The sequence below is a fragment of the Corvus hawaiiensis genome, chromosome 31 (assembly GCF_020740725.1).
Source record: "Corvus hawaiiensis isolate bCorHaw1 chromosome 31, bCorHaw1.pri.cur, whole genome shotgun sequence".
In the NCBI taxonomy this organism is placed as follows: Eukaryota; Metazoa; Chordata; class Aves; order Passeriformes; family Corvidae; genus Corvus; species Corvus hawaiiensis.
In genome coordinates, this window is record NC_063243.1 from 2,048,301 (window position 1) to 2,186,247 (window position 137,947).

General features: G+C 56.9%; 5 protein-coding genes and 2 pseudogenes across 7 annotated transcripts in view; 4 read left to right on the top strand and 3 right to left on the bottom strand.

Moving 5' to 3' along the window:
* LOC125318739 (serine/threonine-protein kinase pim-1-like) overlaps positions 1 to 2,017 on the top strand; it is a 10,960-nt gene extending 8,943 nt beyond the window's left edge. Inside the window, exons 6-8 of the mRNA XM_048289673.1 lie at positions 27 to 203; positions 452 to 1,691; positions 1,979 to 2,017. Of these exons, the coding sequence (XP_048145630.1) occupies positions 27 to 203; positions 452 to 558 (284 nt within the window). The 3' untranslated portion in view covers positions 559 to 1,691; positions 1,979 to 2,017. The remainder of the gene's footprint in view (positions 1 to 26; positions 204 to 451; positions 1,692 to 1,978) is intronic.
* Positions 2,018 to 28,167: 26,150 nt separating this feature from the next.
* Positions 28,168 to 112,183, top strand: LOC125318777 (annotated as a pseudogene).
* On the bottom strand, positions 33,527 to 37,971 carry LOC125318694 (annotated as a pseudogene).
* LOC125318695 (serine/threonine-protein kinase pim-1-like) lies at positions 53,131 to 58,693 on the bottom strand. Its single transcript, XM_048289638.1, has 8 exons — positions 58,616 to 58,693; positions 57,033 to 57,193; positions 56,184 to 56,595; positions 56,016 to 56,066; positions 55,444 to 55,810; positions 54,599 to 54,775; positions 54,201 to 54,350; positions 53,131 to 53,245 (listed from the first exon to the last, which is right to left on the bottom strand). The coding sequence occupies exons 1-7, from the start codon at positions 58,691 to 58,693 to the stop codon at positions 54,244 to 54,246; spliced, it is 1,353 nt and encodes a 450-aa protein (XP_048145595.1). The 3' UTR covers positions 53,131 to 53,245; positions 54,201 to 54,243.
* LOC125318799 (zinc finger protein 239-like) lies at positions 66,913 to 68,755 on the bottom strand. Of its 3 annotated transcripts, none has more exons than XM_048289734.1 (3): positions 68,706 to 68,755; positions 67,916 to 68,002; positions 66,913 to 67,730 (listed from the first exon to the last, which is right to left on the bottom strand). In XM_048289734.1, exons 2-3 carry the CDS (start codon positions 67,968 to 67,970, stop codon positions 66,913 to 66,915), a joined length of 873 nt encoding a protein of 290 aa, XP_048145691.1. In that variant the 5' UTR covers positions 67,971 to 68,002; positions 68,706 to 68,755. The 3 variants fall into 3 exon arrangements, with proteins under 3 accessions (XP_048145691.1, XP_048145690.1, XP_048145692.1); XM_048289733.1 differs by lacking the exon at positions 68,706 to 68,755 and adding an exon at positions 68,375 to 68,497; XM_048289735.1 differs by lacking the exon at positions 68,706 to 68,755 and adding an exon at positions 68,375 to 68,381 and having other exon boundaries at positions 67,916 to 67,997.
* On the top strand, positions 92,157 to 96,746 carry LOC125318785 (class I histocompatibility antigen, F10 alpha chain-like). Its single transcript, XM_048289716.1, has 8 exons — positions 92,157 to 92,272; positions 93,857 to 94,120; positions 94,416 to 94,691; positions 94,961 to 95,233; positions 95,335 to 95,442; positions 95,546 to 95,581; positions 95,701 to 95,733; positions 96,124 to 96,746. Exons 1-8 carry the CDS (start codon positions 92,197 to 92,199, stop codon positions 96,138 to 96,140), a joined length of 1,083 nt encoding a protein of 360 aa, XP_048145673.1. The 5' UTR covers positions 92,157 to 92,196; the 3' UTR covers positions 96,141 to 96,746.
* A 19,680-nt stretch (positions 112,184 to 131,863) lies between the features above and the next one.
* LOC125318740 (serine/threonine-protein kinase pim-2-like) overlaps positions 131,864 to 137,947 on the top strand; it is a 9,983-nt gene continuing 3,899 nt past the window's right edge. Inside the window, exons 1-2 of the mRNA XM_048289674.1 lie at positions 131,864 to 131,926; positions 137,341 to 137,505. Coding sequence (XP_048145631.1) covers positions 131,864 to 131,926; positions 137,341 to 137,505 — 228 coding nt within the window. The remainder of the gene's footprint in view (positions 131,927 to 137,340; positions 137,506 to 137,947) is intronic.

A 137,947-nucleotide genomic window follows, 5' to 3' on the forward strand; every position in this document is an offset into this window, starting at 1 on the left:
TGAAGAACTCCATCTCTATTCCATAGGAACACCGTCCTACAGGCCCCCAGAATGGATCCAGTTCGGCTGGTACTACGGCAAGGCAGCGACCGTCTGGTCCCTGGGCATCGTGCTGCACCAGATGGTCTGCGGGGAGCATCCTTTCAGGAGGGGCTGGAACAGCACCTGGGGCCGGCTCTCGCTCCCACGACGGCTCTCTCCAGGTGGATCCTCGTCTCTGCAGCACGGGGGGAATAGCAGTGCTGGGAGACAGCAGCGGGCTCAGGAGCATCCCACACTGGCAGCTGCTGAGGAGGTGGCAATGTCCTGCTCTCCTCCAAAAGAAAGAATTGATGGCAAAGTTTAGGCACAGCCCTGAGCACACGCAGCACGGCCTGGCCATGGCAAGAGTGGGGCAAAGCGGACAGGAGCCTTCTGCAACTGACTGGCGCTTTCTGCTTTCTCTCTGCAGAGTGCCAGGATCTCATCCAACGGTGTTTATCCGTGCTCTCCTCGGAAAGGCCCTCATTAGAAGACCTGTCCTGTGATCCTTGGATGCAGGACATTCACGTGCCGTAGGAGAAGGGAGAGAGCCACACGCACGCTTTGACCCAGGGAGCCGGTAAGTTCCAGCTGCACACGTGCCTTGGCAAGAAGCAGCAAAGAAAGGCAGAGTTTTTGTCCTGCCTGAATCGCTGCGCAGGGCTCCTCAGCTGGGCACGCGCAGCCCTGCTGCTGGAGCTGAGCTGCTCTTCCCAGCACTGGTGGCCCCCATGCCAGCTGCTTTTGCTTGTGCTGCTTCAGCGACAGCCGGGGCCCTGGGCAGAGCACTGACAGCCTGCTCCAGCCCCAGGGAAGAAGGAGCCCCTGGAGAAGCTGCGCCAGGTGCGGCTGCTGCTGCTGGAGACATGGAGGGTGACATCAAGGATGACAAGCTCTTCCTCCACCTGGCAAGCTGAAGATGATGGACTTCAATTGTGGCACCTTCTCCAAAGCCAGGCTCCACGGCGAATTTGCAGATGAGTCCACACGCAGGGGGATGCTCCCAGATTTGGGCATTGCACAGCCTGGCCGGGAAGCAAAGGTTCCCCCCTTTGCTGGGGCGGATGCAACCAATTCTTCAGTCAGCTGCCAAGCTGCTTTTTGGCAGGGCTGAGGGGATGGGCTGGGCTGGTTTTGAACTGGGAGTCTGCTCCTGGCCCTGCCAACAGCCCCCAGCACCCACCGTGCCCCGTGCTGGGGCTGGGGCAGCCAGCCTGACACAAACAAAGCCCCATGGTGGGAGCAGAGGTTGGACACCAGAAGCTGTGCATGGGCTGCTTTGCTCTGCAGGCAAGGAAGGGCTTGGGCTGCTCCACTGCCCTTGTTCGCTTTGGGCTCAGCATGACTTTTGGGGGCAGTGCAGGGGGAAGGCAGAAAGCGTGGGCTGCCCTGGCCCGTGGGTGGGTTTTTCCCTCGCATGGCGGGCTTGGGCCTTCCTCAAGGCCCCAGCAGAGAGAAGATTTTTTACCTTTTTCCTTGTTTCCCCTTTTTGTCTGTAATCTCTTTTCATTGATTTATGGTTTGTCTTTCCAAAGGAAGCGTTCTAGGTGCTGTCTGGTCCGGATGGCGAAGTGCTTGGGAGCAGCTGCGGCATGGGTGGGACGTGCCCTTGGAGAAGACTGAGGACAGCGTTTGGGAGCAGCTTTTCTTCTGGCGGCGGGAGGCGTGAGGTGGGTGCCCGTCCTCTTGGCACGGCTGGGATAAGGGCTTTTGGGAGACGGCAGCGAGCACAGCAGCATCCCGCTCTGGGCAGCTGCTGAGGAGGTGGCTGTGCCACGGCCGGCTGCAGGCTGGGCACGTGTCCTGCCCTCCTGCTCTCCTGCCAGAGGCAGCAATGCTGGGCAGCTTTGGGCAGCGCTCTGAGCACGGCCAGCACGGCCTGGGCACCGCGGGCGGCTGGGACAAGGGGGACGGGAGCCTTCAGCTGACGGGCGCTTTCTGCTTTCTCTCCTTGCAGCCCGGCTCTGTGGATGCTGAGGCTGCTCTGGGCTCCGCCAGGGCTCTGCTGTGGCTCAGCCCCGGGGCCACGAGAAGCCAAAGAAGAAACGCTGTGACCTGCAGCAGAGACGTGCTTGAGCAGCTCGGCAGTGCAGCTCAAGTTTGCAGAGCGTGCACCTGCAGGGGAAAATATGACACCCCCCCAATAACAAACTTGTTCAGTAACTTCTGAAATGAAATCAGTCTGGGAAGACCCCCAATGACATTTTTCAGCTTGCTCAAGCTGAAGCTCAGCCCTTCTCTGAACAGTTCTCTCCCCCACCTGCCTTTTGCTCCACAAGTGCTCCCTCTTTCCCCCAGTGAGTTCCCAGCTCACCGCAGTCCCCATTGCGCTGTAGCCTTCCTTGATGCCCCTGGCCACGAGGAAGAGTGAGCCCCAGGTTCACTCTTTGTGTTCATTGCTGGCTGAAGAACAGCAATGTCTCAGAGGTCTGGTGAGATTTGGGTGTCATTCCGAGCTGCTCTCCAGGCCTCAGCTCTGCTCACTGCTGGGTTCCCACTCCCTTTTCCTCGTTATTCACAGAGCAGGATGGGCTCTGTGAATGCCCTTGACTCTCGCCACTCTTCCCAGCCCAGCCACCCAGCCCAGTCAGGCTTAAGATGGAGCTTCTCTGTCTCCTCTGGCACCCCAGTGCAGTCCCGTCTGTGAGGAGCAGCAGCCCCAGAGCACAGCACACAGCAGTGCAGGCCGCACCTGGAGCAGCTCCCTGCAGCCATGGCCTGGCTCTTTGTGGCAACCAAATGCTCCCTGTGTGCAGCTGTCCCTGGAGGATGGTCCCAGGGCAGAGCCCAGCCGGGCTCCCACTGCATCCCCTGGAGCCTGGGGCAGACAGCGCTCGCAGAGCTGAGGTTCATGGTGAGCACCCAGAGCTGTGGCTCGCAGTCGGTGTTTGCAAGCGTTGTGATCTCATCTCCTGTGACCTGTGGGGAAAAGGAGCTGTGCAGCCAGGCCAGCGCTGCCCCTCTGGGCAGGGACGAGGCTGAAGGCCTTTCCTGTCGCCGAGGAGGCGGCATTAAGCCTTAGCGGGGCCTGGCAGCTGTGGAGCCGGATCTCGCCCGCTGTCCGGGACTCGCTGCCCACCAACCGCCCCCACCCACCGCGCTCCGTTCTGCAGGGACAGAAGGCTCTGGCTGTGCGAGGGTTTCCATCACGTCTGTGTACCCGTGGCTCTGCAACGCACACGGAGAGGGAAAGTGTCAGTCACGGTGCTGGCACACTCCTTCCTTTCCATACAGGACACGTCCCTGCGCACCCCGGCTGCGGATCTATTCAAAGGAGAGGCGTGGATAGAGATTTCCCACAGAGCTCTGACTCTGGCGGAACTCACCTTGGCAGCCAGCAGCCAGGGGATTTGTTTCCCAGCTCTGTGTCAGTCGGTGCCCAAGAGCTGCAGGGAGCAGCATTTAGAAGCAGTTCCCAGATTTCTAGGCAGGCAGTGGAGCTGACAAGCATCCGCGTAACTCGCCGTGTTCATCGGGAGGGGCTGCTGCTTCTTTGGGAATACGGCACAACGGAGACACGAGACTTGGAAAAATCCCAGCTCTCTGTGGATTTGTGCAGGAGGGGGAGCAGCAGAAACACTTGGTGTCTGCTTGTGGGGACACAAGGTCCAAGGAGCGGGGCTGGCAGAGGGTGACCTGGGCTGCTGGCAGCTCAAGTCCCGTGTGTTGCGTCTGCCTGAGGGAAAGTTCACGGGCCTTCCAGGGCTGTGCTTTGCATTGGTAGCTGGACGGGTGCTGAGAACAGAGCGGTGTTCTGGCTACTGCCCAGCAGCGCTGTCCCTCTGCCATTCCTTCCCCCAGCAGAGGGGATGGGAGTGGGCAGGATCCTGGCAGGGGCACAGCCAGGCCAGCGGACCAAAATCAGCCAAGGGGATGTTCCAACCATATGACTCCAGCTCAGATGTATAAAGCAAAGGGAGAGAGGAGGAAGGGCAGGGGGAGCTTTTGTGATTCCTCAACGTTTCCCTCCCGGAGAGACCATTCCGTGTGCTAAAGCCCAGCTTGCTGGGAAGTGTCCAAACATCGCTGCTAATGGCAAATAGAGCTTGGCTTTTTTCCTTAGCCTGCGCACATGCAGAGTCTTCTTTCTTTCTCTTTTTCTCTTTTTCTCTTTTCTTTTTTCTCTTTTCTTTTCTTTTCTTTTCTTTTCTTTTCTTTTCTTTTCTTTTTTCTTTTTTCTTTTCTTTTCTTTTCTTTTCCTTTCCTTTCCTTTCCTTTTCTTTTCTTTTTTCTTTTCTTTTCTTTTCTTTTCCTTTCCTTTCCTTTTCTTTTCTTTCCTTTTCTTTTCCTCTTTTCTTTCTCTGTAATAAAACTGCCTGATCTCACCCTGCTGGTTGTTCTCCATCTTATTCTCTGCCCTGGGCCATTGGGAAAGGGACTGATAGAGCCACTTAGTGGGCACCTGGCACCCAGCCGAGGTCAGCCTGCTCCCTCCTGTTTCATGTCAGCAGAGAGTGGCACAGGACAGAGCTGTACGGCTGAAAAACAGGACTCACTTCACACACTCAGCCCTTTGCCTGCACTGGACCCAGCGCAGAACGGAGCAGCCGGGTCTTGCTGACGAAGCACTGATGTCAAGACTCCAATGGCAGAACACCTTCTTTTTCTAATTGAATCTCTCCAGCAGAACAGCAGTCACCCACAAACACCCCTGATTCCTCAGAGCCTGCCTGGGCTGCCCTGCACCAAACTTCAGAGGAAGAAATGATCGCGTTTCCGCACCCTTTCACTCACCGTGATGCGCCATCGGGATGCTGCTGTTGCCTTTGCCCTGTGAGTTGGAGATCACGGCTGCTGTTGTGCCCTTCTGGCTGCCGCCTGAAGTTCTTCAGCCAAACTGCAATTGCCTCTTTCAGTCAGGGCTACCCACCGTGCTTTCATGGCACTGAAGTCAGTCTTTTTGTCACAGGCGTAAGGATCAGCACACACTGGAATGCCCACCAGCCCCCGAGCACGAAGGCGAGGAGAATGAAAGCCATACAGGCCCCATTGCCAGCGCTCAAACACAGTCCTGTTGCTGCTGCTCTTGAAATAGAACCAGCTGACAGAGGCCAGCACAGCAATTGCCTCTGGAGCGTGGAATGAAATTAAAATATCCAGCAGGACAAAGAGAAACCAGAACTTCTCGACTCGCTTCCTTGCTTCTTCCCAGCAGCAGGAGATGTGCACGTCCAGAGGCATTTTCCGCTGCTGCTGAGCACAGCGAGAGCACAGCCTGCTGCCCGGTGCCAGCGGGAGCCTGAGCCCAGCCCGGGGAGCTCCCGCAGCGTCGGCAGCTCAGCGGACGCGGTGCCAGGGCCGCAGCCCCGGGGACACGGCCGCCGATTGCGGGGCAGCGGCGCAGGTGGAATGTCCTGCGGCCCAGACTTCCTGCTGCTGCCACACAGCGCCCATCCTTCCCCCCTCCTCCTCTCCCGGCACGGCACAAATTCCACCTGGCGGGAGGCTTCCCCAGAGGGTGCTCGGGCGCCCCGCTCCCCTTTCCACCCGAGTGTTGCTGCGGAGGAATCTTTCACGCAGTTCTGGGAGCCCGGGCTTCTCACATCGTGCTGAAGCTGGGATGCAAATGGCTTTGTGAAGAAAGTCAAAAGCCAAGGGAAAGGATTAGTAATTATTAGAGAAAATTACCCTTCCTCCAGGCAAGGCCGACCAAGTCATTTCCTGCATTTCTCCTTTGGTTACAACTGGCCCTCTCCCACCAGCTCTGGGAAAAATTATGGTTCCAATCTAAGTCTATCTGCAACGCTTCTATCTTTGCAGCCTGATCTACCTGCTTGTTGTTGCGATGTTCCTCATTAGCCCTACTCTTGGGGACATGAGCATCTACATGGGGGACTTTCACAACCAGCTTTCTTACTCAGGCAGCGATGTCTTTCCACTCCTCAGCAGCCCAGATTGGTTTTCCCCTACGCTGCCAATTCGCTTTTTCCCACTTTTCCAGCCATCCCCACAGAGCATTGGCTACCATCCATGAATCAGTGCAGAGGTAGAGCTTTGGCCACTTCTCTCTTTCAGCAATGACCAGGGCTAGTTGAACAGCTTTGAGTTCAGCAAGATGGCTTGATCCACCTTCTCCTTCAGTAGCTTCTGCAACCCGTCATGTGGGACTCCATACAGCTGTTGTCCACTTTCGTTTCATCCCTACGATTCAACAAGAGCCGTCGGTGAAAAGAGCGCAGCGTGTGTCTTCTGATGGCAGCTGGCTGTACGGTGGAGCTTTTTCAGCACGTGTCACTTGTTCCTCTTCATCAGCGAGACCAAAGTTTTCACCTTCACGCCAATTTGTGATTATTTCCAAAATCCCAGGGCGATTCAGTTTTCCGATACAGGCGCGCTGTGTGATGAGAGCAATCCATTTGCTCCATGTGGCATTGGTGGCATGGTGGGTAGAGGGAACCTTTGCTTTGAACATCCACCCCAGCACCGGTAGTCGGGGTGCCAGGAGGAGTTGTGCTTCAGTGCCGATTACCTCTGAGGCAGCTTGGATTCCTTCATAGGCTGCCAAGATTTCCTTCTCTGTTGGGGTGTAGTTGGCATCAGACCTCTGTAGCTTCAACTCCAGAATCCCAGTGGTCGACCTCGAGTCTCATCAGGCACCTTCTGCCAGAGGCTCCAGGACAGACCATTGCTCCCGGCGGCAGAGTAGAGCACGTTCTTCACCTCTGGTCTTGTCCTGACTGGGCCAAGGGCTACGGCGTGAGCGATTTCCTGCTTGATTTGGGCAAAAGCTTGTTGCTGTTCAGGGCCCCAAAGGAAATCATTCTTCTTCTGGGTAACCAGGTAAAGAGGACTCACAATCTGGCTGTACTCAGGAATATGCATCCCCCAAAAGAGCAGGATCGGCGTTGGATGATCCCCAGTGACCCCCGTTGGGCAGAGCCCTGGTGACCCCTGTTCCGGGTGATCCGCGCTGGGTGGGGGGAAGGTGTTGGAGAGATTTCTTTGCCTTCTCCTTGTGCTGCTGGGATTTGCTTGGGAATAAATTCCCTCCCTGGGCCCAGGCTGGCTCTGTTGTGCCCGTGCCGGTGCTCGGGGTGGGATCTCTCCCGCTCCTTCTCTCAGCTCCTGGGCCTTTCCTTGTATTTCCTGTCCCTGTGCAGTAGCAGAGGGCAGGGACAGAGCGGTTTTGGTGTCTCCCGGCATCCAGGCAGGGCCAGCCCAGCCCCGGGGGTTGGGAGGGGCTTGTGGGGGTTCCCTGTTTGCGGGACATCCGCTTGGTTTGGGCTGTTCTTCCCAAGCTGGGCATAAACGACTTTGGGAGTTTTCTGCCACAAATCTCTCCCCTCGTGCACTCAGCCAAAGGGGTTTGGGGCGGTTTTCCCTTTCTCGGGGAAATCAAAGCCATGCACTGATGCTCCGAATTAGGGGCGGCAGTAGCGAGGCTGCAGGGCTTCCCAAGGAGCCGGAGGCACCCGACACGCAGGGCTGGGCAGGTCGGGCCGGGAGCAGCGGAGAGCTTTGTTTCTCTTCTCAGCTGAATGGCGGCTCGGGCCGGGCCCGTTCCAGGGCTGCTCCTCAGCTGCGGCTTTCCCCTCACGCAGCCCGGGGGGCGCTGGGAGCGCGGGGCGGGGCTGGGCCGTGTGCAGAGCCCGCCCCTCGCTTCGATTGGGCGGCGCTGCCGTCAGTCGTGGTTCTGGCGCGCTGATTGGTCGGAGCGGGGAGCAGCCCGGGCCCGGAGCCGCCGGCAGGGCGGCCGTGGCGCAGCAGAGGCGCCATTGGCGGAGCGTCTGTGCGGGCCCGGGAGCGGCGGCGGCGGCCGGAGCCCGGTGAGGCGGCGGCGGAGCTCGGAGGCGGCCCCAGCGCAGGTGGGAGCCGCGCTCGGTTCTGGCGGGGCTCGGGGCTGGCTGCGGGCGGAGGGGGCGGCAGGGGGCTGTGGCGGGTTCGTTGTGCCGTGTGGGCGCCGTGTTCGCCCTGGCGTGAGGGCGCTGCGGGAGCGGCTGCCCGCGGTCTCCTTCCCGCTGCTGCCTCGGCAGGAGCCGGTGCCGGAGCAGCGCTGGCTCGTCCCGGCTGCTGTGGGTAGGACAGAGGTGGCTGCCCCGTGGCCGGCAGTGTGCGGGAAAGTTCCCGTGGCCAGAGGTTTGTGTCCCCAGAGGAGCCGGAGGAGTCGTGTAAAAGTAACTTTATTCGTGGACAAAGGGAGAGGCCACGGGGCATTTCCCGTGGCGTCTGTCCAAGTGTTGGAGGACGCAGCCTCCTTTTTATGCCGATTTGCCCGGCCGCATCTCCGTGTCCCTTTCCGCAGTGGCTGAGGTCCTTGGAAGGTACAGACTTCCCGATCCGCCTGCTGCATGTGCCCCTTAATGTGCATCCCCACTTTGTATAACATCCGATATTCATGGCTCTGTGAAGTTTTATTTCCTTTGTTCTCTGTTTCACCACTTCTCCTTGGCCATCTCTTTGCCAAGAGCACTTTGAGTCATTTAATTTTCCACAACCTGCTGGTCCTTCTGCTGAAAGAGAATCTGATGCCATCCCAGGGTGAAATGTGGCGCTGCTCATGGGAGTGGATTGGTGGGTGAGAAGGTCAGGAGCTGGAGCTGTGTGCTTGGTTATGATTTGGAGGACAGCTTGTAATCTAATGATGCATTGAAATGATCCGTGGGTTCTCTGGCACCTGGTATGAATTTGTTTGGGTTCCCAGGGGCTGCTCCATGGTGTTGTAGGATTTGTTCTGTTCTTTTCCCCATTTTTAGGCGCTCCCAGAAATGCCAGGGATGCATCAATTGACCGCTTTTCTCTGATTAAATCATCACATCCTTGGATTCCCAAGTGATTTCACTGACCTTGTGTCAGCAAAAGCAGCCCAGTGGTCAAACCCACCCTGTATAACACAGAGAGTGCCAGCAGATGTTGGAGTGGGGAGAGGGATGATTCCCCCCCGCTTTTTTGAGTGAAGTTCTCCCAACATTCTCCGTTTGCTGTTTTCCTTTGCAGCTTCAGGGATTTCTGTTGCAGAGTCAGAGATGCTCAGTGTGGGCTCTGCCTTTAGCGATGCAAATTCCGTCAGTGCAGGGAGGCAGAGCTTGGGGTGAGGGGCAGAGGGAATCAGCCCAATTCCTGTGGCAGGCAAGGAGAGCCTGGGACATTGTGCACACTTCCCGCAGCAGAGTTAATTTGCATTTCTAAAGCTCCTCTGCTGGCTGCCTGGAAGGAAGCTCCTCCTCCAGGGCAGCCATCAGGTGACTCACAAGTGCCCCCCCCCCCCAAAAGCGGCTTTTTTCCCCTTTTTTTTTAAAATATTTTATTAACTGTTTATGAGTTAAAGGGTCAGTTTTAAAGCTCTTCCAGTTTTGCAAAATGCAACCTACAGGTGAACATTGAAAAACCCATTCCAAAATTCTGCCATCACTAACAGCCACACACACACACGTATACAAATAAGCCCCAAAGCAATAAAGATTTTTGGTTCTTCTCCTTGGACTAAAAATTGACTCTCACACCCCTGGCCCAGACCAAACTGACAATATCAAGGTAGGATTATTAAGAAAAAAACATTCTAATGGTGCAATCATGTCACTGAAACTGTGGGAAGAACAAAAACTCTACAACAACCTTTTTAGTATTAGAGGATCAAGGCATTACTTTATTCTGGCCAGGATGTGCAACAGAAATCATTTCATGGACACGTAACCCGGGTGTGCAGAGAAAATCATTCCATGGCACACGAGTTTTACTCGATTTTTCCTCAACTTTATGCAGTCTAAACCCATAGAAATCCATAGGTTTAATGTTCATTGGTTCCAAGTTGGGTAGTTCTTAGTATTTGGTTTCCTATTGGCCCCGGATTGCTTGGCCTCTGATGTTAATTAGGTGCACACTCCTTGATTTCCTTCTCAGCCTTTTCCAGAGCAGGGGTCTCCAGCTGTGCCGGGGGCAGTGTCTGGGGTAGCTGTTCCTTGATGTTTGCTGATGGGCGTTGATGTTTTGTTGATGGGCGTTATCTTTTGGGTATCTTTTGGGCTGTTCCCAGTCTGTTGAGATGTTAAGCTCATCTCTGCTGAGTGGTGTAACATCCCTTAACAAACACTTTCAAATTCCTTTCGCCAAGGCAGAGGCAAAGCAAGCCTGAGTAGCGAAATAAAATTTTAAAGCAATTCTGAACTTGGTATATTTTCCATCAATCGAATCCCGCCCAGCCCAGAGTGTGAGTGTAACTGAGAGCCAGAGTGGAATTCTCCCGCTGTCTCGCGCAGCAGCTGTGGCGAGTGCAGGCACAGAAAGCTCTGAAGGTCGCCCGGTGCCAGCGAGGATTGGCCCCCAGTGCCTGGAGATGCCAGAGGAGGTGCCCAGCCAGACTATTTCAGCAGAGGATCTGTGGGCAGCCCCCGGGGCTTCCCCCGCTGTGGAGCCCTGGCTGCTGCTGCGGCCCCTTCTGTGCAGGGTCAGTGGCGGCCTCGCATGGTCCTCCTGCAGCCGGGGAGTGCAAATCCGCGGGGCTTCAGAGAGCTTGAGGCGAGGGTGAGGGGTCCCCCCGTGTTCAGCTGTGCTGGCGGCTGTTTCTGTGCTCGGGGACACTTGGAATGGGCCACGCCCTTGGCCACCAGTGGTGCTTCTTTGCGCTCCTCAGGCAGGACCCGATGTCCTGGTTGGATGTTGTGGGCAGCAAAGTGCCAAGGCAGGGTCTGTGCCAGCCGAGCTTCCTGTGGAAGAGATTTCACAAGAGACAGGATTGTGGCCACAGACTGCTTGAAACACACATCCCTGGTCTCCACCCCCCACTAGGTCAGGAATTCCCAGGGTGAGGAATGGAAACATCGATTCCAGGGGAGATAATTGAATATCTGCCCTGGGTCTGGCTCTTCTTCTTGCCAAAGCCAATGGCAGCAGCCGTAGCTGTGGCATCTTGGTTTCTCTCAGCAGCTTCAGAAGGTGTTTCTTTAATTCCCCATTCATTCTTTCCACCCGACCTGAACTCTGGGGGTGCCGGGGCGTTTGGAGGTGCCACTGTGTTCCTAAAGCAGCCAGAACGGCCTGAAGGATCTTTCCTGTAAAATGAGTTCCCCTGTCTGAGTCTATTGCTTCCACAATCCATATCTTGGAATTGTTTGTTCCAAACATGCCTTAAGAACTGATGCAGGGATTGCTGAAGCAGTCGGAAATGCTTCTGCCCCGCTGTGAGCTGCCATGCTGTTAGCAGAAGATATTGAAGCCTTCCTGCTCAGGGCATTTCAGTGCCAGGCTCTTCCAAGCACCCCCAGCTCGGCCCTTTGAGCTGAGCATGCGGGCGCTGAGCTGCGCTTTGTCTCATTCCCTTTCCTTCAGAGCAGCGTGTCTTGTCACTCTTTTCCCTTCTGCTGCCCTTGCAGAGCCATCCCTAAACACCTTTTCTCCCTCAGGCCAGGGAATGTCTGGTAAATCTCTCCTAGCCCGGGTCTGGAGCTCTGTCACTTGACTGCAGCCATGGGTTTCTTGCCAGCCCCGTGTCCAGGGCCGTTCAAACAGGAGGCTGGGTTCAACCCTTGCCCTGTGCTCAACTCTGAATCCTCCTGTTCCATCCAACAAGTTTCATTCTGTAAGAACCGAGCGCTGCTCATCCATTTAGAGGCTCCTTTGGTTAACAAAGCTTTAACTTGATGCTAGGCTTGAACAATCAGAGATTGTGCTGCTGTCAGTTTTCAGGCCTCAGTTCCCATTAATGCCGGGGCTGCACAATTCTGCAGACAATGAGGCCACTCTCTGGCCACTGGGTTAAACATTTGAGCCCAGGAATTCCTTTGGCATGGCCCTGTTTAACATCCCCATGCAATTCAAATGGTTTTTCCCTGTCTGGGAGGGCCAGGGCAGGAGGCTCAGTTAAACTGCTTTTGAAGCCTTGAAACTTGTGCTTTCCTTCTGGTGTCCATGATGGGGTTTCTTGGCTGGCAGGAGAGGAGTGTTCTCCAGTGACCCAAACAAGATCGATGAAAGAAAATCCTGATCCTTCCACATCCTGCAGCCTCCTGGGGGCCGGGGGCCAGTGCCGGCCCTGCCCGGGGGGTGTTGGGGTCAGGCAGTGCCCGGCGCTGAGCCCCGGCTGCCCCACAGCCCCGGCCCGGCCCTGCAGCTCCCCACAGGCCCCCAGCCCGTGCTGCCCTGTCCTGCTGCTTCCCCCCACAGAGAAACCCCCTGAAATCCTGAACTCCTTGTTTTCCTGTCCTGGAAAGCAGGGATACGGAAGATCTGGATCAGCTGGCAAATTTTGAGGATAAGATGGTGCTGAAAAACATCCCATTCTTCACTTTTTTCTCTTCCATCTTCCTTTTCCTTTCTTCCCACATAGATTCCTCCTGCTGCTTTTTGCCTTAACCATATTCCTGCACCCTCCCTTCAACCAATCCTTTCCCAGCACACCAACACCATCCATCCCCTGTTGCTGAGACCCCTTCTCGACTTCCCTTTTTACCCCCACTGGGTGTCCATGTCCTTAATTAGCTCTGGGAGAATGTGCAAACTGCCTCCACATTGTCCCCTTTTGTATAGGACACGATGTCCATGGTTGTGTTGAGGCTTTGTTGTTGTTCTGGAAGTTGAGGAATTGAGCAGGAGCTTGGCTGAGCAGCAGTGTGTGTCAATCAGTGCCATTTTGTGGAGCTGATGGTTTGTGGTGTCACTTGCTTGTGTCCAAGTCGGTGTGGCTGTGTCCGAGCAGATTGAGAGCATGTGTTTGTAGGGAGGCGTTGCTGTTGTTCCTTGGCTGGGGGTGCCCGGTTTTCGGGCCATCCCCCCTGGAGCAGGGTGTCCCCCCTTGGTGCAGGCGCGGCCCTCAGGCAGCGCTCAGCCAATCAGAAGGCGCGGCGCTGGTGAGTCAGCAGTTGCCAGGCAGAGCCGCAGCGCCCGGCGCTCCCCAGCTGGAGCCCCCGTGTGGCCCGGCCTTGGCGCCCCCCGCGAGGGGAATTTGGGGAGGTGGGAGGGGGGGAGCGCCAAGGCCGGGCCGGCCCGTGCTGTGCTGGCAGAAGTGGCTGCGGCGGGGGCCGAGTGCGGGCAGGAGCGGCCGAGAGCCCAGCGCTGCCGCAGCCCGAGCTGCCGCAGCTGCATCCCTGCTGGTGCTGTGGGATGCGAGAGCTCTGGGGGGCAGAGCGAGCCAGGGGTGGGTGCTGGGCCTGGGGGGAGGAGGAGAAAGGCTGGAGGAGCAGGGCTGGAGACGAGAATGGTGAAAGGATGCACGTGGGAGCAGCAAGTGGGATTCAGCAGGAGAAGGAGTAGTGTGAGGAAGAGGAGAGTGAGGAAGAGTAGGGATAGAGGAGGAGGAGGAGGAGCAGGAAGAGGAGGCACCGCAAGGTTCCAGCACTCGCTGTATCTGCAGCCTCCCCCCAGCCCCAGGAGCGTTGCCCCCCCCATCCAGCAGGTGATCAGGGAGGGGGATCCATGATTTTCCCGTGGGTGAATCTTGGTGTTTCTGAGGTTTCTTGGTCTCCATGTTGGTGCTTTGGTTTGTTTGTGGGGGCTGAATGTTTATATATTGTAGCAGGTTTTGTCTGAATCTTGGTGTTTTAGAGGTTTTTACAGACACATGATGCCTGGTGATAGATTCGGGCAGGAGGAGCCCCCAGCGCAAGGCACTTACCCCTTGTTTTTCCCCCCAAACCAGGATTTGTCATTCCCAAGGCGTGGCCGGATGGAGGAGGAGGAAAAGCCCCGGAGATGCCGCACGAGGAGGGGCTGCAAACGCAGCCCAGAGAGATCCGAGGAGGAAAGAGCCCCCCTGTGCCGTGAAGGCGGCCGGAGATCCAGGGGGAGCTCGGAGCTGGGGGAGAAGGCTCAGGGTGGGGAGAAGCCCCACAAGTGCTTGGAATGTGGGAAGGGCTTCAGGTGGAGTTACAAGCTTAGGGAACACCAGAGGATCCACACTGGGGAGAGACCCTATGCATGTCCCAAGTGTGGGAAGAGCTTCAGCAGGAGCTCCAACCTGATTGAGCACCAGAGGATCCACAGTGGGGAGAGGCCCTACGAGTGTGGGGAATGTGGGAAGGGCTTCACCAGCAGCTTCAACCTGATCCAGCACCAGGTGGTCCACACCAGGGAACGGCCCTATCAGTGCTTGGATTGTTGGAAGAGCTTCAGCCAGAGCTCCACCCTGAGAGTACACCAGCGCACCCACACTGGGGAGAGGCCCTACGAGTGTTCTGAGTGTGGGAAGAGGTTTCAGAGGAGCTCCCACCTCCTCGTACATCAGCGCATTCACACGGATGAGAGGCCCTTCCGCTGCCCCAACTGTGGGAAGGGCTTCAAACACAACTCCATCCTCATCAGGCACCAGCGCATCCACACTGGGGAGAGGCCCTACGAGTGTCCTGAATGTGGGAAGAGCTTCTCACAGAGCTCTCACTTGACCCAACACCAACGGAGGCACCGCTAAGGGAAGCCCTGCGAGTGCCCCGAGTGCGGGAAGAGCTTCGTGCGCTGCTCCAGCTCCATCCCCCGTGGGAGGATCGGCGTTGGATGATCCCCAGTGACCCCCGTTGGGCAGAGCCCTGGTGACCCCCGTTCCGGGTGATCCCCGCTGGGTGGGGGGAAGGTGTTGGAGAGATTTCTTTGCCTTCTCCTTGTGCTGCTGGGATTTGGTTGGGAATAAATTCCCTCCCAGTGCCAAGGCTGGCTCTGTTGTGCCCGTGCCAGTGCTCAGGGCGGGATCTCTCCCAGTCCTTCTCTCATCTCCTGGGCTTTTCCTTGTATTTCCTGTCCCTGTGCAGCTGCAGAGGGCAGGGACAGAGCAGTTTTGGTGTCTCCCGGCATCCAGGCAGGGACAGCCCAGCCCCGGGGGTTGTGAGGGGCTTGTGGGGGTCCCCCATTTTCGGGACATCCCCGCTGGAGGAGGGTGTCCCCCCTTGCTGCAGCCCCAGCCCTCAGGCAGCGCTCAGCCAAGCAGAGAACACCCTCAGCTGGGGCCTCGTTTTTGGGCAAAGCTGAGCCCCTGGACATCTCCATCCCCATTTTGGGGTGCAGCTGAGCTCCTGCATACCTGGGTCCCCAGTTTTGGGGCTCTATTAGTCTTGCACAGCCTGGTTTTGGTAGTGGGGTTGGTTCAGAGGTGGCTTCTGAGAGAAGGATCTGGAAGCTTCCTCCATGTCTGGCGGCTCCAAAGATGGAGGTGCCGGATGCAGAGATGCCCCCACAGCCCCTGGGAAGGAGGGAGGGATGGGGGGAGGGTGTTTTTAAGGGTCTTTTTTTCCTTCTCATTCTCCTGCTCTTATTTTTTCGGTGTCATCAATTTAATTAATATCTCTAATTAGAGCCTGATGTGCCCGTGCTGGTGTTTGCTGATGGATCTCTCCCGGTCCTTTTCCCCACCCGGGAAGCCTCGGTTCCATTTTCTCTCCCCTGTGCGGCTGCAGGGGGCAGGGACAGAGTGGCTTTGGTGGGTGCCTGGCACCGGGCCAGCGTCACCCCAGGCCATGGGCACCCCTGAGATCCCGCGTCCCTGGGGACACATTTCTGGGCACAACTGAGCTCCCACCTGCCCAGCACCTCGAGGTTCCCCCTCCAAAAAACCCCACCGCGAGGCTGCAGCGTCCCTAAAGCCCCTCAGCCAATCAAAATCGTGGCCAGCTCTGGCCATGGGGCGAGTGGTGGCAGCTGGGGCCGTACTGGTGGCAGTGGTGGTTCTGGGAGCCCCCTCGGCTGCGGGCGTGGAGCTCTCGAGTGAACGGGGGGCGGGGGCGGGACGCAATGGGAATGGGGGGAGAAGGGGAAAAAGGGGTGATGGGACCCCTAAAATGAGTGAGAGGTGGAGGGGACCCTCAGAGGAAGAGCAGGAGGGGGCTGAAGAGTGGGGGAGAAACGGGTGGGAGGGGGTGGGAAAGTGGGGAAAAGTGGAGGATGGGACCCTAAAAGTGAGCGGGAGTGGGCTGGGGATTGGGGGATTGTGGGGAAAAGGGTGGCAAGGGTGAAAAGGGGGCAATGGGACTCCAAAACTCCTCTGGGGAGCGGCTGGAAATGGCGGGGGAGGGGATGTGAAATAGGGAGAAGGGTGGAAAAGAGGAAGTGGGAGCACGGGCAGGAGGGTCCCATGGCGGCCGTGGGGCACAGGGGGTGCGGAGCGGGGATCCGGGGTGGCTCCCGGAGCTCTGGGCGTGCTGGGGGCTGCAGGGGGGCACCCCCTGAGCTGTGTCCCGCACACACAGGGGTGTTCCAGGGGATGATGAAGTCCGAGTGTCACTTCATGAAGGGCAGCGAGCGGGTGAGGTTGGTGCAGAGGAGCATCTGACACCGGGAGCAGCAACTGCACTCGCCAGCGATGTGGGGCTGTTGGTGGGGGACACCCCGTGTGGGGAGAAACAGGCGCAGTGCTGGAACAGCCATGCAGCAAGAGTGGGGTACAAAGGGGCTCTGGCGGACAGGCTCTGCCGGCACAACCGCGAGATCGTTGCCCCGTTGCTGGCGGAGCGCAGAGGTGCAGAACGTCGGGCAGAGCGAGTCCCCTCGGGCCCTGCCCTGGGGATGAGCCTGGAGCCCCTCAGCCCCCCTGGAGCCCATCCCCGGGGCCTCTTGTCCTTCCAGGTTCCCCTGAGCTCTCCCAGTCTCTCCCAGTCCCTCCCAGTCCATCCCAGTGTCTCCCAGTGCCCCCGCGCGTGTCCATCCCAGCCCTGCGTGGCGCTGGCGCCCCTCAGCCAATCAGAGCGCGTCTCTCTGATGACTCATCAGTTGCCAGGCAGACCCGCAGCGCCGACTGCCCCGTGCTGGACTCGGCCTCCCAGTGCCGCGCGCTCCGTTCCCAGTCGCTCCCAGTGCCCTCCCAGTGCCTCCCCAGTGCCCTCAATCCACTCCCCTCTCACGAGGGCAGCTCACTTCTCTCAGAACACTCCAACCCAAAGCTGTCTATGCTTCTAGGCCGATCTCTTGTCCTGTTTCTCGGTGTTGGTCATTCCATCAAGAGCCACCCTTCTTTTTAGCCTTGGCAAAGGGGCTGGGAGAGGGTTTGGGGGATCCTCGGAAGGCAGGGAGCAACTGGGATGGGGCTTGTGGAGTCCTGGAGGGGATGAGAGTGGGTTTGGCATGTGCTGGAAGGTTTAACGGTGTTCTGGACAGATTGGGGACAAAAAAAAGAGGGGTTTAGGGGGTCCTGATGGCTCTCTGGGGTTTTTTTTGAGAGGTCCTGACCCCTGCAGAACCCCCCAGAGATGCCAACGGACACTGCCCGCAGCAAGATTCTGACGGGGATCGGGGACTTCGTGTTGGGCTTCGTCTTCCTGGCGCTGGGGCTCGGCTTTCACTTGCTCGAGGAGGTGACGGGGGGTCCTGGGGATCGCATCCCCCCTCCCCCAGAGCGTGTGTGCCCCCCCGGGCCCCCCAGCCCGGTGTCACCCCCTTTGCTCTGCCCACAGAGCTCCTGAGCCGCCGGCGGCCGCAGCCCCTCCCCGTGGCCTTGGGCCCGGCCGGGACCCCCCGCTCCGTCCCCGCGCTGATTTTGGGGGGGTCGTGTGTCCCCCCCAGCCCCGCTGTCACTCTGCCCCCACCCGGCTGCTCCCAGTGCTCCCAGTAAGGCTTCCCAGTTCACCCCAGTGCCGTTTATTGGGGAACACTGGGGAGGGACTCTGGGGAACCCCGCAGGGAAGCTGATACTGGGGGGGCAAAACCGGCCCTGGGATGGATCAGGAATGAGGACCCCCGTGTGTCCCCCCCGTGTCACCCCGCTCTGGGTGCTGGGAGCCCCCGGCTGCGGGTGAGGAGCTCTTGGGTGAGTGGGGAGGGGCGCGGGGACGATGGGAAAGGTGTCTGAGAGGGGGATAAGGGCTGGGGGGACAGCGGGAAAGGGCTTCCCATGGGAGTTCCATTCATGTCCCCATCACTTGATCTCTTGAGCTGTTCCCTGGGGCTCTCGGGGGGGGGCAGAACCTCACGGGGGGCTCCCCAAACCCCTGTCCCTCCCTGGGGGTCTCATGGGGGGTTCCTCCCCACCCAGCAGCTGGTGCTGAGGCGGCCGTGGGGCAGAGAGGGGTGGGAAAGGGGTGTCCAGGGGGGTCCCTTGAGCTCCCAACCTGCTGTGGGGTGCTGGGGGCTGCTGGAGGGGGGCACCCCCTGACCTGTCTCCCACACAGGTGTGTTCCATTCCTGGGGAAAAGCCCACTGGCACTTCCTTGATGACAACAACTGGGTGAAGTTCATGGACAGGAACATCTACAACTGGGAGCAATTTGGGCACAGAGGATACCCCAAAATTTGGAGGTGGGATGGAGTTGTTTTGAGGTGGAATTGAGCTGTTTGCAGTGGGATGGAGTCGCTTTGAGGCGCCTTTGATCCCTCTCGGCTTTTGGGGTGCAGAGCTGTGAGGGACTGAAATGTTCCGGGTTAGTGGCTCAAACCATTGGCCACCGGCAACAGCAGCGGGGCCTTTGCTGGCCGTGGGCACAGGGAGCGCCCGGGGGCACAGGGGGGAACACCCAGCCCGGAGGGGACGAGCCGGGCCTGGAGCCAGGGAAGGGCAGAGGCCGATGGGAAGCAGATCCGGCCAGGTGGGACAGGGCTTTGGAGCAGGGCAGCGCCCTCCCTTACACAGCTGGCCCAGCTCTGGGAACCCGCCCGGGGCAGGCCCGGGACATGCACACAGAGGGCTGGAGGTTTCCATCCCTTCGCATGGGCCATGCCCGGCTCAGCTGCGCTGCCGGGAGGGGCAGGGCCATGTCTTAGAAGGGGCCATAAACCATCAGAGCCCCCAAAGTGCCCCGGGATCCACAGTGTGACATCGGACACTGCAAAACTCCCCCGGGGGAGGTGCCTGGGTGTTCACCCAAACCTGAACCTGTGTTAACCCACGGAACTTGGAGTTTCCTGCGCTTCCCCAGCCCCCACGGGATCCAGCCTGGGACCATCACTTACACCAAGGACAGGGACATTGGAACAACCAAAACCAAAAGTTTTGTTGCTGATCCAGGGCTGCTGACTCTGTATCCTTCTACTCTCATACTTCCTTTGCCCTTATACATTTCCTAAGTGTTATTTTTATGCTTTTAATATTACTGGAGATGGTAACCAAAAGGGCTCCAAACCCCCCCCAAACACAGCAACCAAACTGTTCTGAAATAAACCCTACAGAGATATATTTATAAACACAGATCTTTCAGTGTTGTTTCACTCTAATCTGCCCCAGGGAGCCATGAACCAGACCCTGGGTTACCCTCGCCTTCAGGGGCGGGGCGGAACAGGAGCCGGACACGGGGAAACTTCTGGAAGCTGCTGACGGAAGCCACCCCTGGAGGCCCCCTGTTTCCAAAGCCTGACCATGCAAACCCAGGACACTGGATCCAAACATGGATCACTCAGACGGGGGGCACCAGGGCTCTGCCTGTCGTGGTTTGACGCAGCTGAGCGTCAAGCACACGAAATCTGTTATTTTTCATAAGGGGAAAATAAGAAAATATTGAGGAAAACTAGAGAGCTGCGAGGCAAAACAGGTTCAAACTTAAACAGTTGCTGTACAAAGAAAAAGTTTATTACCAACAGAATTAAAAGCAAATAACACGAAATTCAAGCAAACCTCCCCTCTCTTCCAGCACTTCCCTCCTTTTACCCAACTCGCACAAAGGAAGCAGAACATGGGATTTTGGTCGGTGTTGCAGTTCTTGAAAAGTCTCTTTGTTATGCTTAAGGAAAAAAGGGTTTTCTTCTGCATCACGTGATTCCCAAAGTGCCACCAACAGCAGGCCCACCCAGAAAGAAACAATCTGCTGTGGTGTAAAACATCTCTGCCCTGAAAAATCTCAGAGTTCCTTCACACTGCCAGACAGGGGCCATCACATGGGGTTATTAATCTTTTTAAGGATGAGTTACTCTGGCCTGAACACAAAGGCTTTCTTCACCACAAGTCTCTAAAAGCCTGTCACTGCTTCTGGCATGGGCCCTCTTCACAATTTTCACGGGCCACGCGTGAATTCTCCATCCCACCATGTACTCCAAATGGATCAAAGAGACAAACAGTTTGTGATATTACAGTTTCTTACCACGGCCTGCAGGAAGGTTTTTAAGATATGCACGAGAATTGCGGCACCGCCCTCTTTCCTCCCATCTCCATTTCCAGCTCCGTCCCACAGGACTCGCTTTCTCTTCTCTCTGACTCCGAAGCCGCCACGTTGAAGAGTGTTCTTGTTCGGGCTTTACGGTGGAGAAAGCCTCGCTCCCTTTGTGCTGCTGGCTGCGTGGTGTCCTCTTCAGTTCAGCGCGGAGTGTGCTGGCTGCAGACAGGAGGCTCCGCTGGCTCCCGCTGGCCCCGCCGGCTCCGCGTGGAGAGGAGAGGGACCCGCCGGTCCCAGGGAGCCGCGCCGGATGGGTTTAGCTGTGAGCAGTCCATGGCTGGCTTTAGCTGCCTGCGGCTCTGGGACAGTTCCCCCCCAGCAGTGACACAGGCTCTGTGCCGCGGCGTTGGGAAAGGAGGGGGTGCAGGGGCCCTGGCCCAGCGGGGCCCGGAGGCTCCAAGGCCACCCCACCTTCGGCAGGCGAGCTGGAACGAAAGGAATTCCTGCGTTTCCGTGTGGTTTAAATGTGTAAACTGTGAGGAGCATCATTAGTCTAAAAGACTGTCCATCAACTCAGGGTCAACCCACTCCACCAGCTCTGCTGGAAGTGGGCAAGGGCACCAGAAACCCCAAGGCCCAGCCAGTGCTGCTTCTGGAGGTGCTGGGAGCGGCCAGGGAGGCAGCCCCAAACTGAGGGATAGGAAGGTCTCTTCCGGCCTGGATGAATCCGGGACTCGGGGATCACCCCGGGCCAGGTGCAGCACCTGGCACTTGGCCCTGTGAGGCCTCGTAAGGTTCTCGTTGTGCCACTTCTCAAGCTTGCCCAGGTCCCTGTGCACAGCCAAATCCTGCCATGGTGCCCCTGCCACGCTCAGCTGCCCATCCCCTGCAAACGTGCTGAGGGGGAGCTCGAGCCCCTGCCTGTGTCATTGGGGACGCCACTAAAGAGCCCCAGGGCCAAGGCAGAGCCCTGAGGGACACCCCTCGTCCCCGGCCTGCAGCTGCACATGGAGCCAATGCCCCCAAGTCCCTGGCTGCGGCCATCTGGCCAATGGCTCGTGCCCTGAGTAGCCCACCCGCCAAAGCCAGTGTGTGGAGATTGGGCTGTTGAGCGGGACTGTGGCCAAAGCCTCACAGAGGCCAAGGGCTACAAGTGCCCAAGTCCAGGGCCTGCTCAGTGCTACTTCCAGCAGGCTCGGCTGCTGAAGGGGCACCGGCTACGGCCCTTTGTGACACAGGCGCGTGGTGTCAGGGCCCTTGGCCATGCGGAACATGGGGGTGCCCAGAGACCCTTGTGACATCAGAGAGCCCCGCCCTGGCCGAGGGTATCTAAGGGGCGCAGAACCTTGGAGTGCCCAGTCCACTGAGAGCCACTGTCGCAGAAGGAAGCAGCTCCCGCAATCCTTCTGTGCTACAGGACCTCAGAGATGGAAGAGGACAAGGCAAACCCCAGCTCCTCCCAGCCACCCACCCCTGTGCCCAGCGAGCTGCAAGACCAGACCCTCAGCTGGCACTTGGTGGGGGCAGAGAGTGCCGCGGTCAGGCCACAGACAGACACTGAAGAGGAGCAGGGGCCCTTTGTCATCAAGGAGGCAGAGAGGAAACCTGGCATGGATGAGGAGCCTTGCCAGGGGAGAGACACTCGGCCCCAAGAGATTCGCCTGTGGGAAGAGGCAACAGGCCGTGAGTTGTCCCAGTGGGTACCAGCAGTGCCAGTGCAGGAAGTGTCCCTGTGCGGAGTGTGGAGTCACCAAGGGCTGAACCCGTGGAAGATGGGTGTGAGTGTGCAGTGGGGAGACGGGGCACAGCAACAGCTCTACCAGAGGGAACAAAGAGTGAAAGTCCAGGAGCTGCCCCAAGGGGAAGAAGAGGGGAATGACCCAAAGCTGTCCCAGCAGGGCGAAGGAAGGGTGAGGGGCCAGGAGGCAGACAGGGGGTCACTCCTGGCAGAGAAAGGGAGCGAGGAGGGCACCTCAGCTGGAGACAATGAAGACTGCCAATACCACACCCAGCTTGAGCTGTCCCAAGAGTGCCAAGGTGCGGCAAAGCCAGAGCTGTCCCAAGGAGAGGTCAGCAGCTCCCAAGACCCCTCTGACGGGGATAACGGCATCGAGCCAGAGCCGTGCCACGCAGAGCTCAATGAGGGGGAAGAGTACATCTACCGAGAGGTTTGCATAGAGGAAGATGGCAGCGACAGAGACCTCACACAGAGCACCTGGCAATACACGTGCATCTTCAGCTTCGGGGTCCCGCCCTCGCTGCCGAAGGACGCCGCCTGGGACGGACTCAGCGTCCTCGAGCTGCGCGAAGAAGGCGGGCGCCGAAGCCTGGCAGCTCTTGCGGCAGACGGGCTCCCGGCGCCCGTCCCTCGGGAGGCCTGGGCCGAGCGCCCGGCACGGGAGCCGCTCTGGGCCTCGCTTCCCCCCGTGCGAGGCCGAGCCGCCACGGGACCCGCAGCTTCTCCTGTGCTGGCCTGGCAGGAGCCGGGGCCTGCCCCGCACAGCCCCCGCGGCCCCTCGGCTGCCCAGCCGGCTGCCCCCAGCAAGCGGCCCGGCCGCCTCAGGCGGGCGCTGCGGGCGCTGCGGGCGCTGTTCCGCTGCCGCTGCCTGGCGCCGCGGACGCGGGAGTAGCGCCCGCCCGGCCCGGGGCTGCCGATGGCGGCCGGGCCGGGGCCTGCGCGGGCCCCCGGGAGCCGCACGGGCGGCCTCGGCCTGGCCGGGCCCCGCAGCCTGAGCTGCCCCGGCTGCTTTGGGCCGTGCCGGGGGCGTCTCCCCGACGCCCAAAGTCACCGGCGTGGCCGGCCCCAAACAGCGCCCGTGGAGCGCGCTCGGTGCCGGCGCGCTCGGCGGGGAAGCCCAGAGAGTCACCGAGGTGCCCAGAGACCCTGCCGGGCACCCGGTGCCACTGGCACCCGGGCAGCGCCAGCGTCGCCCCGAAACCACGTCCCCAAGGGCCACATCTGCACAGCTCCTGAACGCTGCAGAGACAAGGACTCCACCACTGCCCTGGGCAACTTCTTCCAGTGCCTCACGCCTCTGCCAAGGAAAAACTGCTTCAGATCTTGAATCTGAACTTCCCCTGGTGGCATCAAAGGCCACGGACATGACTGCAGGACTTTGACTCAACAAGTGGAAGCTGACTTTAAGAAATAGTAATAGTTTAAAAAAAAACCCCAGAAATTAAAAAAACCCTCCTCATACAGGAAAAAAGAATAGGAATAGGAATAGGAATAGGAATAGGAATAGGAATATTGTGATGATGAAGAAATAGCAGTAGTAAATAGGAGGAAGAAGAAAAAGGAATAGAATATTAATAAAAATAGTAAGTTGAATAAGAAGAACATAGGAATAAGAAGAAGAAGAGGAAGAAGAAATAGTAGTAAGCAATAAGAATATGAAAAAGAAAAGAATAAGCATAACAAGTGAATAAGATTAATTAGAATAGGAAGAATATGATGAAGAAAAAACAGTAGTAGTAAATAAGAAGAAAAATTAAAATAGGAATAAGAAGAATAAGAGTAAGACAAAAAAGAAGAAGAAGCAGGAGTAGTAGAAGTAATTAAAAAGAAGAAGGCAAAGAAGAAGAAGACTTAGATGAAGAAGAAGGAAATAGTAATAATAATAAGAAGAATATCAAATTAAAATACACATCCACACATCCTCTAGAATCCCATCCCTCCCATTTGTTGTTACAATAAAATGCATGTCCAATACAATCCGTTTGTTGTCCTCATATGGTCTCACTTGCACCTTCCCTGGGGCACAGGCGTCTCTCCCTCTTGGCATCCTAACCCATGGGCAGGGTCCCTTCCAGCCACAAGCATGCCAGGATTCTGTCAGGGACTCCCTTCCCTTCTTCCCTCTGCTTCCAGCTGGAAAATGTGCAGCAAAGCAGCCTTTGCTGTCTGCTCTGGGAGCCCTCCCAGCTGCTGGACCTTGTCCCCTGGCCCTGCACAGCTCCCTTGGGAGGCACGGCAGGACCAGCAGCGTGGGAGCCTCGGGAATGCCCCGCTGGGATCCATGGCACACACTGCAATGAGCTGGAACTCCAGTTCCCAGTGAGGAAAAGATGTTCCTGCCCTTCAAGGCAAAGCTCTGAAGGGGCTGAAACCCAAGTGGAGCAAGATCTTACAGTGACATTTCACTGACAGCCTCCATAACTTCATCCAGGGCTGCTTTAGCTCCTGGATTGGGGAAAAAAAACCATCAGGGGAGGGTCTTTGGCTGGGAGCTGCCCTGGGCAAAGGGAGACACTGGGAGGGAAAAAGAGCAGGCAAAGGAAGGCAGGAGAGAAAGGAGGACCCGGCAAAGAGCATCACTCCGGATCTCTGAGGGAAGGGGAAACCTTTTGTTGTATGGAAACCAACAAAAACTCGGAGTATCTCTGCCAGGCCATTGAAGGCCTCTCCTGCCCCACTCTCCCCAAGCAAAGTGCCCCTCCTTGCCCATCCTCGCAGCACTGTCCTCATGCCCTTCTGCTCGTTGTGGATGATGGGGCAGAGGGTTTGTTCCAGGGCATCCTGCAAGCACCAGGCAGGACAGTTCCACCAGGATGGGAACCCAGCTCAGGGCTGAGGGACTCAGAAAATCTAAACACCAACACAACACCAACAGGGCACATTTGTCACTTTTGCTACAAAAGGCAGCACTGAAAATGATGGGTAATGAGAGCCTCCTAATTACCCCAATCCCTTCTCCATTTTAAACTTTCTCTGAAATAACCAGAATAGCTCTTCAAATTCCTTCATCTTTGTCAGTCCCAGATCTTTGGAGAGCAGACTGGGGAAGAGAGCACAACATCAGCATGTTGGTAATCAGACATGGCTTGTTGTCCATTTCTCCTTACTCAATTACAGCAGATATTGGGAATAACCAGCTGTCCTGAGGAATTTTTCCTGCAGCAAATTATTTTCCTGTCATGGTCCATCTGTAATTCTATCACTTTATTACTTATTAAATGACTTATTATTTATTAAAGCACCAATATAAATACAGTACAGCGCTTTGCAATTACTCCCCCTTATATTTATAAACCTCAAAGTCTTCCAGGTCTTAACAACATCTTTCTTCTATTCTTACTCTTTGGGTGCATCAAAAGACTCCTACTCACAGCAGTAGAGAAAACTTTCTCGTTAAAGAGTACCAGTGGTACAAGATCTACCCAGGCAGCCGTAGCCGTGGCTACCAGAGAAACATCTTGCTGGGATGATACCCAAAGCCCCCCAGTTTAAGGTTTAAGTTTCCTTTATTTTTTTAAACAAAAACGGGGGAGATGTTGCTGTGCACCTTCCCCCCCGTACTTGGTCTGTCCCTGATCATTTAATTTTCAATAAGTTTGTAGTTTCCCCTCCCCTTGCTGCATTGTATACACCTTGCCTTAGCTGCCAATCCTTGATGTACACCACCCCTTTCCCCTCCCCCTTCTAGAAAGTTCTTCCCCCCCTCGATACCCCCTTGGTCTCTTTGAATTTCTCCCCTCCCCTTGTTTTCCCTCATTGGCTAATTGTATGTCACTCCACCTGTGAACCCTCCCCTTCTCCTTCCCCACTGGTCCTGAGATTGTTGCTGCCCTTTGTCCAACCCTCCTTTAAAAAGCTGTGCAACCCCTTTTCTGGGGTCTTCGGTCCCTGGTCCCCCTGAGGACAACAAAGCCCTGGATACTCTACTGGAGTCCCCTCCTTCCTTCTTGCCTCTGCCTGCGAGTGCAAACCATTCAGCACCCTGAGAGCTTTGCCTCTTGCGGCGAGACCAGCTTCATCTTGGTCTTTGGAGCGCATCAGACCCGTCACTGCGAGTGACCGGGCAGCTCCAGCAGCGACAGTTATGTACTTGGAATCGCCGTGCTTATGCTCAGTGGCAAAAGCACAAACCCAGAAGCAAGGCAGAAAAGGGTACTTACTTTCAAGACATGCGAGATTTGTAAAGAATTACAAATGACCAAAGAAAAAGGGGGGATTGAGAAACGGGTGATCAATACTTAACTCATGTAAGCACAGTTAACTATTGGGAGACAGCAAATGTTAATCACAAAAGCGGAGAAGCAGGATTCGCCCTAATCTTGTCAAGATAAGAGGAACAAGAATCTGTTTGAAACCAGCACAGAAACTGCTGAGTCACCCCACAAAGGACTGCCCGTGCTCCAGAAAGAAAGGTGAAAAGGGCATTGTGATGAAGAGTACGGATCTTCATTGGAAAGACCCGAGAGGAAGAAGAGGAGCCTTCCTCAGTGCGACCACCAGGACACACCACTCATGTGTGACACATATGCTAATGATATTAATGACTTCCAAGAACTGATTTCTATAACCACCCCTATCCCAAAGAATGTGATGAATATTCATGAATTTTACCCATAATATCGTGTTGTAGGAAGTGCCGTGTGTGTGTGTGTGTGTGTGTGTGTATGTGTGTGTGTGTGTGTGTGTGTTTTTGGAGGAGAGATCCCCCACGTATCCGGCGCTGAATAAAGCAAATACCCACTTCTCTGACTGTCTCTGAAGTGCCTCTTGGCCCAGTTTGGGCGATTCGGGATCCCAAAAAGCTGCCAGGGATCCCAAAATCTCCAAAATCCTGTCAGGGATCCCAAAAACCCCATCAGGAACACCCCCAAACCTGCTGGGACAGGTCCCGCATGGTGGCCAGGACTGCAGACCCCAAAATCCTGAAAGGGACCCTAAAAACCCCATCAGGGATCCCCTGCGGCACAGGTCCCGCATGCAACCCCAAAAACCCCCAAAAATTCATCAGGGGGTCCCAAAAAGCCCTCAGGAACACCCCAGGAACCCCAAAACCTGGCTGTGACAGGTTCTGCGTGGTGGCCAGAACTGCGGACCCCAAAATCCCATCAGGGACACCCCAAAATCCTGTCGGGGACCCCCTCCCGTGTTGGGGACAGTCCTGGGGTGTCCCCCCATCCCCTCCCGGTTTGTCCCTTGTCCCCCTCCCGTGCTGGGGACAATCCGGGGGTGTCCCCCCCATCCCCTCCCAGTGCATCCCGTGTCCCCTCCCGCCTTGGGGACATTTGGGGACACCCCCGTCACCCAGGTAGCCGCACGGCCACGTCCCGGCCGATGCCCGAGGAGCAGCGGTGACAGGGACAGTGCGCGCCGGGGGGGCGGCCATGGCTGTCACCCCCCCACCCCGGGCAAAGGCGCTCACGTGGCACCGGGACCGGGATCAGGATCGAGATCGGGGTCAGGATCAGGGTCAGCCACCCCCGGGATCGGGGTCAGCCACCCCCGGGATCGGGATTGGGGTCCGAACCTTAGTCAGGATCGGGGTCAGGATCGGGATCAGCCGCCCCTGGGATCGAGATCGGGGTCAGCCACTCCCGGGATCGGAATTGGGATCGGGACAGGGATTAGGATGGGGGTCCACGCCCCCGGGATGGGGGGAGATTTGGGGACATTCTTGGAGACAGCACAAAGTGTGGGGGGAGCTCGGGGGGCCGCCCCCTCTCCTGGGGACCCTAAATCCCCCCCTCCCCACCCCAGGGGACGCTGGGGACCCCAAAACTTCCCCTCCTCGAGTGGCCAGAGCGAGCTCTGCGCTCCGGGACCGGACACCGGACACTCCCTGGACCGGGCTCCGCGCTCCGGGACCGGACACCGGACACCACGTCCAACACCTAAATGCGGACCGGCCTTCTTATTTGCATAACCCCGCCCACCAGAACGACAAACCACTGGGCAATACCAGCGTAATTTGCATGACCACGCCCACAAGCCCACACGCCACACCGAGCAGGGCCCACCTATTTTACATAACCACGCCCACCGCCTGCAAACGCACGGCGGGAAACGTTCCGCTATTTCCATAACCACGCCCACCCACGCCCACCAATCACACCGCGGTATTCCCCTTGCATTTTGCATAACCCCGCCCTCATCCTGGCCACGCCCAGCACCGGCTGCAGCCGCCGCCAGTCGCTGTTGCCTCCCAGTGCTCCCAGTAAGTGCCGTACTGGGAGGGATCGTGCTCCCAGTTCCTTCCCGGTGCTCTCAGTATCGGTCCCAGTGCCGCGCGGGGCGGGGCCGCTTTGGGAACCCCCCCAGGGCACAGCGCGGCTGCTCTGGGGTGTCGGAACCTGCCCGGGCCGGGGCGGGAGCGGAGGAGCAGCAGGAGGAAGAGGAAGGAGAGAGGAGGTGAAGAGGAGGAGGAGGAGGAGCAGGAAAAGGAGGAGGAGGAAGAGGAGCAGGAAAAGGAGGAGGAGGAAGAGGAGCAGGAAAAGGAGGAGGAGGAAGAGGAGGAGCAGCAGCAGAAGCGCGCGGTTCCCCCGCCCGCCCGCTGAGGCCGCAGCTCCCCCGGCTCCGGCAGCATCGCCCCCCCGCATCCCGAGGTGAGCGGGGAGGGGGAGCTCGCCCCAAATCCATCAGGGGTCTCCGGGAGGGTTTTTGCGGGGCAGGCGATGTTCGGAGCTTGCAGGAGCCCAAAGCTGAGCCGCAAATGGCCCTTGGGGGGGGTGTGGGGGCGATATCGGTTTTGGGGATCCCCGGGAGAGCCGGGGGGGAGCGCGGGAGCCCCGGAGTAGGGAGAGCGGAGGGGGGCGATTCCGGAGCCGGGGGACCCCCTGCAGCCTGGAGGGGTGGGGGAGGCTGGAGATGAGTGGGGTCCGGGCCCCTCGACACTGAAAGGAGCGGCGACTTCTCGAGCTGGGCTCGGGCAGCGGAACCACCAAACCCAAGGCGCTCAGGCCTTGTTTTCCCCCAGAGCAGGATTTCCCATTGCCAAGCCGTGGCTGGATGGAGGAGGAGGAAGCCGCGAAGAAGAGGAAGATGCCCCGGGAGCCCCAGGCAGGTGAGGAGGAAGTCAGTGCCCCTTTCCCTTCTCTCCTGCTCCATCTCCCAGCCCAGCATCGCCCCCGGCTGCAGGACAACCCCGCTGCCGACACCGTCCTGCCGGGGATGGACTGGGGGGATCTCCTTCCCCTTCCCTGTGGCACAGAGGCAAATCCCATCCTCTCCTTGTCCTTCCTCCACCAGACAGGAAGCTGAGCACGGAGCGCAGACAGGACAAATCCCCGTGGCAGAAGCTGGTGGGAGAGGCCGTTTTGAGTGGCTCCACGGGGCAGGAATCTAAGGAGGAGGAAAAGCCCCAGAGATGCTGCACAAGGAGGGGCTGCAAACACAGGCCAAGGAGGTCCAAGGAGGAAGGCGGCCGGAGATCCAGCCAGAGCTTGGAGCTGGGGGTCCATGAACAGCTTCACAATGGGGAGAAGCCCCACAAGTGCTCAAAATGTGGGAAGGGCTTCAGGTGGAAGTCCAGACTGATTGTCCACCAGAGAATCCACACCGGAGAGAGGCCCTACGAGTGTGGGGAGTGTGAGAAGAGCTTCAGAGACAGCTCCAGTCTGATCTGCCACTGGAAAATCCACACAGGGGAGAGGCCCTACGAGTGTGGAGAGTGTGGGCAGAGCTTCAGCCAGAGCTCCAACCTGATTGTCCACCAGAGAAGCCACACAGGGGAGAGGCCCTACAAGTGTGGGGAGTGTGGGAAGAGCTTTGGCCGGAGATCCAGCCTGTGGGCACACCAGCGGACGCACACAGGGGAGAGGCCCTACGAGTGTGGGGAGTGTGGGAAGAGGTTTCCAAGGAGCTGCAGTCTCCTCAAACATGAGCAGAGTCACACGGATGAGAGGCCCTTCCGCTGCCCCGACTGCAGGAAGGGCTTCCAGCATAACTACACCCTCATCATCCACCGGCGCATCCACACCGGGGAGAGGCCCTACGAGTGTCCCGAGTGTGGGAAGAGCTTCTCACAGAGCTCTAACTTGACCCAACACCAATGGAGGCACCGCTAAGGGAAGCCCTGCGAGTGCCCCGAGTGCGGGAAGAGCTTCGTGCGCTGCTCCAGCTCCATCCCCCGTGGGAGGATCGGCGTTGGATGATCCCCAGTGACCCCCGATGGGCAGAGCCCCAGAGCTCCGTGGTGCTGGTGATCTGTGTGGGAAGACACCAGGCTGGGGGGCTCCGCCTCTTCCTGGCTCCCAGTGGCCTTGATTTTCTTTTCATTTGTCCTTTCAAAAAACCCAAACCCAGGGTAAAAATAAAGGTGTTGAACTAAGACATGGATGGGGACGTGGGGGGATCTTCCAGGGGATACGGGGGATGCTGGCTTCAAGGGAGTTGAGGGTTCCTGGTGATTCATTAAATCTCGATATCCATGGACAAAGACCCTCTAACTAATTAAAGTTAGAAAGTGGTATGTTTATTCAGGCACCAGTGGGGGGGCATGGGAGTAGCCTCCTAAAGACATGCCAGCCAAGTACAAGGTTTCTTGTTCTCTATTTATTACTCAAAGTTTTACATCTTCTGCATATGTATGACCCCAGCACCTCCCATCCTCCGCTTTGTATTAAAATGAGATCGTTGGTCTTTCACGCATGCACAGCTTCTCTGTTGAATTGGGTTGGTGGTCTCAAATTGGGTCAGTGGTCCTGAAAGAGGAAGTCAGGAATGTCTTCCTCACAGTGACCTTTTTACCTCCTTGCTGTTGGCAGGCCTTCATGACCTCTTGGCGCAGCCCAAGATCTCCTACTTTTGATTAATTATTATGAAACCCAGGTGCTGTTCTTGGTTCTATTAGTTTAAATATCTTTTGATGACAGTTCATTCATTTGGTTTCCTTCTATAAACAAAACTTAAAAATATAATGGCAAATAATACATCACTTAGCTCTAGCTTAGGCATCTACTAAGCATTAACTTATCTTTTGTTTTTCTACTTTGTGTCTTAATCAATACGAATTTCTTCTAACTCTTAGCTAAAATTTTGACTTTTTAGAACCTTGACTCAAACACCTAAGAAAGCAGCATTTCTCTCAGGTTTGCTATAGCATATGCGCAGGGGCACACACGCAGACAGAAACAATCAGTGCAAGCAAGGTTCCTGTGAAAAATCCCCCTCAGAGGTCAGTGAAATCCTCACTTTGGAAGCTTTTTCCTCTCCTGCAGGGCACAGGATCAGGCCTCGAGGAGTGAGAGTATCGGCCCAGGACACATCGTGGTTTGGCGATCTCCAGGTATAGCAAACCTGAAGGTTTGCTGGCTCTGAGAGGCCCCCTCTGTTGGGGAAGATGAAACAGGAAAGCCTTATAAATATGATTGCCTGACAAAAGATTTTGGGAATATGAAAACTATAAGCGACATCGAAATGAAAGCCGCTTTTGAAATACCAAGTCTTAGTTACTGAACAACTGGAAAACAATGGTATGGCCGACTGAAGGTAATCCCCTCTTGATTGAACAATACCCTCTGCTTGCAGGCAGGTCCAAGGGTCAGAGCAGACCCTACTAGCTCAGCAGAAGGGGTCCAAAGAGTAGTTTTTAGAAGTTAAGATGTAACACTCTATGGTAATATAAGAACTCTTATAGGCTGTATGTAAATGCTATAGGATTTGTATCTTGTATTAGATTGGTTAGTGACAATTAGAATATTCAGTACAGAAGATGATTTATTGTATTGTAACCAGGACTTCAGACACTCTTACTCACACTCTCTTACACACTCTTACTACTTCTTCTTCACTCTCATTCCTCTCGCTCTCTCTCTCTCTTTACTTACCCGCTTACTCTCTTGCTCTCCTGGGCCTGCTCCGAGCTGAGTCTGGCAGCTCTAAGCAGTGCCCCTATACCCACGCCCTTTGCAATAAACCGCATGTTCCAAGATCTGACTATAGAGATCTCTCGTCACCGTCCGTCTATGCCCGGTCCAGACTGAACCCCACCCAAGCTCTCGCAGTCTGGCGCCCAACGTGATTGCCGAACCCACACCCATCACCCACAGTCTGGCGCACAATGTGATTGAAGGCCCGGTTCAGCTTTTTCCATCTGTGGGAGACTTCTCCATGGACGGTAACTAAAAGACCAGTTATAGCCACCTAGAACGTGTCGTGTGCACGGCATACTGTTGCTGCGCATCGTAAAAGCCGGAGCTCTATAATTCTGCCGAGGCAGCCCTCGAGCACGGGGATTACCTGGAGCTCTTGGAGGGAATTGCCTGGCAGTCCTCGAGCACAGGCGGCCGCTGCTGCGCAGCGGCTCCCTGGAGCTCTTTGAGGAAGTTTGCGTGGCACCCCTTGAGCACGGACACGCTGCTAAGCAGTGCCGACCGGAGCTCTACGGAGGGACCCTGCCGCGCGCCCCGAGCACAGGCGAGTAGTGCTCAGCACCGCCCGCGCTGGAGCTCTCAGTGTGGACCCACCCGTGAGGTCCTGAGCACGGAAAGCCGTTGCCAAGCGACGCCTAAAACCGGAGCTCTGAGAAAGGACCCAAAAGCAGCGTCCTGAGTGCCGACTGGAGTGCCTGGCCAGCCCCCCACGACGGACCTCTGACTAAGGACACTGCTCCTGCGACATCATCTAAGTGAGTATCATACTGGTCTAATAATGGGACAAACCCACTCTGCCCATGACAGAGATCTCTATAAGCAACTTAAGCATTTACTTATAAGCTCCGGTCCAAGTCAATTACCTGAACAGGAGCTAAAAAAATCTTTTAGAATGGACTCGAGTTAATTTCCCAAATGCTGACCGTTCAGCCATCTTTACAAGAGACTTCTGGGACACAGTTGGGGTTAAGCTCTTTAATAATGTCTCCTACCGGGATATGGCAGCTGCGCAGCTGCTCCCAGCTTGCAGAGCGCTGGTAGAGCTGTTTGCTGCGACGGCGCCGCCCGCAGCAGTCACCCCGCCGAGCCCGGCTCCTGCTGCGAGCCCGCCCCTTGCCACCGCGAGCCCGCAACGGGGCACGGCCCCCGCCCCTCCGCCGGACCTCGCGGCTCCAGTACCCGCGGTCCGGCTGACTTGCGCCGCCCCGCCCCCCGCGCTCGTGGTCCCGGCACCCGTTACCCCGGCCCCAGCCACCCCACCGGACCCTACGGCCCCTCCCACTGCTCCCACCATCCCCGCTCCCGCCATCCCGCTCGTCCCCGCTGTCCCCGCTCCCGCGGTCCTCGCCCTCGGTTCCAGCGTCATCACGGCCCCGCCCCTCGCTTCTACCACCCTGTCCGCCAGCATCATCGCGGCCCCGCCCCTCGCCTCTCCCACCCCGTCCGCCAGTGTCTCCGCGGCCCCGCCCCTTGCCCCTGCCCCCACGTGCCCCCCCCGTTTCCATCACCGCGGCTCCACCCCCCGCTGCTGCCGTCATTGTTACCCCACCCCCCGCTGCTGGCATCATCATGGCCCCGCCCCCCGGTGATACCTTGGCGAGGGTGGCGGCTACACCCCTGCTACCTACGGGTGCTACCGCTCCCCCAGCCGCGCCTGTTATGGCCATGGCTGCCATTATAGCCGGCCCTCCGCAAAGCCAAGCGGCGACCCTTCTTCCAGCCCCCCAGGTCCTCCCCCCCCAACACGGCGCCGATGGTAGCCAATGTTCCATCCGCGTCCGTCGCTGCCGCGTCTTCACAGTCTCCTGCCGCTCCCGAACCACCGGTGCCGACAGCGCCTGTCACGGCCGCGCTGGCGCCCTCGGCACCCCCTGTGCACGTTACCGCAGGAACCCTATCCCCCTACCCTGCCGTTCAAGCGCACACAGCACGCCCCGAGCTGTCCCCCGGCCCCGTGGCAGCACAGACGTCTATGTCTACTCCCGTCCCTGCTGGCGTTCCTGCGCAATTCCCCGATCCTGGCACACCATCGCTCCCGCTGGGACGCAGAGCGCCCCAGCCCCGCGAGCCACTTGGTGCCGGTGCCGCAGCGTCTGCACGGATGTCTGCAGCCTCTTCCGTGCCTGCCGCTGCCCCAGCCCCGTCTCCCGGCACCGCCGCTCCAGCAGCGCCGTTCCTGCCCGCCCCAGCCCAGCCTACAAGCTCCCAGCAGCAGCACGCCGCGATCCAGCCGCCGGCCCTCCTGCCTCCCGCCGCCCCGGGATCATCTCCTGCCAACAGGGCAGCCCTGCCGCCGCCGCCCACCTCCGTGGCCCCAGACCGGATCCTGCCGTATCCACTGCAGCCTCCCGCTTCTCAGCTGCTGAATAGTGCGGTCCCACCGCCACCGGCATCCATGATCGTCCCATCGCCCCCTTCCTCGACCGCGGCTGCAGCTCCAGCCCCTGGTTCTGCAGTCCTGCCATCTCCCACTCTGCCCGAACCGCCCGCCATCACAGCCTGCCGCGTTGACCTGATGACGCAACCCACGCATGCGCAATTGCTGCAACTCCCTGACCAGCGATATCACTCCGCTCACACTCCTCCAACCACAGCACCGCTCCCGGGACCAGCCGCACATCTTCCCGCGGCTCCGGCGCCTGCCCCCCTGACTCCGCCGCCGCTTCCCGGAACCAACCCAAGCAGCACCGAATCACGCCCGCACTCCCTCGAACACCCAGCCGCGCTATCGCCCTCTGCGCTCCTGACACCGAATGGGACTACTTTGTATCACCAATCGATCGCACTGCCACAGCCAGGCACACAAGCCGTGCAACGAGGAGGGGGAGGGTGGAATATGACACCTGCTTTTATAAATACAGGACAGACTGAGAACTATTCTGCCCCTGCAAATGCCAACACCTTAATCCCAATACAAAACAATTCCAAAAAAGAATTAAGTCTGTTCCCAAACAGCTCTGGTGTACCCCCAGTGTTTGGGACAGATTTCTCAACCCAAAATGAGACACTAAACCCTGAAAATTCGCCAGCATTAATCCCAAAAGTAGAAAACCCCCAAAAATGTTTTAATAATTTTCAATTAACAGACTGGCATGAAGTCAGACGCCAAATTTGCAAAGAGGAAAATCTAAATCCTTTAACTATGCCTGTACTATTCAGCCAGCAAGCTGGTGGTCCTAGAACATGGCAAGCTATCCCACACCATGAGATTAAAGAGTTGCAGAAAGCAATAAAGGACAGTGGTATCTGCTCACCGTATCTTAAGCAACTGCTAAAAAGTACCCTAAAAGGAGCACATCAAACTTTAAAACGCATTTTTAATCAACAGAAAGGGGGGAAAGCCCAGGCTACACCTCAAAGAAGGTTGAATAAAACCTTGTATGTTTTTAATTTCTTGAACAGCTCTGCAGAAGAGCCTGACACCCTCATTTTCAGACATTTCTTAAACAACAAAAAAGCAAAACTGAAAGAGCACCCCCCAGTTTTTAAGAATTTGGAATCAGGAAAAATAGAAAGACCGTATGATCTTATAATGTGGGGAAAGGGATTTGCATGTCTCTCCACAGGTGAAGGAACCAAGTGGATTCCAGCAAAAAACGTGAAGCCGTACCACTCATCAAAGCCTGCCGACGCCTCCACACCAGCCAGTGACCCTGCAAGTGGAATCCAGGAAGCAAGCACCCAGACCTGAAGTGCGCAGATTCACCAGAAGAAAGCGATCTGCCAAAAACAGCTCAAGAAAATAATGGAGTTTTCTCATTTGCGCGCATGCATGTGGCTTTTATTCTTATGTTTTTGTTTTTGTAGTGAAGCTTTACCTGTAAATCAACCAAAGACAAATGTTTGGGTTGCTTTTAGCCAAGTCCGCAGGCTCTGATACCATCTGTCTATCTGACACAAGCCCTGACAAACCTTTTCCAACCAGTTTAGTTGGAATACCTTTTCCAGAAGGTTTTGATAATGTTACTCTTGATAAGTACTGGCCATACGACGATCATCATGTATCTCCAACTCCCAGCCATAGACACCAAACTTATATTGATATCTTTTATTAGCACATGGGCATGGCTGTGAAGATTTTGAAGGATTATGCTGTATGAACTTATCCGATCATTCTGTTTCCATTCACAAACAGTTACAAAACCTAAGGGACCTAGCTAACCAAATTCCAACAGATGACCCGTCTTGGCTAGACAGTTTGTTTGATGGTTGGAGCTTTGCACCTTGGCTAAGGGAACTCTGTAAAATAGGCTTGATTATTCTAGTAGTAATAATTATAGTTTTAGTAGCAGTACCTTGTATACTTCAGTGTGTGCAAAAAATAACGAGTAGGACGGTGTCTAATATCTTAGTTGTTCATCAGAACGGGGTGAGATGTTGGGGAAGATGAAACAGGAAAGCCTTATAAATATGATTGCCTGACAAAAGATTTTGGGAATATGAAAACTATAAGCGACATCGAAATGAAAGCCGCTTTTGAGATACCAAGTCTTAGTTACTGAACAACTGGAAAACAATGGTATGGCCGACTGAAGGTAATCCCCTCTTGATTGAACAATACCCTCTGCTGGCAGGCAGGTCCAAGGGTCAGAGCAGACCCTACTAGCTCAGCAGAAGGGGTCCAAAGAGTAGTTTTTAGAAGTTAAGATGTAACACTCTATGGTAATATAAGAACTCTTATAGGCTGTATGTAAATGCTATAGGATTTGTATCTTGTATTAGATTGGTTAGTGACAATTAGAATATTCAGTACAGAAGATGATTTATTGTATTGTAACCAGGACTTCACACACTCTTACTACACTCTCTTACTCTACTCACTTCTTCTTCTTCACTCTCATTCCTCGCTCTCTCTCTCTCTTTACTTACCCGCTCACTCTCTTGCTCTCTTGGGCCTGCTCAGAGCTGCAGCTGGCAGCTCTAAGCAGTGACCTGTACCCACGCCCTTTGCAATAAACCGCATGTTCCAAGATCTGACTATAGAGATCTCTCGTCTCCGTCAGTCCCGACCGTCCAACCCACCAGAGTACCCGCACCCCTCAGAGGGAGATTGCTGGTCACAGCCCGCGGCGGCCCAGGAGAGCTCAAAGGGTCTCCTTTTGGGCCGCTGTTGAGAGGGTCACAAGAGAGTGGGCTTCAGCCATAATGATGTTTCATCCCGGCCACAGTTTGGGTCGGCACTTTGTCTGAAAGTGGGAGAGCAGGAATGCTATGCCATTCAGGCAAGAGGAACCTTTTCCAGGGCTGGTCATAAGGAAAGCAGGAGCTCCTCAGCAATTCCTGGGAGCAGACAGTATTTCTGACAAGCTCGGAAAGAGCTGAGCCCAGGTGCTGTTTTCAAAGCCAAGGCCTAACAAGCATTTCTCAGATCACAGTGCAGCCTGGAAAGGAGGAGAGGGGAATGCACCAGCACACTGGGATCCCAGGGATGTCCATGGCCTGGGGTGATGCTGGAACAATGCCAGGTACCCACCAAAGCCACTTTGACCCTGCCCCCTGCAGCTGCACAGAGGAGAGAAAATTTAACCAAGGGTTCCTGGGATAGGATAAGACTGGGAGAAATCCCTCAGAAAACACCAGCACAGGCACAACAGACTCAGCCTGGGCACAGGGAGGGAATTTATTCCCAACCAAATCCCAGCAGCACAAGGAGAAGGCAAAGAAATCTCTCCAACACCTTCCCCCCACCCAGCGCGGATCACCCGGAACGGGGGTCACCAGGGCTCTGCCCAACGGGGGTCACTGGGGATCATCCAACGCCGATCCTCCCACGGGGGATGGAGCTGGAGCAGCGCACGAAGCTCTTCCCGCACTCGGGGCACTCGCAGGGCTTCCCTTAGTGGTGCCTCCGTTGGTGTTTGGTCAAGGCAGAGCTGCTGGAGAAGCTCTTCCCACACTGGGGACACTCGTAGGGCCTCTCCCCGGTGTGGATGCGCCGGTGGGTGACGAGGGTGGAGTTGTGTTTGAAGCCCTTCCTGCAGTCGGAGCAGCGGAAGGGCCTCTCTTTTGTGTGAATGCGCTGATGTTCAAGGAGGTGGGAGCTCCTCTGAAACCTCTTCCCACACTCAGAACACTCGTAGGGCCTCTCCCCAGTGTGGGTGCGCTGGTGTGCCCTCAGTTCGGAGCTCCACCCGAAGCTCTTCCCACACTGCAAGCACCCATAGGGCCGTTCCCCTGTGTGGACCACCCGGTGCCGGATCAGCTCAGAGCTGCTGGTGAAGCCCTTCCCACATTCCCCACACTCATAGGGCCTCTCCCCGGTGTGGATCCTCTGGTGCTGGATCAGGTTGGAGCTCTGCCTGAAGCTCTTCCCACATTCCCCACACTCATAGGGCCTCTCCCCAGTGTGGATCCTCTGGTGTTCCCTCAGGCTGGAGCTCCGGCTGAAGCCCTTCCCACATTCCAAGCACTTGTGGGGCTTCTCCCCACCCTGAGGCTTCTCCCCCAGCTCCGAGCTCCCCCTGGATCTCCGGCTGCCTTCCCGGCACAGGGGGGCTCTTTCCTCCTTGGATCTCTCTGGGCTGTGTTTGCAGCCCCTCCTCATGCGGCATCTCCGGGGCTTTTCCTCCTCCTCCATCCGGCCACGCCTTGGGAATGACAAATCCTGGACTGGGGAAAAAACAAGGAGTGAGCGCCTTGGGCTGGGGGCTCCTCCTGCCCAGGTCCATCACCAGGCATCTTGTGTCCATAAAAACCTCCAAAACACCACGATTCAGACCAAAATGCCCCCAGACATCAAGACACAGACACAAAACTCCCAAAACATCAAGATTCAGATAAAACACCCTCCAAAATATAACATTCAGCCCCCACAAAAAAACTAAAGCACCAACATTGAGACCAAGAAACCTCAGAAACACCAAGATTCACCCACGGGAAAATCGTGGATCCCCCTCCCTGATCACCTGCTGGATCGGGGGGGGGCAACACTCCTGGGGCTGGGGGGAGGCTGCAGATACAGCGAGTGCTGGAACCTTGCGGTGCCTCCTCTTCCTGCTCCTCCTCCTCCTCCTCCTCCTCTATCCCTACTCTTCCTCACTCTCCTCTTCCTCACACTACTCCTTCTCCTGCTGAATCCCACCTGCTGCTCCCACGTGCATCCTTTCACCATTCTCGTCTCCAGCCCTGCTCCTCCAGCCTTTCTCCTCCTCCCCCCAGGCCCAGCACCCACCCCTGGCTCGCTCTGCCCCCCAGAGCTCTCGCATCCCACAGCACCAGCAGGGATGCAGCTACGGCAGCTCGGGCTGCGGCAGCGCTGGGCTCTCGGCCGCTCCTGCCCGCACTCGGCCCCCGCCGCAGCCACTTCTGCCAGCACAGCACGGGCCGGCCCGGCCTTGGCGCTCCCCCCCTCCCACCTCCCCAAATTCCCCTCGCGGGGGGCGCCAAGGCCGGGCCACACGGGGGCTCCAGCTGGGGAGCGCCGGGCGCTGCGGCTCTGCCTGGCAACTGCTGACTCACCAGCGCCGCGCCTTCTGATTGGCTGAGCGCTGCCTGAGGGCCGCGCCTGCACCAAGGGGGGACACCCTGCTCCAGGGGGGATGGCCCGAAAACCGGGCACCCCCAGCCAAGGAACAACAGCAACGCCTCCCTACAAACACATGCTCTCAATCTGCTCGGACACAGCCACACCGACTTGGACACAAGCAAGTGACACCAGAAACCATCAGCTCCACAAAATGGCACTGAATGACACACACTGCTGCTCAGCCAAGCTCCTGCTCAATTCCTCAACTTCCAGAACAACAACAAAGCCTCAACACAACCACGGACATCGTGTCCTATACAAAAGGGGACAATGTGGAGGCAGTTTGCACATTCTCCCAGAGCTAATTAAGGACACGGACACCCAGCAGGGGTAAAAAGGGAAGTCGAGAAGGGGTCTCAGCAACAGGGGATGGTGTTGGTGTGCTGGGAAAGGATTGGTTGAAGGGAGTGTGCAGGAATATGGTTAAGGCAAACAGCAGCAGGAGGAATCTATGTGGTAAGAAAGGAAAAGGAAGATGGAAAAGAGGAGGAAGAGAAAAAAGTGAAGAATGGGATGTTTTTCAGCACCATCTTATCCTCAGAATTTGCCAGCTGATCCAGATCTTTTGTATCCCCGCGTTCCAGGACTGGGAAACAAAAAGGTTCAGGATTTCAGGGTGTTTCTCTGTGGTGGGGAGCAGCAGGACAGGGCAGCACGGGCTGGGGGCCTGTGGGGAGCTGCGGGGCCGGGCCGGGGCTGTGGGGCAGCCGGGGCTCAGCGCCGGGCACTGCCTGACCCCAACACCCCCCGGGCAGGGCCGGCACTGGCCCCCGGCCCCCAGGAGGCTGCGGGATGTGGAAGGATCAGGATTTTCTCTCCACGATCTTGTTTGGGTCACTGGACAAACGAATGATTGTGCAGAAAGCTCAGCAGCTGTCAGAGGATGAGCACCCACAGGCACTGAGGGGGCTGCTGGAGAGGCACAAGAAGCCCCTGCAGCACTTGGCCAGAAAGGCTCAGCAGGGGAATGCAAGAAGGGATGAGCAAAAGGCCAAGGTGAAGGCAAAGGCCATGGCAGAGTTTCTACAGCCCCCCAGGGATGAACCGCAGGGCCCAAGGGGGCCCCAGCACCCAGGGGACGGCGGCGGCCACAAGCACCTGGCACAGGCATTGCCCTCCTCGGCACGGCAGAGCCCACCCAAACAGCCCCTGCCAAGGAATCAGGGCTCCAGCTGCAGGCCACAAGGACACTGCAAGCACAGACAGCAGCACCCTCAGCACCAGCAAGTCCACCCCTGATGGACATGGATTGTCAGGGCTCTCAGAGCTCCCAGCACACCAGGGACCCACCGCACCAGAGCCCTTGAGAACATTCAGGGCGCCTCTGGATCGAGACGAGGCCGCTCCTGATGGACACAGGGGCCTCTCGATCCACTCCGAATCTGAGACCTAAGGGGGGAAACTGTCAAGAAGTTCTTTGATTATTCAGGCAATAAGTGGGAAAGATGAGCAGGTGTGTTTTATTCAACCACTATCAGTAGATGTGGGAGATGGGTTTGAAACCCATCAATTTCTGTTTGTTCCTAATTGTGATTGTAATTTACTGGGAAGGGATTTGGTGGCTGAAGTGGGAATGCAAATTCATATTGTCAAAGGAGATACAGAGGCTAATGCTGCTGTACCTTGGTGTCAAATGTCTGCCAAGGCCTCTGCTGAAGGGAACCCAGAAGTGTGGGCAGCCCCAGGGAAATAAGGAAAATTAGATATGGAGCCTTTCCAAATTCCTTTGAAGCATCCAGGACAAGTGGTGTCTAGAAGCAATACCCTGTTCCAAGGGAGGCAAGGAAGGGGTTACAGCCTCTTACTGAGGCCCCGCTAAAGGCAGCGCTTCTGGAGCCAGGCATCTCTCCCTACAACACTCCTCTCCTGCCAGCCAAGAAACCCCATCATGGACACCAGAAGGAAAGCACAATTTTCAAGGCTTCAAAAGCAGATTAACTGAGCCTCCTGCCCTGGCCCTCCCAGAAAATAGACTCAGACAGGGGAACTCATTTTACAGGAAAGATCCTTCAGGCCGTTCTGGCTGCTTTAGGAACACAGTGGCACCTCCAAACCCCCTGGCACCCCCAGAGCTCAGGTCGGGTAGAAAGAATGAATGGGGAAATAAAGAAACACCTTCTGAAGCTGCTGAGAGAAACCAAGATGCCACAGGTACGGCTGCTGCCATTGGCTTTGGCAAGAAGAAGAGCCAGACCCAAGGGAGATATTCAATTATCTCCCCTGGAATCCATGTTTGGCATTCCTTACCCTGGGAATTCCCGACCTAGTGGGGGGTGGAGATCAGGGATGTCTGTTTCAAGCAGAGTGTGGCCAGAATCCTGTCTCTTGTGAAATCTCTTCCACAGGAAGCTCGGCTGGCACAGACCCTGCCTTGGCACTTTGCTGCCCACAACATCCAACCAGGACATCGGGTCCTGCCTGAGGAGCGCAAAGAAGCACCACTGGTGGCCAAGGGCGTGGCCCATTCCAAGTGTCCCCGAGCACAGAAACAGCCGCCAGCACAGCTGAACACGGGGGGACCCCTCACCCTCGCCTCAAGCTCTCTGAAGCCCCGCGGATTTGCACTCCCCGGCTGCAGGAGGACCATGCGAGGCCGCCACTGACCCTGCACAGAAGGGGCCGCAGCAGCAGCCAGGGCTCCACAGCGGGGGAAGCCCCGGGGGCTGCCCACAGATCCTCTGCTGAAATAGTCTGGCTGGGCACCTCCTCTGGCATCTCCAGGCACTGGGGGCCAATCCTCGCTGGCACCGGGCGACCTTCAGAGCTTTCTGTGCCTGCACTCGCCACAGCTGCTGCGCGAGACAGCGGGAGAATTCCACTCCGGCTCTCAGTTACACTCACACTCTGGGCTGGGCGGGATTCGATTGATGGAAAATATACCAAGTTCAGAATTGCTTTAAAATTTTATTTCGCTACTCAGGCTTGCTTTGCCTCTGCCTTGGCGAAAGGAATTTGAAAGTGTTTGTTAAGGGATGTTACACCACTCAACAGAGATGAGCTTAACATCTCAACAGACTGGGAACAGCCCAAAAGATACCCAAAAGATAACGCCCATCAACAAAACATCAAGGCCCATCAGCAAACATCAAGGAACAGCTACCCCAGACACTGCCCCCGGCACAGCTGGAGACCCCTGCTCTGGAAAAGGCTGAGAAGGAAATCAAGGAGTGTGCACCTAATTAACATCAGAGGCCAAGCAATCCGGGGCCAATAGGAAACCAAATACTAAGAACTACCCAACTTGGAACCAATGAACATTAAACCGACGGATTTCTATGGGTTTAGACTGTATAAAGTTGAGGAAAAATCTGGTACAACTCGTGTGCCATGGAATGATTTTCTCTGCACACCCGGGCTCTGTGTGCATGAAATGATTTCTGTTGCACATCCTGGCCAGAATAAAGTAATGCCTTGACCCTTAACACTAAAAAGGTCACTGGAGAGTTTTTGTTCTTCCCACAGTTTCAGTGACAAGACTACACAATTAAAATGTTTTTTTTCATAATCCTACTGTGACATTGTCAGCTGGGTTTGGGCCAGGGGTGTGAGAATATATTTTTTGTCATCGGGGAAGAAGTAGAAAAATTTTTATTGGTTTGGATTTTTGTGTGTGTGTGTGTGCGTGGCTGTTAGTGATGGCAGAATTTTAGAATGGGTTTTTCGAGGTTCACATTTAGGTTGCGTTTTGCAAAACTGGAAGAGCTTTAAAGGTGACCCTTTAACTCATAAACAGTTAATGAAACACCATTTTAAAAAAGGGGGAAAAAAAAAGGGAGCGGAGGGGGGAGGGGCACATGCACCTCCTGGGATGGCTGCCCTGGAGGAGAAGCTTCCTTCCAGGCAGCCAGCAGAGGAGCTTTAGAAATGCAAATTAACTCTGCTGCGGGAAGTGTGCACAATGTCCCAGGCTCTCCTTGCCTGCCACAGGAACTGGGCTGATTCCCTCTGCCCCTCACCCCAAGCTCTGCCTCCCTGCACTGACGGAATTTGCATCGCTAAAGGCAGAGCCCACACTGAGCATCTCTGACTCTGCAACAGAAATCCCTGAAGCTGCAAAGGAAAACAGCAAACGGAGAATGTTGGGAGAACTTCACTCACAAAAGCGGGGGGGAATCATCCCTCTCCCCACTCCAACATCTGCTGGCACTCTCTGTGTTATACAGGGTGGGTTTGACCACTGGGCTGCTTTTGCTGACACAAGGTCAGCGAAATCACTTGGGAATCCAAGGATGTGATGATTTAATCAGAGAAAAGCAGTCAATTGATGCATCCCTGGCATTTTTGGGAGCGCCCAAAAATGGGGAAAAGATGAACGGCCACCAGAACAAATCCTACAACACCATGGAGCAGCCCCTGGGAACCCAAACAAATTCATACCAGGTGCCAGAGAACCCACTGATCATTTCAATGCATCATTAGATTACAAGCTGTCCTCCAAATCATAACCAAGCACACAGCTCCAGCTCCTGACCTTCTCACCCACCAATCCACTCCCATGAGCAGCGCCACATTTCACCCTGGGATGGCATCAGATTCTCTTTCAGCAGAAGGACCAGGAGGTTGTGGAAATTAAATGACTCAAACTGCTCTTGGCAAAGAGATGGCAAAGTGGTGAAACAGAGAACAAAGGAAATAAGAAAGCAGTTCATGTACCAGTCCAAATGTGGAAAGGATGGGAATGGGACACGTTTTCGTGGTTCCCTGGCGGACCATGGGTTAAACCAATGCTGTTTCTCCTCTCAGGTGCTGCAGCAACTCTCATCTTTTTACCATGCACCACACCTTGCTCAGTGCAGCTCATTCAGCAGGGGATCAAGGGCATGCAGGTGGCAGCCAGGCCTCCTGACCCAGAAACGGCTACAAAAGGACACAGAATGAGGTCACTGAGAATAATCCCAAAACCAAAGAAGGCCCAGGAAGAACAGATTAAGGCATTTTTAAAGTTTGTAAAGAGAAGGACTGAGAAAATAAGAAGAGGGGGGATTAAAAGGAAAAAAATGAACGTGTCTTTACAAACAGATGCTGTGAATCCCATTGGAGAAAGGAAAAGGAACTTGGAGATAAGGAAGTAAGGAAAGAAAACAGAAAACCATCAGTTTTAGAAAATGTTACTAATTAACACGAACTGCTGCTCAGCCAAGCTCCTGCTAAATTCCCGAACTTCCCGAAGAAGAACAAAGACTTAACAGAGCCATGAATATCGGATGTTCTACAAAGTGGGGGGGCACATTAAGGGGCACATGCAGCAGGCGGATCGGGAAGTCTGTACCTTCCAAGGACCTCAGCCACTGAGGAAAGGGACACGGAGATGCGGCCGGGCAAATCGGCATAAAAAGGAGGCTGCGTCCTCCAACACTTGGACAGACCCCACGGGAAATGCCCCGTGGCCTCTCCCTTTGTCCACGAATAAAGTTACTTTTACACGACTCCTCCGGCTCCTCTGGGGACACAAACCTCTGGCCACGGGAACTTTCCCGCACACTGCCGGCCACGGGGCAGCCACCTCTGTCCTACCCACAGCAGCCGGGACGAGCCAGCGCTGCTCCGGCACCGGCTCCTGCCGAGGCAGCAGCGGGAAGGAGACCGCGGGCAGCCGCTCCCGCAGCGCCCTCACGCCAGGGCGAACACGGCGCCCACACGGCACAACGAACCCGCCACAGCCCCCTGCCGCCCCCTCCGCCCGCAGCCAGCCCCGAGCCCCGCCAGAACCGAGCGCGGCTCCCACCTGCGCTGGGGCCGCCTCCGAGCTCCGCCGCCGCCTCACCGGGCTCCGGCCGCCGCCGCCGCTCCCGGGCCCGCACAGACGCTCCGCCAATGGCGCCTCTGCTGCGCCACGGCCGCCCTGCCGGCGGCTCCGGGCCCGGGCTGCTCCCCGCTCCGACCAATCAGCGCGCCAGAACCACGACTGACGGCAGCACCGCCCAATCGGAGCGAGGGGCGGGCTCTGCACACGGCCCAGCCCCGCCCCGCGCTCCCAGCGCCCCCCGGGCTGCGTGAGGGGAAAGCCGCAGCTGAGGAGCAGCCCTGGAACGGGCCCGGCCCGAGCCGCCATTCAGCTGAGAAGAGAAACAAAGCTCTCCGCTGCTCCCGGCCCGACCTGCCCAGCCCTGCGTGTCGGGTGCCTCCGGCTCCTTGGGAAGCCCTGCAGCCTCGCTACTGCCGCCCCTAATTCGGAGCCTCAGTGCATGGCTTTGATTTCCCCGAGAAAGGGAAAACCGCCCCAAACCCCTTTGGCTGAGTGCACGAGGGGAGAGATTTGTGGCAGAAAACTCCCAAAGTCGTTTATGCCCAGCTTGGGAAGAACAGCCCAAACCAAGCGGATGTCCCACAAACAGGGAACCCCCACAAGCCCCTCCCAACCCCCGGGGCTGGGCTGGCCCTGCCTGGATGCCGGGAGACACCAAAACCGCTCTGTCCCTGCCCTCTGCTGCTGCACAGGGACAGGAAATACAAGGAAAGGCCCAGGAGCTGAGAGAAGGAGCGGGAGAGATCCCACCCCGAGCACCGGCACGGGCACAACAGAGCCAGCCTGGGCCCAGGGAGGGAATTTATTCCCAACCAAATCCCAGCAGCACAAGGAGAAGGCAAAGAAATCTCTCCAACACCTTCCCCCCACCCAGCGCGGATCACCCGGAACGGGGGTCACCAGGGCTCTGCCCAACGGGGGTCACTGGGCATCATCCAACGCCGATCCTGCTCTTTTGGGGGATGCATATTCCTGAGTACAGCCAGATTGTGAGTCCTCTTTACCTGGTTACCCAGAAGAAGAATGATTTCCTTTGGGGCCCTGAACAGCAACAAGCTTTTGCCCAAATCAAGCAGGAAATTGCTCACGCCGTAGCCCTTGGCCCAGTCAGGACAAGACCAGAGTTAAGAACGTGCTCTACTCTGCCGCCGGGAGCAATGGTCTGTCCTGGAGCCTCTGGCAGAAGGTGCCTGATGAGACTCGAGGTCGACCACTGGGATTCTGGAGTTGAAGCTACAGAGGTCTGATGCCAACTACACCCCAACAGAGAAGGAAATCTTGGCAGCCTATGAAGGAATCCAAGCTGCCTCAGAGGTAATCGGCACTGAAGCACAACTCCTCCTGGCACCCCGACTACCGGTGCTGGGGTGGATGTTCAAAGCAAAGGTTCCCTCTACCCACCATGCCACCAATGCCACATGGAGCAAATGGATTGCTCTCATCACACAGCGCGCCTGTATCGGAAAACTGAATCGCCCTGGGATTTTGGAAATAATCACAAATTGGCCTGAAGGTGAAAACTTTGGTCTCGCTGATGAAGAGGAACAAGTGACACGTGCTGAAAAAGCTCCACCGCACAGCCAGCTGCCATCAGAAGACACACGCTGCGCTCTTTTCACCGACGGCTCTTGTTGAATCGTAGGGATGAAACGAAAGTGGACAACAGCTGTATGGAGTCCCACATGACGGGTTGCAGAAGCTACTGAAGGAGAAGGTGGATCAAGCCATCTTGCTGAACTCAAAGCTGTTCAACTAGCCCTGGTCATTGCTGAAAGAGAGAAGTGGCCAAAGCTCTACCTCTGCACTGATTCATGGATGGTAGCCAATGCTCTGTGGGGATGGCTGGAAAAGTGGGAAAAAGCGAATTGGCAGCGTAGGGGAAAACCAATCTGGGCTGCTGAAGAGTGGAAAGACATCGCTGCCTGAGTAAGAAAGCTGGTTGTGAAAGTCCCCCATGTAGATGCTCATGTCCCCAAGAGTAGGGCTAATGAGGAACATCGCAACAACAAGCAGGTAGATCAGGCTGCAAAGATAGAAGCGTTACAGATAGACTTAGATTGGAAACATATTTTTTCCCAGAGCTGGTGGGAGAGGGCCAGTTGTAACCAAAGGAGAAATGCAGGAAATGACTTGGTCGGCCTTGCCTGGAAGAAGGGTAATTTTCTCTAATAATTACTAATCCTTTCCCTTGGCTTTTGACTTTCTTCACAAAGCCATTTGCATCCCAGCTTCAGCACGATGTGAGAAGCCCGGGCTCCCAGAACTGCGTGAAAGATTCCTCCGCAGCAACACTCGGGTGGAAAGGGGAGCGGGGCGCCCGAGCACCCTCTGGGGAAGCCTCCCGCCAGGTGGAATTTGTGCCGTGCCGGGAGAGGAGGAGGGGGGAAGGATGGGCGCTGTGTGGCAGCAGCAGGAAGTCTGGGCCGCAGGACATTCCACCTGCGCCGCTGCCCCGCAATCGGCGGCCGTGTCCCCGGGGCTGCGGCCCTGGCACCGCGTCCGCTGAGCTGCCGACGCTGCGGGAGCTCCCCGGGCTGGGCTCAGGCTCCCGCTGGCACCGGGCAGCAGGCTGTGCTCTCGCTGTGCTCAGCAGCAGCGGAAAATGCCTCTGGACGTGCACGTCTCCTGCTGCTGGGAAGAAGCAAGGAAGCGAGTCGAGAAGTTCTGGTTTCTCTTTGTCCTGCTGGATATTTTAATTTCATTCCACGCTCCAGAGGCAATTGCTGTGCTGGCCTCTGTCAGCTGGTTCTATTTCAAGAGCAGCAGCAACAGGACTGTGTTTGAGCGCTGGCAATGGGGCCTGTATGGCTTTCATTCTCCTCGCCTTCGTGCTCGGGGGCTGGTGGGCATTCCAGTGTGTGCTGATCCTTACGCCTGTGACAAAAAGACTGACTTCAGTGCCATGAAAGCACGGTGGGTAGCCCTGACTGAAAGAGGCAATTGCAGTTTGGCTGAAGAACTTCAGGCGGCAGCCAGAAGGGCACAACAGCAGCCGTGATCTCCAACTCACAGGGCAAAGGCAACAGCAGCATCCCGATGGCGCATCACGGTGAGTGAAAGGGTGCGGAAACGCGATCATTTCTTCCTCTGAAGTTTGGTGCAGGGCAGCCCAGGCAGGCTCTGAGGAATCAGGGGTGTTTGTGGGCGACTGCTGTTCTGCTGGAGAGATTCAATTAGAAAAAGAAGGTGTTCTGCCATTGGTGTCTTGACATCAGTGCTTCGTCAGCAAGACCCGGCTGCTCCGTTCTGCGCTGGGTCCAGTGCAGGCAAAGGGCTGAGTGTGTGAAGTGAGTCCTGTTTTTCAGCCGTACAGCTCTGTCCTGTGCCACTCTCTGCTGACATGAAACAGGAGGGAGCAGGCTGACCTCGGCTGGGTGCCAGGTGCCCACTAAGTGGCTCTGTCAGTCCCTTTCCCAATGGCCCAGGGCAGAGAATAAGATGGAGAACAACCAGCAGGGTGAGATCAGGCAGTTTTATTACAGAGAAAGAAAAGAGGAAAAGAAAAGGAAAGAAAAGAAAAGGAAAGGAAAGGAAAAGAAAAGAAAAGAAAAAAGAAAAGAAAAGAAAAGAGAAAAAAGAAAAGAGAAAAAAGAAAAGAGAAAAAGAGAAAAAGAGAAAGAAAGAAGACTCTGCATGTGCGCAGGCTAAGGAAAAAAGCCAAGCTCTATTTGCCATTAGCAGCGATGTTCGGACACTTCCCTGCAAGCTGGGCTTTAGCACACGGAATGGTCTCTCCGGGAGGGAAACGTTGAGGAATCACAAAAGCTCCCCCTGCCCTTCCTCCTCTCTCCCTTTGCTTTATACATCTGAGCTGGAGTCATATGGTTGGAACATCCCCTTGGCTGATTTGGGTCCGCTGGCCTGGCTGTGTCCCCTGCCAGGATCCTGCCCACTCCCATCCCCTCTGCTGGGGGAAGGAATGGCAGAGGGACAGCGCTGCTGGGCAGTAGCCAGAACACCGCTCTGTTCTCAGCACCCGTCCAGCTACCAATGCAAAGCACAGCCCTGGAAGGCCCGTGAACTTTCCCTCAGGCAGACGCAACACACGGGACTTGAGCTGCCAGCAGCCCAGGTCACCCTCTGCCAGCCCCGCTCCTTGGACCTTGTGTCCCCACAAGCAGACACCAAGTGTTTCTGCTGCTCCCCCTCCTGCACAAATCCACAGAGAGCTGGGATTTTTCCAAGTCTCGTGTCTCCGTTGTGCCGTATTCCCAAAGAAGCAGCAGCCCCTCCCGATGAACACGGCGAGTTATGCGGATGCTTGTCAGCTCCACTGCCTGCCTAGAAATCTGGGAACTGCTTCTAAATGCTGCTCCCTGCAGCTCTTGGGCACCGACTGACACAGAGCTGGGAAACAAATCCCCTGGCTGCTGGCTGCCAAGGTGAGTTCCGCCAGAGTCAGAGCTCTGTGGGAAATCTCTATCCACGCCTCTCCTTTGAATAGATCCGCAGCCGGGGTGCGCAGGGACGTGTCCTGTATGGAAAGGAAGGAGTGTGCCAGCACCGTGACTGACACTTTCCCTCTCCGTGTGCGTTGCAGAGCCACGGGTACACAGACGTGATGGAAACCCTCGCACAGCCAGAGCCTTCTGTCCCTGCAGAACGGAGCACGGTGGGTGGGGGCGGTTGGTGGGCAGCGAGTCCCGGACAGCGGGCGAGATCCGGCTCCACAGCTGCCAGGCCCCGCTAAGGCTTAATGCCGCCTCCTCGGCGACAGGAAAGGCCTTCAGCCTCGTCCCTGCCCAGAGGGGCAGCGCTGGCCTGGCTGCACAGCTCCTTTTCCCCACAGGTCACAGGAGATGAGATCACAACGCTTGCAAACACCGACTGCGAGCCACAGCTCTGGGTGCTCACCATGAACCTCAGCTCTGCGAGCGCTGTCTGCCCCAGGCTCCAGGGGATGCAGTGGGAGCCCGGCTGGGCTCTGCCCTGGGACCATCCTCCAGGGACAGCTGCACACAGGGAGCATTTGGTTGCCACAAGGAGCCAGGCCATGGCTGCAGGGAGCTGCTCCAGGTGCAGCCTGCACTGCTGTGTGCTGTGCTCTGGGGCTGCTGCTCCCCACAGAGGGGACTGCACTGGGGTGCCAGAGGAGACAGAGAAGCTCCATCTTAAGCCTGACTGGGCTGGGTGGCTGGGCTGGGAAGAGTGGCGAGAGTCAAGGGCATTCACAGAGCCCATCCTGTGTTGCAGTGGGGATCCTGCAACACGCATATATCAAACCAGGAGTCCCGTGGAAAGGAAATATATACGGACAGACAGATTCTTGATAGCTGTTTCAGAGATGTTTATTTCTCCAGCCGCATGGCCGGGGCTCTGCCGAGGAACTGTTCCAGTCACGGGACCAAGGGTCCTTCTGCCCGCGCAGGGAACACAAACCAACCAATGGGAACGAGGCTGAGCAGGGACAGGGAAGCCCCGTGTCTGTGCCCTCAGGGCCCCTCTCCCAGGGCTACACGGCGGGGGAGGGACCCCAACACCTCACCCGTTTTATTTTAATAGAAGGAGAATGAAAACAACTGGATAAACATAACAAGAACCGTTTCAAGACAAAACAAGCCACCCTCCTGAGTCTTTAAATGTCCAAACAGATTCTGTGGAACATCTTAGGGCTGACAGAAGGGAGACAGAACTCTGAGCATGCTTTGTGGGGAAACTGAGGCAGGAGAGGGTTTAACTTCTTCCCTCCCCCTTTTCATCCCCCACTCGGCATTGGAAAGGGATTTTTGGGGACACAATTGGCAAAAGCATGGTTTTGTGAGGGAAACCATGGATGAAAAAACGGATTGGGAATACACTGGGGGTAATAGGACATAGGGTAAAAGGGAAAGGTGGGATTAGGAAAGGGAAACTGTAGGGGGGGCTTACAATGGAGATACTGTCTAACATGACTACGATTTTTTGCATATATACTGCCTTTTACAGGAACACCATCAGGCCCAGTGACCTGCGATGCTTGTAACCCTTTTCTCCCTAGTACAATATTAAATTCCACCACCTCTCCATCTCCCAAGCTTGGGATGCATTTTTCAGGGTTATTCTTTTTAATAGCAGTTCTATGCACGAATATGTCTTGCTGGTTGTCACACCTTGTTATAAAACCATAATTTTGCTTAACATTATACCATTTTACTATCCCTAAGGTCTTAGTTGCTATGATCTTTTCCTTTTTCCGAGTGGCTGCTGTTTTCTGTCTCGCTGCGTCTTTGCTCTCTCTTTCGGTCGTTCCCGTGTTGGAATTGTCGGGGCTGCTGGTGCCCGCGCGCTCTTCCCGGGGTCGCGTTCGGGGCTGCGCGGGCCGGGCCGGGCCGTGCCGCTCAGTTCTCCGTGCGTCGCCTCCTCTGGTCGCAGCTTCGCTGCCGCTGCCGGGCGCTGCACCCACGTCTCGGCCGGGCCCCTGAGCGATGACTCCCCCGCGCCCTGCTCCAGCGCGCGTCTCGGCTGGGCACGGCTCCATTCCATCGCCACCGCCGCCAGCCGCTGCCCGCGTGCCGCCCCTCTCAGTCGGGCGTTCACGGGGCTCGCTCCACCACGCACTGCACAGGACCGGGCAGGCACCGCCGGGTCCCACCGCTCCCCGCTCCGCCACCGACACTGCGGCTCGCGTGGCTCCGCCCGCGCGCGGGAACTGCCTCGCTGCTGCTCTCAGAGCGCTCGGTGCACGTGGCCTGGGCCGCACGGTCCCTGCGCCAGGATTCCCTTCGCCAGGACACAGCTGACATTGCTCAACAGTCTCGGTAACTAAATAATATTCACGAAAATATTCTTCCATCGGCATATATTTTGACTCCAGTATTAACTGTGTCCAAACGGTTTTCCAAAAGCCCTTGGTAAGAATTAAATCCCAAGAAACATAGAAAAAGTTCTTAAACAACCATGCCAGGAAGTGTTTCAGTTCTTTTTGAGCTTGAATCAAGCTAAAATTTAAAAATCGTTGTTCAAGAATCATTTTAAGTTTAAGATAAATGTCCATATGCGGCTCTGAGAGCCAAGAGTCTTCCCACGGTTCCTCCATAGTTCAGATATGGAATAGCAAAGCAAAACCAAGAAGAGGAATCCAAAGTTTCCAGGGTTTACTCACACAAACCAGTCGCTTAGGGATCGGGGATCGTTCTGCTCACAATTCTCTACCATTATGTTGCAGTGGGGATACTGCAACACGCATATATCAAACCAGGAGTCCCGTGGAAAGGAAATATATACGGACAGACAGATTCTTGATAGCTGTTTCAGAGATGTTTATTTCTCCAGCCGCATGGCCGGAGCTCTGCCCAGGAACTGTTCCAGTCACGGGACCAAGGGTCCTTCTGCCCGCGCAGGGAACACAAACCAACCAATGGGAACGAGGCTGAGCAGGGACAGGGAAGCCCCGTGTCTGTGCCCTCAGGGCCCCTCTCCCAGGGCTACACGGCAGGGGAGGGACCCCAACAATCCTGCTCTGTGAATAACGAGGAAAAGGGAGTGGGAACCCAGCAGTGAGCAGAGCTGAGGCCTGGAGAGCAGCTCGGAATGACACCCAAATCTCACCAGACCTCTGAGACATTGCTGTTCTTCAGCCAGCAGTGAACACAAAGAGTGAACCTGGGGCTCACTCTTCCTCGTGGCCAGGGGCATCAAGGAAGGCTACAGCGCAATGGGGACTGCGGTGAGCTGGGAACTCACTGGGGGAAAGAGGGAGCACTTGTGGAGCAAAAGGCAGGTGGGGGAGAGAACTGTTCAGAGAAGGGCTGAGCTTCAGCTTGAGCAAGCTGAAAAATGTCATTGGGGGTCTTCCCAGACTGATTTCATTTCAGAAGTTACTGAACAAGTTTGTTATTGGGGGGGTGTCATATTTTCCCCTGCAGGTGCACGCTCTGCAAACTTGAGCTGCACTGCCGAGCTGCTCAAGCACGTCTCTGCTGCAGGTCACAGCGTTTCTTCTTTGGCTTCTCGTGGCCCCGGGGCTGAGCCGCAGCAGAGCCCTGGCGGAGCCCAGAGCAGCCTCAGCATCCGCAGAGCCGGGCTGCAAGGAGAGAAAGCAGAAAGCGCCCGTCAGCTGAAGGCTCCCGTCCCCCTTGTCCCAGCCGCCCGCGGTGCCCAGGCCGTGCTGGCCGTGCTCAGAGCGCTGCCCAAAGCTGCCCAGCATTGCTGCCTCTGGCAGGAGAGCAGGAGGGCAGGACACGTGCCCAGCCTGCAGCCGGCCGTGGCACAGCCACCTCCTCAGCAGCTGCCCAGAGCGGGATGCTGCTGCGCTCGCTGCCGTCTCCCAAAAGCCCTTATCCCAGCCGTGCCAAGAGGACGGGCACCCACCTCACGCCTCCCGCCGCCAGAAGAAAAGCTGCTCCCAAACGCTGTCCTCAGCCTTCTCCAAGGGCACGTCCCACCCACGCCGCAGCTGCTCCCAAGCACTTCGCCATCCGGACCAGACAGCACCTAGAACGCTTCCTTTGGAAAGACAAACCATAAATCAATGAAAAGAGATTACAGACAAAAAGGGGAAACAAGGAAAAAGGTAAAAAATCTTCTCTCTGCTGGGGCCTTGAGGAAGGCCCAAGCCCGCCATGCGAGGGAAAAACCCACCCACGGGCCAGGGCAGCCCACGCTTTCTGCCTTCCCCCTGCACTGCCCCCAAAAGTCATGCTGAGCCCAAAGCGAACAAGGGCAGTGGAGCAGCCCAAGCCCTTCCTTGCCTGCAGAGCAAAGCAGCCCATGCACAGCTTCTGGTGTCCAACCTCTGCTCCCACCATGGGGCTTTGTTTGTGTCAGGCTGGCTGCCCCAGCCCCAGCACGGGGCACGGTGGGTGCTGGGGGCTGTTGGCAGGGCCAGGAGCAGACTCCCAGTTCAAAACCAGCCCAGCCCATCCCCTCAGCCCTGCCAAAAAGCAGCTTGGCAGCTGACTGAAGAATTGGTTGCATCCGCCCCAGCAAAGGGGGGAACCTTTGCTTCCCGGCCAGGCTGTGCAATGCCCAAATCTGGGAGCATCCCCCTGCATGTGGACTCATCTGCAAATTCGCCGTGGAGCCTGGCTTTGGAGAAGGTGCCACAATTGAAGTCCATCATCTTCAGCTTGCCAGGTGGAGGAAGAGCTTGTCATCCTTGATGTCACCCTCCATGTCTCCAGCAGCAGCAGCCGCACCTGGCACAGCTTCTCCAGGGGCTCCTTCTTCCCTGGGGCTGGAGCAGGCTGTCAGTGCTCTGCCCAGGGCCCCGGCTGTTGCTGAAGCAGGACAAGCAAAAGCAGCTGGCATGGGGGCCACCAGTGCTGGGAAGAGCAGCTCAGCTCCAGCAGCAGGGCTGCGCGTGCCCAGCTGAGGAGCCCTGCGCAGCGATTCAGGCAGGACAAAAACTCTGACTTTCTTTGCTGCTTCTTGCCAAGGCACGTGTGCAGCTGGAACTTACCGGCTCCCTGGGTCAAAGCGTGCGTGTGGCTCTCTCCCTTCTCCTACGGCACGTGAATGTCCTGCATCCAAGGATCACAGGACAGGTCTTCTAATGAGGGCCTTTCCGAGGAGAGCACGGATAAACACCGTTGGATGAGATCCTGGCACTCTGCAGAGAGAAAGCAGAAAGCGCCAGTCAGTTGCAGAAGGCTCCTGTCCGCTTTGCCCCACTCTTGCCATGGCCAGGCCGTGCTGCGTGTGCTCAGGGCTGTGCCTAAACTTTGCCATCAATTCTTTCTTTTGGAGGAGAGCAGGACATTGCCACCTCCTCAGCAGCTGCCAGTGTGGGATGCTCCTGAGCCCGCTGCTGTCTCCCAGCACTGCTATTCCCCCCGTGCTGCAGAGACGAGGATCCACCTGGAGAGAGCCGTCGTGGGAGCGAGAGCCGGCCCCAGGTGCTGTTCCAGCCCCTCCTGAAAGGATGCTCCCCGCAGACCATCTGGTGCAGCACGATGCCCAGGGACCAGACGGTCGCTGCCTTGCCGTAGTACCAGCCGAACTGGATCCATTCTGGGGGCCTGTAGGACGGTGTTCCTATGGAATAGAGATGGAGTTCTTCAGGGAGACGCTGCCTGCTCCCAGAGCCTCGCCCCAGCATCCCTGGGCATGCGGGGGCCGCAGCAGCGGCACGCGGCGTGACCCGCTGCCCTCTCGCCAGCACCGGGGACTTGTGTACAAACTGGGGGTTGGAAAAGAAGCCGCTGGTGTCGCAAGAGGGCAGCAGAAGCCCTGGCAAGGCCCGAGCATTCCATGCAAAGGAAAAACCCACTTGGTGCTGGGGAAAAACCACGCTTTCATCCTCCCTGCCTGCACTGCCCCAGAATCCATTCTGAAGGCAAGGCAAGCACGGGCAGCAGAGCAGCCCGAGCCCTGTCTCGCCTGCACACCAAACGGGCTGGAGCACAGGTTCTGGCCCCCCCTCTCTGCTACCCCCAGCCACGGGTGTTTCTGTGGCGCTGGCTGCCCCAGCCCCAGCGCCAGTCCTGGGCAGAGTGGCTGGCAAAGGCTGCCAGCAGGGCTGGAAGATGGCCCCTCAGCCAGCGCCGCTCAAAAGCAGCAAGGCTGAAGACTCCGGCTGCCATGACTGGCAGCAAAAGGGAGAATCCCCCCTGCCACAGCCGGCTTGGGCTGTGAGATGTTGGGCCGTGAGATGTTGGGCTGTGAGATGCCTCTACCAGGAGCCTCCCCCTGCGTGGGCTCACCTGCAAAGCTGGTGTAGGCTGCGGCTTGCAGGTAGGTGCCACAGCCAAAGTCGATGAGTTTGGCCTGCCCGGTGGCCAGGTCAAGCAGGATGTTCTCCGGTTTGATGTCCCGGTGCAGGACCCCGCAGCTGGTGCAGTGCCGCACGGCCTCCAGCACCTGGCGGAACAGGTGCCGCGCCACCTCCTCGCACAGGAAGCCCCGTGCCCGAATGAAGTGAAGGAGGTCCTGAGACCGCTCCGGGCGCTCCAGCACCATCACCACGTTGCTGGGGAGCTCCAGCCACTCGTGGAGCTGGACGATGCCGGGGAAGCCAGCGGACACCTTGTGCAGCAGCACGATCTCCAGTGGTGCTCGGGTGCCGTCGGGCTGTGGGAGGAGCACGATGCCGTCAGCGGGGCCGATGCCGTGCCGGGGCTCGGCAAGCCCTCAGCCAGCCGGGGACGCTCTGCGCGCTCCGCTGGCCCCACGGCCGCTCTCCCTCGAGGCGTCCTGGCGGCTTCCACCCTGCCGGGCCTCGGCTCATCCCCGCCCGTGGCGCCCCGGCTTCTCCCGCTGCCCCTCGCTCACTCACCAGCCGGCCCCAATGGTGGATGCGGTTCCGTGGCACCCGTTTGATGGCCACCTGCAAGGCAAGGGGAGCAGCGGGCTGAGCTCGCCGCCCGCCGTGCCGAGCCCCGTGCTCCTTCTCCTCCTCCTTTGCCCCCCGCCTCCTGCGCCCGCCGCCGGCCCCGCCACTCACCGGGGCGCCGTCCGAGAGCCGCGTCGCCGCCAAGACGCTGCCGAAGCCGCCGCGCCCCAGCAGCGAACCCAGCCGGTAGCGCTCCTTCAGGCCCTGCTGCGCCTTCCGTGCCGGCGAGACGCGGCCGTCAGCGCTCGGCCCGGGGCCAGGAACGGCCCCCGAGCGCCGCTCAACCGCCCCGGGCCGGCCATCCCCACATGTTGGCTCTTTTGAAGCGGACACCGGCGGCTCGGGGCCGGCGGCCGCGCTCAAGAGCGGCGGAGTTCGGAGCGGGGAAGACGCTGCGGAGGCGGCGGGAGCGGCCGCGCCGCCTGTGTCCCCGGCGGGCCCCGGGAGGAGCCGAGGCCGGGGCCGGGGTCGGGGTCGGGCCAGCCGGAGCCAGGGGCTGGCGATGGTGCCCAGGAGCCAGGCACTGATGCCCGCCCAGCAGCGCCACAGGCGGGACGGCGAGAGCCGGGCGGAGGCGGGACCGCGGCGGGACGCCCGGGGGCGGGGAGGGGGCAGCCCCGCCCGGGGCCGGGGGCGGGCCGGGGGCATGGCCCGGCCGGGCGTGGGGAGAGGGAGGCCGCGGGAGGGGGGGTTTGGGGAACGAAAGGGAGAGCGGGAGAGGGTGCGAGACACTGGGAGAGGGAGAGGAGGAGCAGGAGAAGGGACGCAGAGGGTTCGTGGACTCGCTGCTCTTCTGCTGCTCTTGTGCTGCTGCTGCCGCTGCTGCCGCTGCTGCCGCTGCTGCCGCTGCTGCCGCTGAAGCGCTGGGAGCGTTTGTCCGCGTGTCCGTGTGTCCGGTGCCCGTGTGTCCGTTCCCCCCGCGCGCCCCACGGCCGAGCCCCGCGCGCCCCGGGGCAGCACGGGCCGCTCCGCTCCGGGGCCGAGGCGGAGTCCCGGAGCATCTCTTCCTCCCGCAGCCACACCAAACCCGCTCGGCCATTGGGAGCATTTTTGCACCCGTTTCCCTTTGAAGGGCTCCTCTCTACCCCCATTTCCAAGGAGTCTCCCTGGGGTTTTGGCACCTGCAGCGACAGGGCAGCGATTGGCCTTCAAACTTCAAGAAAGACATGGAGGGGCTGGAGCACGTCCAGAGATGGGAATGGAGCTGGGGAAGGGTCTGGAGGACTTCTGAGGGGCAGCTGAGGGATGTGAGGGGGCTGAGCCTGGAGGAAAGGAGGCTCAGGGGGGAGCTGGCTCTCTCCAAGTCCCTGACAGGAGGGGGCAGCCAGGAGGGCTGGGGCTCTGCTCCCAAGGGAAAGGACGAGAGGAAATGGCCTCGGGGGAACCTTTGGGGTGGATGGTGGGGAAATTCTCATCCTCCGTGTCTCGACAAAGGGGGAGGAGAGGAGGGGTGGGGCGCGACCTGGGGACACGGGGGTGGTGACGCTGGGCTGGGGACACAGGAAAGGGCACGGGAAGCCAAAGCCCCGCTGAGCGCTGGCGCTGGGCTGGCACGGGGTGAGCCGGCAGCAGGGCCCCACAGCCCTGAGGGACTCGCCCTGACGCCCGGGGAGAATTGATCCTGGTCTCTAAAAAATGAGACTCAATAAAATATCATTAAAAGATGCCTCCTTCTCCTCCTCCCCCACCCCTTCTCCTGCTCCCCCCGGGCCCAGCGCCCACCCTTGGCCCCCCGTTTTCCCAGCGCGGTCGCATCCCGCGGGAGGAGCCGGGATGGAGCCGGGGCAGGTCGGGCTGGGGCAGGGCTGGGCTGTGGGCCCGGCCTGGGAGCCCCCCACGCGCCCCCTCCCCAAATTCCCCTGGCGGGGGGCGCTGGGGGCGAGGGGGGGCGCAGGTGGGGTCCGGGTGGGGAGCGCTGGGCGCTGCGGGTCTGCCTGGCAACTGGTGAGTCACCAGCGCCGCGCGCTCTGATTGGCTGAAGGTTGTTCAGCGCCTTCTCTGATTATCTGATACTCGCGGGCAATTTTGGTTGGTCCTTGGGGGCTGTGGGGCGGCTTAGGGGGGGGTCTCTGCGCCTTTGGGGTTCGCTGGGTGCCGATTTGGGGTTGAGGTGCCTCCCAAGGGCCCCCCGGGGGGGGGCGACACAGGAGTGACACACGGGGGTCCCCATTCCCGATCCATCCTGGGGCCGGTTCTGCCCCCTCCACTCTCGGCCCCCGCGCGGGATCCCCCAAAGTCCCTTCCCACTGATCCCCAATAAACGGGACCGGGGCGAACTGGGAAGCCTTCCTGGGAACACTGGGAGCAGCCGGGTGGGGGCGGAGTGACAGCGGGGCTGGGGGGGACACACGACCCCCCAAAATCAGCGCGGGGACGGAGCGGGGGGTCCCGGCCGGGCCCGAGGCCACGGGGAGGGGCTGCGGCCGCCGGCGGCTCAGGAGCTCTGTGGGCAGAGCAAAGGGGGTGGCACCGGGCAGGGGGGCCCTGGGGGAGCACAGAGCTCCGGGGGAGGGGGGACACGACCCCCAGGCCCCTCCCGTCACCTGCTTGCGCAGGTAGAAGCCGAGCCCCAGCGCCAGGAAGATGAAGCCCAACACGAAGTCCCCGATCCCCGTCAGCATCTTGGGGGGCGGGGGGGCAGCTTTGGGGGGTGGGGGGCAGAAGGATCTGGGAAACGGCGGTGGCTGCCGGGAAGGGACCGGAATGGACTGGGACAGAATGGGACAGGAGGATACACTGGGACCAGGATCAGGACTGCGCAGGACCAGATTTGGAGCACCAGGGATTATACTGGGATATATTGGGACCACACTGAGGGCTACTGGGAACATGCTGAGGGCCAATGGGTGCTGCTGGGTTATACTGGGAGTGATTTGCATCATACTGGGAATGACTGGGATTGTACTGGGAGTGACTGGAACCACAGTGGTGGTGAAAGGGCGCAATTGGAAAAATGCAGGGGGCAACTGGGATCATCCTGGGAGCGGCTGGCCCATACTGGGGTCATACTGGGATCATACTTGGAGTGACAGGGTCATGTTGGAGGGACTGGCATAGTTCTGGGAGGATCTGGGAGTGACTGGGATCATACTGGGGTTACAGGAATCAAACCAGACTCATACTGGGAAGTTAATGGGAATCATACTGGGGGTGACTGGACTCATACTGGGATCATGCTTAGAGCAACTGGGACCATGATGGGACAAAAGGCATCATAGAGGGACCGACGGGGAGTGGCTGGGTTCATACTGGAAGTGACTGGGGCCCTACCTTACTCTACTGGGAGGGACTGAGAGTGAAAGGAACCATACAGGGCATGACTGGGAACAACTGGGACCATGTTGGGGGCAACTGGGATCTTACTGGGAATGACTGGGAGCATAAAAGCTTGAGTGGAATTTTTATCCCGTGGCATTCCCGGGGAGCAGCGGCAGCTCCGCGCCCCCAGCCCGGGGGGTGGGAGCAGGGGAACCGCTGGCAGCACCTTCGGGGCACAGCCGAGGGCTGGGGGGCTCCTCCCCCACTTCATTTTCTCTGCCCAATTCAAATCATCCCCTCCCATTCAAATCCCCTCCGTTCACATCTTCGCCCCACCATTAAAGTTTCCTTGCCCCAATTCAACTTTTCTCCCCAGTTAAGCCCTGAGGCCCCTCCCCGCCCCCGGCTCCTCCCAGCAGGACCCGGCCGGGACCTTCTGGAAACAGCAGCAGAAAGAGTTCAAAAATTCCTCATTCCTTCCATCGATTTCCTTGGTTTCCGGGGCATTTTCCTGCGGCTGCTCCGGGCCATGGCTGAGGGGTCCCCTCGGGCTCCAGCCCCTTTCCAGCCCCTTTTTCCAGCCTCTTTTTCCAGCTCTTTTCCTCAGCTGACCCAAAGCTGCGGATTTTGGGGGATGGGAAGAGTCGCTCTGCTCGGGGGTCCCCGCGGTGCCCCAGGGAGGCCCCGAGGCCGCAGCGCGGTTCCCTCCGGCCCCTTGGAGCGTTTGGAATCTCCAACTCTCAGCAGTCGCTGTCCGTGGCATTCAATCTCCCCTGCAGGGTTTTCGCCCAGACCGGCTTTCTTTCCAGAGGGTTTTGTGGTTTCGCTTCGAGCCGGGGCCTGAGGACACCGGAGCGGCCGCGGGTGCCGGGGCAGGAAGGGCTGAGGGACAGCAGCGCCCCACAAACCTCCGGGAGGGGGACAAGGGCTGGAGGGGGCAAAGAGAGAATAAACACGAGATTTTAGAAAAAGAAAAAAACCCAGTAAAATATAGATTATATGTAAAATATAATAAAAGAGAACTCTGAAAAAAGAAAGTAACAACAGAGCTGCTTCTCCTGGGACTTTGGGTTTCTTGTCCAAACTCCGAGCTGGGTGAGAGCCAGAAACCAGTGGCTGGGAGAGACATTGCTGCTGAAGGGCTTCCTATGGCCAGGACTAAAGTGTCGAGTATCAAGGAACAGCTTGAGGTTACAGAAGCGCCAGCGCTCCCGTTGGATTCCCTCGTTGGAAGCTGAAAGCGGAGCTCCGTCTGGGACTCTGCTTTGTAAGGATTGAATGTAAAACTCCAGCGCAATCCCCGTTTCCCTCCCTCCTCTGGCCAGCGGCGCACGGAGAAGGGATGGGAGTTTCGGTGAGTTCGTGCTTCCCCGTGAGGGACAGGAATCCTTGCCGTGTCCAGCGGGGGTCCCTCCCCAGCCGTGCGGTCACTCCCCGGCCCGGCCCTGAGGCGCGGGGCAGTCGCGGGGCAGCCGCGCTCCGGCCCCGTCAGCGGCACCGCCGCTTCGTGCCGGGCAGGAGCGGCAGAAGGAGCCGGGCGGCGGCGGGGGCTGAATCCCGGCAGGAGGAGGAAGAGGAAGAAGAGGAAGAAATGGAAGAAGGGGCCGGGTCGGCCTGCGGTGTCCGATGGCCGGGGAGCAGCGGGGAGGCCTCGGGGAGCGGCGGCGGGCGGGGCTCTGCTGGAGCCGCCCCGAGGGGTTTGTGCCGCCCTGGGTCCCTGAAGGAGCCGCTCCGCGGGACGGGCGAGCTGGGAACGAAAGGAAATACAGAGAAGAGAATAAAATACAATCAAAGAGCCGCAGCGAGAGGCGTCTCCCCCGCCCGCGTCTGAAGGAGCTGCACCGAGGGACGGGCGGGGGGTGAGTAGAATAAAATCCAGAGAATGGAGTAAAATAGAATAAAAAACTGCACGGGGATGTCCGCGGCGCCCGGTGTCACTGAAGAGCCGCACGGCGGGACGGGCGCTGTCGGGTGTGGCCAGAAGGGCAGCGCCGAGGAGGGAGAGAGGTGAGAATAGAAAAACAAAAAAATAGAGAGAATGGAATAAAATACAATAAAAGAGCCTCACCCGGGAATCTCCGCAGCCCCGTGTCACTGAAGGGGCCGCAGCGAGGGACGGGCGGGGCGCGGCCCGGATCGAGCCCCTCCAGCTGCGCCTCGAGCGGCGACCCCGCGGGACCGCGCCGGGGCCGGGCGGCGGCGGCAGCCGGAGCCGGGAAAGCGGCTTGGAGCGGCGGAGACGAGCGGGGTGTTCCCGAGCAGCTCCGCTCAGCCCTCGGGCACCGGGGCGTTCCGGGGGTTGTTCCCGACCAGCTCCGCTCAGCCCTCGGGCACCGCGCTGGGGTCGCCGCGCACTTTTCACCCCCGGCCGCCCCCACGGGCCGGGCCCCGCGGCTCCCGCTGCCGCCGCCTCGGCCTTATGAACTCCCCTCCCCTCAGACCCTCCCGGGCACCGCCGGGCATTAGCGCAGCTCCCGGGGCCGTGTCCCGGCCACACTTGGGTATTAAATCCGACAGATTTGAGGAGCGGGCACAGCCCTAGAAACCAGGGCTTTGCCCTCGGCAGCTTGGAGCGGCACGAGGGGGATAAAGGATCCCCTGCACTCACCGATGCCTCCTGAAGCAGCTCTGGCCCCCTAAGAACGAGGCTGTATTTGGGAGAGGGAGGATGGCTGGGATGGGGTCTGGAAGGAAACAGACACATGTTGGGATGAAGAGGTTTGGATGATCTGGTTCCTGAGGAGGTTTTGGGGCACCCTCCAATCCTGAGGGATGTGTTACTGGGAGGGGGGACACACCTGGCTCTTGCACTTGGAGTGCGGCCCACAGGGAAGGACATGGGGAGCCCATTTTAGGGTAGGTCCTGCTGCTTTCCACCAGTTTTGGGGGAGTTATAAACGGATTTGGGAGAATCCCCAGTCATTTTAGGAGGCGGAGGTGAGGCCTTTTTTGGGAGGATCCTGAAGCTTTCCACCAGTTTGGGGGGTTCTAAATGGCTTGTGGTGGAACCACTTTCGTGGGTTCTGACACTGCCCACCCGTGCTCTGCACTGGTCCGGACTGGTGCTCCCAGTGCCGCATGGGGCAGGGCCATGGGGACCCCTCCACGGCACAGCGCGGCTGCTTTGGGGCTGGCGGCACTTGCCCAGCACTGGCCATGGGGCGTGTGCTGGCAGCTGGGCCGTACTGGTGGTACTGGTGGTGCTGGGAGCTCCCGTGTCTGGGGGCAGTGGGACTCAGGTGAATGTGGGCATCTCAGGGGTGTGGTGGGGACGATGGGAAAATATTGAGAGAGGTGGGAAAAAGGGAGGAAGAGAGCAGAAAATGGGAGCTGGAATGCCCAGACCAGGAGTCCAGACCAGGGGTCTCTGGCCTGACTGCCCCCCAGGAAGCGGCTCCCACAACCCCTCACCCTGTCCCCAAAATCCCTTGGGATCCCCCACCCATCTCTGTATTCCCCCTCCAAAATCTCCAGGCTCCTGCGGTGAGAACAAAGGGGTCCAAGTCCCCAACTAGTGTGACCACAAGCACCAAACTTTTTTCTCCACACAACAATCTTCCCTCTTTTCCCCTTCCTAGCTTCCCCCACAGCAGCTGGGAGCAGCCAAGAGCCGAGCGCTGCCCCAGCCCGACCGGCCCCAGCTCCATCCCTGCTCCTCCCGTGGGATGCGGTGGGTTTGGGGGGAGGGGGCCAAGGGTGGGCACTGGGCCTGGGGGGAGGAGGAGCAGGGGTGGAGGAGGAGGGATGAAGGAGAAGGGGGAGAACGGACAGGAGGAGGAGCAGAAGGAGGAAGTGCAGGAGGAGTGGGAGGAAGAGGAGGGGTAGAGGAGGAGGAGGAGCAGGAACAGGAGGAAGAGGAAGAGGAGGCAGCACGTGCGTCCAGCGCTCCCCGTATCTGCAGCCCCCCGCCCCGGGAGCATCGCCCCCCCGCATTCCGCAGGGGATCAGGGAGGGGAAGCTCACCCCAAATATCTTGTGTGGACCCTGGGAGGGTTTTTTGGGCGGTTTCCGCTGGCAGCTCACAGCAGAGCCCCGGCTGTGGGTGGGGGGATGCGGGGTCTCCCCCCATATGTGGGTTGGTCTCCCTGGGTCAGGCTCTGGTACCACGTGGCAATCGCCCGGTGCTGGTGCGGCGTGAGGGGGACACCAGTTTCAGGGACACTGGTTTTGGGGACACCGGTTTCGGGGACTGCCTGGGAGATCCAGGTTTGGGGGAAGCCCGAGAGCCACGGAGTGGGAAGAGCGGAGAGGGGCGATCCCGGAGCTGGGGGACCCCTGGCAGCCTGAAGGGAGGGGGAAGATGGAGAGCGGGGGAACCGGGGACCCCTTGGACACCGAAGTGGGGAGCCTGGAAAGGGGGGACCCCTGGGATTCCCCAGACCCCTGATAGCCCAGAGAAGGCAGGAACCCCGGATAGGGGGGAACCTCAAAATACACAGGACCCCAGAAGCCAGGAGAGGGAAAATGACCCAGAGCCCAAAGTGGCGAAAACAGAGAGGGAACTCTGGGGAGGGTATTTTTTGCTGAATCTCAGAGTTTTTGGTTTGAATCAGCATTATTTGGGCTGAACCTTGAGTTTTGGAGGGGAGGAGTGAACCTTGATGTTTCTGCGGTTAGTTGAGCTAAATGTTGGTGGTTTGGTTATTGTGGGGGGTAGAATCTTCATATTTTGGAAGGGCTTTTTCCTGGATATTGAGATTTTTGGAGTTTTGTGGCCTTGTCTTTGTGTTTGGGGTTTTTTTTTGCTGGATTTTAGTATCTTGGAGATTTTCATTGACACAAGATGCCCAGAGACTTCTGGAGATGGATTTGGGCAGAAGGAACCCCCAAGCCACTGCACTCACCCCTTGTTTCTCCCCCCAAACCAGGATTTGTCATTCCCAAGGTGTGGCCAGATGGAGGAGGAGGAAAAGCCTCGGAGATGCTGCACAAGGAGGGGCTGCAAACACAGCCCAGAGAGATCCAAGGAGGAAAGAGCCCCCCTGTGCCGGGAAAGATCCAGGCAGAGCTCGGAGCTGGGGGAGAAGCCTCAGGGCGGGGAGAAGCCCCACAAGTGCTTGGAATGTGGGAAGGGCTTCAGGTGGAGCTCCAGCCTGAGGGAACACCAGAGGATCCACCCTGGGGAAAAGCCCTATGAGTGTGGGGAATGTGGGAAGAGCTTTGGGCAGAGCTCCCACCTGATCCGGCACCAGATGATCCACACCAGGGAACGGCCCTACAAGTGCTTGGAATGTGGGAAGAGCTTTGGCTGGAGCTCTGCCCTGAGAAAGCACCAGTGCACCCACACTGGGGAGAGGCCCTATGAGTGTGGGGAGTGTGGGAAGAGGTTCCAGACCACCTTCAATCTCCTCGTACATCAGTGGATTCACACAAAAGAGAGGCCCTTCTGCTGCCCCGACTGCGGGAAGGGCTTCAAGCAAAATTGCACCCTCATCACCCACCAGTGCATCTACACCGGGGAGAGGCCCTACGAGTGTCCCCAGTGTGGGAAGAGCTTCTCCAGCAGCTCTGCCTTGACCCAACACCAACGGAGGCACCGCTAAGGGAAGCCCTGCGAGTGCCCCGAGTGCGGGAAGAGCTTCGTGCGCTGCTCCAGCTCCATCCCCCATGGGAGGATCGGCGTTGGATGATCCCCAGTGACCCCCGTGGGGCAGAGCCCTGGTGACCCCCGTTCCGGGTGATCCCCGCTGGGTGGGGGGAAGGTGTTGGAGAGATTTCTTTGCCTTCTCCTTGTGCTGCTGGGATTTGGTTGGGAATAAATTCCTTCCCCGTGCCCAGGCTGAGTCTGTTGTGCCTGTGCTGGTGTTTTCTGAGGGATTTCTCCCAGTCTTATCCCATCCCAAGAACCCTTGGTTAAATTTTCTCTCCTCTGTGCGGCTGCAGGGGGCAGGGACAGAGTGGCTTTGGTGGGTGCCTGGCATTGTTCCAGCATCACCCCAGGCCATGGACATCCCTGGGATCCCAGTGTGCTGGTCCATTCCCCTCTCCTCCTTTCCAGGCTGCACTGTGATCTGAGAAATGCTTGTTAGGCCTTGGCTTTGAAAACAGCACCTGGGCTCAGCTCTTTCCGAGCTTGTCAGAAATACTGTCTGCTCCCAGGAACTGCTGAGGAGCTCCTGCTTTCCTTATGACCAGCCCTGGAAAAGGTTCCTCTTGCCCGAATGGCATAGCATTCCTGCTCTCCCACTTTCAGAGAAAGTGCCAACCCAAACTGTGGCCGGGATGAAACATCATTATGACTGAAGCCCACTCTCTTGTGACCCTCTCAACAGCGGCCCAAAAGGAGACCCTTTGAGCTCTCCTGGGCCGCCGTGGGCTCTGACCAGCAATCTCTCTCTGAGGGGGCCTCTCAGAGCCAGCAAACCTTCAGGTTTGCTATACCTGGAGATCGCCAAACCACGATGTGTCCTGGGCCGATACCCTCACTCCTCGAGGCCTGATCCTGCGCCCAGCAGGAGAGGAAAAAGCTTCCGAAGTGAGGATTTCACTGACCTCTGAGGGCAATTTTTCACAGGAACCTTCCTTGCCTGATTGTTTCTGTCTGTGTGCATGCCCCTGCGCATATGCTATAGCAAACCTGAGAGAAATACTGCTTTCTTAGGTGTTCAAGTGATTCAAGGTTCTGAAAAGTTAAAATTTTAGCTAAGAGTTAGAAGAAATTTGTATTAAGACACAAAGTAGAAAAACAAAAGATAAGTTAATGCTTAGTAGATGCCTAAGCTAGAGCTAAGTGATGTATTATTTGCCATTATATTTTTAAGTTTTGTTTATAGAAGGAAACAAAATGAATGTCATCAAAAGAAATTGAAACTAATAGAACTAAGAACAGCACCTGGGTTTCGTAATAATTAATCAAAAGCAGGAGATCTTGGGCTGCACCAAGAGGTCACGAAGGCCTGCCAACAGCAAGGAGGTAAAAAGGTCACTGTGAGGAAGACATTCCTGACTTCCTCTTTCAGGACCACTGACCCAATTCAAGAGAGAAACTGCGCATGCGTGAAAGACCAATGATCTCATTTTAATACAAAGCGGAGGATGGGAGGTGCTGGGGTCTTACATATGCAGAAGATGTAAAACTTTGAGTAATAAATAGAGAACGAGAAACCTTGTACTTGGCTGGCATGTCTTTAGGAGGCTACTCCCATGCCCCCCCACTGGTGCCTGAATAAACATACCACTTTCTAACTTTAATTAGTTAGAGGGTCTTTGTCCATGGATATCGAGATTTAATGAATCACCAGGAACCCTCAACTCCCTTGAAGCCAGCATCCCCCGTATCCCCTGGAAGATCCCCCCACGTCCCCATCCATGACTTAGTTCAACATCTTTATTTTTACCCCGGGTTTGGGTGTTTTGAAAGGACAAAGAGAAATGAAAAGAAAATCAAGGCCACTGGGAGCCAGGAAGAGGCGGAGCCCCCCAGCCTGGTGTCTTCCCACACAGATCACCAGCACCACAGAGCTCTGGGGCTCTGCCCAACGGGGGTCACTGGGGATCATCCAACGCCGATCCTCCCACGGGGGATGGAGCGGGAGCAGCGCACGAAGCTCTTCCCGCACTCGGGGCACTCGCAGGGCTTCCCTTAGCGGTGCCTCCGTTGGTGTTGGGTCAAGGAAGAGCTCTGTGAGAAGCTCTTCCCACACTCGGGACACTCGTAGGGCCTCTCCCCGGTGTGGATGCGCCGGTGGATGATGAGGGTGGAGTTGCGCTGGAAGCCCTTCCCACAGTCGGGGCAGCGGAAGGGCCTCTCATCCGTGTGACTCTGCTCATGTTTGAGGAGACTGCAGCTCCTTGGAAACCTCTTCCCACACTCCCCACACTCGTAGGGCCTCTCCCCTGTGTGCGTCCGCTGGTGTGCCCACAGGCTGGATCTCCGGCCAAAGCTCTTCCCACACTCCCCACACTCGTAGGGCCTCTCCCCTGTGTGGCTTCTCTGGTGGACAATCAGGTTGGAGCTCTGGCTGAAGCTCTGCCCACACTCTCCACACTCGTAGGGCCTCTCTCCTGTGTGGATTTTCCAGTGGCAGATCAGACTGGAGCTGTCTCTGAAGCTCTTCCCACACTCCCCACACTCGTAGGGCCTCTCTCCGGTGTGGATTCTCTGGTGGACAATCAGTCTGGACTTCCACCTGAAGCCCGTCCCACATTTTGAGCACTTGTGGGGCTTCTCCCCATTGTGAAACTGTTCATGGACCCCCAGCTCCAAGCTCTGGCTGGATCTCCGGCCGCCTTCCTCCTTGGACCTCCTTAGGCTGTGTTTGCAGCCCCTCCTTGTGCAGCATCTCTCGGGCTCTTCCTCCCCCTTAGATTCCTGGCCCGTGGAGCCACTCAAAACGGCCTCTCCCACCAGCTTCTGCCACGGGGATTTGTTCTCTCTGCGCTCCGTGCTCAGCTCCCTGTCTGGTGGAGGAAGGACAAGGAGAGGATGGGATTTGCCTCCGTGCCACAGGGAAGGGGAAGGAGATCCCCCCAGTCCATCCCCGGCAGGACGGTGTCGGCAGCGGGGTTGTCCTGCAGCCGGGGGCGATGCTGGGCTGGGAGATGGAGCAGGAGAGAAGGGAAAGGGGCACTGACTTCCTCCTCACCTGCCTGGGGCTCCCGGGGCATCTTCCTCTTCTTCGCGGCCTCCTCCTCCTCCATCCGGCCACGGCTTGGCAATGGGAAATCCTGCTCTGGAGGAAAACAAGGCCTGAGCGCCTTGGGTTTGGTGGTTCCGCTGCCCGAGCCCAGCTCGAGAAGTCGCCGCTCCTTTCAGTGTCGAGGGGCCCGGACCCCACTCATCTCCAGCCTCCCCCACCCCTCCAGGCTGCAGGGGGTCCCCCGGCTCCGGAATCGCCCCCCTCCGCTCTCCCTACTCCGGGGCTCCCGCGCTCCCCCCCGGCTCTCCCGGGGATCCCCAAAACCGATATCGCCCCCACACCCCCCCCAAGGGCCATTTGCGGCTCAGCTTTGGGCTCCTGCAAGCTCCGAACATCGCCTGCCCCGCAAAAAACCCTCCCGGAGACCCCCAATGGATTTGGGGCGAGCTCCCCCTCCCCGCTCACCTCGGGATGCGGGGAGGCGATGCTGCCGGAGCCGGGGGAGCTGCGGCCTCAGCGGGCGGGCGGGGGAACCGCGCGCTTCTGCTGCTGCTCCTCCTCTTCCTCCTCCTCCTTTTCCTGCTCCTCCTCCTCCTCTTCACCTCCTCTCTCCTTCCTCTTCCTCCTGCTGCTCCTCCGCTCCCGCCCCGGCCCGGGCAGGTTCCGACACCCCAAAGCAGCCGCGCTGTGCCCTGGGGGGGTTCCCAAAGCGGCCCCGCCCCGCGCGGCACTGGGACCGATACTGAGAGCACCGGGAAGGAACTGGGAGCACGATCCCTCCCAGTACGGCACTTACTGGGAGCACTGGGAGGCAACAGCGACTGGCGGCGGCTGCAGCCGGTGCTGGGCGTGGCCAGGATGAGGGCGGGGTTATGCAAAATGTAAGGAGAATACCGCGGTGTGATTGGTGGGCGTGGGTGGGCGTGGTTATGGAAATAGCGGAACGTTTCCCGCCGTGCGTTTGCAGGCGGTGGGCGTGGTTATGTAAAATAGGTGGGCCCTGCTCGGTGTGGCGTGTGGGCTTGTGGGCGTGGTCATGCAAATTACGCTGGTATTGCCCAGTGGTTTGTCGTTCTGGTGGGCGGGGTTATGCAAATAAGAAGGCCGGTCCGCATTTAGGTGTTGGACGTGGTGTCCGGTGTCCGGTCCGGGAGCGCGGAGCCCGGTCCAGGGAGTGTCCGGTCCCGGTGCGCAGAGCTCGCTCTGGCCACTCGAGGAGGGGAAGTTTTGGGGTCCCCAGCGTCTTCTGGGGTGGGGAGGGGGGGGATTTAGGGTCCCCAGGAGAGGGGGCCGCCCCCCGAGCTCCCCCCACACTTTGTGCTGTCTCCAAGAATGTCCCCAAATCTCCCCCCGTCCCGGGGGCGCGGGCCCCTATCCTAATCCCGGTCCCGATCCCGATTCCGATCCCGGGGGTGGCTGACCCCGATCTCGATCCCAGGGGCGGCTGATCCCGATCCTGACCCCGATCCTGACTAAGGTTCGGACCCCAATCCCGATCCCGGGGGTGGCTGACCCCGATCCCGGGAGTGGCTGACCCTGATCCTGACCCCGATCCCGATCCTGATCCCGGTCCCGGTGCCACGTGAGCGCTGATCCCGTTAAGAGCCTTTCCCCGGGGGGGGGGGGGGGGGGGGGGTGACAGCCATGGCCGCCCCCCGGCGCGCACTGTCCCTGTCACCGCTGCTCCTCGGGCATCGGCCGGGACGTGGCCGTGCGGCTACCTGGGTGACGGGGGTGTCCCCAAATGTCCCCAAGGCGGGAGGGGACACGGGATGCACTGGGAGGGGATGGGGGGGACACCCCCGGATTGTCCCCAGCACGGGAGGGGGACAAGGGACAAACCGGGAGGGGATGGGGGGACACCCCAGGACTGTCCCCAACACGGGAGGGGGTCCCCGACAGGATTTTGGGGTGTCCCTGATGGGATTTTGGGGTCCGCAGTTCTGGCCACCACGCAGAACCTGTCGCAGCCAGGTTTTGGGGTTCCTGGGGTGTTCCTGAGGGCTTTATGGGACCCCCTGATGAATTTTTGGGGGGTTTTGCGGTTGCATGCGGGACCTGTGCCAGGGGATCCCTGATGGGGTTTTTAGGATCCCTTTCAGGATTTTGGGGTCTGCAGTCCTGGCCACCATGCGAGTCATGTCCCAGCAGGTTTGGGGGTGTTCCTGATGGGGTTTTTGGGATCCCTGACAGGATTTTGGAGATTTTGGGATCCCTGGAAGCTTTTTGGGATCCTGAATCGCCCAAACTGGGCCAAGAGGCACTTCAGAGACAGTCAGAGAAGTGGGTATTTGCTTTATTCAGCGCCGGATACGTGGGGGATCTCTCCTCCAAAAACACACACACACACACACACACACACACACACACACACACACACACACACGGCACTTCCTACAACACAATATTATGGGTAAAATTCATGAATATTCATCACATTCTTTGGGCTAGGGGTGGTTATACAAATCAGTTCTTGGAAGTCATTAATATCATTAGCATATGTGTCACACATGAGTGGTGTGTCCTGGTGGTCGCACTGAGGAAGGCTCCTCTTCTTCCTCTCGGGTCTTTCCAATGAAGATCCGTACTCTTCATCACAATGCCCTTTTCACCTTTCTTTCTGGAGCACGGGCAGTCCTTTGTGGGGTGACTCAGCAGTTTCTGTGCTGGTTTCAAACAGATTCTTGTTCCTCTTATCTTGACAAGATTAGGGCGAATCCTGCTTCTCCGCTTTTGTGATTAACATTTGCTGTCTCCCAATAGTTAACTGTGCTTACATGAGTTAAGTATTGATCACCCGTTTCTCAATCCCCCCTTTTTCTTTGGTCATTTGTAATTCTTTACAAATCTCGCATGTCTTGAAAGTAAGTACCCTTTTCTGCCTTGCTTCTGGGTTTGTGCTTTTGCCACTGAGCATAAGCACGGCGATTCCAAGTACATAACTGTCGCTGCTGGAGCTGCCCGGTCACTCGCAGTGACGGGTCTGATGCGCTCCGAAGACCAAGATGAAGCTGGTCTCGCCGCAAGAGGCAAAGCTCTCAGGGTGCTGAATGGTTTGCACTCGCAGGCAGAGGCAAGAAGGAAGGAGGGGACTCCAGTAGAGTATCCACGGCTTTATTTGTCCTCAGGGGGAGCAGGGACCGAAGACCCCAGAAAAGGGGTTGCACAGCTTTTTAAAGGGGGGTTGGACAAAGGGCGGCAACAATCTCAGGACCAGTGGGGAAGGAGAAGGGGAGGGTTCACAGGTGGAGTGACATACAATTAGCCAATGAGGGAAAAGAAGGGGAGGGGAGAAATTCAAAGGGACCAAGGGGGTATCGAGGGGAGAAGAACTTTCTAGAAGGGGGAGGGGAAAGGGGTGGTGTACATCAAGGATTGGCAGCTAAGGCAAGGCGTATACAATGCAGCAAGGGGAGGGGAAACTACAAACTGATTGACAATGAAATGAACTGGGACAGACCAAGTACGGGGGGAAAGGTGCACAGCAACATCTCCCCCGTTTTTGTTTAAAAAAATAAAGGAAACTTAAACCTTAAACTGGGGGGCTTTGGGTATCATCCCAGCAAGATGTTTCTCTGGTAGCCACGGCTACGGCTGCCTGGGTAGATCTTGTACCACTGGTACTCTTTAACGAGAAGGTTTTCTCTACTGCTGTCAGTAGGAGTCTTTTGATGCACCCAAAGAGTAAGAATAGAAGAAAGATGTTGTTAAGACCTGGAAGACTTTGAGGTTTATAAATATAAGGGGGAGTAATTGCAAGGTGCTGTACTGTATGTATGTTGGTGTTTTAATAAGTAATAAGTCATTTAATAAGTAATAAAGTAATAAAATTACAGATGGACCATGACAGGAAAATAACTTGCTGCAGGAAAAATTCCTCAGGACAGCTGGTTATTCCCAATATCTACTGCTGTAACTGAGTAAGGAGAAATGGACAACAAGCCATGTCTGATTACCAACATGCTGATGTTGTGCTCTCTTCCCCAGTCTGCTCTCCAAAGATCTGGGACTGACAAAGATGAAGGAATTTGAAGAGCTATTCTGGTTATTTCAGAGAAAGTTTAAAATGGAGAAGGAATTGGGGTGATTAGGAGGCTCTCATTACCCATCATTTTCAGTGCTGCCTTTTGTAGCAAAAGTGACAAATGTGCCCTGTTGGTGTTGTGTTGGTGTTTAGATTTTCTGAGTCCCTCAGCTCTGAGCTGGGTTCCCATCCTGGTGGAACTGTCCTGCCTGGTGCTTGCAGGATGCCCTGGAACAAACCCTCTGCCCCATCATCCACAACGAGCAGAAGGGCATGAGGACAGTGCTGCGAGGATGGGCAAGGAGGGGCACTTTGCTTGAGGGGAGTGGGGCAGGAGAGGCCTTCAGTGGCCTGGCAGAGATACTCCGAGTTTTTGTTGGTTTCCATACAACAAAAGGTTTCCCCTTCCCTCAGAGATCCGGAGTGATGCTCTTGGCCGGGTCCTCCTTTCTCTCCTGCCTTCCTTTGCCTGCTCTTTTCCCTCCCAGTGTCTCCCTTTGCCCAGGGCAGCTCCCAGCCAAAGACCCTCCCCTGATGGTTTTTTTTCCCCAATCCAGGAGCTAAAGCAGCCCTGGATGAAGTTATGGAGGCTGGCAGTGAAATGTCACTGTAAGATCTTGCTCCACTTGGGTTTCAGCCCCTTCAGAGCTTTGCCTTGAAGGGCAGGAACATCTTTTCCTCACTGGGAACTGGAATTCCAGCTCATTGCAGTGTGTGCCATGGATCCCAGAGGGGCATTCCCGAGGCTCCCACGCTGCTGGTCCTGCCGTGCCTCCCAAGGGAGCTGTGCAGGGCCAGGGGACAAGGTCCAGCAGCTGGGAGGGCTCCCAGAGCAGACAGCAAAGGCTGCTTTGCTGCACATTTTCCAGCTGGAAGCAGAGGGAAGAAGGGAAGGGAGTCCCTGACAGAATCCTGGCATGCTTGTGGCTGGAAGGGACCCTGCCCATGGGTTAGGATGCCAAGAGGGAGAGACGCCTGTGCCCCAGGGAAGGTGCAAGTGAGACCATATGAGGACAACAAACGGATTGTATTGGACATGCATTTTATTGTAACAACAAATGGGAGGGATGGGATTCTAGAGGATGTGTGGATGTGTATTTTAATTTGATATTCTTCTTATTATTATTACTATTTCCTTCTTCTTCATCTAAGTCTTCTTCTTCTTTGCCTTCTTCTTTTTAATTACTTCTACTACTCCTGCTTCTTCTTCTTTTTTGTCTTACTCTTATTCTTCTTATTCCTATTTTAATTTTTCTTCTTATTTACTACTACTGTTTTTTCTTCTTTATCATATTCTTCTTATTCTAATTAATCTTATTCACTTGTTATGCTTATTCTTTTCTTTTTCATATTCTTATTGCTTACTACTATTTCTTCTTCCTCTTCTTCTTCTTATTCCTATGTTCTTCTTATTCTTATTCAACTTACTATTTTTATTAATATTCTATTCCTTTTTCTTCTTCCTCCTATTTACTACTGCTATTTCTTCATCATCACAATATTCCTATTCCTATTCCTACTCCTATTCCTATTCTTTTTTCCTGTATGAGGAGGTTGTTTTAATTTCCGGGGTTTTTTTTTTAAACTATTACTATTTCTTAAAGTCAGCTTCCACTTGTTGAGTCAAAGTCCTGCAGTCATGTCCGTGGCCTTTGATGCCACCAGGGGAGGTTCAGATTCAAGATCTGAAGCAGTTTTTCCTTGGCAGAGGCGTGAGGCACTGGAAGAAGTTGCCCAGGGCAGTGGTGGAGTCCTTGTCTCTGCAGCGTTCAGGAGCTGTGCAGATGTGGCCCTTGGGGACGTGGTTTCGGGGCGACGCTGGCGCTGCCCGGGTGCCAATGGCACCGGGTGCCCGGCAGGGTCTCTGGGCACCTCGGTGACTCTCTGGGCTTCCCCGCCGAGCGCGCCGGCACCGAGCGCGCTCCACGGGCGCTGTTTGGGGCCGGCCACGCCGGTGACTTTGGGCGTCGGGGAGACGCCCCCGGCACGGCCCAAAGCAGCCGGGGCAGCTCAGGCTGCGGGGCCCGGCCAGGCCGAGGCCGCCCGTGCGGCTCCCGGGGGCCCGCGCAGGCCCCGGCCCGGCCGCCATCGGCAGCCCCGGGCCGGGCGGGCGCTACTCCCGCGTCCGCGGCGCCAGGCAGCGGCAGCGGAACAGCGCCCGCAGCGCCCGCAGCGCCCGCCTGAGGCGGCCGGTGCCGGTGCAGCGTGAGCGGGACGCCGGTTTCAGGGACACCGGTTTCAGGGACTGCCTGGGAGATCCAGGTTTGGGGGAAGCCCGAGAGCCACAAAGTGGGAAGAGCGGAGAGGGGCGATCCCGGAGCTGGGGGACCCCTGGCAGCCTGAAGGGAGGGGGAAGATGGAGAGCAGGGGAACCAGGGACCCCTTGGACACCGAAGTGGGGAGCCTGGAAAGGGGGGACCCCTGGGATTCCCCAGACTCCTGATAGCCCAGAGAAGGTGGGAATCCCGGATATGGGGGAACCTCAAAATACACAGGACCCCCAGAAACCCAGAGAGAGGGAACTCCTGAGAGGTTATTTTTGCTGAATCTTGGAGTTTTCTGTTTGAATTTGGATCTCTTGGGCTGAATCTTGATATTTTCTAAATTTTTGGGGTGGGGGCGGGAATCCTGTTGTTTCTGAGCTTTAGTGGTCTAAATGTTGGTGGTTTGGTTTTTTGAAGGGCAGAATTTTCCTATTGTGGAGGAGTTTTTCCTGTATATCAAGATTTTGGGAGTTTTGGGGCTGTGTCTCTGTGTTTAGGGCTTTTGTGGTTGGATCTTAATATTTTGAAGGGTTTTATGAACACAAATGCCTGGTGACTTCTAGAGATGGACTTGGGCTGGAGGAACCCCCAACCTAACACACTCACCCCTTGTTTTTGCCCTGAAAACAGGATTTGTCATTCCAAAGCTATGGCCAGAAGGAGAAGGAGGCTGTGAGGAAGAGGAAGATGCCCCGGGAGCCCCAGGCAGGTGAGGAGGAAGTCACTGCCCCTTTCCCTTCTCTCCTGCTCCATCTCCCAGCCCAGCATCACCCCCGGCTGCAGGACAACCCCGCTGCCGACGCCGTCCTGCCGGGGATGGACTGGGGGGATCTCCTTCCCCTTCCCTGTGGCACGGAGGCAAATTGCATCCTCTCCTTCTCCACTCTCCTTCCTCTCCTCGTTCTGTCCTTATTCCTTCCACTTTCCTTCCTCCTCTCCTTCTTCCCTGGTTTCTTCTTCTTGTTCCTTCCTCTCCTTCTACCTTTTCCTTTTCCCTTCGCCCTGCCCCTTCCTCTCCTTCTCCTTCCTGCCCCAGGCACTGAGCTGCAGATGGAGACCAGGGGGAACAAATCCCTGTGGCAGAACCGCGTGGAAGAGGCCGCTTTCAGCAGCTCCTCGGTGCAGGAATCCAGCGGGGAGGAAAAACTGAAGAGATCCACGAGGAGTGGCTGCAAACCCAGCCCAGGGAGCTGCGAGGAGGAAAGACCCCCCGTGAGACAGAAAGGCAGCCGGAGATCCAGCCACAGCTCAGAGCTGATGGAGAAGCCTCAGGGTAGAGAGAAGCCCCACAAGGGCTTGGAATGTGGAAGAGATTTGGAAATCCACGGGGATGCAGAGATACCCCGCAGCCCCTGGAGGAGCCCCCACCGGAGCAGGGGATGCCTGAGGAGAGGCTGTGACCCCGTGCGAGACCCGTGGACAGAGGGGCCCTGCTGGAGCAGCCTGTCCTTGCAGGACTGACCCCGGGGCAGAGTGACCCCCGGGGCTGCAGCAGTGTGAGGGGACTGCTGCCCGTGGGACGGACTCAGGCTGGAGAAGTTCCTGGAGAACTGTCTGGTGGGAGGGAGCCCAGAGTGCAGCAGGGGAACGACTCCTGTCCCTGAGCAGCGGGAGAAGGCACCGGGGATGAACTGAGCATGGCCCCAATTCCCTGTGTCCTGCACTGCCGGGGTGGGAGGTGGAGATGGAAGGAGGGAGGGGTGGGAGGAAGAAGTTAGGAAGGGTCTTCTTTTACTTCGCATTACCCTGCTCTGAGTTTTTGGGGTTTTCTGCCACAAATCTCTCCCCTCGTGCACTCAGCCAAAGGGGTTTGGGGCGGTTTTCCCTTTCTCGGGGAAATCAAAGCCATGCACTGATGCTCCGAATTAGGGGCGGCAGTAGCGAGGCTGCAGGGCTTCCCAAGGAGCCGGAGGCACCCGACACGCAGGGCTGGGCAGGTCGGGCCGGGAGCAGCGGAGAGCTTTGTTTCTCTTCTCAGCTGAATGGCGGCTCGGGCCGGGCCCGTTCCAGGGCTGCTCCTCAGCTGCGGCTTTCCCCTCACGCAGCCCGGGGGGCGCTGGGAGCGCGGGGCGGGGCTGGGCCGTGTGCAGAGCCCGCCCCTCGCTCCGATTGGGCGGTGCTGCCGTCAGTCGTGGTTCTGGCGCGCTGATTGGTCGGAGCGGGGAGCAGCCCGGGCCCGGAGCCGCCGGCAGGGCGGCCGTGGCGCAGCAGAGGCGCCATTGGCGGAGCGTCTGTGCGGGCCCGGGAGCGGCGGCGGCGGCCGGAGCCCGGTGAGGCGGCGGCGGAGCTCGGAGGCGGCCCCAGCGCAGGTGGGAGCCGCGCTCGGTTCTGGCGGGGCTCGGGGCTGGCTGCGGGCGGAGGGGGCGGCAGGGGGCTGTGGCGGGTTCGTTGTGCCGTGTGGGCGCCGTGTTCGCCCTGGCGTGAGGGCGCTGCGGGAGCGGCTGCCCGCGGTCTCCTTCCCGCTGCTGCCTCGGCAGGAGCCGGTGCCGGAGCAGCGCTGGCTCGTCCCGGCTGCTGTGGGTAGGACAGAGGTGGCTGCCCCGTGGCCGGCAGTGTGCGGGAAAGTTCCCGTGGCCAGAGGTTTGTGTCCCCAGAGGAGCCGGAGGAGTCGTGTAAAAGTAACTTTATTCGTGGACAAAGGGAGAGGCCACGGGGCATTTCCCGTGGGGTCTGTCCAAGTGTTGGAGGACGCAGCCTCCTTTTTATGCCGATTTGCCCGGCCGCATCTCCGTGTCCCTTTCCGCAGTGGCTGAGGTCCTTGGAAGGTACAGACTTCCCGATCCGCCTGCTGCATGTGCCCCTTAATGTGCACCCCTACTTTGTATAACATCCGATATTCATGGCTCTGTTAAGTCTTTGTTCTTCTTCGGGAAGTTCAGGAATTTAGCAGGAGCTTGGCTGAGCAGCAGTTCGTGTCAATTAGTAACATTTTCTAAAACTGATGGTTTTCTGTTTTCTTTCTTTACTTCCTTCTCTCCAAGTTCCTTTCCCTATCTCCAATGGGATTCACACCATCTGTTTTTAAAGACACGTTCATTTTTTTCCTTTTAATTCCCCCTCTTCTTAGTTTCTCAGTACTTTTCTTTACAAACTTTAAAAATGCCTCAATCTGTTCTTCCTGGGCCTTCTTTGGTTTTGGGATTATTCTCAGTGACCTCATTCTGTGTCCTTTTGTAGCCGTTTCTGGGTCAGGAGGCCTGGCTGCCACCTGCATGCCCTTGATCCCCTGCTGAATGAGCTGCACTGAGCAAGGTGTGGTGCATGGTAAAAAGATGAGAGTTGCTGCAGCACCTGAGAGGAGAAACAGCATTGGTTTAACCCATGGTCTGCCAGGGAACCATGAAAACGTGTCCTATTCCCATCCTTTCCACATTTGGACTGGTACATGAGCTGCTTTCTTATTTCCTTTGTTCTCTGTTTCACCACTTTGCCATCTCTTTGCCAAGAGCACTTTGAGTCATTTAATTTTCCACAACCTGCTGGTCCTTCTGCTGGAAGAGAATCTGATGCCATCCCAGGGTGAAATGTGGCGCTGCTCATGGGAGTGGATTGGTGGGTGAGAAGGTCAGGAGCTGGAGCTGTGTGCTTGGTTATGATTTGGAGGACAGCTTGTAATCTAATGATGCATTGAAATGATCAGTGGGTTCTCTGGCACCTGGTATGAATTTGTTTGGGTTCCCAGGGGCTGCTCCATGGTGTTGTAGGATTTGTTCTGGTGGCCGTTCATCTTTTCCCCATTTTTGGGCGCTGCCAAAAATGCCAGGGATGCATCAATTGACTGCTTTTCTCTGATTAAATCATCACATCCTTGCATTCCCAAGTGATTTCGCTGACCTTGTGTCAGCAAAAGCAGCCCAGTGGTCAAACCCACCCTGTTATAACACAGAGAGTGCCAGCAGATGTTGGAGTGGGGAGAGGGATGATTCCCCCCTGCTTTTGTGAGTGAAGTTCTCCCAACATTCTCCGTTTGCTGTTTTCCTTTGCAGCTTCAGGGATTTCTGTTGCAGAGTCAGAGATGCTCAGTGTGGGCTCTGCCTTTAGCGATGCAAATTCCGTCAGTGCAGGGAGGCAGAGCTTGGGGTGAGGGGCAGAGGGAATCAGCCCAATTCCTGTGGCAGGCAAGGAGAGCCTGGGACATTGTGCACACTTCCCGCAGCAGAGTTAATTTGCATTTCTAAAGCTCCTCTGCTGGCAGCCTGGAAGGAAGCTTCTCCTCCAGGGCAGCCATCAGGTGACTCACAAGTGTCTCTCCCCCCTCCCCAAAAAGCGGCTTTTTTGTTTCTTTCCTTATTTTTTTCAACCAATATTCTATGAACTTTTCAGGAGTTAAAGGGTCAGTTTTAAAGCTCTTCCAGTTTTGCAAAATGCAACCTAAAGGTGAACATCGAAAAACTCATTCCAAAATTCTGCCATCACTAACAGCCACGCACACACATACACAAAAATACCTCCAAAGCAATAAAGATTTTTGCTGCTTCTTCCCCTAAGACTAAAAATTGACTCTCACACCCCTGGCCCAGACCAAACTGACAATATCTAGGTAGGATTATTAAGAAAAAATATTCTAATGCTGTAACTTTGTCACCGAAACTGTGGGAAGAACAAAAACTCTCCAAAGACCTTTTTAGTGTTAAGGGTCAAGGCATTACTTTATTCTGGCCAGGATGTGCAACAGAAATCATTTCATGCACACAGAGCCCGGGTGTGCAGAGAAAATCATTCCATGGCACACGAGTTTTACTCGATTTTTCCTCAACTTTATACAGTCTAAACCCATAGAAATCCGTCGGTTTAATGTTCATTGGTTCCAAGTTGGGTAGTTCTTAGTATTTGGTTTCCTATTGGCCCGGGATTGCTTGGCCTCTGATGTTAATTAGGTGCACACTCCTTGATTTCCTTCTCAGCCTTTTCCAGAGCAGGGGTCTCCAGCTGTGCCGGGGGCAGTGTCTGGGGTAGCTGTTCCTTGATGTTTGCTGATGGGCGTTGATGTTTTGTTGATGGGCGTTATCTTTTGGGTATCTTTTGGGCTATTCCCAGTCTGTTGAGATGTTAAGCTCATCTCCGTTGAGAGGTGTAACATCCCTTAAAGTCCCAAGGCAGGGTCTGTGCCAGCCGAGCTTCCTGTGGAAGAGATTTCACAAGAGACAGGATTGTGGCGACAGACTGCTTGAAACAGACATCCCTGATCTCCATCCCCCACTAGGTCGGGAATTACTGGGGTGAGGAATTGCAAACATCAGTTCCAGGGGAGATAATTGAATATCTGGCCTGGGTCTGGCTCTTCTTCTTGCCAAAGCCAATGGCAGCAGCCGTACCCGTGGCATCTTGGTTTCTCTCAGCAGCTTCAGAAGGTGTTTCTTTATTTCTCCATTCATTCTTTCCACCCGACCCGAACTCTGGGGTGCCAGGGGGTTTGGAGGTGCCACTGTGTTCCTAAAGCAGCCAGAATGGCCTGAAGGATCTTTCCTGTAAAATGAGTTCCCCTGTCTGAGTCTATTTTCTGAGAGGGCCAGGGCAGGAGGCTCAGTTAATCTGCTTTTGAAGCCTTGAAAATTGTGCTTTCCTTCTGGTGTCCATGGTGGGGTTTCTTGGCTGGCAGGAGAGGAGTGTTGTAGGGAGAGATGCCTGGCTCCAGAAGCGCTGCCTTTAGCAGGGACTCAGTAAGAGGCTGTAACCCCTTCCTTGCCTCCCTTGGAACAGGGTATTGCTTTTAGACACCACTTGTCCTGGATGCTTCAGAGGAATTTGGAGAGGGGCTTCACCCGCTTGGCCTGCTTGATCGCAGCGCACGTCTCAGAATCATGGATAACCTGGGAGATACTGTCCATGCTCAGATCCACCCCTCGATCTCATGCCCACTTATAGGTGGCATCTCTGCCCTGATGGCCTGAGGCATCATGGGCCCATCGAGCTAGGAACAACTCTCCTTTATGTTTCCAATCTAAGTCTATCTGTAACGCTTCTATCTTTGCAGCCTGATCTACCTGCTTGTTGTTGCGATGTTCCTCATTAGCCCTACTCTTGGGGACATGAGCATCTACATGGGGGACTTTCACAACCAGCTTCTTACTCAGGCAGCGATGTCTTTCCACTCTTCAGCAGCCCAGATTGGTTTTCCCCTACGCTGCCAATTCGCTTTTTCCCACTTTTCCAGCCATCCCCACAGAGCATTGGCTGCCATCCATGAATCAGTGCAGAGGTAGAGCTTTGGCCACTTCTCTCTTTCAGTTATGTCCAGGGCTAGTTGAACAGCTTTGAGTTCAGCGAGTTGGCTTGATCCACCTTCTCCTTCAGTAGCTTCTGCAACCCGTCATGTGGGACTCCATACAGCTGTTGTCCACTTTCGTTTTATCCCTACGATTCAACAAGAGCCGTCGGTGAAAAGAGCGCAGCGTGTGTCTTCTGATGGCAGCTGGCTGTACGGTGGAGCTTTTTCAGCACGTGTCACTTGTTCCTCTTCATCAGCGAGACCAAAGTTTTCACCTTCAGGCCAATTTGTGATTATTTCCAAAATCCCAGGGCGATTCAGTTTTCCGATACAGGCGCGCTGTGTGATGAGAGCAATCCATTTGCTCCATGTGGCATTGGTGGCATGGTGGGTAGAGGGAACCTTTGCTTTGAACATCCACCCCAGCACCGGTAGTCGGGGTGCCAGGAGGAGTTGTGCTTCAGTGCCGATTACCTCAGAGGCAGCTTGGATTCCTTCATAGGCTGCCAAGATTTCCTTCTCTGTTGGGGTGTAGTTGGCTTCAGACCCTCTGTAGCTTCAACTCCAGAATCCCAGTGGTCGACCTCGAGTCTCATCAGGCACCTTCTGCCAGAGGCTCCAGGACAGACCATTGCTATCGGCGGCAGAGTAGAGCACGTTCTTCACTCTGGTCTTGTCCTGACTGGGCCAAGGGCTACGGCGTGAGCGATTTCCTGCTTGATTTGGGCAAAAGCTTGTTGCTGTTCAGGGCCCCAGTGGAAATCGTTCTTCATGTGGGTAACCAGGTAAAGAGGGCTCACGATCTGGCTGTACTCAGGAATGTGCATTCTCCAGAAACCTATGGCGCCTAGGAAAGCTTGTGTTTCCTTCTTGTTGGTCAGTGGAGACATTGCTGTGATCTTATTGATGATCTCAGTGGGAATCTGATGCTATTTCACTCCCAGGAGCTGGATCTCTTGAGCAGGTCCCTTGACTTTGCTCTTCTTGATGGCAAAACCGGCTTCCAGGAGAATCTGGACGGTTTTTTCTCCTTTCTCAAACACTTCTGTTGCCATGTTCCCCCACACAATGATGTCATCAATGTACTGCAGATGTTCTGGGGCCTCACCCTTTTCCAGTGCAGCCTGGATCAGTCCATGGCAGATGGTGGGACTGTGCTTCCACCCCTGGGGCAGTCGGTTCCAGGTGTACTGCACGCCCCTCCAGGTGAAAGCAAACTGAGGCCTGCACTCTGCTGCCAGAGGAATGGAGAAAAAGCATTAGCAATGTCAATAGTGGCGTACCACTTCGCTGCTTTGGACTCCAGCTCATACTGGAGCTCCAACATGTCCAGCACAGCAGCGCTCAATGGTGGAGTCACTTCATTCAAGGCACGATAGTCCACAGTCAATCTCCATTCCCCGTCAGACTTGCGCACAGGCCAGATGGGGCTGTTGAAGGGTGAGTGGGTCTTGCTGACCACCCCTTGGCTCTCCAACTCATGGATCATCTTGTGTATGGGAATCACAGCATCTCGATTTGTCCAGTACTGTCAGCGATGCACTGTCGAGGTAGCAATTGGTCCTCTTTGTTCTTCCCTCTTCAGAAGGCCTACTGCAGATGGGTTCTCTGATAGTCCAGGCAGGGTTTTCAATTGCTTAATGCCTTCTGTCTCCACAGCAGCTATTCCAAAGCTGGAATAGCTTTGAGTCCCTTTGTGTCTCTGAAATACCCGCTTCAGAGGAAGTCTATGCCCAAAATGCACGGGGCCTCTGGGCCAGTCACAATGAGATGTTTCCTCCACTCATTTCTAGTCAGGCTCACCTCAGCTTCCACCAAGGTCAAATCTTGTGATCCACCTGTTACACCAGCAATAGAAACAGATTCTACCCCCACATGCTGCGATGGGATTATTGTACACTGCGCACCAGTGTCAACCAAGGCATCATATTTTTGTGGTTCTGATGTACCAGGCCAACGAATCCACAGAGTCCAAAAAACACGGTTTTCCCTGGCCTCTATCTGGGAGGCAGGGCCCCTCTATGCCTGGTTATCCTTCTTTCCCTGGGCCTGCATCTTAGAGGTTCCTTCATGGGAATCAGACATGTCATTGTCTTTTCCATCATTTCCAGCAGTTTGGCTACAGGCAACTGGAGCTACTTCCTTTTTGGTGGAACTTCCCTTCTGAGACTTGTGCTCCTTCAATTCACGCACTCGTGCTGCCAGAGCAGAAGTAGACTGTCCACCCCAGTTCTTCATGTTTTCCCCACTATCACACAGGAAATCCCACAGCTCTCTTTGTGGGAGGGACTTTCTTTCTGGGGAGCGTCTGCGTTTGGTATCAGAATCTCTGATCTGTACTGTCGAGATTTGGAGAAGGCCCTCTTTGATCTCCTTCTTAATCTTATGGAGACTCTTCTCCATCTTATCCTCCATTTTCTGCACACGTGTTTCCACAGCTGCGATTTTTGCATGTGTTGGGCCATGTACGGAGTCTGCATATACTCGGAGCTTCACTGCCATATCCTGCATGGTCTCAGTTGCACCGTAGTCCAGTTTCATTACTGCTAAAGCAGAAGCGTATTCTTGTGGCCCGAGCCGTATGAGTTTTCGCCACATGAATGGATTAACTCTGGCCCGGTCTGGGCTCCTCAATCCTGGGTCATCTGTGAAGACAATCTCTACCACCCCTAGTTCTCTCAGGCACTGGATCCCTTGTTCTGTGGTCTTCCACTGGGTTTGCTGCATGTAGAGATCATCTCTGCACAGGTATCTATCCCTTGTGCCATTCAAAACCCGTCTCCAGAGACTGGCAGAGTCAGCCCCCCTTATCATCGCTTGGTCGATAGCTGGATCACGTGACAGGGATCCCAAATGCCTCGCTTCAGCACCGTCCAGCATCCCATCATCACCTGCCGCATCCCAAATACGGACCATCCAACTTATTATGGCTTCATCAGACCTTCGGGTGTAGTCCTTTCTTAGGCTGTGAAGGTCCTTTATGGACATGGACTCAGTAATGGTTTCTGTGCCTGAGTCAGGTGGTGGTTTTGAGGTTCCTTCCCCTGCATTATCCTCATCTTTCACTGGGTGATTGGTTTTGGTTGTGTGTTTTTTCCTCGTGACAGGAGCCACTGTCAATGGCTTAGACTCTCCATCTGGTTTGGGCTTGCTGTCTGGTTTGGCTGCAGTCTGAGTGACTGCAGGGGTGTCTGCAGGCTTTGCTGATTCATCTTCCTGCCCCTCTACCTGCTGCAGTGTGCCATAGGCATATGCCAAAGCCCAACATATTGCAAAAACCTTTTCTCCGAATTTTCACTGTGTTTCTCTTTCAGATATTTCCCCACCTCAGCTGGTTTCTGAATTTGTTCAGGTGGGAAATCCCAAACTATCGGGTCAGAGAATTTCTTCAGGGTTTGGCCTATATCCTCCTATTCCCCACACCACTCAGGATTTTCCACCTCTGGGTCAGGTGTCTCATCAGTCACCCTGGAAATCTGAGCTCTCATTCTAGACAAGCTGTGAATTACATGGAGGAAGATTACCAGATAAAATACCAGGAGGATGGTGTCTTTAACATCCAGGGGAAACTGAATACTCTCAAAAGATAACCTATCAAATTTAAAGGGAAGGGAAACCCCGTCTCCTCCTCCTCTAACAATCCAGGTGCAATTACTAATAAATTCCCAAAACAGGCTACTGAAGCTAGGACTGGGGTTAGGACGGAGAAACCACTTATCATACACACTTTGAACAGCTGCCTGTACCTCTGTCAACTTCTTATAAATCATTATCACTGAGCACAACGAGATAGAAATCCTGATTCATCTCCCTCCTCTGTAAAATTTACATATCAGGGACAAGATTGGAGCAAGTTGTGGATAGGCAAACAACCCTAGGGACCAAAAAACCACCAGTATCTCAATGAAGCCTAAGGACCAGAAAGACATGAGTACATCGAGCCAGAGAGACATTATGAACTCAGCCAACATGGTGACTATTTTACCCCAACACAGAATAAAATAAATTCAGACCAAAATGTAATTACTACAGGTTTTCACTTTCTTTTGAGCCATGCAGTTGGGCGCCACTAAATTTCTGATGGTTTGGCCAAATTCAGAAATATATCCTCTGAGAGAAGTCAGGTCACCACCCCTCCCCCACCAGGTTCAGGAAAAAATAAATTTTCCTTGAAGGAAAGTGAAGGAGATAAAAACTATTTATTTAACAAGCACATGGGGAAAGGAAAATAATGCTCAATAATAAAATCTTTCACTGTGGAGGAAAAACCTGGGAAAGTGTTCGAGTCCTCCCTTTGGTCTCCTCGGAGCTGGGGCTTGGCCCAGGGCCAGGCCCTCTGTGCCCGATGGAAAGTCCTCCCGATGTGCTCTGATATTGAAGCAGTCCAGTAGAAAAGATAGAAAATCCAAAATTCCAGGGGAGGGAAAAAAAAAGTTCAACTCTCAGTCTCCCTTCGGAGAAAAAGAAGCTGAAACTGGCCAAAAGCTGACCGGGAAGCAGCAAGCCGGGTGCTTCCTCACTCCCCTGCTGCAGCTGGAAAAACCAATTGCTATCTGTGTGTGACCTTGAACAAGCTGCAAACTGCTTTGGAAAAGTTTTGCTCAGTTTTTCCTTCCCCCTCTCAGGCTCAGTTTAGAGGCATAGAAAGGCACAAGAATTAATTTCTGGGCATAGGGCAGCAATATGGGATACACATCATAAAGTCACCCCAAGACAGGGGGGTTTTGACACTCCCAGACCCCCAAAATTCCAGGAAAAGCAGGGGTTGAGCACAGAGCCCCAAAAAGGTGGAAAAAGAGGAGTCTGAGTATCCTCAGTCTCTAAAAATCCTGGGATCGGGGGGTCTGGGCACTCCCAGCACCCTCCAAAATCCTGGGAACAGGGCAGTTGAGGAAAACCCAGAGCCCTAAAATCATGGGAAAAGAGGAGTTTGGCTACTGCAAACCCCGAAAATTGTGGGAAAGGGGAACAACCCTGAAAAAAGAGGAGATTGGGACAATGTCCTTCCCCCAAAAAATCCCCAAATGATGAGGAAGGAGCAGGAGAAGGGCCCGGAGAGAGGAGCAGAAGGGATTAGGAAGGGATTAGGAAGGAGGAGGAGCGGGAGGAGCGATGGAGGAGGAGGCGGGGGAGGAGGAGCGGGAGGAAGAGGAGCGAGAGAGGCAGAGGAGGAGCAGGAAGAGGAAAAGCAGCAGGGGAAGCGCGGGGTCGGTGCCCGCTGTGTCCGCCGCGGCCCCGGGAGCATCCCGCAGGTGAGCGGGGAGGGGGAGCTCGCCCCAAATCCCTCGGGGGGTCTGTAAGAGACGGTCCGAAGATCCCTCATCTGCCTCACGATCATCGCCAGGGACAGAGACTGAACACAGGAGGCCTGGCCTGGCTGAGGTGGAGTGTCTGGAAATTGATGCAGGTCACAATGGACTGCGCCGTTCTCGCTGCCCAGGCAGGAAGGACTGCGCTGAAGCGGAAAGGAATGACCTGTCCTGATGCCTTTTCCTGGTCTTAAAATCAAGAGGCATACACAGTTAGAAGGGGAAAAGGGATTTTACCTTGGTATTTGTTTTTAAGGATCCTTAGGTGTACACATCCAGGTCATATGCATCGAGATGCACCCCACAGAGTCTATCTCTCTTGTCTCTGCCCCCCAACATTGGGTATAACATTATAGGTTTTACTAATTAGCAGATCTATCAAAGATTCCCCAATAAGAGGCTCAAGTGAGCCCCCCTCCCCAAGGAACCTTCCCCTGGATGGTTCTATCTTGGTTTACAGAATATGTTCTGGAGAGGACCTTGGGGTCTGGGGCACACTGATCCCTAGCTACGAAGCTTCTAAAATGTTTAGTCTCTTAGCTTGACAAACAAGTCCAAGAATGTAGGCAAAAAGCACTAGGAATACAGAAGTTGTAAAAACGTATAACAGGGGTATAAAAGAAAAGGCAAAAATCTTCATGGCATCAGTCCTGTACACCTGTCCTGTACCTGCTTCCCAAAGCAACGGGCCCCATAACAACGGCTGGAGGTTTCCCTAGCTCTTGGCCAGCTGCCCCTCACTTCTGAAAAGGGCTATAAAGGGACTTTCTAAATTAACCGAGATGAGATCTCCCCACGGAAAGAACACGAATCTATTGGCAGGAGACCACAAGGACTTTGTCTCATCTGTTGGTAGCTATTCCTCCCCTTCTTCCTCTCTACTCTTTTTACTTTGTTTTCTTTATCTCTCTCTCTCCTCTGTCGTATTATCGTGTTGTGGGCACTTAATAAAGGTGCACTGTTCTGATTAAAACTGAAATCTCTTGTGTCCTTTTGCACTCTGAGATGGATGAATGAACCATCACGACCCTCACTTGTATTAGCAGATCGTGACAGGCTCCCTGAGTGGTGTTTTCTCTTGGGGGGTGTTTGGAGCTCACAGCTTCCAGAATGGAGCCCCAAATCTCTTTGTGGGTCCCTGGGAGGGTTTCATTTTGGGGCAGGGGAGGGGGGGCGATGTTTGGATCCTGTGGGACCCCAAAGCTGAGCCGCAAATGGCCCTTCGGGGGATATTTTGGGGGCTCCATCCCGGTGCGGGGGTGGGAGGGGGACATTGGTCTTGGGGACCCCCCGGGAGAGCGGTGGAGGGGAACGCCGGGAGCCCCGGGGTGGGGCGAGGGGAGAGGGGCGACCCCTGGGATTGCTGGAAGACTGGAGCAGAGAATCAGGGAGGAGGGACCCCTGGGACCTCCAAAATCCCTGGATCATCCCTGAACGAGACCCCAGAGAGGGGGAAACCAGGGAGCCACGGGACCCTGATGAGGCCAGGGAAAGGAGAGCCCCAGAACACCAAAGTGGAGAGATCAGAGAGGGGGAAGTGCTGGGAGGGTTTTTTGGGCTGAATTGTGGTGGTTTGGAGTTTTTATGGACACAAAAGCCCTGGAGACTCCCAGAGATGAGCCTGGGCAGAAGGAACCCCCAGCCCAAGGCGCTCACCCCTTATTTCTCCCCCCAAACCAGGATTTGTCATTCCCAAGGTGTGGCTGGATGGAGGAGGAGGAAAAGCCCCGGAGATGCCGCACGAGGAGGGGCTGCAAACGCAGCCCACAGAGATCCAAGGAGGAAAGAGCCCCCCTGTGCCGGGAAGGTGGCCGGAGATCCAGGGGGAGCTTGGAGCTGGGGGAGAAGCCTCAGGGCGGGGAGAAGCCCCACAAGTGCCTGGAATGTGGGAAGGGCTTCAGATGGAACTTCAGGCTGAGGGAACACCAGAGGATCCACACTGGGGAAAAGCCCTATAAGTGTGGGGAATGCGGGAAGAGCTTCAGCCAGAGCTCCCACCTGGTCAGCCACCAAAGGATCCACACCGGGGAGAGGCCCTATGAGTGTGGGGAATGCGGGGTGGGCTTCAGAGACAGCTCCCAGCTCAGGGAACACCAGAGGATCCACACTGGGGAAAAGCCCTATGAGTGTGGGGAATGTGGGAAGGGCTTCAGGCAGAGGCCCCACCTGATGAAACACCAGGTGATCCACACCTTGGAACGACCACATGAGTGTGGGGAATGTGGGAAGGGCTTCTGGTGGAGCTCCAACCTGATTCAACATCAGAATATCCACACTGGGGAGAAGCCCTACGAGTGTGGGGAGTGTGGGAAGAGGTTTCAGACCAGCTCCACTCTCCTTGTGCACCAGCGGATTCACACAGAGGAGAGGCCCTTCCGCTGCCCCAACTGCGGGAAGGGCTTCAAGCAAAGCTCCAGCCTCATCAGCCACCAGCGCATCCACACCGGAGAGAGGCCCTACGAGTGTCCTGAGTGTGGGAAGAGCTTCTCACAGAGCTCTACCTTGACCCAACACCAACGGAGGCACCACTAAGGGAAATTCCGTGCGCTGCTCCAGCTCCATCTCCCGTGGGAGGATCGGCGTTGGATGATCCCCAGTGACCCCCGTTGGGCAGAGCCCTGGTGACCCCCGTTCCGGGTGATCCCCGCTGGGTGGGGGGAAGGTGTTGGAGAGATTTCTTTGCCTTCTCCTTGTGCTGCTGGGATTTGGTTGGGAATAAATTCCCTCCCTGTGCCCAGGCTGGCTCTGTTGTGCCCGTGCCGGTGCTCAGGGCGGGATCTCTCCCGGTCCTTCTCTCAGCTCCTGGGCCTTTCCTTGTATTTCCTGTCCCTGTGCAGTAGCAGAGGGCAGGGACAGAGCGGTTTTGGTGTCTCCCGGCATCCAGGCAGGGCCAGCCCAGCCCCGGGGGTTGGGAGGGGCTTGTGGGGGTTCCCTGTTTGTGGGACATCCCCACTGGAGGAGGTAAAACTGGATGGAGGGAGGTGTGGGGGAAAGGCGTTTTTAAAAGTCTTCTTCTCATTATCCTATTCTGAGTTTGTTAGCAATAAATTCAATTCGTATCTCCAGTTTCGAGCCTGTTTTGCCTGTAACTGTGTTTGATGAGGGATCTCTCCCGGTCCTCATCTCAGCTCATGAGCCCTTGGTTAAATTTTCTGTCCCCTGTCCAGCTGTGGAGGGCAGGGAGAGAGCGGCTGTGGTGGGTACCTGACATCGGGCCAGCATCACCCCACTCCAATGGGACATGTTCCTGTGTGGCCCTGGGCTATGGTGCCACTGTTGCTGTTGCTTTTGTCTTCCTTATGATTTTATCTTTTGCATGAAATGCTTGTGCAGTGCCCCCGCTGTCCCTTGTGTCCCCTGGGCACCGACAGCCCCGGGCCTTGCCCTGCTCCCCCTCCCACGTTCCATCCCGGCTGGCGGAGCCTTGGAGCTGCCGTGGGGCCGTGGGGCTGCCCCGGGGGCTGCGGCCCGAGCCGGGGCCCCTTCCCAGTGCTCCCAGTCTGCCCATCCAGCCTGGAGCAGCCAGCGAGGGCTTCAGCTGGGGCGGCAGAGAGGCGCTGCCGGGGGGTCCCAGCTCCGCTTGGCTTGGGCTGTTCTTCCCAAGCTGGGGAAAAACGACTTTGGGAGTTTTCTGCCACAAATCTCTCCCCTCGTGCACTCAGCCAAAGGGGTTTGGGGCGGTTTTCCCTTTCTCGGGGAAATCAAAGCCATGCACTGAGGCTCCGAATTAGGGGCGGCAGTAGCGAGGCTGCAGGGCTTCCCAAGGAGCCGGAGGCACCCGACACGCAGGGCTGGGCAGGTCGGGCCGGGAGCAGCGGAGAGCTTTGTTTCTCTTCTCAGCTGAATGGCGGCTCGGGCCGGGCCCGTTCCAGGGCTGCTCCTCAGCTGCGGCTTTCCCCTCACGCAGCCCGGGGGGCGCTGGGAGCGCGGGGCGGGGCTGGGCCGTGTGCAGAGCCCGCCCCTCGCTCCGATTGGGCGGTGCTGCCGTCAGTCGTGGTTCTGGCGCGCTGATTGGTCGGAGCGGGGAGCAGCCCGGGCCCGGAGCCGCCGGCAGGGCGGCCGTGGCGCAGCAGAGGCGCCATTGGCGGAGCGTCTGTGCGGGCCCGGGAGCGGCGGCGGCGGCCGGAGCCCGGTGAGGCGGCGGCGGAGCTCGGAGGCGGCCCCAGCGCAGGTGGGAGCCGCGCTCGGTTCTGGCGGGGCTCGGGGCTGGCTGCGGGCGGAGGGGGCGGCAGGGGGCTGTGGCGGGTTCGTTGTGCCGTGTGGGCGCCGTGTTCGCCCTGGCGTGAGGGCGCTGCGGGAGCGGCTGCCCGCGGTCTCCTTCCCGCTGCTGCCTCGGCAGGAGCCGGTGCCGGAGCAGCGCTGGCTCGTCCCGGCTGCTGTGGGTAGGACAGAGGTGGCTGCCCCGTCCGCGGACGCTGCGCTGGGGCCGCCTCCGAGCTCCGCCGCCGCCTCAGCGGCTGTTCCCAGTCACCCCCAGTATGATCCCGGTCACTCTCAGTATGTTCCAAATCACTCTCAATGGGATCCCAGTTGCCCCCAACATGATCCCAGTTGCTCCCAGTCATGCCCAGTATGGTTCATTTCACTCTCAGTCCCTCTCAGTAAGAGTTCAGTGTGGCCCCAGTCACTTCCAGTATGAACCCAGTCATATCTCCTATGATGCCTTTTGCCCCCATTGTGACCCCAATTGCTCCCAGTATGAGTCCGGTCACCCCAGTATGATCCCAGTAGATTCCAGACACTCCCATTATCAATCTGGTTTGATCCCTGTCACCCCCAGTATTATCCCAGTCACTCCAATATGACCCTGTCACTCCCAGGATGACCCCAGAATGGGCCAGCTGCTCCCAGGATGATCCCAGTTGCCCCCTGCAATTTTCCAATTGTGTCCTTTCACCACCACTATGGTTCCAGTCACTCCCAGTACGATTCCAGTCAGTCCCAGAATGATCCCAACCATGCCCACTATATCCCAGGAGCACACAGTTGCTCTCAGCATGCTCCCAGTAGCCCTCAGTGTGGTCCCAGTATATCCCAGTATGATCCCTGGTGCCCCAGTTCCGCTCCCCCTGGGTTCTGGTCCTGATCCTGGTGTATCCCAGTGTCCCAGTCTGTCCCAGCCCATCCCAGCCTGTCCCTCTCTGTCCTGGTCCCTTCCCAGCAGCCGCCGCCGTTTCCCAGATCCTGCTCCCCCCGCCCCATTCCTGGGCACTGGGACCCCCCTGCATCTCCTTCCCCAGCTCCAGGACCCCCCTGCAGCCCCTGACCCCTGCACCCTGCACCCGCCTTTTTGGGCATCCACCACTACCAGCCCCTGGATCCCCCTTTTCCCTGACCCCGGGGACCCCTGGACCCCCATTCCCGGCCATCCCAGGGCACCTCAGCCCCAGGCCTCCCTTTGCTGGGAAACCCGAACTGGGCACGGGGCTCTGCAGCTGCTCTGGGATTCACCCAAAGGAAAGGGAGAGGAGAGGGGAGAAAGAGATTCAGAATCAGGGATTGGGGTTACAGCGCCCAGTCCTGCTCCCTCGGGGGTGGGGCCCCGCACCCGCAGGACAAAATGGATCCGCGGGTCCCGGAGCTTGCCCCGCTTCGGGCCGAACCCAGCGGGTTCCAGGCAGAGTTTGGCCACAGGGCCCGGGAGTTCAGCCCAGCCCGGCCCAGGGGTCCCACAAGGCGTGGCCGGGGAGGGTTCGGGGAGGGGATCCAGGTGAATTCCCTGGAATTCCCCCTTTTCCCTTCACCCCCCTCCCACTTTTCCCTGATCCAGGGACCCCCTGCATCCCCATTCCTGCCTTTCCCAGCCCCCAGCCCCCTTTTTCCTCAACACCGGGGACCCCTGGACCCCCTTTCCTGGGCACTGGGACCACCCGGATCCCCCATCCCGCCTCTCCCAGTGCCCTCACCCCGCTTTCCTTGACCTGAGAGCCCCTGAACCCCCATTTCAGGGTACTGGGGCACCCCTGCACCCCCTTATCCGGGACTGGGACCCCCTCCTGGATCCCCTTCACGTGTTCTGGGACCCCCTGCACCCCCTTACCCGGCACTGGGACCCCCTGCACCCCTTCCAGGGCATCCCGCCCTTTCCAGACCCCTGACCCGACCTTTTCCTTGACCTTTGGACCCCCCAGGTCTCCCAAGTTTCCGTGTCCCCCCAGTTCTCCACTCCCGGCGCTTCCTGAAAGGAGGCCTCAGGGGGTTCCAGGGGGTTCCAGAGGGCTCCAGGGGGGTCGCAGCGGGGATCCAGAGGAATTCCCCTTTTCCCAGCCCCTCCCCTCCTCCCCCGCGCTCCCTCGGTCTCCTTCGCTTCCGCGTCCCAACCTGCGAGATCGCCATCCGCCCAGTGACCGGTGACGTCCCAAGGGACTCGAATTGCCATTGGTCAGCAGGAAATAGCGGCGCCAATGGCGGGGCCGGAGGCGGGGCTGGGGGCGGGGCCAGGGCTGGGGCGGGGCCGAGCGGGGCCGGAGCGGAGCAGCGCGATGGCTCCAGCGCCGGCTCTCGGGGCGCTCTTGGGGCTCCTGGGGCTCCTGGGGACCCCGGGGGGGGCGACGAAAGGTGAGTGGGATCCCCGGCACCGGAATCCCCCTGAACCTCCATTTCCGGCCACCGGGAACCCCCTAAACCTCCATTCCCGGGCACGGGAATCCCCCGGAACCCCCATGTTTGGTCCTGTGACCCCCCTTCATCCCCTTCTCCAGCACCGGGACCCCCCTGTGCCCCCTTACCTGGCACCGGGACCCCCCTGAACCGCCATTCCCGGGCACGGGGATCCCCCTGTACCCTCATTCCCGGGCATCAGAATCCACTGAGCCCCCACTCCCGAGCATGGGGACCCCCCTGAACGTTCATTTCCTGGCATCGGAACCCCCCTGTACCCTTTTCCCCAGCAGCGGGACCCCCTTATGTGGCACCGGGACCCCCCTGAACTTCCATTTTCGGGTACCGAGACCCCGAATTCCGGGAAGGAAACTCCCCTGAACCCCTATTTCCGAGCACTGGGATCCCTTGCACCCCCTTATCCGGGACTGGGACTCCTCTGCACCCCCGTCAGTGCTCTGGGACCCCCCCTGCACCCCCTTCCCGGGCATCCCGCCCTTCCCAGACCCCAATCCCGCCCTTTTCCTCGGCTTTTGGACCCCCCAGATCTCCCAAATTTCTGTGTCCCCCTTGTTTTCCACTCCCACCGCTTCCCGAAATGGGGTCCCGGAGGCTCCCGGGCGTCCCAGGGGTCTCCAGGGGGGTCGCGGCAGCGGGGATCCAGTGGGATCCGGCTGAATTCCCTGGAATTCCCCTTTTCCCCCCTCCTCTCCCTCCGAGCTCCCTCGGTCTCTTTCGCTTTCGCGTTTCCCAAACTGCGCCCCCGGGCTCCGCCCGCCTCTCCCAGCCCCAGCCCCTCCTTTCCCGTGTCCCTGGGACCCCCTGCACCCCCATTCCTGCCTTTCCCAGCACCCAGACCCTGCTTCCCTCCACACCGGGGACCCCTGGACCCCCTTTCGTGGGCACCGGGACCCCCTGGACCCCCCATCCCGCCTCTCCCAGTCCCTTCCTTGAACCTCGGACCCTTCCCGGCTCTCCCAGTTCCGCCTCCTGACCCTTGGACACCCCCAGACCCCTCCAGTCTCTGCGTCCCCCCCAGCTCTCCACCCCCTGCGCTTTCTGATGGGGGTCCCAGGGGTCCGGGAGGGTCTCTGGGGGGTCCCAGGGGGGATTCTGGGCTCTGGGACCCCCTTGAATTTCCAGTCCCGGGCACTGGGACCGCCCTGCACTCCTTTATCCTGCACCAATCCCACCCGATATTTCCTTCCCGGCCTTCCCGCCTTCCCCAGTCCCTAGACCCCCCTTTTTCCTTGACCCTGAGACCCCCTGGACCCCCATTCCCGCTTTTCTCAGCCCCCAGCCCCCCCTTTCCTCTGCATCAAGGACCCCCAAGCCCCCCATTCCGGCTATCCCAGGTCTCCCCACCTCGTGACTCCTCTTTGCTCGACACTGGGGACCCCTGCACCCCTTTCCTGGGCACAGGGACTCCCTGCACTCCCTTTTCCTGGGTCATGAGATCCCCAAGCCCTTCCCAGCTCTCCCAGTTCCCCTTTCATTGATCCATGACCCTCCCAGACCCCCCAAATCTCCGTGTCCCCCCAGTCCTCCACTCCCTGCGGTACCTGAACATGGTGGTGTCAGAGCCGGGCCCGGGGGTCCCCCAGTTTGTGGTCATGAGGTTTCTGGATGGGATCCCCTTCTGGCGTTACGACAGCGAGCGGGGCCGGGTGGAGCCGCTGACGCCGTGGATGGAGAAGGGACCCGAGCCGGGATATTGGGATGGCCTGACTGAGAGCTGCAAGAGGGAGCAGCACACCGAGGCCATTGACCTGGAGAAGCTGCGGGTCCGGTACAACCAGAGCAGGGGTGAGTGGGGGTAGCCATAGATCCCCAGGGATGGGGATCCGTGGGGCTGGGATGGGATCTGTGGGGCTGGGATGTGGATTCACAGGGCTCCAAGGGGGCTGGGATGGGCATCCATGAGGGTGGGATGAGATCTCTTGTGATCCATGGGTTTGTGGTGTGGATCCATGGGGCTGCAAGGGGCTGGGATGGGATCTGTGGGTTTCCATCGGACTCTGGGGCTCCATAGGGCTGGAATGGGGCTCCTTGGGGCTGGGACACAGTTCCATGGGTCTCTTTGCATCTGATCCCCCCCTAGGTCTCCACACAGTGCAGCGGGTTTATGGCTGTGACCTCCTGTCCGACGGGAGCAGCCCTGGATTCTTTCAGGAAGGCTACGACGGGCGGGATTTCATCTCCTTTGAGCCGGGATCCCAGAGCTTCATGGTGGCCGATGGCGCTGCCCAGGTCACCAGGAGGCTCCAGAATAGTGACGGGTTCCCGGTGGAGCATTGGACGAATTACCTGAAGCACATCTGCCCAGAAGAGCTCCGGAAATACATTGGATATGGGCGGGAGGCACTGGAGCACAAAGGTGGGAGCAGAATTCATGTGGGAATCTGGGATTTGGGAATGAAGGACTTGGGAACATGGTAATTCCTGTGGGAATTCCATGGGTGGATCTCAGCCCCGTCCCATTCCTGTGGAATTCCATGGGCGGATCTCACCCCCATCCCCCTCCCGCGGAATTCCATGGGCGGATATCACCCCCATCCTATTCCCATGGAATTCCATGGGTGGATCTCACCCCCATCCCGTTCCCATGGAATTCCATGGATGCATCTCACCATTGTCCCATTCCAGAGCCCCCCGATGTCCACGTGTCCGGAAAAGAGGAATTTGGGACGCTGATCTTGTCCTGCCACGCCTACGGATTCTACCCCAGGCCCATCGCAGTCAGCTGGATGAAGGGGGATGAAATCCGGGATCAGGAGACGGAGTGGGGCGGGGTCGTTCCCAACAGCGATGGCACCTTCCACACCTGGGCCAGGATCGAGGTGCAGCCAGAGGAGCGGGAGCAGTACCGGTGCCGGGTGGAGCATTCTGGAATGCCGGAGCCCGGGATCTTCACCTGGGGTGAGGCTGGGAGTGTGGGAATTGGGAATGTGGGAATTGGGAATTTGGGAATTCCCAACTGGGGATTCCTCTCCCCCTCCTCACTGTCTTGCGTTTCCCAGAGCCAGAATCCGGCGGGAATCTCACCCTGGTGGTCACTGTGTTCGTCATCGCTGCCATCGTCATCCTCGTTCTCCTTGTCGGATTCATCATCTGGAAGCTCCAATCCGGTACGGGGTGGACACAGGATGGGGGTCGGGAAGGGGCGCGGATCTGCCTGGCACCATTCCAGGAACTGCCACCATGGGTGCTGATCCCACTTTATTTCCATAGGGAGGAGGCAGAACCATGGATACAGCCCGCCAGCCGGTGAGTACCAGCGGTGGATCCGGCTCTGGATCCCCTCCATGCGGATCCCAGGATGGATCCTGGGGGTAATCCCGGTGTGTGATCTGTGCTGGGATCTCATGGATCTTCTCTTTCTGCAGGAATAGACATGGGAACCAGCGGCTCGACTGCAGGTACGGAGCGTGATTGGGGTGGGATTCCAGAGGGGAATCGGGGAAGGATGGATGGAGTGGGATCAGGTGGGATGGATGGAGCAGGATCAGGTGGGATGGATGGAGCAGGATTGGTGCGGGATGGATTGAGTGAGATTGGTGCGGGATGGATTGAGTGGGATTGGTGCGGGATGGATGGAGCGGGATCAGGTGGGATGGATGGAGCAGGATTGGTGCAGGATGGATGGAGTGGGATTGGTGTGGGATGGATGGAGCAGGATTGCAGCAGGATTGGGGCGGGATCAGGTGGGATTCCAGAACAGCTCCTGCTGTCCATGGGCTCCACAGCCAGGTCCATCCTGTGGGATGGGGACAGGGGCAGGGTGACACTGTGATCCTCTCTCATCCCAGTACAAATCACCGCCTGAGCGATCCACGCAGCGGAGCCGGAGCCGGCCCCTTCTCTCTTCAGATTCGGCAGATTCAGCCAAGCTCATCCCGCTGCTCCCACCTGTGGTGGCTGGTGAACGTACATTACAGGGGACAGAGAGTTCTCAGTAAGACAAGTCCCTGGTACCATAAGAGCCTTTTTATGCTAGGGTGACCAAAAAGGCTTCTCCCAGGATGCATGGTTCTGTTACGTTAATCTACCCCAGGTTGACTTTCCCGGTTGGCTGTTGGCCTCTACCCCTCATCACTCCCCCACAGCTTCCCCAATGGTCCCCGTTCCCTAGTCCCATCTTTTCCCCACCCCCGGATAGAGCTGTGAGTTTCAGGATTATGTTTGTATTTGCCCCTGCACCTTTCGACAGTGTAGAAGCAATAAATGCTCCTGCCAGAACGCAGGCAAGTACCCTTCTCGACTTTGCTACTGACAGTATTACTGAACCCAGCCATGCGTCTGTGCGTGCACACGTGTGCCCCACAAAGCTGGGACAGAGACAGTAATAAATGGTGCCTCAACGTGGATGGCCTCGGACCATCCCCGTCTCCAGTAGTTTCTGGACTCAAGTCACATTTTGAAGGAGCCATGGCCCCAAAGAAACCTCTGAATTCTATCAGGGGCTCAGTGGGGGAGACCAACAACCTTCTAGGGAAAGAGAACACTGGTCTGAAGTCAGTGGACCACCCTCGAGACTTTTATTTGACCCTCTAGGTAATATGGGTCACTTTTCTATCCTTTTCTGTTAATTTCCTTTTATCTTGAGGGTTGGGAAGAGAGGGAGATGGGGCCAGAGTTCTCTTGTCTCCTGCGGGAAGTTTCTCTCCCAGTTCTTGTTTGGGAAAATTATGTTTATACCACAGAAAGTTTAAAACATTTTGTTCAATGGTTATTTAAGCATAGTAATAATAATATTTAATAAAAATATTTAATGAGTATTTAAAACACTTTGTGCAATGGTTATTTATGTTGGGAGAAGGTTATTTGCTTTACAAACTAGCAAAAGCTGTTCATAGTCTTGGAGAACGGTGTCCTGGGTTGCAGTGTATTCTATTACCATCCCCATCAGCCGTTGAAATCAGGTGGGGCAGTGTTTCCTTGCCTCCTCCCCCCAGACTATCTTGCTGTTAATTGCCCATCATTGTCCTGCCCCATGACTCAGAGATAACTCCCTCCAGACTATCTTCTGTTAATGAGCCTAATCAACACTTGGCCTCATGACTCATTACCCCATTGTGAGATGCTCCACCCAGAGGGAGGAGCCAAGCATCTCAGCGTGAATATAAGCTGGGACTCTGAACACCAGAGACAATGCCTTTCGAAACACTGGATTTCCAGAGGACAGGAGCTACACAGCCACCACTGGACCTTCTGAGGAGGAGCAGATCCTTTTTTTTTCTACAGGATCACCACTTCGGGAGGACTGCAGCCACCATTCTACCAGACTGCCACCACCACCCTGACTAACAGGGTGCCAGGTTGTATCCTAACTCTGTCAGTTTAACCCAGTGTTATCCGCTTCTATTGTTTTTCTTCTTTCCCCCTCCTTTTGTTTCCCTATTAAATTGTTATTCTGACTTGGTGTCTCCCACTAGTTTGTTTTCAAACTAGTACATAATTTGGCACCCAATGTGGGGCTGGCTGCTGAGAAAAGTCAGAATTACAATTTTGTATTGTAGAAGCCACCTACTCACTATGATGTTCAACATGCTTACATGGGTCTTGTACCTAGCTCTCTATATTTTTCCGCACATGGGGAGCTATCTGCCGATTGTAATGCTCCTGTGTAGACCAGGGTATGGTATAAAATTTGCTTTATTAGTCTATTATGCCTACTGCATGATAACCTCCGAGACAATGAACATAATTCGGAATATATACTCAACTTTGTCTGCTTGTCCTACTTTAGGCTGCTACATCTGGGGCCTCAACAATCATACCCAGCCCCTGGGGGGAGGATTAAAGAATGCTTTTTTCCAGCCTTTCAGACCGGACACAGCAGTTTTTGAAAATATTGAGTTCCCTGTGGATGTTAAGGATGGCATAATCTTCTTGTCAGTTCTCTTTTCTTTTTTCTCTATGACCTGCACTGTGTACACCATGCTTAGGATCAGAGCTATGGCACAGCATCCTCAGGATGAGAGGAAAAAAAAGAGCCGAGCAACAAGCACAATGTCTACACAGATTGTCGCAAAGAAGAAAGGAACCAAAAGCATAGTGACAGCATCCATCCCTACTCAGACTGTCACAGAGGAGAAAGAACCCAGACACAAGACCGCAGCGTCCATGTCCACACAGACTGACGCAGAGGAGGAAAAAACCAAAGGCGCTGTCAGCATCTCCACACAAACTGTTACTGAACCAGAACAGCCTAAACCGATTGCAGTTGCCCCCATTCAGAAGAAGAAATCAAAAAGCAAATCAGTCTGCCTTGTGACTGACGAGGATGCAGCAGGACCTTCGCACCCAGCAGAAGAGGCAGAGCCAGAGATCATCACTCGGTCGCTATCCCTGGGTGAGCTGCGAGACCTGCGGAGGGAATTCACCCGCCAGACGAACAAGTCTATCCTGACCTGGCTGCTCCGCATCTGGGACGCTGCAGCCAATGACACCATTCTGGACGGAAGTGAGGCCAGGCAGCTGGGATCTCTGTCCCGGGATGTGGTCATTGACCAGGGGACTGGGAGAACCCAAGAAACTCTCAGCCTCTGGCGGCGACTGCTTACAAGTGTAAGGGACAGGTACCTTTGTAAAGAAGACCTCCAGGTGCACCAAGGAAAATGGAGCACAATGGAACAAGGTATCCAGTGCCTGAGGGAATTGGCTGTGCTGGAGATCATTTTCTCAGAAGACGAGAGATTTCCGAAGAGCCCAGCTGGTGTCCAGTGCACATCACAGATGTGGTTGAGGTTCGCACACCTTGGACCAGAGATGTACTCCCGTTACCTGGCAACGCTGCAATGGAGGGAAGGCGAGGACAGGGTGGGCGTCTTGGCGAACAAACTGAGGATTTACGAGGACACCGTCACAGCCCCGTTTCGCACTCATGTCTCATCTGTGGAAACAAGGCTGGCTGAGCAAGTCCGGAGCTTGATCGAAGAAGGCCATCAGAAATTGAAAAAGGAACTTAAGGAAGAGATTTACCACATCCCACCAGAACCAACAAGAGTCTCTGCATTAGGAGCCGGCGTCCTCCAACCAGGGAGACAGGATATACCCCACGAGGTAATCTCTGGTTTTTCCTTCAGGAACATGGAGAAGACATGAGTAAGTGGCATGGAAAACCCACCTCCTCCTTAGCAGCCAGGGTACGTGAACTAAAAAGAGGGGCAACTACCACAAGAAGCACATCTAGAGTCAACGCCGCTCCGGTCTCGCGCACAGAACTCCAGACGGCATAGGAATGATAATATGACCGATCCTCTTGAAGGGACCTCAGGAGCGTATTCACCGGAAGGGAGCAACATGCAACATGACCAGGAATAGAGGGGCCCTGCCTCTAGCCAGGTAGAGGAAAGGGATAATCGGGTGTTTTGGACTGTGTGGATCCGATGGCCTGGCACATCTGACCCACAAAGATACACGGCTTTGGTTGACACCGGCGCTCAATGTACTCTGATGCCATCAAGGTATGTGGGAGCAGAACCAATTTCTATTTCTGGGGTGACAGGAGGATCCCAGCAGCTGACTGTACTGGAAGCTGAAGTGAGTTTAACTGGGAACGAGTGGCAGAAACACCCCATCGTGACTGGCCCAGAGGCCCCGTGCATTCTCGGCATAGACTATCTCAGAAATGGATATTTCAAGGACCCAAAAGGACATCGTTGGACTTTTGGGATAGCTGCTGTGGAGACAGAAGATATCAGACAACTGAGTACATTGCCTGGCCTCTCAGATGACCTCTCTGCCGTGGGACTACTAAGAGTCAGGTGCCAACAGGTGCCAATCGCCACAGCAACAGTGCTCCGTAGGCAATACCGCACCGACAGAGACTCTGTGGTTCCCATCCATGAGATGATTCGCAAACTGGAGAGCCAAGGGGTGGTCAGCAAGGCCCATTCACCTTTCAACAGCCCTATATGGCCAGTGTGTAAGTCCAGTGGAGAATGGAGACTGACGGTGGACTACCGTGGCCTGAATGAGGTCACGCCACCATTGAGCGCCGCTGTGCCGGACATGTTGGAACTTCAGTACGAGCTGGAGTCCAAAGCAGCGAAGTGGTACTCCACTATTGACATTGCCAATGCCTTCTTCTCCATTCCTTTGGCAGCAGAATGCAGGCCCCAGTTTGCTTTCACCTGGAGGGGTGTGCAATACACCTGGAACCGACTGCCCCAGGGGTGGAAGCACAGTCCCACCATTTGCCATGGACTGATCCAGGCTGCACTGGAAAAGGGTGAGGCCCCAGAACATCTGCAATACATCGACGACATCATCGTGTGGGGAAACACAGCAAAGGAAGTATTTGAGAAAGGAGAGAGAATCATCCAGATTCTCCTGGAAGCTGGCTTTGCCATCAAAAGGAGCAAAGTCAAGGGACCTGCTCGAGAGATCCAGTTCCTGGGAGTAAAGTGGCAAGATGGACGACGTCAGATTCCCACTGAGGTCATCAACCAGATCACTGCGATGTCTCCACCAACCAGTAAGAAGGAAACACAAGCTTTCCTAGGCGCCATAGGTTTCTGGAGGATGCACATTCCCAAGTACAGCCAGATCGTGAGTCCTCTTTACCTGGTTACCCGCAAGAAGAACGATTTCCACTGGGGCCCTGAACAGCAGAAAGCCTTCGCCCAGATCAAACAGGAAATCGCTCATGCGGTAGCCCTTGGCCCAGTCAGGACAGGACCAGAGGTGAAGAACGTGCTCTACTCTGCAGCCAGGAGCCATGGTCTGTGCTGGAGCCTCTGGCAGAAGGTGCCTGGGGAGACTCGAGGTCGACCACTGGGATTCTGGAGCCAAAGCTATAGAGGATCTGAAGCCAACTACACTCCCACAGAGAAGGAAATCTTGGCCGCCTATGAGGGAGTCCAAGCTGCCTCAGAGGTAATTGGCACTGAAGCACAGTTGCTTCTGGCACCCCGACTACCGGTGCTGGGTTGGATGCTCATGGGAAAGGTTCCTCCCACGCATCACACCACTGACGCTACTTGGAGCAAATGGATTGCTCTCATCACACAGCGTGCCCGTATTGGAAACCCGAATCGCCCTGGGATTCTAGAAATTATAACAAACTGGCCTGAAGGTGAGACTTTTGGATTATCTTCTGAAGAAGAGGAAGAGCAAGTGACTCGTGCTGAGGAAGCCCCACCATATAATGAGCTACCGGAGACTGAAAGATGTTATGCCCTCTTCACTGATGGTTCCTGCCGAATTGTAGGCGCTAACCGGAAGTGGAAAGCTGCAGTATGGAGCCCCACACGACGAGTTGCACAAGCTACCGAGGGACAAGGTGGATCGAGTCAGGTTGCAGAGCTTAAAGCCGTCCAGCTGGCCTTGGATATTGCTGAACGAGAGAAGTGGCCGAGGCTCTATCTCTACACCGACTCGTGGATGGTAGCTAATGCTCTGTGGGGATGGCTGGCTCGCTGGAGAAAAGCCAACTGGCAGCGCAGAGGGAAGCCCATCTGGGCCGCTGAGATTTGGCAGGACATCGCCGCCCGAGTAGAGAAGCTGACCGTGAAGGTTCGACACATGGATGCGCACGTACCCAAGAGTCGGGCTAATGAAGAGCATCGCAACAACGAGCAGGTGGATCGAGCTGCCAAGGTGAAAGTATCACAGGTGGATCTGGACTGGCAGCACAAGGGAGAATTATTCCTAGCTCGTTGGGCCCATGATGCCTCTGGTCATCAGGGGAGAGATGCAACATACCGATGGGCCCGTGACCGAGGGGTGGACCTTTTCATGCACAGCATCTCACAGGTCATCCACAGTTGTGAGACCTGTGCTGCAATCAAGCAGGCCAAGCGGGTGAAGCCTCTGTGGTATGGTGGACGATGGTCAAAGTACAGGTATGGTGAAGCCTGGCAAGTTGACTACATCACCCTTCCCCAAACCCGCCAAGGCAAGCGCTACGTGTTGACCATGGTTGAAGCAACCACTGGATAGCTGGAGACCTACCCTGTGCCTCATGCTACAGCCCGGAACACCATCCTGGGCCTGGAAAAGCAAGTCCTGTGGAGACATGGCACCCCTGACAGGATCGAGTCAGACAACGGGACTCATTTTAAGAACAGCCTCATCAACACCTGGGCCAGAGAACACGGTATTGAATGGATATATCATATTCCTTATCATGCACCAGCTGCTGGAAAAGTTGAACGCTGAAATGGACTACTTAAAACCACCCTAAAGGCACTTGGTGGGGGGACCTTCAAAAATTGGGAAGTGAACTTAGCAAAGGCCACCTGGATGGTCAATACCCGAGGGTCCATCAATCGAGCTGGTCCCGCGGAGTCTGAACCCTTGCACACAGTGGATGGAGATAGAGTCCCTGTGGTACACCTGAGAGGTATTTTAGGAAAGACTGTTTGGATTAATCCCACCTCAGGCAAAGGCAAACCCATCTGTGGGATTGTCTTTGCTCAAGGACCTGGTTGCACTTGGTGGGTAATGCAGAAAGATGGGGAAACCCGTTGTGTACCACAGGGAGACCTAATCTTAGGTGAGAACTGTGTGTAGGGTTTCATTATATATATATATATATATATATATGTATGTGTGTTTTAGAGTTTAAGAAAGTATTGATTTGGGAAAATGTAGATGGTAACAGAATAAGGGGTGGATAATGTCCTGGGTTGCAGTGTATTCTATTACCATCCCCATCAGCCGTTGAAATCAGGTGGGGCAGTGTTTCCTTGCCTCCTCCCCCCAGACTATCTTGCTGTTAATTGCCCATCATTGTCCTGCCCCATGACTCAGAGATAACTCCCTCCGGACTATCTTCTGTTAATGAGCCTAATCAACACTTGGCCTCATGACTCATTACCCTATTGTGAGATGCTCCACCCAGAGGGAGGAGCCAAGCATCTCAGCGTGAATATAAGCTGGGACTCTGAACACCAGAGACAATGCCTTTCGAAACACTGGATTTCCAGAGGACAGGAGCTACACAGCCACCACTGGACCTTCTGAGGAGGAGCAGATCCTTTTTTTTTCTACAGGATCGCCACTTCGGGAGGACTGCAGCCACCATTCTACCAGACTGCCACCACCACCCTGACTAACAGGGTGCCAGGTTGTATCCTAACTCTGTCAGTTTAACCCAGTGTTATCCGCTTCTATTGTTTTTCTTCTTTCCCCCTCCTTTTATTTCCCTATTAAATTGTTATTCTGACTTGGTGTCTCCCACTAGTTTGTTTTCAAACTAGTACAAACGGTTGGGAAATTTTAACCCCAGTTTAAAAAACCCTTTACCGCTTATCTCTCCCTGCATCCCTGTTCCCTGTGCCCTGCTTCAAGGGAGACCGGGAGATGGATTTTGCCTGAGTGCACAGGGGTACCACGGTTTCCCTGCCTCCTCCCAATCTTCTTTGTTACCTGCCCAGTGTGGTGCTGGCCAGGCCATCCCGGGTTCTGCCCCAGACCTCTCCCCCGTACCTACTTCTCCGGTTTTCTCTACTTCAAATTTGATCCAAGATCGCAGTGGCAGCTGAGTCAGACACACAATCCCAGCTGCTGCTTTTATTTTTAATTCTCCCGCCTCCACTCCGCTCATACAAGATGGTGGCAGCCCTATGGTGGCACTGGTGGCTTTTTGCCCATGTGCGGTCCCTCTTCCGTGCCCGGCTCCCCCCACGCGTTGATCCGTGTTGCGTCGGGCCCCCCCCTCTGCCGGGGGTCCCTCCCGGCTGCAGACCCTGCATCTCCCTCCTGTGCCCCTGGCCCCTCCATCGGTGGTCCCGCTCATGAGACTCAACCCACCTCACGTTCCCACGATACCGAGACCGAGAGCAGGTATGGGGAATCGGGGGGATGGGGAAGCAGAGATTAAATGATTTACTAAGAATTTAAGAATTGGTTTGTTAGGAGCAATGCATACCGCTTGCCCAACACTTACTGTGCCTACCAAAGCAGGATGAGAATATATGAGACTATTGATAAAGGAGAAGGAATCTTGACCAAAGATCCTGCGTTTAACCTAAAGCTAACTCAAACCAGTCTTGAAGTTTGCACTTAGCCCGGGGACATAAAGAGCACGCGCAGGGAGGAAAGGTGAAAAGTTCAGGATGAGGAAGACCCTTTACTTCATCTGAGGAAGACTCTTATTTCATCTCGGAGACCCCTGCCCACGACCACCAGAGAACGCTGCGCAAGCGCAACGCGGATGTAAATGACTTTTGGGCTCATTGTAATACGAAGTGAGGCTGGGCAGGGCTAGGTAATAAATATGTATAGGCGGATTGGGAAACTCAATGAATATGGAATTTGCAACCCAATAAATACAAAGCTGAACGCAGCTGTCGGCAGGCATGGTTTTGGAGGAGCGACCCCCCTGCGTCCCAGCGCTGGAATAAACACACCCACTGTACTACTTATTCCAGTAGCGGAGTCTTTCCAGCTCTTCACCCCCGCTCTCCCTTGTGTCCCCTGGGCACCGACAGCCCCGGGCCTTGCCCTGCTCCCCCTCCCACGTTCCATCCCGGCTGGCGGAGCCTTGGAGCTGCCGTGGGGCCGTGGGGCTGCCCCGGGGGCTGCGCCCCGAGCCGGGGCCCCTTCCCAGTGCTCCCAGTCTGCCCATCCAGCCTGGAGCAGCCAGCGAGGGCTTCAGCTGGGGCGGCAGAGAGGCGCTGCCGGGGGGTCCCAGCTCCGCTTGGTTTGGGCTGTTCTTCCCAAGCTGGGCATAAACGACTTTGGGAGTTTTCTGCCACAAATCTCTCCCCTCGTGCACTCAGCCAAAGGGGTTTGGGGCGGTTTTCCCTTTCTCGGGGAAATCAAAGCCATGCACTGATGCTCCGAATTAGGGGCGGCAGTAGCGAGGCTGCAGGGCTTCCCAAGGAGCCGGAGGCACCCGACACGCAGGGCTGGGCAGGTCGGGCCGGGAGCAGCGGAGAGCTTTGTTTCTCTTCTCAGCTGAATGGCGGCTCGGGCCGGGCCCGTTCCAGGGCTGCTCCTCAGCTGCGGCTTTCCCCTCACGCAGCCCGGGGGGCTCTGGGAGCGCGGGGCGGGGCTGGGCCGTGTGCAGAGCCCGCCCCTCGCTCCGATTGGGCGGTGCTGCCGTCAGTCGTGGTTCTGGCGCGCTGATTGGTCGGAGCGGGGAGCAGCCCGGGCCCGGAGCCGCCGGCAGGGCGGCCGTGGCGCAGCAGAGGCGCCATTGGCGGAGCGTCTGTGCGGGCCCGGGAGCGGCGGCGGCGGCCGGAGCCCGGTGAGGCGGCGGCGGAGCTCGGAGGCGGCCCCAGCGCAGGTGGGAGCCGCGCTCGGTTCTGGCGGGGCTCGGGGCTGGCTGCGGGCGGAGGGGGCGGCAGGGGGCTGTGGCGGGTTCGTTGTGCCGTGTGGGCGCCGTGTTCGCCCTGGCGTGAGGGCGCTGCGGGAGCGGCTGCCCGCGGTCTCCTTCCCGCTGCTGCCTCGGCAGGAGCCGGTGCCGGAGCAGCGCTGGCTCGTCCCGGCTGCTGTGGGTAGGACAGAGGTGGCTGCCCCGTGGCCGGCAGTGTGCGGGAAAGTTCCCGTGGCCAGAGGTTTGTGTCCCCAGAGGAGCCGGAGGAGTCGTGTAAAAGTAACTTTATTCGTGGACAAAGGGAGAGGCCACGGGGCATTTCCCGTGGCGTCTGTCCAAGTGTTGGAGGACGCAGCCTCCTTTTTATGCCGATTTGCCCGGCCGCATCTCCGTGTCCCTTTCCGCAGTGGCTGAGGTCCTTGGAAGGTACAGACTTCCCGATCCGCCTGCTGCATGTGCCCCTTAATGTGCACCCCCACTTTGTATAACATCCGATATTCATGGCTCTGTTAAGTTTTATTTCCTTTGTTCTCTGTTTCCCCACTTTTCCTTGGCCATCTCTTTGCCAAGAGCACTTTGAGTCATTTAATTTTCCACAACCTGCTGGTCCTTCTGCTGGAAGAGAATCTGATGCCATCCCAGGGTGAAATGTGGCGTTGCTCATGGGAGTGGATTGGTGGGTGAGAAGGTCAGGAGCTGGAGCTGTGTGCTTGGTTATGATTTGGAGGACAGCTTGTAATCTAATGATGCATTGAAATGATCAGTGGGTTCTCTGGCACCTGGTATGAATTTGTTCGGGTTCCCAGGGGCTGCTCCATGGTGTTGTAGGATTTGTTCTGGTTCATCTTCTCCCCATTTTTGGGCGCTCCCAAAAAGGCCAGGGAAGCATCAATTGACTGCTTTTCTCTGATTAAATCATCACTTCCTTGGATTCCCAAGTGATTTCGCTGAACTTGTGTCAGCAAAAGCAGCCCAGTGGTCAAACCCACCCTGTATAACACAGAGAGTGCCAGCAGATGTTGGAGTGGGGAGAGGGATGATTCCCCCCCGCTTTTGTGAGTGAAGTTCTCCCAACATTCTCCGTTTGCTGTTTTCCTTTGCAGCTTCAGGGATTTCTGTTGCAGAGTCAGAGATGCTCAGTGTGGGCTCTGCCTTTAGCGATGCAAATTCCGTCAGTGCAGGGAGGCAGAGCTTGAGGTGAGGGGCAGAGGGAATCAGCCCAATTCCTGTGGCAGGCAAGGAGAGCCTGGGACATTGTGCACATTTCCCGCAGCAGAGTTAATTTGCATTTCTAAAGCTCCTCTGCTGGCTGCCTGGAAGGAAGCTTCTCTTGCAGGGCAGCCATCAGGTGACTCACAAGAGGCCCCCCCAAAAGCGGCTTTTTCCACCCCCTTTTTTTTTTTAAATATTTTTTGACTGTTAATGAGTTAAAGGGTCAGTTTTAAAGCTCTTCCAGTTTTGCAAAATGTAGCCTACAGGTGAACATTGACAAACCCATTCCAAAATTCTGCCATCACTAACAGCCACGCACACACATACACAAAATGCTCCAAAGCAATAAAGATTTTTGGTTCTTCTCCTCGGACTAAAAACTGACTCTCACACCTTTGGCCCAGACCCAACTGACAATATCAAAGTAGAATTATTAAGAAAAACCATTCTAATGGTGCGATCTTGTCACTGAAACTGTGGGAAGAACAAAAACTCTCCAACGACCTTTTTAGTGTTAGAGGATCAAGGCATTACTTTATTCTGGCCAGGATGTGCAACAGAAATCATTTCATGCACACAGAGCCCGGGTGTGCAGAGAAAATCATTCCATGGCACACGAGTTGTACCAGATTTTTCCTCAACTTTATACAGTCTAAACCCATAGAAATCCGTCGGTTTAATGTTCATTGGTTCCAAGTTGGGTAGTTCTTAGTATTTGGTTTCCTATTGGCCCGGGATTGCTTGGCCTCTGATGTTAATTAGGTGCACACTCCTTGATTTCCTTCTCAGCCTTTTCCAGAGCAGGGGTCTCCAGCTGTGCCGGGGGCAGTGTCTGGGGTAGCTGTTCCTTGATGTTTGCTGATGGGCCTTGATGTTTTGTTGATGGGCGTTATCTTTTGGGTATCTTTTGGGCTATTCCCAGTCTGTTGAGATGTTAAGCTCATCTCTGTTGAGTGGTGTAACATCCCTTAACAAACACTTTAAATTCCTTTCGCCAAGGCAGAGGCAAACCAAGCCTGAGTAGAGAAATAAAATTTTAAACCAATTCTGAACTTGGTATATTTTCCAGCAATCAAATCCCACCCAGCCCAGAGTGTGAGTGTAACTGAGAGCCAGAGTGGAATTCTCCCGCTGTCTCGCGCAGCAGCTGTGGCGAGTGCAGGCACAGAAAGCTCTGAAGGTCGCCCGGTGCCAGCGAGGATTGGCCCCCAGTGCCTGGAGATGCCAGAGGAGGTGCCCAGCCAGACTATTTCAGCAGAGGATCTGTGGGCAGCCCCCGGGGCTTCCCCCGCTGTGGAGCCCTGGCTGCTGCTGGGGCCCCTTCTGTGCAGGGTCAGTGGCGGCCTCGCATGGTCCTCCTGCAGCCGGGGAGTGCAAATCCGCGGGGCTTCAGAGAGCTTGAGGCGAGGGTGAGGGGTCCCCCCGTGTTCAGCTGTGCTGGCGGCTGTTTCTGTGCTCGGGGACACTTGGAATGGGCCACGCCCTTGGCCACCAGTGGTGCTTCTTTGCGCTCCTCAGGCAGGACCCGATGTCCTGGTTGGATGTTGTGGGCAGCAAAGTGCCAAGGCAGGGTCTGTGCCAGCCGAGCTTCCTGTGGAAGAGATTTCACAAGAGACAGGATTCTGGCCACAGACTGCTTGAAACAGACATCCCTGGTCTCCACCCCCCACTAGGTCGGGAACTCCCAGTTTGAGGAATTGAGAACCTCAATTCCAGGGGAGGTAATTGAATATCTGCCCTGGGTCTGGCTCTTCTTCTTGCCAAAGCCAATGGCAGCAGCCGTACCCGTGGCATCTTGGTTTCTCTCAGCAGCTTCAGAAGGTGTTTCTTTATTTCTCCATTCATTCTTTCCACCCGACCTGAACTCTGGGGGTGACAGGGCATTTGGAGGTGCCACTGTGTTCCTAAAGCAGCCAGAATGGCCTGAAGGATCTTTACTGTAAAATGAGTTCCCCTGTCTGAGTCTATTTTCTGGGAGGGGAGGAGGGCAGGAGGCTCAGTTAATCTGCTTTTGAAGACTCTGTATCTCCTTTGACAATATGAATTTGCATTCCCACTTCAGCCACCAAATCCCTTCCCAGTAAATTACAATCACAATTAGGAACAAACAGAAATTGATGCATTTCAAACCCATCTCCCACATCTACTGATAGTGGTTGAATAAAACACATCTGCTCATCTTTCCCACTTATTGCCTGAATAATCAAGGAACTTCTTGACAATTTCCCCCCTTAGGTCTCAGATTCGGAGTGGATCGAGAGGCCCCTGTGTCCATCAGGAGCGGCCTCGTCTCGATCCAGAGGCGCCCTGAATGTTCTCAAGGGCTCTGGTGCAGTGGGTCCCTGGTGTGCTGGGAGCTCTGAGAGCCCTGACAATCCATGTCCATCAGGGGTGGACTTGCTGGTGCTGAGGGTGCTGCTGTCTGTGCTTGCAGTGTCCTTGTGGCCTGCAGCTGGAGCCCTGATTCCTTGGCAGGGGCTGTTTGGGTGGGCTCTGCCGTGCCGAGGAGGGCAATGCCTGTGCCAGGTGCTTGTGGCCGCCGCCGTCCCCTGGGTGCTGGGGCCCCCTTGGGCCCTGCGGTTCATCCCTGGGGGGCTGTAGAAACTCTGCCATGGCCTTTGCCTTCACCTTGGCCTTTTGCTCATCCCTTCTTGCATTCCCCTGCTGAGCCTTTCTGGCCAAGTGCTGCAGGGGCTTCTTGTGCCTCTCCTGCAGCCCCCTCAGTGCCTGTGGGTGCTCATCCTCTGACAGCTGCTGAGCTTTCTGCACAATCATTCGTTTCTCCAGTGACCCAAACAAGATCGATAAAAGAAAATCCTGATCCTTCCACATCCCGCAGCCTCCTGGGGGCCGGGGGCCAGTGCCGGCCCTGCCCGGGGGGTGTTGGGGTCAGGCAGTGCCCGGCGCTGAGCCCCGGCTGCCCCACAGCCCCGGCCCGGCCCCGCAGCTCCCCACAGGCCCCCAGCCCGTGCTGCCCTGTCCTGCTGCTCCCCACCACAGAGAAACACCCTGAAATCCTGACCTCCTTGTTTTCCCGTCCTGGAAAGCAGGGATACAAAGGAGGTGGAGCTGGCCCTGAGGATAAGAGGGTTTTGGCCCTTTTTGAGGATAAAATTGTGGAAGGTTCTGGAAAACATAGCAATTCTCACTATTTTTCTCTTCCTCCTCTTTTCCATCTTCCTTTTCCTTTCTTACCACATAGATTCCTCCTGCTGCTGTTTGCCTTAACCATATTCCTGCACACTCCCTTCAACCAATCCTTTCCCAGCACACCAACACCATCCGTTGCTGAGACCCCTTCTCGACTTCCCTTTTTACCCCTGCTGGGTGTCCATGTCCTTAATTACCTCTGGGAGAATGTGCAAACTGCCTCCACCTTGTCCCCTTTTGTATAGGACACGATGTCCATGGTTGTGTTGAGGCTTTGTTGTTGTTCTGGAAGTTGAGGAATTGAGCAGGAGCTTGGCTGAGCAGCAGTGTGTGTCAATCAGTGCCATTTTGTGGAGCTGATGGTTTCTGGTGTCACTTGCTTGTGTCCAAGTCGGTGTGGCTGTGTCCGAGCAGATTGAGAGCATGTGTTTGTAGGGAGGCGTTGCTGTTGTTCCTTGGCTGGGGGTGCCCGGTTTTCGGGCCATCCCCCCTGGAGCAGGGTGTCCCCCCTTGGTGCAGGCGCGGCCCTCAGGCAGCGCTCAGCCAATCAGAAGGCGCGGCGCTGGTGAGTCAGCAGTTGCCAGGCAGAGCCGCAGCGCCCGGCGCTCCCCAGCTGGAGCCCCCGTGTGGCCCGGCCTTGGCGCCCCCCGCGAGGGGAATTTGGGGAGGTGGGAGGGGGGGAGCGCCAAGGCCGGGCCGGCCCGTGCTGTGCTGGCAGAAGTGGCTGCGGCGGGGGCCGAGTGCGGGCAGGAGCGGCCGAGAGCCCAGCGCTGCCGCAGCCCGAGCTGCCGCAGCTGCATCCCTGCTGGTGCTGTGGGATGCGAGAGCTCTGGGGGGCAGAGCGAGCCAGGGGTGGGTGCTGGGCCTGGGGGGAGGAGGAGAAAGGCTGGAGGAGCAGGGCTGGAGACCAGAATGGTGAAAGGATGCACGTGGGAGCAGCAGGTGGGATTCAGCAGGAGAAGGAGTTGTGTGAGGAAGAGGAGTGTGAGGAAGAGTAGGGACACAGGAGGAGGAGGAGGAGGAGCAGGAAGAGGAGGCACCGCAAGGTTCCAGCACTCGCTGTATCTGCAGCCTCCCCCCAGCCCCGGGAGCGTTGCCCCCCCCATCCAGCAGGTGATCAGGGAGGGGGATCCACGATTTTCCTGGGAGTGAATCTTGGTATTTCTGAGGTTTCTTGGTCTCCATGTTGGTGCTTTGGTTTTTTTGTGGGGGCTGAATGAGTTTATATTTTGGAGGGTGCTTTATCTGAATCTTGATGTTTTGGGAGTTTTTGGTCTGTGTCTTGATGTCTGGGGGCATTTTGCTCTGAATCTTGGTGTTTTGGAGGTTTTTATGGACAGAAGATGTCTGATGTTGGACCTGGGCAGGAGGAGCCCCCAGCCCAAGGCGCTCACCCCTTGTTTCTCCCCCCAAACCAGGATTTGTCATTCCCAAGGTGTGGCCAGATGGAGGAGGAGGAAAAGCCCCGGAGATGCCGCACGAGGAGGGGCTGCAAACGCAGCCCAGAGAGATCCAAGGAGGAAAGAGCCCCCCTGTGCCGGGAAGGCGGCCGGAGATCCAGGAGGAGCTCGGAGCTGGGGGAGAAGCCTCAGGGTGGGGAGAAGCCTCACAAGTGCTTGGAATGTGGGATGAGCTTGAGCCAGAGCTCCAGCCTGAGAAACCATCAGCGCATCCACACCGGGGAGAGGCCCTACGAATGCGGGGAGTGTGGGAAGAGCTTCAGCCGGAGCTCCAGCCTGATCCAACACCAGAGGATCCACACAGGGGAGAGGCCCTATGAGTGTGGGGAATGTGGGAAGGGCTTTGCCAGCAGCTCCCACCTGATGGAGCACCGGGTGGTCCACACCAGGGAACAGCCCTATGAGTGCTTGGATTGTTGGAAGAGCTTCGGCCGGAGCTCCGAACTGAGGGTACACCAGCGCACCCACACTGGGGAGAGGCCCTATGAGTGTTCTGAGTGTGGGAAGAGGTTTCAGAGGAGCTGCCACCTCCTCGTACATCAGCGCATTCACACGGATGAGAGGCCCTTCCGCTGCCCCGACTGTGGGATGGGCTTCAAACGCAACGCCCACCTCATCAGGCACCAGCGCATCCACACCAGGGAGAGGCCCCACGAGTGTCCCCAGTGTGGGAAGAGCTTCTCACAGAGCTCTCACTTGACCCAACACCAACGGAGGCACCACTAAGGGAAGCCCTGCGAGTGCCCCGAGTGCGGGAAGAGCTTCGTGCGCTGCTCCAGCTCCATCCCCCGTGGGAGGATCGGCGTTGGATGATCCCCAGTGACCCCCGTGGGGCAGAGCCCTGGTGACCCCCGTTCCGGGTGATCCGCGCTGGGTGGGGGGAAGGTGTTGGAGAGATTTCTTTGCCTTCTCCTTGTGCTGCTGGGATTTGCTTGGTAATAAATTCCCTCCCTGTGCCCAGGCTGGCTCTGTTGTGCCCGTGCCGGTGCTCGGGGCGGGATCTCTCCCGCTCCTTCTCAGGTCCTGGGCCTTTCCTTGCATTTCCTGTTGAAACACAGATTTAGAGGAAACAAAGATTTTAGTCATAGGCTTGGGATTTCAGTTGTAGGCTTGGGCCCAGTGAGGGTTAATCAAAATAGTTAGGCGAGCTGGACTTGAAATAGAGTTTTAGGTGTTAGTAACTGATTACCAAATAACTGATGATCTGTCATTTGCATGTTTGTTTAGCTGTGCTTAGAATAAGGAGCAGAAACATTGATAAGTTGGTGTATAGAATAAAGACAATTACCAATTTCCTCCCTTTGTGGGAGCGCATCGAAAAGTCATGCAAGAGGAAACTTACAGGTCACTAAAGTAATTAGAATTGTTAAAACTCAGAGAAGCAAAAAGGTCAAAATGAGGAAGATGTTACTTCATTTTCTTTGGGACCACTGACCCAATTCAAGACCACCGACTCAATTCAGATCACACATTACGCATGCTTAATGACATTTAAGCTCATTTCCATATGAAGCAGAGAATGGGAGGTGTTAGTGTTATGAATATACATTTGTATTTTGGATATTCATAATATTTGGAAAAAAAAGGTATCATGTTTGCTTGTACTGGGGCCTGTGTCTCAGGGAGCTATCCCATGCAGTGCCTGGCACCAAATAAAATACACACTTTCTAACTTTAAACTGTTAGAGAGTTTTTGTCCGTCTCAGGTGGATATCGATATTAGATCGATATTCATATTTTGGTAAATCACTGTCCCTGTGCAGTAGCAGAGGGCAGGGACAGAGCAGTTTTGGTGTCTCCCGGCATCCAGGCAGGGCCAGCTCAGCCCCGGGGGTTGTGAGGGGCTTGTGGGGGTCCCCCGTTTGCGGGACATCCCCTCTGGAGGAGGGTGTCCCCCCTTGCTGCAGCCCCAGCCCTCAGGCAGCGCTCAGCCAAGCAGAGAACACCCTCAGCTGGGGCCTCATTTTTGGGCACAGCTGAGCCCCTGGACATCTCCATCCCTATTTTGGGGTGCAGCTGAGCTCCTGGATACCTGGGTCCCCAGTTTTGGGGCTCTACTGGGCTTGCACAGCCTGGTTTTGGTAGCGGGGTTGGTTTAGAGGTGATGTGGTGGGTTGACCCTGAGTTGATGGACAGTCCTTTAGACTAATGATGCTTCTCACAATTTACACATTTAAACCACACGGAAAGGCAGGAATTCCTTTCGTTCCAGCTCGCCTGCCAAAGGTGGGGGGGCCTTGGAGCCTCCGAGCCCCGCCGGGTCAGGGCCCCTGCACCCCCTCCTTTCCCAACGCCGCGGCACAGAGCCTGTGTCACTGCTGGGGGGAACTGTCCCAGAGCCGCAGGCAGCTAAAGCCAGCCATGGACTGCTCACAGCTAAACCCATCCGGCGCGGCTCCCTGGGACCGGCGGGTCCCTCTCCTCTCCACGCGGAGCCGGCGGGGCCAGCGGGAGCCGGCGGAGCCTCCTGTCTGCAGCCAGCACACTCCGCGCTGAACTGAAGAGGACACCACGCAGCCAGCAGCACAAAGGGAGCGAGGCTTTCTCCACCATAAAGCCTGAACAAGAACACTCTTCAACGTGGCGGCTTCAGAGTCAGAGAGAAGAGAAAGCGAGTCCTGTGGGACGGAGCTGGAAATGGAGATGGGAGAAAAGAGGGCGGTGCCACGATTCTCGTGCGTATCTTAAAAACCTTCCTGCAGGCTGTGGTAAGAAACTGTAATATCACAAACTGTTTGTCTCTTTGATCCATTTGGAGTACATGGTGGGATGGAGAATTCACGTGTGGCCTGTGAAAATTGTGAAGAGGGGCCATGCCAGAAGCAGTGAGAGGCTTTTAGAGACTTGTGGTGAAGAAAGCCTTTGTGTTCAGGCCAGAGTAACTCATCCTTAAAAAGATTAATAACCCCATGTGATGGCCCATGTCTGGCAGTGTGAAGGATGTTTCAGGGCAGAGATGTTTTACACCACAGCAGGTTGTTTCTTTCTGGGCGGGTCTGCTGTTGGTGGCACTTTGGGAACCACGTGATGCAGAAGAAAACCCTTTTTTCCTTAAGCATAACAAAGAGACTTTTCAAGAACTGCAACACTGACCGAAATCCCATGTTCTGCTTCCTTTGTGCGAGTTGGGTAAAAGGAGGGAAGTGCTGGAAGAGAGGGGAGGTTTGCTTGAATTTCTTGTTATTTCTTTTTACTTTTAATTCTGTTGGTAATAAACTTTTTCTTTGTACAGCAACTGTTTAAGTTTGAACCTGTTTTGCCTCGCAGCAGTTTTCCTCAATATTTTCTTATTTTCCCTTTATGAAAAATAACAGATTTCATGTGCTTGACGCTCAGCTGTGTCAAACCACGACAGGCAGAGCCCTGGTGCCCCCCGTCTGAGTGATCCATGTTCGGATCCAGTGTCCTGGGTTTGCATGGCCAGGCTTTGGAAACAGGGGGCCTCCAGGGGTGGCTTCCTTGAGCAGCTTCCAGAAGCTTCCCCCATGTCCCGCTCCTGTTCCGCCCCGCCCCTGAAGGCGAGGGTAACCCAGGGTCTGGTTCATGGCTCCCTGGGGCAGATTAGAGTGAAACAACACTGAAAGATCTGTGTTTATAAATATATCTCTGTAGGGTTTATTTCAGAACAGTTTGGTTACTGTGTGAAGGGGGTTTGGAGCCCTTTTGGTTACCATCTCCAGTAATTTTAAAAGCATAAAAGTAACACTTAGGAAATGTATAAGGGCAAAGAAAGTATGAGAGTAGAAGGATACAGAGTCAGCAGCCCTGGATCAGCAACAAAACTTTTGGTTTGGGTTGTTCCAATGTCCCTGTCCTTGGTGTAAGTGATGGTCCCAGGCTGGATCCCGTGGGGGCTGGGGAAGCCCCAGAAACTCCAAGTTCTGTGGGTTAATACAGGTTCAGGTTTGGGTGAACACCCAGGTACCTCCCCCGGGGGAGTTTTGCAGTGTCCGATGTCACACTGTGGATCCCGGGGCACTTTGGGGGCTCTGATGGTTTATGGCCCCTTCTAAGACATGGCCCTGCCCCTCCCGGCAGCGCAGCTGAGCCGGGCATGGCCCATGCGAAGGGATGGAAACCTCCAGCCCTCTGTGTGCATGTCCCGGGCCTGCCCCGGGCGGGTTCCCAGAGCTGGGCCAGCTGTGTAAGGGAGGGCGCTGCCCTGCTCCAAAGCCCTGTCCCACCTGGCCGGATCTGCTTCCCATCGGCCTCTGCCCTTCCCTGGCTCCAGGCCCGGCTCGTCCCCTCCGGGCTGGGTGTTCCCCCCTGTGCCCCCGGGCGCTCCCTGTGCCCACGGCCAGCAAAGGCCCCGCTGCTGTTGCCGGTGGCCAATGGTTTGAGCCACTAACCCGGAACATTTCAGTCCCTCACAGCTCTGCACCCCAAAAGCCGAGAGGGATCAAAGGCGCCTCAAAGCGACTCCATCCCACTGCAAACGGCTCAATTCCACCTCAAAACAACTCCATCCCACCTCCAAATTTTGGGGTATCCCCTGTGCCCAAACTGCTCCCAGTTGTAGATGTTCCTGCCCATGAACTTCACCCAGTTGTTGTCATCAAGGAAGTGCCAGTGGGCTTTTCCCCAGGAATGGAACACACCTGTGTGGGAGACAGGTCAGGGAGTGCCCCCTCCAGCAGCCCCCAGCACCCCACAGCAGGTTGGGAGCTCAAGGGACCCCCCTGGACACCCCTTTCCCACCCCTCTCTGCCCCACGGCCGCCTCAGCACCAGCTGCTGGGTGGGGAGGAACCCCCCATGAGACCCCCAGGGAGGGACAGGGGTTTGGGGACGCCCCCGTGAGGTTCTGCTCCCCCGAGAGTCCCAGGGAACAGCTCAAGAGATCAAATGATGGGTGTAGGTGCTTTGGTGGGTCAGACGGTCGGGACGGACGGAGACGAGAGATCTCTGAAGTCAGATCTTGGAACATGCGGTTTATTGCAAAGGGCGTGGGTACAGGGGCACTGCTTAGAGCTGCCAGCTGCAGCTCTGAGCAGGCCCAAGAGAGCAAGAGAGTGAGCGGGTAAGTAAAGAGAGAGAGAGAGCGAGAGGAATGAGAGTGAAGAAGAAGAAGTGAGTAGAGTAAGAGGGTGTAGTAAGAGTGTGTGAAGTCCTGGTTACAATACAATAAATCATCTTCTGTACTGAATATTCTAATTGTCACTAACCAATCTAATACAAGATACAAATCCTATAGCATTTACATACAGCCTATAAGAGTTCTTATATTACCATAGAGTGTTACATCTTAACTTCTAAAAACTACTCTTTGGACCCCTTCTGCTGAGCTAGTAGGGTCTGCTCTGACCCTTGGACCTGCCTGCGAGCAGAGGGTATTGTTCAATCAAGAGGGGATTACCTTCAGTCGGCCATACCATTGTTTTCCAGTTGTTCAGTAACTAAGACTTGGTATCTCAAAAAGTGGCTTTCATTTCGATGTCGCTTATAGTTTTCATATTCCCAAAATCTTTTGTCAGGCAATCATATTTATAAGGCTTTCCTGTTTCATCTTCCCTAACAATGGGGAAACAAAGGGACTCTCATGGGAAGCCCTTTCCCGCTGTCCCCCCGGCCCTTATCCCCCTCTCAGACACCTTTCCCATCGTCCCCGCGCCCCTCCTCACTCACTCAAGAGCTCCTCACCCGCAGCCGGGGGCTCCCAGCAGCCAGAGCGGAGTGACACGGGGGGGACACAGGGGGGTCCCCATTCCAAATCCATCCCAGGGCTGGTTTTGCCCCTCCAGTCTTGGCTCCCCCGCGGGGTTCCCCAGAGTCCCTCCCACTGCCCCCCAATAAACGGCACTGGGGTGAACTGGGAAGCCTTACTGGGAGCACTGGGAGCAGCCGGGTGGGGGCAGAGTGACAGCGGGGCTGGGGGGGACACACGACCCCCCCAAAATCAGCGCGGGGATGGAGCGGGGGGTCCCGGCCGGGCCTGAGGCCACGGGGAGGGGCTGCGGCCGCCGGCGGCTCAGGAGCTCTGTGGGCAGAGCAAAGGGGGTGACACCGGGCTGGGGGGCCCGGGGGGGCACACACGCTCTGGGGGAGGGGGGATGCGATCCCCAGGACCCCCCGTCACCTCCTCGAGCAAGTGAAAGCAGAGCCCCAGCGCCAGGAAGATGAAGCCCAACACGAAGTCCCCGATCCCCGTCAGAATCTTGCTGCGGGCAGTGTCTGCTGGCATCTGTGGGGGGTCCACAGAGGTCAGGACCTCTCAAAAAACCCCCCAGAGAGCCATCAGGACCCCCCAAACCCCTCTTTTTTTTGTCCCCAATCTGTCCAGAACGCCGTTAAACCTTCCAGCACATGCCAAACCCACTCTCATCTCCTCCAGGACTCCACAAGCCCCATCCCAGTTGCTCCCTGCCTTCCGAGGATCCCCCAAACCCTCTCCCAGCCCCTTTGCCAAGGCTAAAAAGAAGGGTGGCTCTTGATGGAATGCCCAACACCGAGAAACAGGACAAGAGATCGGCCTAGAAGCATAGACAGCTTTGGGTTGGAGTGTTCTGAGAGAAGTGAGCTGCCCTCGTGAGAGGGGAGTGGATTGAGGGCACTGGAGAGGCACTGGGAGGGCACTGGGAGCGACTGGGAACGGAGCGCGCGGCACTGGGAGGCCGAGTCCAGCACGGGGCAGTCGGCGCTGCGGGTCTGCCTGGCAACTGATGAGTCATCAGAGAGACGCGCTCTGATTGGCTGAGGGGCGTCAGCGCCACGCAGGGCTGGGATGGACACGCGCGGGGGCACTGGGAGACACTGGGATGGACTGGGAGGGACTGGGAGAGACTGGGAGAGCTCAGGGGAACCTGGGAGGACAAGAGGCCCCGGGGATGGGCTCCAGGGGGGCTGAGGGGCTCCAGGCTCATCCCCAGGGCAGGGCCCGAGGGGACTCGCTCTGCCCGACGTTCTGCACCTCTGCGCTCCGCCAGCAACGGGGCAACGATCTCGCGGTTGTGCCGGCAGAGCCTGTCCGCCAGAGCCCCTTTGTACCCCACTCTTGCTGCATGGCTGTTCCAGCACTGCGCCTGTTTCTCCCCACACGGGGTGTCCCCCACCAACAGCCCCACATCGCTGGCGAGTGCAGTTGCTGCTCCCGGTGTCAGATGCTCCTCTGCACCAACCTCACCCGCTCGCTGCCCTTCATGAAGTGACACTCGGACTTCATCATCCCCTGGAACACCCCTGTGTGTGCGGGACACAGCTCAGGGGGTGCCCCCCTGCAGCCCCCAGCACGCCCAGAGCTCCGGGAGCCACCCCGGATCCCCGCTCCGCACCCCCTGTGCCCCACGGCCGCCATGGGACCCTCCTGCCCGTGCTCCCACTTCCTCTTTTCCACCCTTCTCCCTATTTCACATCCCCTCTCCCGCCATTTCCAGCCGCTCCCCAGAGGAGTTTTGGAGTCCCATTCCCCCCTTTTCACCCTTTCCACCCTTTTCCCCCACAATCCCCCAATCCCCAGCCCACTCCCGCTCACTTTTAGGGTCCCATCCTCCACTTTTCCCCACTTTCCCACCCCCTCCCACCCGTTTCTCCCCCACTCTTCAGCCCCCTCCTGCTCTTCCTCTGAGGGTCCCCTCCACCTCTCACTCATTTTAGGGGTCCCATCACCCCTTTTTCCCCTTCTCCCCCCCTTTCCCATCATGTCACGCCCCCCCCGCTCACCTGAGAGCTTCGTGCCCGCAGCCGGGGGGCTCCCAGCACCACCAGTGCCACCAGTACGGCCCCAGCTGCCACCACTCGCCCCGTGGCCAGCGCTGGCCATGATTTTGATTGGCTGAGGGCCCTGCAGTGGGGATTTTTGGAGGGGGAACCTCGAGGTGCAGGGCAGATGGAAGCTCAGCTGTGCCCAGAAATGTGTCCCCAGGGACGCGGGATCTCAGGGGTGCCCATGGCCTGGGGTGACGCTGGCCCCGTGCCAGGCACCCACCAAAGCCACTCTGTCCCTGCCCCCTGCAGCCGCACAGGGGAGAGAAAATGGAACCGAGGGTTCCCAGGTGGGGATAAGGACCGGGAGAGATCCATCAGCAAACACCAGCACGGGCACATCAGGCTCTAATTAGAGATATTAATTAAATTGATGACACCGAAAAAATAAGAGCAAGAGAATGAGAAGGAAAAGAAGACCCTTAAAAACACCCTCCCCCCACCCCTCCCTCCTTCCCAGGGGCTGTGGGGGCATCTCTGCATCCGGCACCTCCATCTTTGGAGCCGCCAGGGATTGGCTCTGCCAGACAGGAAGCTTCCAGATCCTTCTCTCAGAAGCCACCTCTAAACCAACCCCGCTACCAAAACCAGGCTGTGCAAGACCAGTAGAGCCCCAAAACTGGGAACCCAGGTATCCAGGAGCTCAGCTGCACCCCAAAATAGGGATGGAGATGTCCAGGGGCTCAGCTTTGCCCAAAAACGAGGCCCCAGCTGAGGGTGTTCTCTGCTTGGCTGAGCGCTGCCTGAGGGCTGGGGCAGCAGCATTGGAGGGACACCCTCCTCCAGTGGGGATGTCCCGCAAACGGGGGACCACCACAAGCCCCTCACAACCCCCGGGGCTGGGCTGGCCCTGCCTGGATGCCGGGAGACACCAAAACCGCTCTGTCCCTGCCCTCTGCAGCTGCACAGGGACAGGAAACACAAGGAAAGGCCCAGGAGCTGAGAGAAGGACTGGGAGAGATCCCGCCCCGAGCACGGGCACAACAGAGCCAGCCTGGCCACAGGGAGGGAATTTATTCCCAACCAAATCCCAGCAGCACAAGGAGAAGGCAAAGAAATCTCTCCAACACCTTCCCCCCACCCAGCGGGGATCACCCGGAACGGGGGTCACCAGGGCTCTGCCCCACGGGGGTCACTGGGGATCATCCAACGCCGATCCTCCCACGGGGGATGGAGCTGGAGCAACGCACGAAGCTCTTCCCGCACTCGGGGCACTCGCAGGGCTTCCCTTAGCGGTGCCTCCGGTGGTGTTTGGTCAAGGTAAAGCTCCTGGAGAAGCTCTTCCCACATTGAGGACACTCGTAGGGCCTCTCCCTGGTGTGGATGCGCCGGTGGGTGATGAGGGTGGAGTTGTGTTTGAAGCCCTTCCCGCAGTCGGGGCAGCGGAAGGGCCTCTCATCCGTGTGAATGCGCTGATGTACGAGGAGGTGGGAGCTCCTCTGAAACCCCTTCCCACATTCAGAACACTCGTAGGGCCTCTCCCCAGTGTGGGTGCGCTGGTGTGCTCTTAGGCTGGAGCTCTGTCCAAAGCTCTTCCAACAATCCAAGCACTCATAGGGCCTTTCCCCAGTGTGGACCACCTGGTGCTGGATCTGACCAGAGCTGTTGGTGAAGCCCTTCCCACACTCCCTGCACTCATAGGGCCTCTCCCCAGTGTGGATCCTCTGGTGTTCCCTCAGGCTGGAGCTCCACCTGAAGCCCTTCCCACATTCCAAGCACTTGTGAGGCTTCTCCCCACCCTGAGGCTTCTCCCCCAGCTCCGAGCTCCCCCTGGATCTCCGGCCGCCTTCACGGCACAGGGAGGCTCTTTCCTCCTTGGATCTCTCTGGGCTGCGTTTGCAGCCCCTCCTCGTGCGGCATCTCCGGGGCTTTTCCTCCTCCTCCATCCGGCCACGCCTTGAGAATGACAAATCCTGGTTTTGGGGGAGAAACAAGAGGTGAGCGCCTTGGGCTGGGGGTTCCTCCTCCCCAAGTCCATCATGGGGCATCTTGTGTCCGTAAAAACCTCCAAAACACCAAGATTGAGCACAAAAGTCACACAAATACCAAGACACAGACACAAAACTCCCAAAACATCAAGATTCAGAAAAAACCCCCTCCAAAATATAAACATTCAGCCCCTACAAAAAAACCAAAGCACCAACATGGAGACCAAGAAACCTCAGAAACACCAATATTCACCCACGGGAAAATTGTGGATCCCCCTCCCTGATCACCTGCTGGATGGGGGGGGCAACGCTCCTGGGGCTGGGAGGCTGCAGATACAGCGAGTGCTGGAACCTTGCGGTGCCTCCTCTTCCTGCTCCTCCTCCTCCTCCTCCTGTGTCCCTACTCTTCCTCACACTCCTCTTCCTCACACTACTCCTTCTCCTGCTGAATCCCACCTGCTGCTCCCACGTGCATCCTTTCACCATTCTGGTCTCCAGCCCTGCTCCTCCAGCCTTTCTCCTCCTCCCCCCAGGCCCAGCACCCACCCCTGGCTCGCTCTGCCCCCCAGAGCTCTCGCATCCCACAGCACCAGCAGGGATGCAGCTGCGGCAGCTCGGGCTGCGGCAGCGCTGGGCTCTCGGCCGCTCCTGCCCGCACTCGGCCCCCGCCGCAGCCACTTCTGCCAGCACAGCACGGGCCGGCCCGGCCTTGGCGCTCCCCCCCTCCCACCTCCCCAAATTCCCCTCGCGGGGGGCGCCAAGGCCGGGCCACACGGGGGCTCCAGCTGGGGAGCGCCGGGCGCTGCGGCTCTGCCTGGCAACTGCTGACTCACCAGCGCCGCGCCTTCTGATTGGCTGAGCGCTGCCTGAGGGCCGCGCCTGCACCAAGGGGGGACACCCTGCTCCAGGGGGGATGGCCCGAAAACCGGGCACCCCCAGCCAAGGAACAACAGCAACGCCTCCCTACAAACACATGCTCTCAATCTGCTCGGACACAGCCACACCGACTTGGACACAAGCAAGTGACACCAGAAACCATCAGCTCCACAAAATGGCACTGATTGACACACACTGCTGCTCAGCCAAGCTCCTGCTCAATTCCTCAACTTCCAGAACAACAACAAAGCCTCAACACAACCATGGACATCGTGTCCTATACAAAAGGGGACAAGGTGGAGGCAGTTTGCACATTCTCCCAGAGCTAATTAAGGACACGGACACCCAGCAGGGGTAAAAAGGGAAGTCGAGAAGGGGTCTCAGCAACAGGGGATGGTGTTGGTGTGCTGGGAAAGGATTGGTTGAAGGGAGTGTGCAGGAATATGGTTAAGGCAAACAGCAGCAGGAGGAATCTATGTGGTAAGAAAGGAAAAGGAAGATGGAAAAGAGGAGGAAGAGAAAAAAGTGAAGAATGGGATGTTTTTCAGCACCATCTTATCCTCAGAATTTGCCAGCTGATCCAGATCTTTTGTATCCCCGCGTTCCAGGACTGGGAAACAAAAAGGTTCAGGATTTCAGGGTGTTTCTCTGTGGTGGGGAGCAGCAGGACAGGGCAGCACGGGCTGGGGGCCTGTGGGGAGCTGCGGGGCCGGGCCGGGGCTGTGGGGCAGCCGGGGCTCAGCGCCGGGCACTGCCTGACCCCAACACCCCCCGGGCAGGGCCGGCACTGGCCCCCGGCCCCCAGGAGGCTGCGGGATGTGGAAGGATCAGGATTTTCTTTCATCGATCTTGTTTGGGTCACTGGAGAAACGAATGATTGTGCAGAAAGCTCAGCAGCTGTCAGAGGATGAGCACCCACAGGCACTGAGGGGGCTGCAGGAGAGGCACAAGAAGCCCCTGCAGCACTTGGCCAGAAAGGCTCAGCAGGGGAATGCAAGAAGGGATGAGCAAAAGGCCAAGGTGAAGGCAAAGGCCATGGCAGAGTTTCTACAGCCCCCCAGGGATGAACCGCAGGGCCCAAGGGGGCCCCAGCACCCAGGGGACGGCGGCGGCCACAAGCACCTGGCACAGGCATTGCCCTCCTCGGCACGGCAGAGCCCACCCAAACAGCCCCTGCCAAGGAATCAGGGCTCCAGCTGCAGGCCACAAGGACACTGCAAGCACAGACAGCAGCACCCTCAGCACCAGCAAGTCCACCCCTGATGGACATGGATTGTCAGGGCTCTCAGAGCTCCCAGCACACCAGGGACCCACCGCACCAGAGCCCTTGAGAACATTCAGGGCGCCTCTGGATCGAGACGAGGCCGCTCCTGATGGACACAGGGGCCTCTCAATCCACTCCGAATCTGAGACCTAAGGGGGGAAATTGTCAAGAAGTTCATTCATTATTCAGGCAATAAGTGGGAAAGAGGAGCAGGGGTGTTTTATTCAACCACTATCAAAAGATGTGGGAGATGGGTTTGAAACCCATCAATTTCTGTTTGTTCCTATTTGTGATTGTAATTTACTGGGAAGGGATTTGGTGGCTGAAGTGGTAATGCAAATTCATATTGTCAAAGGAGATATAGAGGCTAATGCTGCTGGACCTTGGTGTCAAATGTCTGCCAAGGCCTCTGCTGAAGGGAACCCAGAAGTGTGGGCAGCCCCAGGGAAATAGGGAAAATTAGATATGGAGCCTCTCCAAATTCCTTTGAAGCATCCAGGACAAGTGGTGTCTAAAAGCAATACCCTGTTCCAAGGGAGGCAAGGAAGGGGTTACAGCCTCTTACTGAGTCCCTGCTAAAGGCAGCGCTTCTGGAGCCAGGCATCTCTCCCTACAACACTCCTCTCCTGCCAGCCAAGAAACCCCACCATGGACACCAGAAGGAAAGCACAATTTTCAAGGCTTCAAAAGCAGATTAACTGAGCCTCCTGCCCTGGCCCTCCCAGACAGGGAAAAACATTTTGAATTGCATGTGGATGTTCATCAGGGCCATGCCAAAGGAATTCCTGGGCTCAAATGTTTAACCCAGTGGCCAGAGAGTGGCCTCATTGTCTGCAGAATTGTGCAGCCCCGGCGTTAATGGGAACTGAGGCCTGAAAACTGACAGCAGCACAATCTCTGATTGTTCAAGCCTGGCATCAAGTTAAAGCTTTGTTAACCAAAGGAGCCTCTAAATGGATGAGCAGCGCTCGGTTCTTACAGAATGAAACTTGTTGGATGGAACAGGAGGATTCAGAGTTGAGCACAGGGCAAGGGTTGAACCCAGCCTCCTGTTTGAACGGCCCTGGACACGGGGCTGGCAAGAAACCCATGGCTGCAGTCAAGTGACAGAGCTCCAGACCCGGGCTAGGAGAGATTTACCAGACATTCCCTGGCCTGAGGGAGAAAAGGTGTTTAGGGATGGGTCTGCAAGGGCAGCAGAAGGGAAAAGAGTGGCAAGACACGCTGCTCTGAAGGAAAGGGAATGAGACAAAGCGCAGCTCAGCGCCCGCATGCTCAGCTCAAAGGGCCGAGCTGGGGGTGCTTGGAAGAGCCTGGCACTGAAATGCCCTGAGCAGGAAGGCTTCAATATCTTCTGCTAACAGCATGGCAGCTCACAGCGGGGCAGAAGCATTTCTGACTGCTTCAGCAATCCCTGCATCCGTTCTTAAGGCATGTTTGGAACAAACAATTCCAAGATATGAGGTTGTGGAAGCAACAGACACAGACAGGGGAACTCATTTTACAGGAAAGATCCTTCAGGCCATTCTGGCTGCTTTAGGAACACAGTGGCACCTCCAAATGCCCTGGCACCCCCAGAGTTCAGGTCGGGTGGAAAGAATGAATGGAGAAATAAAGAAACACCTTCTGAAGCTGCTGAGAGAAACCAAGATGCCACGGGTACGGCTGCTGCCATTGGCTTTGGCAAGAAGAAGAGCCAGACCCAGGGCAGATATTCAATTACCTCCCCTGGAATTGAGGTTTTCAATTCCTCAAACTGGGAGTTCCTGACCTAGTGGGGGGTGGAGACCAGGGATGTCTGTTTCAAGCAGTCTGTGGCCACAATCCTGTCTCTTGTGAAATCTCTTCCACAGGAAGCTCGGCTGGCACAGACCCTGCCTTGGCACTTTGCTGCCCACAACATCCAACCAGGACATCGGGTCCTGCCTGAGGAGCGCAAAGAAGCACCACTGGTGGCCAAGGGCGTGGCCCATTCCAAGTGTCCCCGAGCACAGAAACAGCCGCCAGCACAGCTGAACACGGGGGGACCCCTCACCCTCGCCTCAAGCTCTCTGAAGCCCCGCGGATTTGCACTCCCCGGCTGCAGGAGGACCATGCGAGGCCGCCACTGACCCTGCACAGAAGGGGCCGCAGCAGCAGCCAGGGCTCCACAGCGGGGGAAGCCCCGGGGGCTGCCCACAGATCCTCTGCTGAAATAGTCTGGCTGGGCACCTCCTCTGGCATCTCCAGGCACTGGGGGCCAAATCCTCGCTGGCACCGGGCGACCTTCAGAGCTTTCTGTGCCTGCACTCGCCACAGCTGCTGCGCGAGACAGCGGGAGAATTCCACTCTGGCTCTCAAGTTACACTCACACTCTAGGCTGGGCGGGATTCGATTGATGGAAAATATACCAAGTTCAGAATTGCTTTAAAATTTTATTTCGCTACTCAGGCTTGGTTTGCCTCTGCCTTGGCGAAAGGAATTTAAAGTGTTTGTTAAGGGATGTTACACCACTCAACAGAGATGAGCTTAACATCTCAACAGACTGGGAACAGCCCAAAAGATACCCAAAAGATAACGCCCATCAACAAAACATCAAGGCCCATCAGCAAACATCAAGGAACAGCTACCCCAGACACTGCCCCCGGCACAGCTGGAGACCCCTGCTCTGGAAAAGGCTGAGAAGGAAATCAAGGAGTGTGCACCTAATTAACATCAGAGGCCAAGCAATCCGGGGCCAATAGGAAACCAAATACTAAGAACTACCCAACTTGGAACCAATGAACATTAAACCGACGGATTTCTATGGGTTTAGACTGTATAAAGTTGAGGAAAAATCTGGTACAACTCGTGTGCCATGGAATGATTTTCTCTGCACACCCGGGTTACGTGTCCATGAAATGATTTCTGTTGCACATCCTGGCCAGACTAAAGTAATGCCTTGATCCTCTAATACTAAAAAGGTTGTTGTGGAGTTTTTGTTCTTCCCACAGTTTCAGTGACATGATTGCACCATTAGAATGTTTTTTTCTTAATAATACTACTTTGATATTGCCAGCTGGGTTTGGGCCAAACGTGTGAGAGTCAATTTTTAGTCCAAGGAGAAGAACCAAAAATCTTTATTGCTTTGGGGCTTATTTGTATACGTGTGTGTGTGGCTGTTAGTGATGGCAGAATTTTGGAATGGGCTTGTCAATGTTCACCTGTAGGTTGCATTTTGCAAAACTGGAAGAGCTTTAAAACTGACCCTTTAACTCATAAACAGTTAATAAAATATTTTTTAAAAAAAGGGGGGGAAAAAAGCCGCTTTTGCGGGGGGCACTTGTGAGTCACCTGATGGCTGCCCTGCAAGAGAAGCTTCCTTCCAGGCAGCCAGCAGAGGAGCTTTAGAAATGCAAATTAACTCTGCTGCGGGAAGTGGGCACAATGTCCCAGGCTCTCCTTGCCTGCCACAAGAATTGGGCTGATTCCCTCTGCCCCTCACCCCAAGCTCTGCCTCCCTGCACTGACGGAATTTGCATCGCTAAAGGCAGAGCCCACACTGAGCATCTCTGACTCTGCAACAGAAATCCCTGAAGCTGCAAAGGAAAACAGCAAACGGAGAATGTTGGGAGAACTTCACTCACAAAAGCGGGGGGGAATCATCCCTCTCCCCACTCCAACATCTGCTGGCACTGTCTGTGTTATACAGGGTGGGTTTGACCACTGGGCTGCTTTTGCTGACACAAGTTCAGCGAAATCACTTGGGAATCCAAGGATGTGATGATTAATCACAGAAAAGCAGTCAATTGATGCTTCCCTGGCCTTTCTGGGAGCGCCCAAAAATGGGGAAAAGATGAACGGCCACCAGAACAAATCCTACAACACCATGGAGCAGCCCCTGGGAACCCGAACAAATTCATACCAGGTGCCAGAGAACCCACTGATCATTTCAATGCATCATTAGATTACAAGCTGTCCTCCAAATCATAACCAAGCACACAGCTCCAGCTCCTGACCTTCTCACCCACCAATCCACTCCCATGAGCAACGCCACATTTCACCCTGGGATGGCATCAGATTCTCTTTCAGCAGAAGGACCAGCAGGTTGTGGAAAATTAAATGACTCAAAGTGCTCTTGGCAAAGAGATGGCCAAGGAAAAGTGGGGAAACAGAGAACAAAGGAAATAAAACTTCACAGAGCCATGAATATCGGATGTTATACAAAGTGGGGATGCACATTAAGGGGCACATGCAGCAGGCGGATCGGGAAGTCTGTACCTTCCAAGGACCTCAGCCACTGCGGAAAGGGACACGGAGATGCGGCCGGGCAAATCGGCATAAAAAGGAGGCTGCGTCCTCCAACACTTGGACAGACGCCACGGGAAATGCCCCGTGGCCTCTCCCTTTGTCCACGAATAAAGTTACTTTTACACGACTCCTCCGGCTCCTCTGGGGACACAAACCTCTGGCCACGGGAACTTTCCCGCACACTGCCGGCCACGGGGCAGCCACCTCTGTCCTACCCACAGCAGCCGGGACGAGCCAGCGCTGCTCCGGCACCGGCTCCTGCCGAGGCAGCAGCGGGAAGGAGACCGCGGGCAGCCGCTCCCGCAGCGCCCTCACGCCAGGGCGAACACGGCGCCCACACGGCACAACGAACCCGCCACAGCCCCCTGCCGCCCCCTCCGCCCGCAGCCAGCCCCGAGCCCCGCCAGAACCGAGCGCGGCTCCCACCTGCGCTGGGGCCGCCTCCGAGCTCCGCCGCCGCCTCACCGGGCTCCGGCCGCCGCCGCCGCTCCCGGGCCCGCACAGACGCTCCGCCAATGGCGCCTCTGCTGCGCCACGGCCGCCCTGCCGGCGGCTCCGGGCCCGGGCTGCTCCCCGCTCCGACCAATCAGCGCGCCAGAACCACGACTGACGGCAGCACCGCCCAATCGGAGCGAGGGGCGGGCTCTGCACACGGCCCAGCCCCGCCCCGCGCTCCCAGCGCCCCCCGGGCTGCGTGAGGGGAAAGCCGCAGCTGAGGAGCAGCCCTGGAACGGGCCCGGCCCGAGCCGCCATTCAGCTGAGAAGAGAAACAAAGCTCTCCGCTGCTCCCGGCCCGACCTGCCCAGCCCTGCGTGTCGGGTGCCTCCGGCTCCTTGGGAAGCCCTGCAGCCTCGCTACTGCCGCCCCTAATTCGGAGCATCAGTGCATGGCTTTGATTTCCCCGAGAAAGGGAAAACCGCCCCAAACCCCTTTGGCTGAGTGCACGAGGGGAGAGATTTGTGGCAGAAAAATCCAAAAACTCAGAGCAGGGTAATGCGAAGTAAAAGAAGACCCTTCCTAACTTCTTCCTCCCACCCCTCCCTCCTTCCATCTCCACCTCCCACCCCGGCAGTGCAGGACACAGGGAATTGGGGCCGTGCTCAGTTCATCCCCGGTGCCTTCTCCCGCTGCTCAGGGACAGGAGTCGTTCCCCTGCTGCACTCTGGGCTCCCTCCCACCAGGCAGTTCTCCAGGAACTTCTCCAGCCTGAGTCCGTCCCACGGGCAGCAGTCCCCTCACACTGCTGCAGCCCCGGGGGTCGCTCTGCCCCGGGGTCAGTCCTGCAAGGACAGGCTGCTCCGGCAGGGCCCCTCTGTCCATGGGTCTCGCACGGGGTCACAGCCTCTCCTCAGGCATCCCCTGCTCCGGTGGGGGCTCCTCCAGGGGCTGCGGGGTATCTCTGCATCCCCGTGGATTTCCAAATCTCTTCCACATTCCAAGCTCTTGTGGGGCTTCTCTCCACCCTGAGGCTTCTCCATCAGCTCTGAGCTGTGGCTGGATCTCCGGCTGCCTTTCTGTCTCACGGGGGGTCTTTCCTCCTCGCAGCTCCCTGGGCTGGGTTTGCAGCCACTCCTCGTGGATCTCTTCAGTTTTTCCTCCCCGCTGGATTCCTGCACCGAGGAGCTGCTGAAAGCGGCCTCTTCCACGCGGTTCTGCCACAGGGATTTGTTCCCCCTGGTCTCCATCTGCAGCTCAGTGCCTGGGGCAGGAAGGAGAAGGAGAGGAAGGGGCAGGGAGAAGGGAAAAGGAAAAGGTAGAAGGAGAGGAAGGAACAAGAAGAAGAAACCAGGGAAGAAGGAGAGGAGGAAGGAAAGTGGAAGGAATAAGGACAGAACGAGGAGAGGAAGGAGAGTGGAGAAGGAGAGGATGCAATTTGCCTCCGTGCCACAGGGAAGGGGAAGGAGATCCCCCCAGTCCATCCCCGGCAGGACGGCGTCGGCAGCGGGGTTGTCCTGCAGCCGGGGGTGATGCTGGGCTGGGAGATGGAGCAGGAGAGAAGGGAAAGGGACAGTGACTTCCTCCTCACCTGCCTGGGGCTCCCGGGGCATCTTCCTCTTCCTCGCAGCCTCCTTCTCCTTCTGGCCATAGCTTTGGAATGACAAATCCTGTTTTCAGGGCAAAAACAAGGGGTGAGTGTGTTAGGTTGGGGGTTCCTCCAGCCCAAGTCCATCTCTAGAAGTCACCAGGCATTTGTGTTCATAAAACCCTTCAAAATATTAAGATCCAACCACAAAAGCCCTAAACACAGAGACACAGCCCCAAAACTCCCAAAATCTTGATATACAGGAAAAACTCCTCCACAATAGGAAAATTCTGCCCTTCAAAAAACCAAACCACCAACATTTAGACCACTAAAGCTCAGAAACAACAGGATTCCCTCCCTCACCCCAAAAATTTAGAAAATATCAAGATTCAGCCCAAGAGATCCAAATTCAAACAGAAAACTCCAAGATTCAGCAAAAATAACCTCTCAGGAGTTCCCTCTCTCCGGGTTTCTGGGGGTCCTGTGTATTTTGAGGTTCCCCCATATCCGGGGTTCCCACCTTCTCTGGGCTACGAGGGGTCCGGGGAATCCCAGGGGTCCCCCCTTTCCAGGCTCCCCACTTCGGTGTCCAGGGGGTCCCCGGTTCCCCCACTCTCCATCTTCCCCCTCCCTTCAGGCTGCCAGGGGTCCCCCAGCTCCGGGATCGCCCCTCTCCGCTCTTCCCACTCCGTGGCTCTCGAGTTTCCCCCAAACCTGGCTCTCCCAGGCAGTCCCTGAAACCGGTGTCCCCAAAACCGGTGTCCCCAAAACCGGTGTCCCCGAAACTGGTGTCCCCCTCACGCTGCACCAGCACCGGGCGATTGCCACGTGGTACCAGAGCCTGACCCAGGGAGACCAACCCACACATGGGGGGAGACCCCACATCCCCCCACCCACTGCTGGGGCTCTGCTGTGAGCTGCCAGTGGAAACCGCCCAAAAAACCCTCCCAGGGTCCACACAAGGTATTTGGGGTGAGCTTCCCCTCCCTGATCCCCTGCGGAATGCGGGGGGGCGATGCTCCCGGGGCGGGGGGCTGCAGATACGGGGAGCGATGGATGCACGTGCTGCCTCCTCTTCCTCCTCCTGTTCCTGCTCCCACTCCTCCTCTATCCCTCCTCTTCCTCCCACTCCTCCTGCACTTCCTCCTTCTCCTCCTTCCATCCCTTCTCCTCCTCCTCCTTCATCCCATCCCCTGCTCCTCCTCCCCCCAGGCCCAGTGCCCACCCTTGGCCCCCTCCCCCCAAACCCATCGCATCCCGTGGGAGGAGCAGGGATGGAGCTGGGGCCGGTTGGGCTGGGGCAGCGCTAGGCTCTTGGCTGCTCCCAGCTGCTGTGGGGAAGCTGGGCAGGGGAAAAGAGGCAAGATTGTTGTGTGGAGAAAAAAGTTTGGTGCTTGTGGTCACACTAGCTGGGGACTTGGACCCCTTTGTTCTCACCGCAGGAGCCTGGAGATTTTGGAGGGGGGAATACAGAGATGGGTGTGGGATGCCAAGGGATTTTGGGGACAGGGTGTGGCGTTGTGGGAGCCACTTCCTGGCGGGCAGTCAGGCCAGAGACCCCTGGGCTGGACTCCTGGTCTGGGCATTCCAGCTCCCATTTTCTGCTCTCTTCCTCCCTTTTTCCCATCTCTCTCAATATTTTCCCATCGTCCCCACCACACCCCTGAGATGCCCACATTCACCTGAGTCCTGCTGGTCCCCAGACACGGGAGCTCCCAGCACCACCAGTACCACCAGTACGGCCCCAGCTGCCAGCACCCGCCCCATGGCCAGCGCCGGGCAAGTGTCACCAGCCCCAAAGCAGCCACGCTGTGCCGTGGAGGGGTCCCCATGGCCCTGCCCCACGCGGCACTGGGAGCACCAGTCCGGACCAGTGCGGAGCACGGGTGGGCGGCATCAGAACCCACGAAAATGTGTCCAGCACAAGCCATTTAGAACCCCCAAACTGGTGGAAAGCATCAGGATCCTCCCAAAAAAGGGGTCACCTCCGCCTCCTAAAATGACCGGGGAAATCTCCCAGAGCCATTTATACCCCCCACTGAAATTGGTGGAAAGCAGCAGGATCTACCCTAAAATGGGTTCCCCATGTCCTTCCCTGTGGGCCGCACTCCAAGTGCAAGAGCCAGGTGTGTCCCCCCTCCCAGTAACACATCCCTCAGGACTGGAGGGTGTTGTAATGTATGTGAACCCTGTTAGTGTGCCCCAGCCAAGCCATCTTTAGTGATTCTTATCAGAGCCACCAGGAATGCATCAAGGTTACCGAAATGTAAGCAGCGCTCAATTGGGAAAGAAGGAGCTGAGAAGCAGAATACCAAGGCAGCGAGAAATAGATAAGGAAGGACTGTGCCGCACTGGACTAGAACCAATCCTGTTTTCTGAAAAGTGCGTGCAGAACGCATGGACAAAATCGAGGGACCAATCAAGAAGTGCGTGATCGCGTGCACAGCAGTTGCAAAATGCGTAAGTAGAGTGCAATGTAAACAATAAAATGTCTTCTGTGGAATCATATTGGTTCGTTGTTCAGAAGTCCTGAGCTCCCGCATGCTGGTGACCTCGCGATGTGATAAACGCTGCGATAATGAAGCAGACCGGACCCTTTGGATTCTGAAGGGGGTCTGTGGAGTGAAAAGGCGGGAGGCCCCGGTCGGAGCCTGCCAGGGCTGGACCGTGGAGGGGGGAGTCAGAGAACAGCTCCGTTGGAGTTGGGGGAGCCGAAGAAATCTCCTGGGGAAAGAACTCCGGAAAACGTACGCTGCAGCGGGTGCACCTGAAGAGGTGAGAGGCCGGGGGCTGGAGGATGGGGAAGGGTCTGTCGAAAGAGGAGCGGGCCACGTTCAGGGTCCTCCAGCATATTCTCTTTGAGAGAAGCATGACCCGGAGGTCTTGAAAAGACTGTTAAGATGGGGTCGGGAGAGAGGATTTTTTGCCACCCATGGGAGCGTTCTCAGCACTCTTGAGTGGGAAAGGCTGGGAATCACTCTTTGGGACGCCATAAGCGATGGATTAAAAGAGACTAAGGGGCTTAGTACGCTATGGAAGTTAATAATAATGGCGCTGAGGCAAATAGAGGCAGAAAAAACAGCTGCGGTAGGGGCAGCAGCCCATCTAGAGCCAGGCAGTCCCGCTGCTGCCTTTCCGACGTAAGCACGAGAATTCTTTGGGGGAGTAGACCCAGTTATACCGTCCCTGCCTTCTGCACCCGCGGAGACGGAGTTACAGGCTCCGCAGCCCGCGCCAGAACCAGAGAAAATGGAAGTGGATGAGCTCCCCTCTCCGCAAGCACCAGAACTGCCTCGGAGGTGTCCCGTGGTGTCCCCCGAAGAGTTAACTTTAGCACTGGGGGGGCGTGTGTGTCCCCCGCTGCCCCCATCGCCGTCTGCCTCACCGCGGCTTAGCCAGAGCGGGGATTCCAATGCGAACGGCGGGTGTTCAAAGGCAGAGCGATTGAGCCGCTTGGAGAACACAAGCGGCAGGAGAAAGAAAGAGAAAACCAGAAACCGCCACTGGTGGCGGAGGGGAGAAAGAATCCTGAATCAGCTGCTGAATGTGTGTCGCGGTGCCGAGTTTTCGGCCGGCGTTGGCCGCGGGGATCGCGGGCCCGGCTCCCCGGGGGGGGTGGCCCCGGTGGGGGTCCGTCCGCCCTGTGACTCCTGCCGAGGAAACATTTTGGCGAACAGAGAAGGGGGGAAACCGCGGGAGCGAGAAGGGGATGCGGGGAAATTCCAACCGGGGCAAAAGCTGGAGCGGAGCCGGGGAATGCGAAGAACGACTGATCCCCCGGCTCAAAGGCCGGAGCGGAAAAAAGAAAGTCCTGCCCGCGGCTCCCCAAGCCGCCCTGCTTCCGACAATCCTGCTCGGCGGTGGCAGGGAATCATACGGGAAGCTTTGATTGAGGGTGAATTTATTGCACAAGCGTTCCCGGGAATTGCTGCCCCCGGTAATCCGAACCAACGCCAGTGGGCGGGGCTCAATTGGAAGCTCGTCCGAGAAGGACAAAAAGCTGGGATGCAGTATGGATTAACCAACCCGGACGTGCAAACTTTGTTGCACCATATCTTTACGAGTGGTTTAATGACTCCGTTTGACTGTAGAAAGCTGGCAGAAATCTTTTTGAAACCCACACAGAGACTGCTATGGCAAGCGGGTTGGGAAAGGCGTATAGATGGTGCCGCGATTGAAAATCTTGAGCTCTTGCAGGAGGGTGCCCCAAAACCTGCTCAGTGACGGGACCCCTTCAAACCTCTTCATCCCAACATGTGTCTGTCTCATTCAAGATCGCATTCCAGCCATCCTCCCTCTCCCAAATACAGCCTCGTTCTTAGGGGGGCAGAGCTGCTTCAGGAGGCATCGGTGAGTGCAGGGGATCCTTTATCCCCCTCATGCCGCTCCAAGCTGCCGAGGGCAAAGCCCTGGTTTCTAGGGCTGTGCCCGCTCCTCAAATCTGTCGGATTTAATACCCAAGTGTGGCCGGGACACGGCCCCGGGAGCTGCGCTAATGCCCGGCGGTGCCCGGGAGGGTCTGAGGGGAGGGGAGTTCATAAGGACTCCCCCCGCACACATCGCTGCGCACGAAAATCTTTTTTAGTGCATGCCGGCGATTTTTCGTGGTTTCTGGGCTCGGCGGGGCCGAGGCGGCGGCAGCGGGAGCCGCGGGGCCCGGCCCGTGGGGGCGGCCGGGGGTGAAAAGTGCGCGGCGACCCCAGCGCGGTGCCCGAGGGCTGAGCGGAGCTGGTCGGGAACAACCCCCGGAACCCCCCGGTGCCCGAGGGCTGAGCGGAGCTGCTCGGGAACACCCCGCTCGTCTCCGCCGCTCCAAGCCGCTTTCCCGGCTCCGGCTGCCGCCGCCGCCCGGCCCCGGCGCGGTCCCGCGGGGTCGCCGCTCGAGGCGCAGCTGGAGGGGCTCGATCCGGGCCGCGCCCCGCCCGTCCCTCGCTGCGGCTCCTTCAGTGACGCGGGGCGGCCGAGAGCCCTCGGGCCGGCTCCAGAAGACCCCAGAACTGCCCCCGGCTGCGGCTCTTTCGGTGACGCGGGGCGGCCGAGAGACCCCGGTGCTGCCCCGACGGTCCCTCGGTGCGGCTCTTTCAGTCACGGGCAGCGGCCACTCCCGGTGCGGGGTTTTGGTTATTTTTTTATTCTATTCTCTAGAGCTTAGTCCATTCCCACCTCCCATCCCAAGCCCCTCCAGTGCGGCTTTTTCACCACCGTCACCTCTCGCCGCTCTCTCGGTGCAGCTCTTCAGTGACTCGGGGCTGCGGAGATCCCCTGGTGAGGCTCTTTTCCTGTATTTTATTTCATTCTCTCTATTTTTTTGTTTTTCTATTCACACCTCTCTCCCTCCTCGGCGCTGCCCTTCTGGCCACACCCGACAACGCCCGTCCCGCCGTGCGGCTCTTCAGTGACACCGGGCGCCGCGGACATCCCGGTGCAGTTTTTTATTCTATTTTACTCCATTCTCTGGATTTTATTCTACTCACTCTCCGCCCGTCCCTCGGTGCAGCTCCTTCAGACGCGGGCGGGGGAGACGCCTCTCGGTGCGGCTCTTTGATTGTATTTTATTCTCTTCTCTGTATTTCCTTTCGTTCCCAGCTCGCCCGTCCCGCGGAGCGGCTCCTTCAGGGACCCGGGGCGGCACAAACCCCTCGGGGCGGCTCCAGCAGAGCCCCGCCCGCCGCCGCTCCCCGAGGCCTCCCCGCTGCTCCCCGGCCATCGGACACCGCAGGCCGACCCGGCCCCTTCTTCCCCTTCTTCCTCTTCTTCCTCTTCCTCCTCCTCCTGCCGGGATTCAGCCCCCGCCGCCGCCCGGCTCCTTCTGCCGCTCCTGCCCGGCACGAAGCGGCGGTGCCGCTGACGGGGCCAGAGCGCGGCTGCCCCGCGACTGCCCCGCGCCTCAGGGCCGGGCCGGGGAGTGACCGCACGGCTGGGGAGGGACCCCCGCTGGACACGGCAAGGATTCCTGTCCCTCAGGGGGAAGCACGAACTCACCGAAACTCCCATCCCTTCTCCGTGCGCCGCTGGCCACAGGAGGGAGGGAAACGGGGATTGCGCTGGAGTTTTACATTCAATCCTTACAAAGCAGAGTCCCAGACGGAGCTCCGCTTTCAGCTTCCAACGAGGGAATCCAACGGGAGCGCTGGCGCTTCTGTAACCTCAAGCTGTTCCTTGATACTCGACACTTTAGTCCTGGCCATAGGAAGCCCTTCAGCAGCAATGTCTCTCCCAGCCACTGGTTTCTGGCTCACACCCAGCTCGGAGCTTGGACAAGAAACCCAAAGTCCCAGGAGAAGCAGCTCTGCTGTTACTTTCTTTTTTCAGAGTTCTCTTTTATTATATTTTACCTATAATCTATATTTTACTGGGTTTTTTTCTTTTTCTAAAATCTCGTGTTTATTCTCTCTTTGCCCCCTCCAGCCCTTGTCCCCCTCCCGGAGGTTTGTGGGGCGGTGCTGTCCCTCAGCCCTTCCTGCCCCGGCACCCGCGGCCGCTCCGGTGTCCTCAGGCCCCGGCTCGAAGCGAAACCACAAAACCCTCTGGAAAGAAAGCCGGTCTGGGCGAAAACCCTGCAGGGGAGATTGAATGCCACGGACAGCGATTGCTGAGATTTGGAGATTCCAAACGCTCCAAGGGGCCGGAGGGAACCGCGCTGCGGCCTCGGGGCCTCCCTGGGGCACCGCGGGGACCCCCGAGCAGAGCGACTCTTCCCACCCCCCAAAATCCGCAGCTTTGGGTCAGCTGAAGAAAAGAGCTGGAAAAAGGGGCTGGAAAGGGGCTGGAGCCCGAGGGAACCCCTCAGCCACGGCCTGGAGCAGCCGCAGGAAAATGCCCCGGAAACCAAGGAAATTGATGGAAGTAATGAGGAATTTTTGAACTCTTTCTGCTGCTGTTTCCAGAAGGTCCCGGCCGGGTCCTGCCGGGAGGAGCCGGGGGCGGGGAGGGGCCTCAGGGCTTAATTGGGGAGAAAAGTTGAATTGGGGCAAGGAAACTTTAATGGTGGGGAGAAGATGTGAACGGAGGGGATTTGAATGGGAGGGGATGATTTGAATTGGGCAGAGAAAATGAAGTGGGGGAGGAGCCCCCCAGCCCTCGGCTGTGCCCCGAAGGTGCTGCCAGCGGTTCCCCTGCTCCCACCCCCCGGGCTGGGGGCGCGGAGCTGCCGCTGCTTCCCAGGAATGCCACGGGATAAAAACTCCACTCAAGCTTTTATGTTCCCAGTCATTCCCAGTAAGATCCCAGTTGCCCCCAACATGGTCCCAGTTGTTTCCAGTCGTGCCCTGTATGGTTCCTTTCACTCTCAGTCCCTCCCAGTAGAGTAAGGTAGGGCCCCAGTCACTTCCAGTATGAACCCAGCCACTCCCCGTCGGTCCCTCTATGATGCCTTTTGTCCCATCATGGTCCCAGTTGCTCTAAGCATGATCCCAGTATGAGTCCAGTCACCCCCAGTATGATTCCCATTAACTTCCCAGTAGGAGTCTGGTTTGATTCCTGTCAGCCCCAGTATGATCCCAGTCACTCCCAGATACTCCCAGAACTATGCCAGTCCCTCCAACATGACCCTGTCACTCCAAGTATGATCCCAGTATGACCCCAGTATGGGCCAGCCGCTCCCAGGATGATCCCAGTTGCCCCCTGCATTTTTCCAATTGCGCCCTTTCACCACCACTGTGGTTCCAGTCACTCCCAGTACAATCCCAGTCATTCCCAGTATGATGCAAATCACTCCCAGTATAACCCAGCAGCACCCATTGGCCCTCAGCATGTTCCCAGTAGCCCTCAGTGTGGTCCCAATATATCCCAGTATAATCCCTGGTGCTCCAAATCTGGTCCTGCCCAGTCCTGATCCTGGTCCCAGTGTATCCTCCTGTCCCATTCTGTCCCAGTCCATTCCAGTCCCTTCCCGGCAGCCACCGCCGTTTCCCAGATCCTTCTGCCCCCCACCCCCCAAAGCTGCCCCCCCGCCCCCCAAGATGCTGACGGGGATCGGGGACTTCGTGTTGGGCTTCATCTTCCTGGCGCTGGGGCTCGGCTTCTACCTGTGCAAGCAGGTGATGGGAGGGGCCTGGGGGTCGTGTCCCCCCTCCCCCGGAGCTCTGTGCTCCCCCAGGACCCCCCAGCCCGGTGTCACCCCCTTTGCTCTGCCCACAGAGCTCCTGAGCCGCCGGCGGCCGCAGCCCCTCCCCGTGGCCTCGGGCCCGGCCGGGACCCCCCGCTCCGTCCCCGCGCTGATTTTGGGGGGATCGTGTGTCCCCCCCAGCCCCGCTGTCACTCTGCCCCCGCCGGGCTGCTCCCAGTGTTCCCAGGAAGGCTTCCCAGTTCTCCCCGGTCCCGTTTATTGGGGAACAGTGGGAAGGGACTTTGGGGGATCCCGCGCGGGGGCCGAGAGTGGAGGGGGCAGAACCGGCCCCAGGATGGATCGGGAATGGGGACCCCCGTGTGTCACTCCTGTGTCGCCCCCCCCCGGGGGGCCCTTGGGAGGCACCTCAACCC

Bases quoted from the DNA above. Each gene is read 5' to 3' on its own strand.
- LOC125318785 (XM_048289716.1), top strand. From the start codon at position 92,197: ATGGCTCCAGCGCCGGCTCTCGGGGCGCTCTTGGGGCTCCTGGGGCTC. The intron at 92,273-93,856 runs GTGAGTGGGATC...GTGTCCCCCCAG, and splicing joins CCCGGGGGGGGCGACGAAAG to TCCTCCACTCCCTGCGGTAC. The intron at 95,234-95,334 runs GTGAGGCTGGGA...TGCGTTTCCCAG, and splicing joins GCCCGGGATCTTCACCTGGG to AGCCAGAATCCGGCGGGAAT.
- LOC125318799 (XM_048289734.1), bottom strand. From the start codon at position 67,970: ATGGAGGAGGAGGAGGCCGCGAAGAAGAGGAAGATGCCCCGGGAGCCC. The intron at 67,731-67,915 runs GTGAGGAGGAAG...TTCCTCCACCAG, and splicing joins GCCCCGGGAGCCCCAGGCAG to ACAGGGAGCTGAGCACGGAG.
- LOC125318695 (XM_048289638.1), bottom strand. From the start codon at position 58,693: ATGCTGACGGGGATCGGGGACTTCGTGTTGGGCTTCATCTTCCTGGCG. The intron at 56,067-56,183 runs GTGAGTGGCGGG...CTTGCCTTGCAG, and splicing joins GGCTCTCGGACGGCGCCCCG to GTGGCCATCAAACGGGTGCC. The intron at 55,811-56,015 runs GTGAGTGAGCGA...CTCCTCCCACAG, and splicing joins TCCACCATTGGGGCCGGCTG to CCCGACGGCACCCGAGCACC.